Source organism: Corythoichthys intestinalis, chromosome 14 (assembly GCF_030265065.1).
Source record: "Corythoichthys intestinalis isolate RoL2023-P3 chromosome 14, ASM3026506v1, whole genome shotgun sequence".
In the NCBI taxonomy this organism is placed as follows: Eukaryota; Metazoa; Chordata; class Actinopteri; order Syngnathiformes; family Syngnathidae; genus Corythoichthys; species Corythoichthys intestinalis.
Window position 1 is genome coordinate 10,402,411 of NC_080408.1, and position 144,179 is coordinate 10,546,589.

The 144,179-nt window shown below is 39.4% G+C and overlaps 1 protein-coding gene and 1 long non-coding RNA gene across 3 annotated transcripts; one reads left to right on the plus strand and one right to left on the minus strand.

Annotated features, from left to right (window-relative positions):
• Positions 1–961: 961 nt before the first annotated feature.
• Positions 962–97,452, minus strand: greb1l (GREB1 like retinoic acid receptor coactivator). 2 transcript variants are annotated; one of them, XM_057856609.1, is made up of 33 exons: positions 97,258–97,452; positions 86,710–86,815; positions 64,500–64,659; positions 64,251–64,427; positions 61,924–62,100; positions 61,645–61,821; positions 61,451–61,573; positions 56,137–56,259; positions 51,663–51,800; positions 51,463–51,588; positions 50,986–51,123; positions 46,501–46,686; positions 46,128–46,427; positions 42,292–42,420; positions 40,462–40,596; positions 40,015–40,212; positions 35,139–35,316; positions 32,325–32,514; positions 29,633–29,766; positions 29,213–29,555; positions 26,688–26,803; positions 20,045–20,813; positions 18,105–18,222; positions 17,887–18,033; positions 17,677–17,816; positions 14,894–15,055; positions 14,594–14,798; positions 14,352–14,514; positions 14,028–14,255; positions 13,806–13,947; positions 8,620–8,820; positions 8,380–8,518; positions 962–4,453 (listed from the first exon to the last, which is right to left on the minus strand). In XM_057856609.1, exons 3-33 carry the CDS (start codon positions 64,654–64,656, stop codon positions 4,290–4,292), a joined length of 5,823 nt encoding a protein of 1,940 aa, XP_057712592.1. In that variant the 5' UTR covers positions 64,657–64,659; positions 86,710–86,815; positions 97,258–97,452; the 3' UTR covers positions 962–4,289. The 2 variants fall into 2 exon arrangements, with proteins under 2 accessions (XP_057712592.1, XP_057712591.1); XM_057856608.1 differs by having other exon boundaries at positions 29,633–29,769.
• LOC130929469 (uncharacterized) lies at positions 60,356–66,007 on the plus strand. Its single transcript, XR_009066899.1, has 3 exons — positions 60,356–60,679; positions 61,507–61,699; positions 64,213–66,007. It is a non-coding gene; the product is annotated as an uncharacterized LOC130929469 (long non-coding RNA).
• Positions 97,453–144,179: the final 46,727 nt, after the last annotated feature.

Consider the following 144,179-nt stretch of genomic DNA (forward strand, 5'->3'; position numbering starts at 1 on the left):
CATCTCTCATATGCATTCATTAATGATCATGGCAGTGTCATGTCATAATTATGATGGTCTTATGACAGACTTATAGCGCCACAGTCAAAGTAGCTAACTAGCAATTAATGAAACAACTGGAATAGTAACTGAAGAAATTACTAGCACAGAACATGAATTTTGAATGTTATTTACATCTGTAGAGCTGCAATGCATGCTAGGAGGCATGTTGGATGACAAGTGTTGACAGCAGGTGGCAGCAGAGGTTCACTGTCTCCCCCATGCGGGAAGTGATGGCAAAATGACGCTTCTTGAATTAATGAAGCTTTGCAGCCAATTGGTTCAAGCTTTGCAGCCAATTGGTTCAAAGCTTCATAATGATTCATATGGTTTTATGACAGTCTTATGATGCCGCTGTCAAAAAAAGTGTTTCCGGTTAATATCTTTTGATGTAAATATCCCATAATACAGTGAGCACAGCTGTGGCTTATAGTCCAGTGCAGCTTATCTATGAACAAATGCCTTTTTTGTGTCAAATTTGGTGGGTGGTGGCTTATAGTCAGGTGCGCCTTACAGTCCAGAAATTAGGGTACATGTCCTTCTATCTGTGGTTCCCTTTAAAAATGACTAGCGAAAAATTGAGCATCTATTTCTGGTGATCATTTTCTTCTTATTGTAGCTGCTTGTGTTTCGAGATTTGACTTCTGGCACTCTACTTTCTTTCCCTACCGAGCAGAGGGTGCCGCTGAGCCCCTCCACCGTCACAAAGTACTTACAAGTGGACACACTTTGAGCTTTTCTGCATTGAAAGACCAGCATCTGCCCCCGTATTGTTATGGTACTGTTATTATTTTTAACACTGATAGCCACAGGGTCTGTTGAAAAACTGCCTTTTTTTTTAGCTTCTCAAAGATATAATCTTATGTCAGCACTCAGTAAACGTCAGCAAAGACATTTAAGAGGATGTGTGGAAAGATTCAAATATTTTAAAAGTCATTTTATTATTATTACAGTCAACAATTTGGAACAAGAACAACATACCAACTCTCCTGTGACAACATGAGGTAGACTACTGACCACCGTACTACTTCTCTCTGTGAAGATTGTGTAAGCAAGTTGCATATTACTTAATGTATATTTACGTGGAGCCTTTTTTGGTTAGTATACTTGTGATCATGCTATCAATTGGGGAGTTGATTCGATTGGAATCCATCAATTGGTTTGGCAACATGTTTAGTGCAAGTTCACTTCCTTACACCTCAGTAGATTCTCCCACCCTAGCGTGCATGCAATTAAACACTTTCTATCACGTGATTATCAGTCCAACTATAATGCTGAAAATAAATAACTCCCTGGTGGTGCGCATACAAACACGCATTTAAGGACATCTTAGGTAGATTCTTCTTGCCGACTGAGAAAGACACCAACAAACCGGGTAAAACTTTCATGCACGCGAACACAAAAACAACAGTACCCCTCAGGGTGATAGTGGGGGGCGGACCATGATAGAATATATTATTATTAATAATAATGTAAACTTTAAACAGTACAGTAGTCTAATTCTCTTGCTTTTGGCTCCAGCGACATTCTTTTTTCTCTGCCTAGTTCTCATTGGTGGTCCACGCAAGGGTGTCACTTCTTAAGGCATATTCTTTGGAAAACCCTGTGCACACACCCATATGAAAGACAAGGTTCCTTAACAATACGCAGGGCATCTTAACACCTTTGTTTAAAGGGGACATATTATGGAAAATGTATTTCTTGTACAAATTGTTATATAGTTATCGTTAGTATAACTATAACATAACTATATATATATATATATATATAAAACTATAACTATAGTTATTACATATGAATAACTATTCATATGTTGCCCTATCTATCCATCAGTGTGGAATTTAACTACCGTATTTTTCGGACTATAAGTCGTAGTTTTTTTCTTATAGTTTGGCTGGGGGTTCGACTTGTACAGGTAGTCCCTGGGTTATGACGGACCCGACTTACGCGATATCGACTTTTCATTTTGCGATGAATGCTTTCATTTTGGCACAGGAAGCCTAGAGCAGGTTGTTAAGGACCTCCTAAGGGGACATGGAAGAAGAAAAAAAAAAGGGGAAAAAAAAGTACCCCGAAAGGGACACGGAAGTTTTGTTTTTTTCTGTCGACGCAAAAAATAAAAATGCCCCGGAAAAAAAATTACACGGAAGTAAAAAAACAGAAAAAAAATAAAATAATTTTTTTTGCATCGAAGCAAATTTTTTTTTTTACATCGAAGCAAAAAAAAATAATTTTTTTTTGCATCAAAGCAAAAATTTTTTACATCGAAGCAAAAAAATTATCTGCATCGAAGCAAAAAATGTTCACATCATATAAAATATATATATATTTTTGCTTCGATATAAAAAATGTTTTGCTTTGATGAGAATTTTTTTTTTGCATCAAAGCAAAAATTTCTTACATCGAAGCAAAAAAAAATTTTTTTTTTATTGCATCAAAGCAAATATGTTTTATCTTTAAGATTTAAGATATGAAAAAATGCTTTTTTGCTTTTATATCGAAGCAAAAAATGTATATTTTTTTGCTTGCTAAAAATGTTTTGCTTCGAGAAAAAAAATTTGCTTAATGTAAAAAAATTTACATCGAAGAAAAACAATTTTTTACATTGAAGCAAAAAAAATAAATAAATTCAGCTATTTTAAATGTGCAGCTCAATTTCTTGGACACGACTTATATAGCGCATTTATCTACATGGTTACCATGCCCAAAGGGCTTTACATTAGCACACATTTCCCCGTTCACGCACACATTCACACCCCAATGGAGCTGCTGCCATGCAAGGCACTCTCAAACCATTGAAGGCAAATCATAGCCGGGAATCGAACCACTGACCCTTCGGTCCAAGGACAACTCCAGCTACCAACTGCGCCACGGCCGTTTCCAGCAACAATGGGTCAACAGCAACAATGGAGCGTGTTCACCCGAAAAAAAACGGAAGTCTGCTGCGGATCTGGTACCCATCGTGCAGCGCGACCTTTTTTTTTTTCGCCTTACTGGAGTGTTGACCTGGCTTCCCACTCTTTTGTCACGGTAAGCGATTTTCATTTCTAAGGGACACTGTTGTGCTGTAACAGTAACGCGGGGGTGTGAGGTTGGCAAACTCAGACTTGGCGTGAGGTTACTACTTGCTGTGCTTGTTTTTGATACCTGTTTGCTTGCTCTTGTGGGATTGTAATCAATAAATCACGTATATTCTGCAATTTTCATAAATAAACATTGTCTATTGAGCAAAAGTGTGTCCGTTACTGATTCACCGCGAACCTGAAATTTCATACAACACAGACGTTTGCTATGTAAGTCAGCCAACTGTTCTTTTGTTGTATTTAGATCCTCATTCATTTTAATTTTTATGTTCCTTATCCAATTATTCAAACTAAATAGTTCATCGAATAATCGACTTCTAAAATAATCGAAAACTGCAGCCCAAGTTTGGAGCTTTTTGTTTATGTGTTATGTAACGTTAGCATACCGCACACTTATTCGGCCTGTTGTTCTCTAGTCTATTTTAATTTTAAATTGCCTTTCAAGATGATATGTCTGTTCTTGGTGTTGGATTTGTGTCAAATAAATTTCCACCCAAAATGTGATTTATAATCCGGTGTAATTTATATATGTTGTTTTCCTCTTCATTGTGTATTTTTTGGCGGGTGCGATTTATAGTCCGAAAAGGTAAGTAGAGCCGTATTAGGTAATCTAGATTAGTACAATAGTGTTAAAAACAAGGAATAAGAGTGTGAATGTTGTAATACCACAGATGGATAATGCGTCCCCTTTAAAGTTGATATAGTGTTAAAGGTGCGTATGTGTCTAACGTCCATAAAGACATTGTAATACTGGTTCAGTCTAAGTAATTAAACTGAACATATTGTCTAGGATTAACATATGTAAGTAGCGTGCTAGATATGATTTCAGGGTTCAGGATTGCAGGTTTCCCCACCCAAATAATGCACTTTATATACAGCATATATCCAATAGGCAGTGTTTGGTGTGGAGTTGTTAGGCAGTGAAAGGCATGATAAGACAAAAAAAAAAAGGTGCAGCTGAAGGATGTCTTTGGTGCCAAGAAGAGCGTAAACACAAGGAGGAAAACGTCCTTCCGTCTCTTTTCCAAGTCCGATTTTTCCCTTTTAAAAACCCTGAGTTAAACGTACAATGTGGCTAAAAACTTGTCCACGTACAATCAAGGCATAGCTGAGCGTCCATCAGATGATAGCGAAAAAGGCTATCTTTCGCTTTCGGTGGGGGACGTTTCAAACATGGCGTCCGGTGAGAAAGTAAAGAGGCCGGTCTTCGCTGCAGTTGGCCGTTTGGAACTCGTCTCGCAGGCGGAACTGCCATTCATCCTCCAGCTCTAGACGCACGATGGTTTGACGCAAGGAGCTGCGGTCCTGGCAGATGACGCACAAGTTGGCGCCTAGAGGATGAAGTTGCAAGGAAAATATTGTGTTAGAGCTCATTATGGTATGCGACACATACTAAAGGCTCACTCTAATACCGTATTGGCCCGAATATAAGACAGCCCTGATTATAAGACGACCCCCTCTTTTGCAAGACTCAAGTTTGAAAAAAGACTTTTTGAACACCAAATTCATTTTTATACAGAAAATAATTACAGTACATCTGAAACAAATGACTATAACAATATATTTGAGAGAAAAAGCATGTTATTTCGCCTCATTCAAATCTTATATATAACTCTTATATACAGTTGTGGTCAAAAGTTTACATAGACTTGTGAAGAACATAATGTCATGGCTCTCTTGAGTTTCCAGTTATTTCTACAACTCTGATTTTTCTCCGATAGAGTGATTGGAACAGATACTTCTTTGTCACAAAAAACATTCATGAAGTTTGGTTCTTTTATGACTTTATTATGGGTGAACAGAAAAAAGTGATCAAATCTGCTGGGTCAAAAAAATACATACAGCAGCGCTAATATTTGGTAACATGTCCCTTGGCCATTTTCACTTCAATTAGGCGCTTTTGGTAGCCATCCACAAGCTTCTGGTAAAATTCTGGTTGAATCTTTGACCACTTCTCTTGACAGAATTGGTGCAGTTCAATTAAATTTGATGGCTTTCTGACATGGACTTGTTTCTTCAGCATTGTCCACAAGTTCTCAATGGGGTTTTGGGAAGGCCATTCGAAAACCTTAATTCTAGCCTTATTTAGCCATTCCATTACCACTTTTGATGTGTGTTTGGGGTGATTGTCCTGTTGGAACACCCAACTGCGCCCAAGACCCAATCTTCGGGGTGATGACGTTAGGTTATCTTGAAGAATTTCAAGGTAATCCTCCTTCTTCATTATCCCATTTACTCTCTGTAAAGCACCAGTTCCATTGGCAGCATAACAGCCCCACAGCATAATACTACCACCACCGTGCTTGACGGTAGGCATGGTGTACTTGGGGTTAAAGGCCTCACCTTTTCTCCTCCAAACATATTGCTGGGCATTGTGGCCAAACAGCTCGATTTTTGTTTCGTCTGACCACAGAACTTTCCTCCAGAAGGTCTTATCTTTGTCCATGTGATCAGCAGCAAACTTCAGTCGAGCCTGAAGGTCCCGCTTTTGGAGCAAGGGCTTCCTTCTTGCACGGCAGCCTCTCAGTCCATGGACATGCAAAACACGCTTGACTGTGGACACTGACACCTGTGTTCCAGCAGCTTCTAATTCTTGGCAGATCTGCTTTTCGGTGATTCTCGGTTGAATCTTCACCCTCCTGACCAATTTTCTCTCAGCAGCAGGTGATAGCTTGCGTTTTTTTTCTGATCGTGGCAGTGACAAAACAGTGCCACGCACTTTATACTTACAAACAATTGTTTGCACTGTTGCTCTTGGGACCTGCAGCTGCTTTGAAATGGCTCCAAGTGACTTTCCTGACTTGTTCAAGTCAATGATTCGCTTTTTCAGATCCATGTATGTATATTTTTGACCCAGCAGATTTGATCACTTTTTCTGTTAACCCATAATAAAGTCATAAAAGAACCGAACTTTATGACTGTTTTTTGTGACAAAGAAGTATCTGTTTCAATTGTTTTGTAGGAGAAAAATCAGAGTTGTAGAAATAACTGGAAACTCAAGAGAGCCATGACATTATTTTCTTCACAAGTGTATGTAAACTTTTGACCACAACTGTATGTATGTAAACTAAAGTGCAATCACATTCGTAAATGAATGGCTTTTGGTTTTTGAAATGTAAATAAACCAATCTATTGTGATAAAACAAACAAAATTGCAATAACTGCATTAACAATCAAAATGAAGTCTAACTGTAACTGTTGTCTTGAAACAAATCTGAATAAGGAAAAACACTGCAATAAAATCATGCAAACTGGTTAAACTTGAGAGTAGCTGAGATCTGTCATGACAGAACATCGCTTCAATGATATCTGGCGCCATCTAGCGTCGTGAATGGGGAGAGTAGCTGAGATCTGTCATGACAGAACATCGCTTCAATGATATCTGCGCCATCTAGCGTCGTGAATGGGTATAATGTCTAGACCGCGAATATAAGACGACCCCCTCTTTTTCAGTCTTATTTCAATGCAAAAAACACCGTCTTATATTCAGGCCAATACGGTAATAGTTTTAAATTAATCAATAGATCAAAATAAAACCTAAATAATAGTAAATACATTCTATAAATACTAGGGTTGTTCCGATCATGTTTTTTGCTCCCGATCCGATCCCGATCGTTTTAGTTTGAGTATCTGCCGATCCCGATACTTCCCGATCCGATTGCTTTTTTTTGCTCCCCATTCAATTCCAATCATTCCCGATAATTTTTCCTGATCATATACATTTTGGCAATGCATTAAGAAAAAAATGAATAAAACTCGGACGAATATATACATTCAACATACAGTACTTGTACTGTATTTGTTTATTATGACAATAAATCCTCAAGATGGCATTTACATTATTAACATTCTTTCTGTGAGAGGAATCCACGGATAGAAAGACTTGTGACTTTGTATATTGTGACTAAATATTGCCATCTAGTGTATTTGCTGAGCTTTCACTAAATGATACTGCAGCCATTCAACCTAAATGCATGATAGGAAGTGGAACCATGACTGTGTGTAGTGCTACCAATTGATCTATCTTCTCTGCGCTGGGAAATAACATAAGGCGTTAAGAAAAAGATCAATTGCTACCTTGCTTCCCCACATTGCTTCCCATGATATTTCTAATTGTAGGGAGAGGGAGTGTAAGGCTTTAGCCTATTAAAAACAGGCTCCAAAGGCTGCCAAAATTCACTCTACTCATTTTACGCTGCCTTTTATCTCTCTATATAGGTAAAACGGCGCCATTACAGATTGAGCGCGACAATGCGTGAGTGGGTCGTACAGCGCATGCATTAAATATTTTAACGTGATACATTTTTTAAAAAATTGATTACCGCCGTTATCGGGATAAATTTGATAACTCTACCTTAAGCCTAAACTAAAGACTCTGGATAAGTGTAACATATTATCTCTGTAACGTTAAATACAATTAGAAAACGACATAATTAAAATATATATGCATATATATATATATATATATGTATGCATATATTTAAAAAAAGGCTTGTCCGATATTTTTTTTGCCGATTCCGATACTTTGAAAATGACGTGATCGGACCCGATCGATGGGGATGCCGATCGATTGGGACATCTCTAATAAATACTGTATTTTTTGGACGATGAATCGCTCCAACAACAAACAAAAAAATGCACAATGGAGAAAGAAAAAAAAAGTAATGTTTTATGGGGGAAATTTCAGGGACATGTCCTGTTGCATGGCTGTGGATGGCATCAATTTACATGGGCACCAGTTGAATGTCAATAGGCAGTGATGAGACGTTTTTGGTCAAAAATGACAACCACACAGGATTTTCTGCCATTGAAAATGAATGAGAAATTTAGACTCACATGGCTGTCAATGGCTTTGACTTACATGGGCCCTAGTTGAATGTCAATGGGCTGTAATGGTAAGCGGTCAAAAATCAGAACCACATACTAGTATGTTTTCCTGCCATTGAAAATGAAGGGGAAATGAATGGAATGACGTACATGGCTGTCAATGGCATCCCATTAGAAATGGATGGGCAAGTTTTTGAAAAATTCTGTATTCAACTTTTATGCCCCTTACCGTCCTGGATTAATTTATATGTAAATTATGTGATTTGGTCAAAAATTGTAGGCCAAGTAGTCATTGGAATTTTTTATCTTTTGTTTTTTCAAAATAATTCTACTCAATGAAGAATGGATGTTCGTGTAAATGCTTTTGGTACCAGCACTGCTCCAAGGAAAAACTGTTCAAATAAAGTTGGTGTACAATTTCCTGACTCACCTTTGAGGAAGCGGAACTTCTTGAGGAGTCCGGAGACAACGAAGGAGTCGCACAGGTACAACAGCAGGCCGCTGAACACCAGGCCTTGGTGGTTAAGGTTGGTGGAGTGTGGACGGGAGTTGATGTAGCACACGGATATCTGGCACACATACACAAGACAACCCTGGTTAGTTCAGATATATTTAATTTAACAGACGTCATTGCGTCTTCTTCTCTTCACTTCCTGAAGGTAGTACTTACCTCCGGACTGATATTGAGGTAGCTGTCAATGGACAGGACTGGGTTGTTTGGGTTCCGAATGGCTTCAGGGAACAGCCGGTGGCTGCAGCTCTGCAGGTACCTTTCCAGCAGGAACTGGGCCGGTGCATCTAGCAGGGTCTGCTCGCTGTCCGGGGCGCACACGTACTGTGATGGGCTGATAGGGGCCGGGTTTTCTATCTCCTGTGAATAGAGAGGAAAGTTGGGAGGAATGCTAGCCAGTCGATAAAACCTTTAGGAGTAGTTCCCTTTGGAATTGCCTGCAATTACTCTTATGTTATTGTTTCTATTGTTGTTTCATTGTTTTTATTGTTAGTGTAATTATCTTATTGTTGTTGTATTGTATTGTATTTGTTTATACAGTGTTGGCCAAAAGTATTGGCACCCCTGCAATTCTGTCAGATAATGCTCAATTTCTCCCAGAAAATGTTTGCAATTACAAATGCTTTGGTAGTAATATCTTCATTGATTTTGCTTGCAATAAAAAAAAACAAAACAAAAGAGAATGGAGAAAATAAATTAAACATTATCATTTTACACAAAACTCCAAAAATAGGCCAGACAAAAGTATTGGCACCCTTTGAAAAATCATGTGACGCTTCTCTAATTTGTAGGGTTGTAGGGTTTTTTTGCTCCCGATTCAATTCCAATCATTCCCGATAATTTTTCCCGATCATATACATTTTGGCAATGCATTAAGAAAAAAATGAATAAAACTCGGACGAATATATACATTCAACATACAGTACATAAGTACTGTATTTGTTTATTATGACAGTAAATCCTCAAGATGGCATTTACATTATTAACATTCTTTCTGTGAGAGGAATCCACGGATAGAAAGACTTGTGACTTTGTATATTGTGACTAAATATTGCCATCTAGTGTATTTGCTGAGCTTTCACTAAATGATACTGCAGCCATTCAACCTAAATGCATGCGTGATGCCATCGACGAGCAAGGGTAAGCCAACTCACTTATTTTTTTATGCTGAAAAAGTTTCTTTTGAAAGTTTCTTTTGATATTGCAAGACAAAGTTAATTTTGATGCAATAAAAGTGTGTGTTTGTGTATATAATAATAAAATGTGCATATCAGATCAAAGTCGTACGTGCACTGTGTGTATCCCAGGCAGGAATTTATAATTTGTTGTGCTCTTCTTTCTATATGAAGATTAGGGATGTAGCACATATTCAGCTATGGTATTCTTTCTATTGTCATACATATAGATTTCCATTATTATTTATTGCTGTATATATTTTTATTTTATACTTTATTATTTTCATAAATACTGACTTTTTTTTTTCATGTACATTTATAGTGACAATGAAAGTAAAGTGAAATGAAAATGGAAGGGTGGAAAGAGGACCGACACCCCATGGAAGTGTGGGCTGTGTGATGTAGCCCTGTGTATAATTCCAGGACGAAACTGCTTTTCGGAGTGGCATGCCTGAAAAAAATTTAACTTGTTTATTGTAAATATTTTTGAAAATACTTTTTTTCCCAATGTTATATATATATTTTTTTCCCCACAATCAGTCTTCTCAATTTGTCTATATAAATGTGTGTTCAAGAAGCTTGACTGTGTGTACATAAGTTTCATCGGGTGATGGGCCGCAATACCTAAACTCATAAAGAGATGGCCTCTAAACACTTTTTGTGTTAGATGGTATATATTTTTTCACTGTTCGGTCTGCTGTATATAACCTGTTTTGACTAGAGCATGTATAAAGGCAAAAAACGCCTATGGCTATACCTGTTGTTTATGTTGAATTGTCAAATATAAGACTATTTATTCTAAATTTTTTTGGTTGAATGTTCATCCTAACATGTTGAATAAATATTACAAAGTTTCAAAACGGTTCGTTACGCATGTTTGGTTGTCAATTGGACATCAATATTAAAAATTTTGACAAAACGATTTTGGAATTTTTGGTCTTTTTGGGCCCAAAATGATTTATAATTGGTCAGTGAAGGAAACAACAGTTTGGACATGAAGTTCAAGGTGTCACAAAAAAAGGGACCAAACCAGGCCATCGTAAACAATTCTTTCTTTGAAATATAAAGGCAACTTCAAAGGCATGCAAAATCAGACAAAATAGGCCCAGACCTTAAAGGGTTAAGCCAAAACTAAAGACTCTGGATGAGTGTAACATATTATGTCTGTAACGCTAAATACAATTAGAACACGATTTAAATAAGAAATATATATATATTAAAAAAGGCATGTCCGATATTTTTTTTGCCGATTCCGATACTTTGAAAATGACGTGATCGGACCCGATCGATGCCGATCAATCGGGACATCTCTACTAATTTGTGTAATTAACAGCACCTGTTACTTGCCTGTGGCACATAACAGGTGGTGCCAATAACTAAATCACACTTGCAGCCAGTTAAAATGGATTAAAGTTGACTCAACCTCGGTCCTGTGTCTTTGTGTGTACCACATTAAGCATTGAGAAAAGTAAGAAGACCAAAGAACTGTCTGAGGCTAGAAGTCCATCTCCAAAGATCTGAATGTTCCTGTGTCTACCGTGCGCAGTGTCATCAATAAGTGTAAAGCCCTTGGCATTGTGGCTAACCTCGCTAGATGTGGACGGAAAAGAAATATTGACGAGTGATTTCAACAAATGATTGAGTGAATGGTGGATAAAGAACCTCGACTAACATCCAAACAAGTTCAAGCTGTCCCGCAGTCCGAGGGTACAACAGTGTCACCCTGTACTATTCATCGGTGTCTGAATGAAAAGGGACTCATAGTAGGATACCAAGGAAGACCCCACTTCTGACCCGGAGACATTAAAAAGCCAGGCTGGAGTTGGCCAAAACTTACCTGAGAAAGCAAAAAACGCTTTGGAAGAATGTTCTTTGGTCAGATGAGACAAAAGTAAAGCTTTTGGGGAAAAGGCATAGGGTTTACAGGAAAAAAAATGAGGCCTTCTAAGAAAAGAACACAGTCCCCACAGTCAAACATGTCGGCGTTTCCCTGATGTTTTGGGGTTGCTTTGCTGCCTCTGGCACTGGATGGCTTGGCCGTGGGCATGGCATTACGAAGTCTGAAGACTACCAACAAATTTTGCATGATAATGCAAGGCCCAGTGTGAGAAAGCTGGGTCCTCAGAGGTCAAGGGTCTTCCAGGAGGAGAATGGCCCAAAACGCACTTCAAAAAGCACTAGAAAATGATTTGAGCGAAAACTGGAGGCTTCTAAAGTGTGAGTCCGGACCTGAACCCCATAGAACACCTTTGGAGAGATCCAAAAATGGCACCCTTCAAATCTCAGAGACCTAGAGCAGTTGGCCAAAGAAGAATGTTCTAAGATTCCAGCAGAGTATTGTAAGAATCTCATTGATGGATACCGCAAGCGGTTGTTTGCAGGTATTTTGTCTAAAGGTTGTGCTACTAAGTATTAGGCTTAGAGTGCCAATACTTGTGTCTGGCCCATTTTTGGAGTTTTAGGTAAAATGATAATGATTTCATTTTTTTTTTCATTCTCTTTTTGTGTTTTTTTTAGGGCTGTCAAAATCATCGTGTTAACGGGTGGTAATTATTTTTTTAAATTAATCACGTTAAAATATTTGATGGCCGGTTGATGGGTGCGCAGGTGGCCCGGGGGACCACCCTGGGTCCCGGGGCGGGGACGATGGCTCCTTTGCTGGGCTGCGGGAGGAGGGATGGGCTGCGCATGGCCCCCAACCCCCCGCCCGCCCTCCCTCCCCGGGCTGGCTGGGTGGGGGCCGTTGCCCTGGGTTGGCGCCCGCGCAGCTTCTCCGCCCGTCTGCGTGGCTGTCGCACGCCCGGTGGGGCCTGCGTGCTGCTGGATGTGGTAGGGCATGCTCGGGTTGGGGGTCCCGGTGCCGGGATTGGCGATGCGGCGGCATAGGGTTGGTCGCCAACGGGCTTACACTCATAAGAGATTCACACAATTACTGGGTTCTAGATCACAGAACTGATTTGTGTACACTCTACCCCTTTCAATCACTTAGCTTATAGGCTTATAGACACCCCCACCCCCATTCTCCTCTTTCACTGGCCAATAGGCCCCCACATGGTGCAAACCGGAAATACATCTCGCTGACGATAGCACCAGCATATTAGTAACTAGTTTAGATGTTCAATGTATTTCTTGTTGTTGTTTGTGTATGTGTTTCTTTTCTTTCTTCTGTTGTATTTTCTTCTGTCCCCCCATAATCCCTTCCTGTTCGCTGCTTTGTCATAATAAAAAGGTATTTTGAATGATCACAATGGGAGTATGTCAGACTCTCAATGTGAAACATTAAAACTGTTCAGAATCCGGGCACTTAGACTTCCATTCTCTGTGTCAAACAGCTGAACAGGACAGGTTTTTAAAAAAAATATAATATATTTGACGCAATTAACGCACAAATGCCCCACTCAAACAGATTAAAATGACAGCAAAGTTAAATGTGTACTTTTTGTGTTTTTCGGAGTTTTATCGCCCTCTGCTGGCGCTTGGGTGCGACTGATTTTATAGGCTTCAGCACCCATGAGCATTGTGTAACTAATTATTGACATCAACAATGGTGGGCTACTAGTTTATTTTTTGATTGAAAATTTTACAAATTTTATTCAAACAAAAACATTAAGAGGGGTTTTAAATATAAAATTTCTATAACTTGTACTAACATTTATCTTTCAAGAACTACAAGTCTTTCTATCCATGGATCGCTTTAACAGAATGTTAATAATGGTAATGCCATCTTGTTGATTTATTGTTATAATAAACAAATACAGTACTTATGTACCATATGTTGAATGTATATATCCATCTTGTGTCTTATCTTTCCATTCCAACAATAATTTACAGAAAAATATGGCATATTTTATAGATGGTTTGAATTGCGATTAATTGCGATTAATTACGATTAATTAATTTTCAAGCTGTAATTAACTCGATTAAAAAATTTAATCGTTTGACACCCCTAGTTTTTTTTCATTGCAAGCAAAATGAATGAAGATATTAATACCAAAGCATTTGTAATTGCAATCCTTTTCTGGGAGAAATTGAGCATTATCTGACAAAATTGCAGGGGTGCCAATACTTTTGGCCAGCACTGTATGTTGTATTGTTATTGTAAATGTTATGTTATTGGACGTCTAGCACCGCCAATGGCAACCAGTGGAGTGCCCTAGAAAAGGAACCCACCATGAGTTTGGGTTTGACCATGTAGTCTTGGTTGCCTCCGACTGGAATGTGCTTCTTCATCAAGCTGAAGCTGTTGAAGCGACAAAGTAGGAGTCCGCTGCTGTTCACTCGAAGATTGAAGTCCACCTCCTCGCAACTGTACCTATGAACAATCCCCCCAAAAAAGGAGCATCAAATGTGCCCAAAAAAACGAGCGTAGAACGCCCATATCCACGTACTTACCGATTGAGATCATACTGGACGTTTTGGGTTAGATCTACATTGAGCAGGATAAAGTCGTGCAGGTGGCCCCGACTGAAAGGCCGGCTGAAGGCCTTGCGGGCCAGGCCGCTGTTCCACTTGCGAGTTCCGCATATGGCGTAGAGAGGGATCTTTGGCGTGGTTTCCATGTGCCATAGAACCGCTTTCAGGGAAACATTGGTGAGCGATGAGCCGCCGTTAGACGTCTCGCTGTGGAATGACAGCCCAACAGTTACGTAAAGGGAGAACTTTGGACCTTCAACAAATCAGGAAAGTCAAACGCTAAGGGAGATCTGTATCTACCACCTTCCGTCTGTAGGCTGCTGGGCATTCCACAGCACGCAGGAGTCGTCCATCATGACAATGAATGGCCACACTTCCTGCCGCTTGACGCCTTGCTCCTCCCATCGGTTCCTCTCCAGTTCCAAGTTGTGGTATGACAGTTCCTTGATCATGAAGCGTGCGGCACCTAGAACGGTCATAGAAAGTAACATAAATTCTCTTCGAATTGTATTAATGACTGTCATATAAATAGTAAAGCCGCTTACCGACTCCTGAGTTATTGAACATGGCGGGCAGGACGAGCAGGATGTGGTTGGGCCAGTACCTCCTGTAGTGTGGCATCTCAAAGTGCTTGACCACCAGGATGTGCAGGTGAGTGGCGCCCTCCATAGCGTGATAGATGTTGAGCAGGCCGTGCTCTTGGCGTCCCGTTGTTGGCGTGAAGATGGGGCTCTTCAACAAGTCGGGGTCCTGGAGAACATGAAAATGATCAGTGCCATTGAAAGTGTTAGATTGGATGTCTAGCGCAGTCAAAGGCACCCAATGAGATACGCTTTTAAACAGACCTTGGTGGAGACCAAAGGTAGGCACATGCTCTCCAGGTGGCTCCCCTGTTGACTGAAGATAAAGTGCTGCTCCTTGTCTTTGGGAATGACAAACTGGAGCTGGACCTCTTCACCCAGCATGGATGAGCAGAAGGTAAAGGCGTGGAAGGTGCACTCAGACAGCTGTCTCTCACACACATTCACACACGTATGCATTCACACACACATTTAGAGAGGATGAACTTTTGTTAAACAGTTGCCTGAGAGCAGCAGTGTCAAACCAGCTACCCGGGGACCAGATCTGCCAAATTTCCAATATTTTATGAAGAATAAAACATCAAAGTTTAAACTGAGAAAATGTATCATTTTGAGAGACAAACATGTTGATTTTAAACTCCATCGTTTCAAAAAATCTCCAAAATTTGGGACAATGGGGAGTCAGATTGGATGGGCTTTCTGGGTGTTCAACAGGGGTGTCATCTAGAGGTGTGCGAAATTTCCGATTCTTAGATTATTCGTGATTCGGCCGTGGAAGATTCGAGAACAATTCACAAACATCCAAATTCCGATTATTGAAATATGTCAAGTAAAGCGGGAAGTAAAACACACTCAGCGCGCCGCGCGGTCTTCGGGACGCAATGAGGAACGGAGCGAGAGTAGCTAAACATCATGCTTGTCATTACCCGGCCCCTCGGGTAATGACAATGCTCAACTCACGGCTCTAGCTCAACTCATGCCGCGAGATAAAAAAACAACAACATACCTGACTGCTGCCGACAGCTGCTACAAAATACGTCCACATAATGGTACGGTAGATATCATATTTATATAGGACTAGATGCAAAATAGACTCGGTGGCAATAGCAGCACATGTACAGAAAGCTAGATTCGGCGTTAGTAAACGGCGCCATCTTAAAGCAGTAGACTTCCGTGCAAGGTTGTTGTAGCGAACCTTCCAAGCAAATCTAATTAAGTTTATATCTAAAATACTCCTAAATCGGTAAAATATTGACTTGAATCTATCTTTAAAATAGTTTTAAAACTTTTACATGTCGAAAGTAGACAAAAAGGGAAATTATGGAATAACGGGAGCAATTTTTAACGGTTGATTCACAACATTAAATTAATTGAATGTAGTTTAAAGCTGCTGATACAGAATGGGGATTTGAGTATATTATTTATTGTTTTTAACTGTTAACTTGATACTGAACTAGTCGTTTTTTTTTTTTTTTTTTTTTTTACAGTTTTTGTAACTACTGTACAAAACATTAAAAGCAGCTAATAGCGGGGGGTGGGGGGGTGTCATCAATAATCGATTTGTAATTGAATCGTAGCCTCTGAATCGTAATCGAATCGTTAGGTGCCCAAAGAGCACGCAAAAGAGGGCAAAAGAGTTCGCGGCCATGTTGTCGGGGCAACGCTGACCATCTTCTGTCAATGCAGGTGCAAGACGTCAGCTTAGAACTTTCTGTCTGTCAGTTATCAAATGGCGAGGGTGTGACGTGGTTCATCAATGTCAGCATACTGGGCTGTTTTTATCACTTAGTCACTCATTTCTCCTTTGTCTAGCCCACAAAAATAATGCAACTCATATTTTAGATGTATTTTATTGTTGATTACAATATAGACAAGTTTCCTTAGTGAAACATGGGCGGCCCCATCTTTGACATTTACTGCTACAGGCTTCCGGTTTAGGCAGAACAACAAGAAGTGCGGCTGAAGTAAGCAGTGTTAGACAAATGTAAACAGCAAAATCAAACCAGAGGAACCCAAGGACTCTTCAAAAATGGATTCAGCACGACGTAGATGAGGATACTGGACTTTCTGTGCTGTGCGTGGTTGTGTCAACTCCTGGAAGCGCCTATATACAGTATATGGTTGGAAGTGGAATGTTTTGATCAGCGACCAGCTGCTGCAAAAGCGCCAGTGTTAATCTAACTTACCATACGCATTTAATGTCTAGAGCCGTCCATAGCTGACAGTGAGCTAACGTAGACACTATTCTTATGGAAGATTTAGGTATCAACCTGTTGATTAGGGCTACAGCTATCGATTATTTTAGTAGTCAATGAATCTATCAATTAGTTAGTTTGAATAATCAAGTAATGGGATTAGGAACATTTAATGTGTTAGAATGTTGCAGAATAAATTCTATATAATTATATGATAAAAAGGATTGCTAAGTATGTCTTCCATTTTCTAATAATTGCTCCCACAGTTGATTTCTTTACACCAAGCGTTTTACCTATTGCAGATTCAGTCTTCCCAGCCTGGTGCAGGTCTACAATTTTGTCTCTGGTGTCCTTCGACAGCTCTATGGTCTTGGCCATAGTGGAGTTTGGAGTGTGACTTACTGAGGTTGTGGACAGGAGTCTTTTATACCGATAATGAGTTAAAATAGGTGCCATTAATACAGGTAACGAGTGGAGCCTCGTTAGACCTCGTTAGAAGAAGTTAGACATCTTTGACAGCCAGAAATCTTGCTCGTTTGTAGGTGACCAAATACTTATTTTTCATTCTAATTTGGAAATAAATTCTTTAAAAATAAAACAATCTGATTTTCAGTTTTTCCCCCCACATTCTGTCTCTCATGGTTGAGGTTTACCCATGTTGACAATTACAGGCATCTCTAATCTTTTCAAGTCGGAGAACTTGCACAATTGGTGGTTGACTAAATACTTATTTGCCCCACTGTACGTTAGAAAACACGCAGGCTTCCATAGGGTGTCCTAATTTTTTTATATTATTGTATTGTCACACCCCGAATGGTACATATACAGCAAGTGACGAGGAGGTGCGCTCACCTGCGTGTCAGGACTGGCGTCACAGTAGTGGTGACACTGCTCACAATGATGAAAGGCGTTGTGAGCAGCAAAGCGAGTGAGTCGTATAGACTTGGTCTGACGCTTGACTTCCTTTTGGTTTCCATCTTGCTTCTTGAAAACTGTCGGTCAAATATCACATTTGTTTCAGCTGACAATTCATGGAAAGGTTTCACTCGCCATTCCATTCACCTCTACGGCGCTTTGGCGTCTTGTCGCTGTGAACGGGGCTAGCTTTTCTAAACTTGCAGTCTCTGGGGTTAGGGTCGAAGGGAAGCTTGCGCATATCCTCGACGTCAGGCCACTGAGCGTTTACCGGCATCGCCGCCTCTGATGTCTCTGTAGCGTAAAATTCGTGATGAGCCACTATACCGTTACTAAGACCTCATATGATGAGTGTCGTCTTTTACCTTCAACTGCCTCTTCCTCGTCCGACTCCTCCTCATCAAACACGTCCACCTCTAACAGTCTGATTAGCATGCGGAAGAGGATACGAAGGAATTGGAGGTAGGCACCTGTTTTCCCCACCTAGCGAAGAGGGAAGCAGAAGCTGCTATGCTTGACATGTCACACACATATTAGTCACAGTATTAAGGCGCAATACATGTGTAACTCAATTTACTATTACTATTTAACCAATCGGTGGACGGAATGAATACTAGTGCAGGAAAGAGAGAGGCATGTCTGCATCTGAGCCCAAATTAACCAGTTTTAAATAGATTTTTTAATATTGGCCTGTCGGATTAACAAAAAGGCCGATACCAATATACGTCAAATTTCCAAATATCGGTACCGATAGTCGGCCCGGCAGATAATCCGTCTATCTCTACTTCACAATGACAGATCAATGCTAGAGATGTCCCGATCCCCGATCGATCGGGTCCGATCACGTCGTTTTCAAAGCATCGGAATCGGCAAAAAAGTATCGGCCATGCCTTTTTTTAATATATATATTTCTTAATTAAATCGTTTTCTAATTGTATTTAACATTACAGACATAATATGTTACACTCATCCAGTCTTCAGTTAAGGCTTAAAGTAGGGTTATCAAATTGATCCCGTTAACGGTCGTAATTCATTTTTTAAAAAATTTATCACGTTGAAATATTTAACGCAATTAACACATGCGCTGCACGACCCACTCACGCATTGTCGCGTTCAATCTGTAATTGCGCCATTTTACCTAGATATAGAGCTAAAAAGCTAATGAGTAGAGAGAATTTTGGCAGCCTGTGGAGCCTTTTATTAATTGGCTAAAGCCTTTCATTCCCTCTCCCTACGATTAGAAATATCGTGGGAAGCAATGTGGGGAAGAAAGGTAGTACTTGATCTTTTTCTTAACACCCTATGTTATTTCCCAACGCAGAGAAGATATAGCAATTGGTACCAATATGCACAGTCATGGTTGCACTTCCCATAATGCACTGGGGCAGAATAGTTAAATGGCTACAGTATCATTTACTGAAAGCTCAACAAATACACTAAATGGCAAAATTTAGTCACAATATACAAAGTCACATTTATCCTTTAAGTTTTTCTATCCGTGGATCCCTTTCACAGAAAGAATGTTAATAATGTAAATGCCATCTTGAGGATTTATTGTCATAATAAACAAATACAGTGCTTATGTACTGTATGTTGAATGTATATATTCGTCCAAGTTTTATTCATTTTTTTCTTAATGCATTGCCAAAATGTATCTGATCGGGAAAAATTATCGGGAATGTTTGTAATTGAATCGGGAGAAAAAAAAAAAAAAGCAATCGGATCGGGAAATATCGGGATCGGCAGATACTCAAACTAAAATGATCGGGATCGGATCGGGAGCAAAAAAACATGATCGAAACAACCCTAATACGAAGTAAAGTCGTTCCAGGACCTTGTTTGTAAGTCGGAATGGTCATACAGTGGTGCGAAAAAGTATCTGAACTTTTTGGAATTTCTTACATATTTGCATAAAATCACCATCAAATGTGATCAGATCTTTGTTAAAATCACGCAGATGTAAAAACTGTGTCTGGTTTAGCTAAAACCAGCCATACATTTATAGGTTCATATTTCATTGAGGATAGAATGCAAATAATGACAGAAGTATACATAAATTTCGATCATGCCTTCGGATGTGGAAACAAATGGCGAGTCAAAATTTACATCGGATGTCGAAAAGATCGTTTGTCGAAGCGTTCGTATGTCGAGGTACTACTGTACAGTATAAACAATTAATGTTAAGAAGGGATTTGATGAGAAAAAAACCTTGTAATAGTTGTAAAAAGAGAAAATTAGCATTTTAGGTAAAAGAACTTTTTCCAGTTTTCGCCAAAATAGTATAAAAATTGCATTTAATTCCTACCTGTGGCGGTCCGCTCAACAGGAGGCGTCGAGGGTGCGGCACTGGCGGTGCTTCAAAGTCAGCGTGATGCTGCTTGGCGACGGTCCACTGGCGATAGTAAGCGCTCTGCTCCTCGCCGTGCAGGCCCGATGTAATTGGGGGTCTAAGAGGGCTGCTCCAGTCCACGTCGGCGTGGGGTAGCAGCGAGAAAGAACTCAGCTGGCCGCCCGAGTCGGCCGACAGCAGGTTGTACGCGGGCCGTGACATGATGACGGTGCGTGGCGATATGCGTGCTGGCTTGGGGCGGCGGCCGCACTGCGTGGACTGGCTGGGTCGCTGCGTGGACGAGGATGACGGTGACGGCGAGGATGATGACGACGAGCTGGAGTACAGCGAAGGAGGCGCCTTGGAGGCTTTAGTGGGAATGGAAGGGAGCTGGCTGCCCAGTGAGTCGCACTCTTGCTTGAGGCCCGACGTGTCGGCACCCTCCGCCGCGCACGGCCTCGGGGGTGCGTCCGCGTTGTCGGATGAACTGACGCCGTTCTCCACCAAGGACCCGGAGGTTCTGGTGGCCGCGCTGCCATTGCTATGAGGTCGCTCCAGCTCTTCTCCTTCATTCATGACGGCGCCCGTCTTTTCCCCGTCCGACTCCCGAGGCACCGATACCTTCTTGGGTTCCTGGACCACCCCAACGGATACGTAGGTACAGGCTAGGCCAACTTCCTGTTCCAGGGCCGTACGCGTCAGGTAGCTAGAGTCTATCAGACGCAGGTCACTATATTTCAGAGACCTACAGAGGAAGAAGGGCTCAAGTGAATCATATATCATAATCACAAGGGGTGTGTATTGCCTCATATCTGGCGATACGATTCGTATCCCGATTCAAAGGCCACGATTTGATTCGATCCTGATTAATCCCGATACTATACTTGAAGACTAAAGGTCCGATCACGTCATTTTCAAAGTATCGGAATCGGCAAAAAAATATCGGACATGCCTTTTTTTAAATATATATATATATATTTTTTATTTAAATCGTTTTCTAATTGTATTTAACGTTACAGACAAAATGTCTTACACTCATCCAGAGTAGTTTTGGCTTAAAGTAGGGCTACCAAATTTATTGCGTTAACGGCGGTAACTATTTTTTAAAAATTAATCACATTAAGTAATTAACGCATGCGCTGCACGACCCACTCACGCATTGTCGCGTTCAATCTATAAAGACGCCGTTTTACCTATAGATAGCGTTAAAAGGCAGCGTATAATGAGTAGAGAGAATTTTGACAGCCTTTGGGCCATTTTTTATGTGGCTAAAGCCTTACAATACCTCTCTCAGCAATTAAATATAACGTGGGAATGTGGGGAAGAAACGTAGTAGATGATCATTTTCTTAACACCCTATGTTCTTTCCAAACGCAGAGAAGATATATCAATTGGTAGCCCTACGCACAGTCATGGTTGCACTTCCCATCATGCATTTGGGCAGAAGTTAAATGGCTGCAGTATCATTTGCTGAAAGCTCAACAAATACACTAGATGGCAATATTTAGTCACAATATACAAAGTCACATTTATCCTTTAAGAATTACAAGTTTTTCTATCCGTGGATCCCTCTCACAGAAAGAATGTTAATAATGTAAATGCCATCTTGAGGGTTTATTGTCATAATAAACAAATAGAGTACTTATGTACTGTATGTTGAATGTATATATTCGTCCGCGTTTTATTCATTTTTTTCTTAATGCATTGCCAAAATGTATATGAGCGGGAAAAATTATCAGGAATGATTGGAATTGAATCGGGAGCAAAAAAAAGCAATCGGATCGAGAAATATCGGGGTCGGCAGATACTCAAACTAAAACGATCGGGATCGGGAGCAAAAAAACATGATCGGAACAACCCTATTGAAGACGATTATTGCCACATTTGTATATCACTTTAGAAAAACAAATCAAAAAGGGCATAAGTACATTTACATCCATTTATTCCTGAAATCTCATCCAGCACTCAAGTAAAAATGTTTTATGTTTGAACAACATATGGCTTTCATGATATCATTTTCTCTTTTTTAGTGCAAACCTGCTTTAATCCAAACCTGCTTAAAGGGAACATCAGACTTTTAAAGATTTGTAGGCTCTAATAAGCCAATATTGTTCTATTTTACTAAAATATGTTGTGAGAAACACATAAAATATTGCCATTGATTTAAAAATCTATAATATTTAGTACATGTTTTGACCTATGTAGGGCGCCATCATGTTTTATGCTCGCAATGGATGCTCGGGGTTATGACGTAGTTTGTCACTGTCACTAGAAGAACACTACCGGTGTTCTGCAATTCCTTCCCACGCGGCGAGACTTCCAACACATGCGCACATCGGTTAAAAGCTGCTAGTACTTACTAATTGTGTTTTTATGGAGTCGTTATTACATTTTCATTGACTCAAAATACTTTTTGCATGTGTTTCCCTGTTTTCTTGCGGTAGATCTAAAGCAGATTGTTGATCTGTTGACCACATTAGTCACGTAGCGAATTTAAACCACCCTTACTTGATATTACTACGTTTAAGTATTTTCTGAAGGCATCTTTAGTACATCCTGTCTGTTTGCATCTAAACTAAACAAGCTGAAAACGCACGGTAGAACTTCGGGTGTCAAATTCGCCTCTTGTAGGACGTTTCGCAGGTGTAGCACATTTTGGCAGAACACAGTTTTTGTCCTACTCTCGTCTCGTTTCATCCCGTCTTTCGCTTTTGGGCTAGTATGACTCTAGCGACATAAACTTGTAATCTGTTCAACCCTTTCAATTTGAACCTGAGAGGAAAATTAATGAGCATGAGAGCACTGTCGATATTTCACAAAACGAGCAGCAAAAGCAAAATGAACAGTAACCCAGTGATGTCACCGCCCTGCAACGTCAACAACAATGGCGACCTTCTAGTTAAACTAATTGTACATATTGTATAAAGACGAAAATCAAGATCAAGAGGGGTTTTAATATTAAATTATTAACTCATAATAATGTTTATCCATAGACTGCTTTTATGATGCAAAACAATCTTTTTAACTCATTTCAGTCTGGATTTCGGCCACAACACAGCACCGAGACCGTGCTTATCAAAGTCCTAAATGATATTCGTCGGAATACCGATGCAGGCAAATCATCTGTTCTGCTACTATTGGATCTCAGCGCCGCATTTGACACGGTTGATCACAATATACTACTCAGCAGATTGGAACAGTGGGTAGGGCTTACTGACACTATTCTTCAGTGGTTCACATCCTATTTACATGATAGGGATTTCTTTGTGTCAATTGGAAACTATCAGTCAGAACGAACCAAATTCACGTGTGGAGTCCCTCAAGAGTCAATTCTTGGACCACTCTTATTTAACATCTATATGCTTCCGTTAGCTCAGATAATGGAACAGTATGACATCTCCTATCACGCCTATGCAGATGACACACAACTGTACATTTCTGTGTCCCCACATGATTATGGTCCCTTAGTCTCCCTGAGTAAATGCATTCATCAAATCAATGAATGGATGTGCCAGAATTTTCTCCAGTAAATGTGGAGAAGACAGAGGTGATCATTTTTGGGCCAAAAAAGGAAAGGTCAAAGATAAGCAGCCAACTTAGCACAATGTCACTTACAGCTACAAATCAAGTCAGAAACCTTGGCGTAATTATTGACTCAGACCTAAAATTTGATAGCCATCTAAAGTCCGTCACTAAATCCGCTTATTACCACCTAAAAAAAAAACCCAGAATTAAGGGGCTTCTGACTCAACAAGACATGGAAAAACTTATGCATGCATTCATTTTCAGCAGTTTGGACTACTGCAACGGTATATTTACAGGTCTTGATAAAAAATCAGTCAGGAAGCTGCAGCTAGTACAGAATGCTGCAGCCAGAGTCCTCACAAATACAAGGAAGCTGGACCACATTACACCGGTTTTGAAATCGCTACACTGGCTTCCAGTGAGTCAAAGGATAGACTATAAAATACTACTGCTCGTCTACAAAACACTTAATGGCCTTGGACCAAAATACATGCTTGACTTGTTAGATTCCTATGAGACATCTAGACCCCTAAGGTTGTCTGGAACGGGTCTTCTGCATGTTCCAAGAACAAGAACCAAGCAGGGTGAGGCAGCATTTAGTTATTATGCTCCTCACCTCTGGAACAAGTTACCCGAACGTCTGAAGTATGCTCAAACTGTTAGCTCCTTAAAATCAGGGCTAAAAACGCTTTTGTTTAGCACTGCATATCCATAACTGTCTATATATTTCAATCTACCTGCCTTCTATTCCTCTTGTGCTTATCTCCATTGCTGATTTCAATGATTATTAGTAGTAGTAGTTTTTGCTTTATTTTTATTTTTGTTTTATTTTTATTTATTTATTTTTATTCTGTGATTAAATGCGATCTTTTGTCTTGGTTTTTACGTTGTGTTGATTTAAATGTGATTTTTATGGTCTTCATGTGATGTAAAGCACTTTGAATTGCCTTGTGTTGAATTGTGCTATATAAATAAATTTGCCTTGCCTTGCCTTGCCTAATGATATCGATGGGACACGAGGTGTGGGGCCGATTAATAGGGGGCCTATCTCCGTCAAAGCTGACTGAGTGGAAACACAGACAAAGAGCTATTTACGTTGAAAATTCTTGTGAATAAATGCTTAAATCCCTAAATTCTTTATAGATATGGACGTAAAACAGTCTCTATTCTTGGTTAAAAGCAAAAAAACTGGGCAGTTAACATTTATTTTACGTAAATATGGCAAATTTGCTGCTAATCTTTAAGCCACTGTGGCACCGCCTTATCATAACAAAGAGCTTTTTACCTCAAAATTTTTGGCAATAGATGCTTAAATCCCTGAATTCTTTCTAGATATGGACGTAAAACAGTCTGGATTCTTGGTTAAAACTCGGGTTGTTCCGATCATGTTTTTTTGCTCCCGATCCGATCCCGATCGTTTTAGTTTGAGTATCTGTCGATCCCGATATTTCCCGATCCGATTGCTTTTTTTTTTTGCTCCCGATTCAATTCCAATCATTCCCGATAATTTTTCCCGATCATATACATTTTGGCAATGCATTAAGAAAAAAATGAATAAGACAAATATATACATTCAACATACAATACATTAGTACTGTATTTGTTTATTATGACAATAAATCCTCAAGATGACATTTACATTATTAACATTCTTTCTGTGAGAGGGATCCACGGATAGAAAGACTTGTAATTCTTAAGGAATAAATGTGACTTTGTATATTGTGACTAAATATTGCCATCTAGTGTATTTGTTGAGCTTTCAGTAAATGATACTGTAGCCATTTAACTGTTCTGCCCAAATGCATGATGGGAAGTGCAACCATGACTGTGCGTAGTGGCACCAATTGATGTATCTTCTCTGCGTTGGGAAGTAACATAGGGTGTTAAGAAAAAAATCAACTACTACCTTTCTTCCCCACATTGCTTCCCACGATATTTCTAATAGTTGAGGGAGGGATTGTAAGGCCTTAGCCAATTAAAAGAAGGCTCGAAAGACTGCCATAATTCACTCTACTCATTTTACGCCATTATAGATGGAACGCGACAATGCGTGAGTGGGCATGCAGCGCATGCGTTACTTGCGTTAAATATTTTAACGTGATTAATTTAAAAAAACAATTAATTACCGCTGTTAACGCGATAAATTTGATAGCCCTACTTTAAGACAAAACTAAAGACAATGATTTGATAAAGAAAAAAAATATATATATAATTAAAAAAGGCATGTCCGATATTTTTCTGCCGATTCCGATACTTTGAAAATGACGTGATCGGACCTGATCGATCAAGACATCTTCAGTGAAAACCAAACAAAACGGGCATTTAGCATTTATTTTACATAAATATGGCGAGTAGGACGTTTCGCATTTTGGTAGAACACAGATTTTGTCCTACTCTCAGTCTTGTTTCATCCCGTCTCTCCTGTTCATTTTGCTCTTGCTGCTCATTTTGTGAAATATCGACAGTGCTCTCATGCTCATTAATGTTCCTCTCTGGTTCAAATTGAAAGGGCTGAACAGATGACATGTTTAATTCACTAGAGTCATACTCTGGAAGCCCGGCATCGTAACCGAGTGACGTCACCGCCCTGCGACGTCAACGAAAATGCCGACCTACTAGTCAAACTAATTTTACAAATTGTATAAAAACGAAAACTACAAGAGGGTTTTATTATCAAATTATTTTAACTCATAATAGCGCTTATCTTTTAAGAACTACAAGTCTTTCTATCCGGGGTTCTCTTTAAATGCAGGATTCTAAATACTCCATCATTCCGTTTTTGCAGTCAAAGCCAAAATGAGCCCAAATTTCAGACTTATAAAGGACTATTTCGAGCAACCGTTAGTGGGCAACTTACACAAATCTCTACTCGGATTAGTCTAATGTTGTTACGTCATCAGACTCCAAGGCAATGCTGCTGTGCACTGGACGGGAGTAGATTAGTACATTTTTAAATGGCTCAGTTAAACAGTCAGACAATTCCAGTTGACCGTGATGAAACTAATGACTGTCATGGCATAAAAAACCCCCACAAAACCTCAGCAAGGGAAAGGCACGCATCTGTATAGCAAGCTTTGAAAGGATGTCAAATTACCTGGGAAAGCTCTCTCCAAGGGGGTCTTTCCCTGTGAGGATGACGATGCACGGCAGACCTTCCAGGTCCTCGTAGGTTAGCGGGACCCAGTCTTCATTCTCACATCCGCGCCAGGCCTGCAGTTACATTACAAATTTGATTTGTACTTAATCTGGTTCTCGCATCTAAAATTCAATTAAGTGACTAGTTTTGGTAATTAACCCAACAACATACAGTTCTTGTATAGCCAATGTACAATATTGTACACTAATTGACAGGGGCGGAACTTAGGAGGGTGCTGGGGGTGCATTCATTAATGCTCATGACAGTGTCATGTCATAATTATGATTGTCTAATGACAGTCTTATGGCGCCACTGTCAAAGTGTTACTAAATACCATAACTAGTAATTAATGAAACAACTGGAACAGTAACTGAATAAATAATTAGCACAAAACATTTATTTTGATTGTTAGTTGCAACTGTAGCGCAGCAATGCATGCTAGGAGGTAGAGGTGTGCATCGGCACTGCCCTCATGATTCGATTCGATTATGATTCGGAGGGCCACGATTCGATTCGATTCAGAGGGTTACGATTCGATTCGGTTCGATTCGGCAATGCATCGCGATGCATTAAAGCCTGGGATGCATTACAATTCTAAAGCAAAGCATATTTTTTGTGAATCATGAGGCAACACAAGCTGTCAGACATTAAACTTTTTATTGCCTCTTGTGTCACTCCTGGTTGAAGTCAAATGAAAATAGTATACTTTCAGATATACAGTATATATTAAAAAAAACATCACATTTAATTTGTGCTTTGAATGAGACCAGGGCTTTCTCTTTTTTTTTTTTACACACAGTAGCACTCTCTTTCTCCGCTTCAGCCATTGTTATGTTATGTCCTATCTCTCTGCTTTCTCGATTGCAACTGCGCATGTCTGTGATGTTACTCCGGTGAGGAAGCGGATTTGGGTTCCTCGTCCCCCCTGCATTGCTTTGAATGTAAAGTAGCTTCCTCTACAGGTAAACATGAGAATAATAATACAAATGGGGAAACCTAATCCGTTGCATCACCGGAATTGCGCAGGGAAGATTTTTGAACGTACTAGAGCCTAGTTCGGGCCTAAAAAATCCAGCCCGACCCGACCCGGCCCGGGCCGCGCGTGTTAAAGCCTGCGAAACCCCCCCCCGAAATTTTACGTTTTATTTGTAGGCCCGCGCCCGGATCCCCCCCCCCCCCCCCGAAAATGTACGTTTTATTCGTAGGCCCGAGCCCATTTTATTTGTGAGGACTCAGGTGGAGGAGGAAATGCGGGGATGCGATGCGTGGTTGCGTTTTTTTGTGACGATGCCATGTGCATAATGATAACAAATTAAAGCCCGTCTTTTGTAACAAATTCTCCCAGTTAAACAAGACTGTAAGATGCATATTCAATAAACATTTATATCTTTTGTATTTTTGTGCCTGTTCTAACAGGTGGACAGTTCATGCGTCATTTCCTCGGCAAAATGCAATAGACATTTATTTTAATTTCTTCGAGTTGGCAGTAAAAAACGCAAGTTTTCTCAATGTTTAGTCTACCTATTTTTCTGATCATTATAAATGCATTTACACAACGAAATAACGCTGGAAAGGTTTGTTAAATATATTTCTGTGTGGGATATTTTGCTCACTACGCGCCTCTATGACAATGAGAGGAACAGCAGCATATACAAAAATAAACTAAAATACTTTTAAACAACATTCTTTAGTTTAATGACTCGCATTAGAACACACAAAAGAACAACCTGCCTTAAGAAGCACTGAAACAATAAATAATAACATTTAAAGCACGAAGAGGTGCAGCCCTCGAAACAAATGATAATAATGATGTTTAACTAATATCATCTTTTAGGCCAGTGAAGTTTTTTAAAATGCCTGCTCAGCGTCAAGGTGCCAGTCTTTCTGCTCTCGTCAGGAGCAAAGCGCCACATTTGTTGCATTCGGCAAGGCCGACATGGTTTTCTGCATCTTCCACTATGGATTTAAATCCTTTCCACACACCACTCGTGGATTCTAGCCTTTTCAATCCCCGTCTTTAGTTTGCTTTTCACCTTTTGCTGCTCTATATCGAAATTCAAAAAGGAAATACGAGGATGCAGTTACAGACTCGCGGAGAGGCCAAAGCGCGAGGGGAAGATTAAAAGGAGGGCGGGGCCACGGCGTTTTTCTTTTTCGGACTATTCTCTGTAAACCCATGGTTGTGTGTGAAAATCCCAGTAGATCAGCAGTTTCTGAAATACTCAGACCAGCCCTTCTGGCACCAACAACAATGCCACGTTCAAAGTCACTCAAATCACCTTTCTTCCCCATACTGATGCTCGGTTTCAACTGCAAGAGATCGTCTTAAACCATGTCTACATGCCTAAATGCACCGAGTTGCCGCCATGTGATTGGCTGATTAGAAATTAAGTGTTAACGAGCAGTTGGACAAGTGTACCTAATAAAGTGGCCGGTGAGTGTATATGTTAAATGAAATGGAAATGAATAAATCCATATCCCACCCGTAGGCGACAGGTGAAATTCCTGGGCAAGCTGATCTCAGAGGCGGGGCTCCCCAGCAGCACGGCGAAGCACAGTTGGAGGCCCAGCTTGTCGCGCACGTCCTCCAAACGCTCGCGCGCCATCATGGCTAGCTGCAGCGACGGCACTCGCACCAGTAGCATGTGGCCGCGACCCTGCGAGCCCTCGCGGCCCGGCGCGTTAATCAGGTCTTCCACCATGGCCAGCGTCTCGGGCGTGATGTGGTCTCTCAGGGACGGCGAGGAGGTGAGCGCCATCATGGCCTCTGTGTACTGCTGGATGAGCAGGTAGCTGCGGATCACCATGCTGTGCAGATGAGGGTGTCTGTCGACACAAATCAAGCTTCATCAGTACATTGTGTTGTATTTCAAGTCATTCAAAGTCATGGAAAGTGGTCAGACCTTTGCAGGAGTGTGTGGACCATCTTCTCGAAGGCGTCATCACAGCGCAGGATGGGGCTGGCCACGCCCCACTGCAGAGATTTGCTGTAGTCGATCAGACCGAAGTAGGCTAACTCGCCGGGAGAGAGCGAACCCTGCTGGAAGACAAGGACAAGAGGAATAGCTAATAATAACGATGATCTCACGATATGGCGATTAGTGCTGCAACGATTAATCGATTAACTCGAGTAATTCGATTCGGAGAGAAGCTTTGAGGATTTGTTAGATTGGTGTTGTCATGGTTTGTTTTGAAAGTGTTTGTATTTAGTTTCATTCATTTGAGTGGATGCACTGCTCCCTAGTGGCAACAGTGAATAGGATATAACTCATTTAACATGGCTGAATCTAGCTGCTCCCTGTTAAGACCAACATAAGGTAAGTAGTTTGAGCCAATATTTTTTTTATGCATTCGTAATTTGTTTACAGGTATATTTAGCAGTTTTTTTTGGTGGGAATATGTGTTTGAAAGATTTGTTAAGAGCATTGTAAAAAAAAAAAAAAAAACATTAGCATTTTGTAGCATTTAAGCTAGCGGACTTTTGCTAAGCAAGTTAGCCAAATAAGCCAATTGTTCTTTTGTTGTACTTCGAACCTTTTTTTTTTATATATTGTTTGAGGCTAGGATCTAGTATTTTAATTTATTTTTAAATGAAACTGAGATTCTGCATATTTTCAAGAAACACTCGGGAATTTTATTTCTTATTCGCATTCAATGCGCATTTGAAAATGCCCCTAAAATTCATTCTGTAACGCATTAAATGTTCCAAGTCCGATTACTCAATTATTCGAACTAACAAGTTGATAAATTAATCTAGAGCTGAAACGATTAATCGATTAACTTGAGTGATTCAATTAGGAAAAACATTCAAATTAAATTTTGCTGCTTCGAGTATTCGTTTAAATAAATTGGCTTTGTTTTGAAAGTGTTAGCATTTATTTTTATTGATTTGGGTGGATACGCTGCCCTCGAGTGGAAACAGTAAGTATGACAACTAATTAATAACTAATTTCACATGGCTGAATCTAGCTGCTCCCTGTTAAGACCAACATTAGTTTTCTTTGAGCTAATGTTTTTTAGGTATAGTTAGCCGTTTTTCGTGGGAATCTTTGAATTATTTGTTCAGAGCATTGTATAATAAAAAAAAAAAAAAAAGTTAGCATTTAAGCTAGCGGACTTTTGCTATGTAAGTTACTTGTTCTTTAGTTTTACTGAGATCCTCATTTATTTTTTTCACACCGTTTGAGGCTTACCTGAGGTATTTTAATTTATGTTCCTTATTCGATTACTAGATTATTCGAACTAACCAGTTCATCGATTAGCCCTAAATTAATCGATTACTAAAATAATCGATAGCAGCAGCCCTAATGGCAATACAACAGTTATGGATACATTGGTCAGAGAATCATTCTGAAACTAAAAAATATTCAGCGTTCAATTCTGTTGCACTATATATTAGGGGTGGGAACCTCTTGGTAAAACACACTAGATTGTCATACTCTACAAAACAACTAATAAATATTATAAAAACAAGCTATTTTTATCCTTTTGCTGGGAATGAGTTTATCACTAGTAGACGTCCAATCCGTTTGAAGTGGGAGGGATGGCAGCGAATATTCCAACTCCCAGGATTGGACGTCTATGGTGGTCAATGGCAACCAGTGAGTTTCATTTTGGGGCATTTCAGCTCATTTGCTGTTGTTTTGCAGTCACTTTCTGTTGATTTTACGACATTTCTGGGTCACTTCCTATTAATTTTAGGGCATTTATGGGACACTTCCTGTTGATTTTGCGTTACATAACAGGAAGTGACCCGGGAATCTTGCCACTGTAAATGCCCTGAAGATCGAAAATACTAGCTGTGAATGCTCCAATTTTGAAAGAATGCGTGTTCATTTGCCCTTCCCAGTCTAAATGGATATCGGATGGCATATAAGAACGTTGGAAACAGGGTTGTTTTCGTCAACGATGACGATAACGAAAATATTTCGTCAACGGACACTTTTTTCATGAAGATGACGAGACGATAACAAGCTAAAAACGTGTTTTGGGAGACTAAAACATAAGACTAGTGCCAGTTTTTCATCTGATGAGTCGAGAACGAGACAAAAATGCAATGTCTCTATGCAGGCTTGCACACACGGTAAGATTTGTTTTGTTGTATGCAATGTTGCTTTGGCCTTTAAAGGTCTGTGTCGAGTGATCATCAAACACTAAATGTAACTCGTAGCATTAGCATAGCGTTCGCGTTAGCATTAGGCTAATGCTAACGACAAGCATCCTCTTAAACGCTTGGACAACTTTCTTTACATACAGTTCGTGGCGTCCAGGTGGGTATAATTCATTTATCTTTCAGTCGACAGCATTTTGAGTAAACATCGACTTAAATTGGATGAAATTAGTCCTGAGTTTTCGTCAACAAAATCTAAACGAAGACAAACACATTTTGAGATGACTAAAATATGACTAACACTAATTAGTATTATCGTCCAAACGACTAAAATTAAAAGGGCTGCCGAAAACAACACTGATTGAAATGAATGGGAAATGTTTGCCATTAGAAATGAATAAGTATGTTTTTGGCAAATCTTTGCCAAACCGTATGCCATTGACAATTTTTTCAATATTTTTTTTTTGTTATTTTGGGACACTCACCAGGCTTTCGTTGGAGGGCCAGTTGACCTCGTTTTGCATGCTGATGCGAGACTGGTGGGTCTGCAGCGTGTACGGGAAACAGCTGACCTGCAGCACTATCAGGTTGACCGCGTCCAAGACCTCCTGGCAGTTGACCACTCTGTCGGCCAGACCCTGCAGCTCACCGTGGCACACTGAGCCCGACAGTGCACTTTTGAGGTGGGGAGAAGAAAGTCAGGTGATAATGAAGCTGTTGCATACCTCTGTGCATTTTGTGACCTCTAATGAGTTTGTAGTCATACATAATCTGGCTAAATTTTAATTATTTACAACCTCATTTTTTACTAGCTATTTAACTATCTAAAACAGGGGTGTCAAACTTAATTTGGTTGGCGGGCCACATTTACAGTCATGTGAAAAAATTGAGTTCAGTTCAGAAAGTGATTTAACTGCAGGTTAAAAAAAAATAACATTGTTTTACTCATTAAATCAAATTAGGGCTGTCAAACGATTACAATTTTTTATCGAGTTAATTACAGCTTAAAAATTAATTAATCGTAATTAATCGCAATTCAAACCATCTATAAAATATGCCATATTTTTCTGTAAATTATTGTTGGAATGGAAAGATAAGACAAGACTGATATATACATTCAACATACGGTCCATAAGTACTGTATTTGTTCATTATAACAATAAATCAACAAGATGGCATTAACATTATTAACATTTTCTTAAAGCGATCAATGGATAGAAAGACTTGTAGTTCTTAAAAGATAAATGTAAGTACAAGTTTTAGAAATTTTATATTAAAATACCTCTTAATGTTTTCATTTGATTAAAATTTGTAAAATTTTCAATCAAAAAATAAACTAGTATCTCGCCATTGTTGATGTCAATAATTACACCATGTTCACTCATGGCACTAACCCATAAAATCAGTCCCACCCAAGCGCCAGGAGAGGGCGCCAAACACCCAAAAACAAGTAACAAGCAGACATTACACTGTACTGTCATTTTAATCTGTTTGAGCGGGGCATGTGCGTTAATTGCATCAAATATTTTAACGTGATTAATTAAAAAAACTAATTACCGCCCGTTAACGCGATAATTTTGACAGCCCTAAACCAAATATATCTACAAAAATGTATATTCTAACTAAGGAAAAACTTAGGACACCCTACCACTACTGGTGCACGATAATTATCGGTCCGATAATTATCGGTCCGATAATTATCGGTCCGATAATAGGAATTATGACGTCATCCCGATACATCCACAGCATTGGCATTACCCGGGTCTATGACAAGCATGAGGTTTACTCTCGGGACGTAATGCGGTCCGTTTCTCATTGCGTCCCGAAGACTGCGCTGTGTAATAGTTCCGCTTTACTTGACATATTTTAATAATCGGATTTGGATGTTTGTGAATCGTTCTCGAATCTTCCACGGCCGAACCGCTCAAGGATGTAATGACGGCTGGGCATGTTGTACCGTGGTTCTAAGTGTTGGATGGTGCGTCTTTACTCACGAGAGATAATGGCTCGTCATCCAGAATGAATTCTTCGGCAATGACTCTTGTTATTCCCTGGGCTTTGGGACTGTCGAGTGCCAGTTTGTCACGCATAGCAAACGTTTCTGCCAGTGTTAGTTGCGTAGGACCTTTCTTTTTGTCTTATATTGTTTGTGGTGGTATTTAGCTAAATGCTTGATTAGGTTGGTTGTATTAAAACTTCTTACAGCTTTACCAACACGCTTGACTTTATTGTGGCATATGTTGCACTCTGTCTCTTCGTCTTTGTCGTCCTTTAAGGTGAAATGATCCCACACAGCTGACATTTTTACCGATAAAGTCTCTCGGTAAATTGGGAGACGGTAATGTAAATGTAGTGTGTTGAAGGTGTGCCATAAAATGCGGACCATATTTTCGGGAAACCGAAGCAAAAACTGGAATGGATTATGTAAATCGGTGCGCTGAAAAACGCGGACCGGAATGAAAAAAAAAAACACTAGATCAGAAGCCTGGATCGGAATTTTTCCTTGTTGGCCGATCCGATATGCATTTTTTTGCCCATATCGGCGTCCAATCCGATCCAAATATCGGATTGGGACATCTCTAATACAAACTGTTTTTTTTTTTTTTTCTCTGGCGACTTTCTGTGTTGCGCGTGTGTGCGTGTGGGTATACATAATGTGTAAATAATGATACGAGCTATACACACGGGTTCTATCTCTTGCTCTCATTCCCCATTAATTTAATATTTTTATATTTTTTGTTATTTTTTTTAATTTTAACATTATATTCATATTGCTGTTCCAATTTGTAAATATGTTGTCAAAAATTTCAAAAAAATCTTGTTGAATGGATTTTTTTTTTTAACCAATACATCTGAATGGAATTTTTTTTAAACCAATACATCTCAAAATAACATATTTTAGAGCTATAATAGCTATACTGTGATACCGTGAAACGGCGGTATTTTTGCTTAAGGTTATCATACCGTCAAGATCTCAGACCGGCACATGCTAGCGGGCTAATTCTGTGTTCATAGAGGACTTCAAAGGACTATAATCAATGATAATAGATTAATGTTAATATGTGGTGTTAAACCCCCACCCCCATTCATACAATGCATTGACAACCCCTGGTGTACTTAGTATGCTAAAAGAACACCTGCAACTAAGGCTTGAACATAACCTCAAACAACCCAACCCGCACATATGTGAACGTCAAGGTTATTAGCTATGCTTGTTCTTCCTCCTCACTTTGTTTTTTTTTATCATAATAAAATAGACCAAGGCCAGCCAGACAGTCAAAATATTTTTTCAAACGTACCTAGTGAGGTCAACATGAGAGTTGTCGTGGATGAGGACGAACAGCGTGTATGGGTTCTGTTTGACTTTCCTCATGAAGGCCTCCATTTTGGCGTGCACGTCTGCGTCCAGTCGTACCACGTATTTGTCGCACTTCTGAGGCGAGCACGACTCTTCCATCCCCAAATCCAACAGGACGCCTGGGTGATCAAAAATAAATGCTTGTATCCTCCAAGAGCTTGTCACTTTTATTGCAAGTTTTTGACTAGGGGTGGGAACTAGGGTTGTTCCGATCATGTTTTTTTTTTTGCTCCCGATCCGATCCCAATCATTTTAGTTTGAGTATCTGCCAATCCCGATATTTCCCGATACGATTGCTTTTTTTTTTTGCTGCCGATTAAATTCCAATCATTCCCGATAATTTTTCCCGATCATATACATTTTGGCAATGCATTAAGAAAAAAATGAATAAAACTCGGACGAATATATACATTCAACATACAGTACATAAGTACTGTATTTGTTTATTATGACATTAAATCCTCAAGATGGCATTTACATTGTTAACATTCTTTCTGTGAGAGGGATCCACGGATAGAAAGACTTGTAATTCTTAAGGAATAAATGTGACTTTGTATATTGTGACTAAATATTGCCATCTAGTGTATTTGTTGAGCTTTCAGTAAATGATACTGTAGCCATTTAACTGTTCTGCCCAAATGCATGATGGGAAGTGCAACCATGACTGTCCGTAGTGGCACCAATTGATATACGTATCTTCTCTGCGTTGGGAAGTAACATAGGGTGTTAAGGAAAAGATAACCACTACCGTTCTTCCCCACATTGCTTCCCACGACATTTCTAATTGGTGAGAGAGGGATTTTAAGGCTTTAGCCAATTAAAAAGAGGCTCCAAAGACTGCCAAAATTGTCTCTACTCATTTACGCTGCCTGTTAGCTCTATATATTGGTAAAACGGCGCCATTATAGATTGAACGCGACAATGCGTGAGTGGGTCGTGCAGCGCATGCGTTAATTGCATTAAATATTTTAACGTGATTAATTTTTTAAAAATTAATTACCTCCGTTTACGCGATAAATTTGACAGCCCTACTTTAAGCCAAAACTAAAGACTCTGGATGAATGTAAGACATTTTGTCTGTAACGTCAAATACAATTAGAAAACGATTTAATTAAAAAATATATATGTATTAAAAAAAGGCATGTCCGATATTTTTTTGCCAATTCCGGTACTTTGAAAATGACGTGATCGGACCCGATCGATCTGGACATCTTAAGTGGGAACCTCTGGGTACCTCACCATACAATACGATTTGCGATACAAGGCTATCAATAACAATTATTGTTACGTGGGTCAGGAAATGATTCTTCAATATTTTACAATACAAATAATAAATACAAAAACAAGCTCTTTTCATCCTTTTACTGTGAATTGAATTGAGTTTATCACTAGTGTATCACTTGTTCAGTCGCTGTCTTCCCTCCAACTTGGAAAGGATTCAATGTGGTCAATGACAACCGATGAGTTTAATTTTGGGGAATTTCAGGTCATTTGCTGTTGATTATGGGGAATTTCTGGATCACTTCCTGTTGATTTTGGGCTACAGAACAAGAAGTGACCCGGGTATCTCCTCAAATGAATAGGTAGTGACTCAAACTCAACCTGTAATACTGGTTGTAGGGCTGCAGGTACCGGTTATTTTAGTAGTCGATGAATCTACTAGTTAGTTCGAATAATCCGAGTATTCAGATTAAGAACATTTATTGCGTTGGAGAATCAATTTTAGGAAATCTAAAACAGTCTTGCAAAGATTGCACTTTCAGAAGAGCATTAAATGCAAATACAAAATAAAAAGAGTGTTTCTTCAATTTATGCAAAATTGCACTTTCATGTAAAAATAAAATTCAAATACCAAAAAATTAATGAATGAGGATCTAAGTACAACAAACGAAACAATTGGCTAACTTGGATAGCAAAGGTTCGCAAGCTTAAATGCTATAAAATGGTAATTTTTTTTTTTACACTGCACTTAACAAATTGTTCAAACACATATTCTCACAAAAAAACAAACAAACAAACAAACAAAAAAACGGCTAAATAAACCTATAACCAATTACAAATGCATTGAAAAAACATTAGCTCAAACAAAAACTTACCTTATGTTGGTCTTAACAGGGAGCAGCTGGATATAGCCATGTTATGAGTGAATTATGTCATATTCACTGTTGCCAATAGAGGGCAGTGTATCCATCCAAATCAAACAAACTAAATGCAAACACTTTCAAAACAAATTATTACAACGGCACACTAAACGAATACTCGAGGCAGCACCATTTGATTCGAAGCTTTTTTCTAATCGAATTACTCAAATTTATTGATTAATCGTCGCAGAACTATCTGGTTGCGAATGCTCTGGTTTCGAATGAACGCCCTTCCCAGTTTAAATGGATTGAGCGCCTAGCACTGTCAATGGCAGCCATTGTGTATTGCGGAGACACTATTCTAGTGGAAAACTTTTGGTAGCAACTGTTTTTTTTTTTTTTTTTTTTTTTTTTTTTTTTAAACAGCAGTGTTGGGAATAACGCTGTTATAAATAAACATAACGGCGTTATTTTTTCAGTAACGGGGTAATCTAATTATTATTAATTATTTTTTCCGCCGTTACAACGCCGTAACCGTTACTGACGGTCAAAAGCGGTGTGTTACTTACTTTGAATAAATTGAAGAAACGACCAGCCGTAGCAAGTCTACTCTGCTCTGTTTATTTGTCATCCAAGACTTGGGTTGCGTTCAGGTTCATGGCAATGAAAATAGTAAACACACATAGCCTACCTTTGCAAGAACGATGGAGTTGCCGTTTGATACGGTCATAATGTGCACGTTCTGCACCCATCCGCAGCAAAACTGTTCGTAGCTTTGTAGTAATTTGTAATTTCGGAATTGCTGATGAGTTTAGTAACATACACCAAACAATAAATACAGCAGAATGTCCATTTCGCGTAATTGTGGAAGCCCGTGGACATCTTTACTCCATTTGTCTTCGGCTTGCTCGTTAGGGTCAACATTGTTCACATCCTTAAGTTTGATCACATATCTGTTCTTCGCCTTAGTAACGAGTTTGTCTCTTTATCGAACTGGCAAGTTAAAGTTTAATGTCCCGCGAGCCAGACCTGCTTCCAACATGCCTGCGTTGTTGTCAAATCTCACGTGATCCCCCATTCTGTGACGTAAACGCTCGGCCTAATAGCGCACGTACTTCAGAATCGGTCTTTTCACGCACAAACCGGAACAGCGCGTGCGGCAAACGCACACATGCATAAGAGATGCAGAGGGATATGATGGCAGAGCATTCAGAGGAAAATTTGTCCTTTACGAGGTGGAGATATAAACTAGGGTGACCATATTTTGATTTCCAAAAAAGAGGACACTCAGCCCGGCCTCAAATTACTTGAATTTTACTCGAAGCTCACTCAAAGATGCCTATATCACTTTAATATATTTAATGTGTGCCCCTCACTCTGGATGGAAAAATGCAGTTTGAAAATAAATAAATATAGACTTAAAAAAAACAAATAACATATATATATATATATATACAGTATATACAGTATACGTATAATATATAATGCAGACCCATAGAAATGTAGTCCAGTCAATACACATACACACAGTAGGCTATGTGCCAACTAAACATTTTTATAAATTAATACCACGACAATTGTCCTTGACAAATTGTTATTCCCATTCAATTGATATTCTCATTCAATGTTCTAGATTGCACACAAACAAAAACCGAAATAAACTGACAAACTATTCAACCAGCATGTTTCCAAACGTACCAGTTCAAAACTACGTTTCCCATAATGCCGAGCGCGGTTTAGCTTACTGTTAGCTAGCTGAGGCGAAAATCAAACAAACAAGCTATAAAAGTTTACAATCATCGGCAGCGCAATGATGCGACACCAAACGGGATTTTACAGTCAAAGCTCCGACAGAAGTCAACAGTTGCCATTATATACGTATTTATCGTAAAAAACTTCAGGCGTTGTGGCCAAATCGTCAACCCAGTAGATGGGGGTAATGCCTCATAATTGGGGTAAACTGCCAACAAAAACAAGAAGAACTACTCCTTTCCTCCCTACTACTAGGAGCCATGTCATCGCAGGCAGGCGCTGCCACCCAGCGGCCGCAAGGATTCTCTTCAAATTGGTCCCATGAAAAATCATAAAAACCGGACATTTTGATGAATTTATAAAACCTGCCCGGACGACGAGGATACTACGTGAAAGTAGGACTTGTCCGGGCAAAGAGGACGTTTGGTCACCCTATATAAACACCATTTCAAGCTGGTCGAAATTAAAGGAAAGAAGGTGCATGTAAAGTGTAATTTAAGTCCCGGGCAAAGCTTTTGTCGACATCTGTGGTAAGCAATTCAAATCTGTTTATTTTTGTTGCACTTCAAGTGTAGGATAAATCTGTTGCTGGTGAGGTGCAATAAATATTACAAGGTTCTATAACACAACTACCTGTCTGTTCTTCTCTATTCAACTGACTCGAATACTGCTCAGAAAATTTCAAATCTTTGACATACAACTACTTCTTTTTAAAGTAACGGAAATAGTTACTTTCCCTGGTAACTAGTTACTTTTACTATTGAATAATTCAGTTACTAAATCAGTTACTTTTTGGAAAAAGTAGTGAGTAACTATAACTAATTACATTTTTAAAGAACGTGTCCAACACTGTTAAACAGTGACCTTTTTAAAACGATATATTCATTCTTGACAGGAGCATATCGATAATCTTTTGGGATACAAAGTGTCATGATACATCATCATTTCGGTATTTTGTCACACCCCTATTTGTGACCCTCATACCTGATTGTCGGATGCGCTGTGCCGTCTGGTTGACCAAGATGTGAGAGGGCGGCACCAGAACCAGAAAATCCACTTTGCAGAAGCGGCCCAAGTCCAGGTTCTGGCTACCAGAGTCAGCTATGGAGCAGACTTGCGAGAGGAGGCGACGTGCCACGCTCAGCTGTGTCGGATAGATCTGGAAGACCTTGCTAAGCAATTCTGGACCGGGGAAACAAAGAAAAATATATTGCATTCACTGGATAGATTTGTAATTATCCATTGCTAGCCCTTCCAATTCGAATGGATTGCACATTTATCGCTGTCAATGACAGCAGAGGAATCAACTGGGATCCAGCCCAACACTTTGTATTTGTCAACATCGGAAACTGAACCATGTAAACACCTCCGCTTGAGTCAAATACTAAGGCAAACATCGTTATGTTTATTGTGGTGTGGTTCGAGCCTCACCTCTGTCCGGAGGTGGTGACATGCTGGCCGCCTCCTGCGAGTGGATGTGGTCAGTGACATCGCCCTGGAAGGGCTGGATGACCTGGCCCTTCCGTCGCCGCTGATACCGCACCAGCTGCTTGTCCAGATTGTCCCCTGCGAGTACAAACCGTCGCCATGGGAACACACCGACACACAAACAAGCATGATAACATGAGCCAAAACAAAAAATATACAAGTCACGTCACGTGTAGTAGTGTCTAATTCTCGTTTACCATTAAACTCTTATCAAAAAACGTGGCATAGGAGACAAGAACACAATGAGACGAATTCCAGTTTTTGTGTGATGAGAAAATGCGACATATTTTCTGTCATATGTTAACAAGTCAGCTTGACATTTTCATATTGTATGTAGAGTATGTACGGTGGTATGAAAAAGTATCTGAACATTTTGGAATTTGTCACATTTCTGCATGAAATCACCATCAAGTCTTATCTGGTGTAGGGTCGGTTGCCAACGGGCTTACACTCACAAGGGATTCAAAGGATTACGGGGTTCTAGATCACAGAGCTGATTTGTGTACACTCTACCCCTTCCAATCACTTAGCTTATAGACTTCCCCATCCGCCTCCCCTTCTTTCCCTGGTCAACAGACCCCCCACATGGTGTCAACTAGAAATACATCTAACTGATAATAACACCAACATATTAATAGTGTAGGCGTTCAATGTATTTCTTGCTGTTGTTTGTGTTTCTTTTCTTTCTACTCTTGTGTTTCTTTTCTTTTGTTTCCCCATAACCCTTTCCTGTTCGCTGCTTTGTCATAATAAACGAGATATGTTGAATGATCACAATGGGAGTAAGTCATCTTCTCAATGTGAAACATTAAAACTGTTCAGACCAACCGGACACTTAGACTCCTATTCTCCGTGTCAAACAGCAAACAGGACAGGTTAAAAAAAAACAACAACAAAAAAACGATCTGATCTTTGTCAAAATCACACAGATGAAAAAACAGTCTGCTTTAACTAAAACCACCCAAACATTTATAGGTTTTCATATTTTAATGAGGATAAAATGCAACCAACGACAGAAGAGGGAAAAATAAGTAAGTTAACCATCACATTTCATATTTTGAAATAATATGAAATAAAAACTATCATAAAAGTCAATTAAAGCCAACATTCCACCATATTTGCTGTTCGTAATGTTTAGTAGCACTGCTGCGCACGCCCAATGTGACGTGTGCTAGTGTTGACGTTATCGGTGCGGGAGCTTTCCACTGATATGGATGCGGAGCTAGCCCCCTCAACCCCCGCAATCGAATCCTTCAACTTTGGAGCCCGGATTCCAAGGTTTGCGTCTTCTCCTTCCATTTTTGCCGACAACATATAAAGGTGAGGCCATTCCGCAACACAGTCATTGCGTATTGGTTTCGCAGAGTCGCCATGTAAACTGCCCCTAAGTCTCCTTAGGCAGAGGGTTCACCTACTTATTTCCCCCCCCTTCTGTCATCGTTTGCATGCTATCCTCATTAAAATATGAAAACCTACAAATGTTTGATTGTTTTCAGTTCAAGCAGACACTGCTTTTTCATCTGTGTGATTTTGACAAAGATCAGATCACATTTGATGGTGATTTTATGCAGAAATGTGAGAAATTCCAAAAGGTTCAGATACTTTTACATACCACTGTATTTGTAGTCTGCCTGCATCATAGCAGTGTTTGGTTCATTGGCTCACTCATTTTGCAATCTATTGTATATCTAAAATCTCATCTGATTCTCTTAGAATTTTCTTATGGTCTGTACACAATTTGTTGGAGTGCCATTTTGCCAATTGGACGCTTACCAAGTGAAGTGGTTTTGAAGTGAGACGCCAACAGGGTGACTTTGCCAGTGATGAGCTCGTAGCTGATTTCCTTCAGGAACTCGTTGGTGGTCAGCATGCCCTCGGCTAAAGCCCGCGCTTGATACTTTCCTGTGGGGGGTACCTCACCATATTAACATGTAATCATACGTTTGAGTGAAAAAAATAAAATAAAAAAATCCATGTCGTAGTTAGTCTTTCTGTAATCCAGTGTCCTACAGGCTAAAACCAACAGCTGACAGTTTTCCAGTTTTAGTTGGAACTATTTGCACTTTTTGATTTTAGCCAATATGAAAATATATCTTCCGTGGGAGTGTAAGTTCAGTGGTAATGGTTTTACAGTTAACTGTGTGTAATCCAACATTGAAAATGTTAGCATTTTATTGTTAACAAAAAGTTGCCAGCTGGTGAGTGCTACGTGACTTTAACTGTTACAGCAGTCGATCCCTACAACAAAAGGTGTGTTGCCTTTTTTGCACATAAACGCTGAATGTTAGAACAATAACAACAAAAATTCATACAGTGCCTTGCAAAAGTATTCGGCCCCCTTGAACCTTGCAACCTTTCGCCACATTTCAGGCTTCAAACATAAAGATATAAAATTTTAATTTTTTGTCAAGAATCAACAACAAGTGGGGCACAATCGTGAAGTGGAACAAAATTTATTGGATAATTTAAACTTTTTTAACAAATACAAAACTGAAAAGTGGAGCGTGCAATATTATTCGGCCCCCTTGCGTTAATACTTTGTAGCGCCACCTTTTGCTCCAATTACAGCTGCAAGTCGCTTGGGGTATGTGTCTATCAGTTTTGCACATCGAGAGACTGACATTCTTGCCCATTCTTCCTTGCAAAACAGCTTGAGCTCAGTGAGGTTGGATGGAGAGTCTTTGTGAACAGCAGTCTTCAGCTCTTTCCACAGATCCTCGATTGGATTCAGGTCTGGACTTTGACTTGGCCATTCTAACACCTGGATACGTTTATTTTTGAACCATTCCATTGTAGATTTGGCTTTATGTTTTGGATCATTGTCCTGTTGGAAGATAAATCTCCGTCCCAGTCTCAGGTCTTGTGCAGATACCAACAGGTTTTCTTCCAGAATGTTCCTGTATTTGGGTGCATCCATCTTCCCGTCAATTTGAACCATCGTCCCTGTCCCTGCTGAAGAAAAGCAGGCCCAAACCATGATGCTGCCACCACCATGTTTGACAGCGGGGATGGTGTGTTCAGGGTGATGAGCTGTGTTGCTTTTACGCCAAACATATCGTTTTGCATTGTGGCCAAAAAGTTCAATTTTGGTTTCATCTGACCAGAGCACCTTCTTCCACATGTTTGGTGTGTCTCCCAGGTGGCTTGTGGCAAACATTAAACGAGACTTTTTATGGATATCTTTGAGAAATGGCTTTCTTCTTGCCACTCTTCCATAAAGGCCAGATTTGTGCAGTGTACGACTGATTGTTGTCCTATGGACAGACTCTCCCACCTCAGCTGTAGATCTCTGCAGTTCATCCAGAGTGATCATGGGCCTCTTGGCTGCATCTCTGATCAGTTTTCTCCTTGTTTGAGAAGAAAGTTTGGAAGGACGGCCGGGTCTTGGTAGATTTGCAGTGGTCTGATGCTCCTTCCATTTCAATATGATGGCTTGCACAGTGCTCCTTGAGATGTTTAAAGCTTGGGAAATGTTTTTGTATCCAAATCCGGCTTTAAACTTCTCCACAACAGTATCTCGGACCTGCCTGGTGTGTTCCTTGGTTTTCATAATGCTCTCTGCACTTTAAACAGAACCCTGAAACTATCACAGAGCAGGTGCATTTATACGGAGACTTGATTACACACAGGTGGATTCTATTTATCATCATCGGTCCTTTAAGAAAACATTGGATCATTCAGAGATCCTCACTGAACTTCTGGAGTGAGTTTGCTGCACTGAAAGTAAAAGGGCTGAATAATATTGCACGCCCCACTTTTCAGTTTTTTATTTGTTAAAAAAGTTTAAATTATCCAATAAATTTTGTTCCCCTTCACGATTGTGTCCCACTTGTTGTTGATTCTTGACAAAAAAATTAAAATTTCATATCTTTATGTTTGAAGCCTGAAATGTGGCGAAAGGTTGCAAGATTCAAGGGGGCCGAATACTTTTGCAAGGCACTGTATGTTTGTGCATGCATTTGTAAAGTTCACAGCTACAGTTTGGGGAGTTTGTCAAGCAAATTAGGCTAATTCTATCTGCTGAATTTACAATTGTTCTTTGGCAAGTCTTTTATTGTTAAAATGCGTGTCGTTTTGAACCGAAGTGTACATTTGTGTGTTACAGCTTTGCAAATTGTCAAAAGTGAAGGAAGTGAAAAGCTTCAAATCGCATAATTGCCTTGTTTGCTGTCTGTAAATCTTAACAACTTCCCATTTAGAGAGGCCAGAACACGTCATATTACCTTAATTTTCGCACTATAAGCGCACCTGACTATAAGTCGCCACCCACCAAATGTGACACGAAAACGGCATTTGTTCATTGATAAGCCGCACTGTCCTAACTGTATGATTGGATATTTACACCAAAAGATGTTAACCAGTAACACGTTATTAGACATCGGCATCAAAAAACTTTCATAAGACCAGATGAACCACCACGAAGCTTTGAAGCAATTGGCTGCAAAGCTTCATTGCCTCAAGAAGCTTCATTTGGCCATCACTGCTCCCCTTGGGGGAGACAGTCAACGTCTTCTGCCACCTACTGTCAACACTTTTGTTGTCCAACATGCCTCCTAGCATGCATTGCAGCGCTAAAAATGTAAATAACAATCAAAATTCATGTTCTGTGCTAATTATTTGTTCAGTTACTGTTCCAGTTCTTTCATTCATTCTTAATTATGGTATTTGGTAACACTTTATTTGACAGTGGCGCCATAGCACTGTCATTAGACAATCATAATTATGACCTGACACTGTCATGAGCATTAATGAATGCTTATAACAGATGTCATTTGGTTTTATTCTGGAAATTATTTCACTTTTGAATGGATGTAAAAGATCCGAGCAGGACATAAATGGAATTAGTAACATAATTTACCGGATGACACTTAATGACATCTGTCATAAGCATTCAGTAATGCCCATGATAGTGTCATGTCATAATTATGACGGTCTTATGACAGTCTTATGACCCCGCTGTCAAATAAAGTGCTACCAGATACCATAACAAGTAATTAATGAAACAACTGGAACAGTAACAGTTCTGTGCTAAGTAAATAATTAGCACAGAACATGAATTTTGATAGTTATTTAGATCTGTCGCGCTGCTATGCATGCTTGGAGGTATGTTTTTCCTATAAATCTAAATAAATCAACAAGTAAGCTGCACTGGACTATAAGCCACAGGATTCAAAATCAAGGAAAAAAGTAGCTGGTTATAGTCGGAAAATTACGATAAAAAATAAGATAGTGTGGGGTACAATAAAGTACTGTTTTTGCGATAAAAAAAATAAAAAAAACATCAAAAAATTACTAGAGACAAAATAGCGGATGAGACTCAGGCATCGTAAAGTCGAAATCGCTTAAGTCAAGTACGTCGTAACCCAGGGAAAACCTGTATACAAGGCGCACAGTTGGATTTTGAGAAAATTGCAGGCTTTTAGGTGCATCTTATAGTGCAGAAAATACAGTAATAAGAGCTGTTTTTTAGTTTTTGCCAAGAGAACAAACTTAACTTCCAAATTCTTTCCAAAGACTTTGATTTTTCCTGTTGTCCAGTGACTGCCATGTGTACCATTGCACCCCTTTTAAATAGAGCATCCTGAACAACAATAAAGGGGTGAACATACCTAAGACCATCACGCAGAACTGGTTGCCGTTCATCTTGGAGGAGCATATGATGACCACATACGTGGGCAGCGACTGTTGGAGGTGGGGCCCCTCGCCGAGGGAGCGCAACGACTCGCAGATACCCTCGGCCAGCGTATTGTGGGAGACCACCACTTGGACAGCACCCCCAGAAACGCTAGCCTCCAGTCGAGCTAGCCAAGGCAGCTGGGATGGACAGATGGCTGGACCGCTGGGACAGCAGAGCAGGGCTTTCAAGACGATCTGTTCCAGCTCCTCTCGGAGGGGGATCTGCTCCGGACCTGTAAAAACAAAAAAAATTAGTTGGAAACAAATGGCCAGTGTTTTAACAAGTGAGTGTCATTTGCAGCCCACCTAAACGTGCCAAATACTGTAACGTGAGCAGAATCATGGTCTCCACGCTGAGTTGCTGGCTGCCGCTGAGGCCCAGCATTTTCAGTGTCTTCTCACTTAGCTGGCTGTGATTGTAACAGCTCACCAGCAGAGGGCTGACCACCAGATCCCCGAGGTTGCCTTCAAAATAAGGCATGGTTCCGTGCCCTAGATAGCCGACAACAAAGTCAAGAAAGGACATCATCTGTTCAATTTATATTTAACTCCTACATTGTATAATCCTTGACATATCACTGACTATATTCTTAGCCGGGCTTTTTATTTATTTATTTATTTTTTCTTAAATGTTGACAAAATATTTTCATTATCGTCATTGTTGACGAAAACAACACTGACTTTACTTCGTTTTTAGATGGGGCTTTGCAAGTTTTTTTTGTTTTTGAATGGCGTTTCTTGGCGCTGCACAGTCCAAACCGTTTGACCGACTGTCACTGTGCAAATATCAAAATCACGGGAATTTTCGCGCGACGCAAGGAATTTTTCGAATGAGCCCCTAAATTTTCCCTTCGCCCGTAAATGCGGGTTTTTTAAATAAAGTTTGAAAATGTATCTAGACCTACAATTTTTGAACAAATCACATAATATACACGTAAAAAGCCGAGGATGGTAAGGGGCATAAAAGTTGAATACAGAATTTGCCAAAAACTTATGGTTTCTCCAAAAATTGGCCAAAAACTTTCCCATTCATTTCTAATGGGATGCCATTGACAGGCATGTACGTCTAAATTTCTCATTCATTTTCAATGGCAGGAAAAAATAGGTTCTTGTAAGTTTTGACTATTTACCATTACAGCGCATTGGCTGTTTTTTTCCTGGTGCCAAAGTAATTTGATGCCATTGACCGCCATGCATGTCCATGCCATTGATGGCCATGTACAGTGGTATGAAAAAGTATCTGAACCTTTTGAAATTTCTCACATTTCTTCTTAAAATCACCATCAAATGTGATCCGATCTTTGTCAAAATCACACAGATGAAAAAACTCATATTTTAGGTTCATATTTTAATGAGGATAGCATGCAAACAATGACAGAAGGGGGAAAAAATAAGTACGTGAACCCTCTGCCTAAGGAGACTTAAAGAGTAATTGAAACCAATTTTTACCAAACATTTTAAGTCAGGTGTGTGCCCAGTCACTGATGAGTGGTTTAAAGCTGCACTGCTCACTATAAAACCCACACCGGGTAAGAATTGTCTTGATGAGAAGCATTGTTTGATATGCATCATGGCTTGGTCAAAAGAGCTGTCTGAAGACCTGTGATGAAGAATTGTTTATTTGTATAAAGCGGGGAAAGGATGCATAACCATCTCTAAAAGTCTGGATGTTCATCAATCGACTGTCAGAGAAGTTGTCTACTAATGGAGAGAGTTTGGCACTGTTGCTTCTCTCCCTAAAGGAGTGGCCGTCCACCAAAGATGACACCAAGAGTTCAGCGCAGAATACTCAGAGAGGTAAAAAAGAACCCTTGAGTGTCTGCTAAATCACTGGCACAGTCCAATATCTCTGCGCACACATCAACTATATGTAAAACTATGTCCATGAATGGTGTTCACAAGAGGACTCGACGGAGGAAGCCACTGCTGTCTAAAAAAAACAAAAACACTGTTGCTCGTTTAATGTTTGCAAAAAAGCACTTGGACACTCCACAGAAGTTTTGGCAAAATATTTTGTGGACTGATGAAACCAAAGTTGAATTGTTTGGGATTAACACACAACGTCATGTGTGGAGGAAAAATCGAACAGCTCTCCAACATCAACACCTCATCCCAACTGTTAAGCATGGTGGAGGGAGCATCATGATTTGGGTATGTTTTGCTGCCTCAGGGCCTGGACAACTTGCAATCATTAATTGAAGAATGAATTCCAAAGTTTATCAGGATGTTTTGCAGGAAAACCTGAGGCCGTCCGTTAGACAGTTGAAGATAAAAAGAGGATGGATGCTGCAACAAGATAATTATCCAAAACACAGAAGTAAATCGACCTTAGAATGGTTTCAGAAGAACAAAATACACTTTCTAGAGTGGCCAAGTCAAAGTTCAGACTTGAACCCCATTCAGATGCTGTGGCATGACCTAAAGACAACGATTCATTCCAGACATCCCAGGAATATGACTGAACTACAGTAGTTTTGTAGCGAACAATGGGCCAAAATGAGATGTGCCAGATCTGCAGCAACAGGAAGCATCTGGTTGAAGTTATTGCTGCCAGTTGATGTGTGCACGGAGGTATTGGACTGTGCCACTGATTTCTGTAAGTCTTTAGCAGACACTCTACGGTTCTTTTTTACCTCTCTGAGTATTTTGCGCTTAACTCTTGGCATCATCTTTGTTGGACGGCCACTCCTTGGGAGAGAAGCAACAGTGCCAAACTCTCTCCATTTGTAGACAACTTCTCTGACTGTCGATTGATGAACATCCAGATTTTAAGAGTTGGTTTTGTATCCTTTCCCAGCTTTATACAAATCAACAATTCTTGATCGCAGGTCTTCAGACAGCTCTCTTGACCGAGCCATGATGCACATCATATAATGCTTCTCATCAAGACAATTCTTGCCAGGTGTGTGTTTTATAGTGGGCAGGGCTTTAAACCACTCATCAGTGATTGGGCACATGCCTGACTTAAATTGTTTGGTAAAAATTGGTTTCAATTGCTCTTTAAGTCTCCTTAGGCCAGTACTTCTCAAATAGTGGGGCGCGCCCCCCTGGGGGGGCGCAGAGCGATGCCGGGGGGGCGCGTGTGACCTTGGGGAACATGCTTTTTTTTTTTTTCTGCCGTACTGGAATAACGTGTACTTGCGCATCCACTCAGTGGGTGGCAGTGGCGCTCTCATTTTCAGAGTGCGTGCAGTATTTTTGAACTAAGGAAGAGCACTCATCACACAGAAAACAAATATGAAGAGCAGTGCGCCGCCGCCGTCTTCGAAAGCCGTTTTCCGACCGGACTCACTCACGCAGCGACCCACTGTCTTGTCCGGTTCTTACGCCGCCGCCCGATAAGTGCCATTTTCGGCTTGGGATCGTCACGACGACCGCCCTCACCTACGGTTCTACCTCGGCCGCCGAGAATGCGCTTTGTTCGTGCCGTTTGCCTTTTAGCTTTGACTTTTAATACTGTGGGTGATGAGGAAAGACTGTTTACTGTGTCTAAAAATAATTATAGCGGACCGCCAGAAGCCAAATCAATTAAGACGCCACTTAAAGACATTCGACCCCAATCTCATTGATAAGCCGCTTGATTGTTTTTCAGCGAAAACGTGCCGAATATTGCCAACAATCGTCCTGCTTTGTCAGTGTTATATCGGTAAACCAGTGAGCATTGTTAGCATGCTCATTGCAAAATGACTCCACACCATTGCAAAGGAGGTAATACTGAGTGTGAGCAGCAAAAATAAAAACTGTCCTTCTGTCCAAGGACACTCTTTTTTTCCTTTATTCATTTTTCGGTCAAATTTTTTGGCATATTGTCCTCATGAGTGAATGTTTCTAATCAATTTGAATTTGTTATTATTTACTGATTTTATTACATTTTATTTTTCTGTATCAAATGGTCAAAAATGTACCTTGAGTGTATTTTTACAGTTTGAATGTGACTTTTTTTTTTTTAATTCAGGCAAATTGATGCACGTCAAGTCTTCTCTGTTACAAACAAAACAATGTTAATAAAGTTATACTTTATTATAAGTTGATCTGTTACTTTTTTTCTTTATTAGAAAAAAAGGACACAATATTAGGCAGATGCGTATTTATAATAGTAATTTTATAGACAAATAATACTATTTACAGCGGCGGCAGAGAGTTTGGGGGGGCGCGAAACATTTACGTCTTGCTTGGGGGGGGCGTAGCAGAAAATAATTGAGAAGCACTGCCTTAGGCAGACTTACTTATTTTTCCCCCATCTGTCATTGGTTGCCTACTATGCTCATTAAAATGTGAAAACCTATAAATGTTTGGGTGGTTTTAGTTAAAGCAGACAGTTTTTTTCATCTGTGTAATTTTGACAAAAATCAGCTCACATTTGATAGTGATTATATGCAGAAATGTGAGAAATTCCAAAAGGTTCAGATACTTTTTCATACCACTGTACGTCCAAATTTCCCATTAATTTTGAATGGCAGGAAAAACCCGTGTGGTTGTGATTTTTGAGCAAAAACCTACAATTAAAGCCCATTGACATTCAACTGACGCCCAGGTAAGCCGATGCCATTGACAGCCATGAAACAGGACGTGCCCCTGGAATGTCCCCAAATCAATAGGAAGTGACCTGATATGAAAGGGACGTGTCCCTGAAATGTCCCCAAAGATCTGTATGTAATTGCTCAATAAATTGCATTTTCTACTCGTCTTTGTTATTTCACGAATATTTCCCAGATGTATTTTTAACAGAGTCAAGGAAATCAGCATCAGGTATTTTGGGTGAAAAGAAGATGACGAAGAGGTGTCTGGTACCGACGAGGATGACGGGGCGAACGCCTGCACAGTTGAGCAGGTTTTCCGGAATGATGACCGTCCCCCCAGTGCTGACAGGTTGGGTCTGGATGGCGCTCGGCCCTGGATGTTGAGGAGAGGCACCCCCTAATATAGAACCTAAACCGGAAACACAACACATAGATTATATGTCACATTCAAGAGATTTTGGCAAATCATGTTTACTGATAGCATATTTTATGATTAGCAGGGTAATAATTCCTAATTCTCCAGTCGCTCTATCTCCATGGAGATAAGCGCATGACTCATCCCTGAATAACCACAGTAATATTGTTTTGTCATCTTCAAAGCAGACTTGGAAAAATTCTTAGAAAAAAGCCTACGCAAACCTGTCCGCTAAATAGCAGACAACATGCGGGTCAAGCTACGGTTCTGATTGCCGACGAACATGCAACGCAGACATCGGCTGAGAACAAAACTGATGACGTTCAAACCTACCAGAAGGACAGACGACGGGTCGGATGGCCGGCACGGGGACAGCCGTGGGCGGGGCTGCGACAATCGAAGTGGGATGCCAGCTCCGATGACGTTTCTTGGGGGGACCGGAGTTCATGGCGGATGACGCTGAGCGGCACACAAAAATAAAAATGTCTCATGCTAGACATGACACATAACAAGTGTCAAAGGAAAAGTCTTACCTGGACTGCCACCCAGGTCTGAGGCTCGATAGCCTTGGGCCTGAGGTCCTAAAGTGACTTGGGAGGTGCTGAGTAAGGGGGTCCGCCCATCAACAACTAAGCCGTTTGTCGGCCCGTTTACCCTTAGTGCAGTGGGAACTGGAAAATGGCAAGAATTATTTCCTTAATACAACATACTGGACAGCAGGGGTGTGACAATATATCTAAAAGGTGATATATCGTGATACTTTGTAGCTAAGGCTACAACCACTTAAATGATTAAATCGATTAAATGAATTAGTTTTCAATTAATGTGATGATTGATTATTGCCTGCAGTGATTAGCAGTCACTTTTGGGTCCTTCTTTGTGTGTAATGTGAGGATGCGTGCGTTTGTGATTGGAGCAAGAGAGAGAGAGTTCACTGCTGCAACTGCTGCTGTTGGGTTGCTGAATCAATAATATTACAAAAGTGTCGAGAGTTAGATTGTCTTTTGTGTTGTTAGATACAGTGTACCTCCATCAGAGGTGAGTAAATGAAGCCTATTGTATTGTTTGTATTCTTTGTTGATGAGGCGCTGCCAGTTAGCAAGGAGTGCTAAGGTAGTTAGCGATCATGCTAGTTAGTGTTTTAAGTGTCCGTTAGCATTGTGTTTTGGAGACGCATATTACCACTTGAGTTATCGTTAGATAAAGTCTAATTTCTTTATATAAAGAAACCACACACATAAACCCATTCATGTAATAGCTTAGAGCAGTGGTCTCCAAACTATTCCACATAGGGTCGCTGTGGGTGCAGGATTTCACTCCAACAAAACAAGACCACACCTTTTCACCAATCTGGTGTTTTCTAAGTGTAATCAGTTGATTGCAGTCAGGTGCTGCCTGTTTTAGTAGAAACCACATTGGTTAAAAGGTCTGTGCTTGAGCGGTATGAACAAAAACCAGGACCCACAGCGGCGCTCGAGGACCGGTTTGGAGACCCCTGGCTTCGAGTCTCCTTTCAACAAAAACTCAAACTGTAAATTGTCATACAAGAGAGTGTGCTTTGAGATTGGATTTCAACATTCTTTTCATCACACACATTTCCATGAACTATTTATCAGTCAACAATGCATAAATTAGGGTGACCAAACGTCCTCTTTTGCCCGGACAAGTCCTACTTTCACGTAGTATCCTCGCCGTCCGGGCGGGTTTTATAAATTCATAAAAATGTCCGGTTTTTATGATTTGTCACAGGGACCAATTTGAAGATAATCACTCCGGCCGCTGGGTGGCAGCATTTGACATGGCTCCTACTAGAAGGGAGGGAAGGAAGTTCTTCTTGTTTTTGTTGGCAGTTTACCCCCATCATGAGGCATTACCGCCATCTACTGGGTTAACGATTTGGCCACAACGCCTGAATTTTTTACGATTAATACGTATATAGTAGCAACTGTTGACTTCTGTTGGAGCTTTGACTGTAAAATCCCGTTTGGTGTCGCATCGTTGCGCTGTTGATGATTGTAAACTTTTATAGCAAAGTTTGTTTTTTCCCTCAGCTAGCTATCAGTAAGCTAAACCGCGCTAGGCATTATGGGAAACGTAGTTCTGAACTGCTACATTTGGAAACATGCTGGTTGAATAGTTTGTCAGTTTATTTCGGTTTTTGTTTGTGTGCAATCTAGAACATTGAATGAGAATATCAATTGAATGGGAATAACAATTTGTCAAGGACAATTGTCGTGATAGTAATTTATAAAAATGTTTAGTTGGCACATAGCTTACTGTGTGTATGTGTATTGACTGGACTACATTTCTATGGGTCTGCATTATATACTCTACGTGTATATATATATATATATATATATATATATATATATATATATATATATATATACATATACACTATACGTGTATATACATATTAGGGCTGTCAAACGATTAAAATTTTTAATCGAGTTAATTACAGCTTAAAAATTAATTAATCGTAATCAATCGCAATTAATCGCATTTCAAACCATCTCTAAAATATGCCATATTTTTATGCAAATTATTGTTGGAATGGAAAGATAAGACACACGACGGATATATACATACAACATACTGTACATCAGTACTGTATTTGTTTATTGTAACACTAAATCCACAAATGGCATTATTAACATTCTTTCTGTTAAAGTGATCCACGGATAGAGAAGACTTGTAGTTCTTAAACGATAAATGTTATAGTTACAAGTTATAGTAATTTTATATTAAAACCCCTCTTCATGTTTTTGTTTTAATAAAATTTGTAAAATTTTCAATCAAAAGTAGAGTTAATATAATAATAAGAAGAATAAAAATAACAATAATAAAAATAGAGTGAAAAGTTTTACGTGTATTTTGCATAGCTAAATTGATATGAATGCCAGTTCATTTATCATTGTTGTTTAACTGTGTGTCAGAATAGGGCCTCATTACTATAGACTGAAGTGCTTTTCTTTTTGAGAACATTTTTTTTTTTTTGAGAGATAGGAATATTATTTTTGTTGTGCTTTCACTAAACGATACTTATGTTTGTTGTGAAGGAGAAGCTTATGCCAATAAACGGCGTGCCTGTGTCCACTCGCCTTTACTGTATAACATATACAGTGGGGAGAACAAGTATTTGATACACTGCCAAAACCCATTGGCAGTGTATCAAATACTTCTTCTCCCCAATATACCTGTACATATCTTACCCAAAATAAAACAAGAGACACATAATTGCCACTAAATGAAAGAAAACTTACCGAAATATGTGTGGAGCACAAATAGCAATTTGCATTGCATTGTGAATACAGCATAAACGTCTCGCAACTACTAATTCTCCCACGTTTAGAAGACATAACATGAATATGGAACGGCGCTGCCCCCAAGCGGCCGGTGGCATTCTCTTCACTCTTAAAGTCCATAAACGGCCTCATTGTAATGTTTGAGGCTATATGCCAGCGGGTGCGTTAATTGGGTCAAATATTTTAACGTGATTAATTTTAAAATTAATTAACGCCCGTTAACGCGATAATTTTGACAGCCCTAATACATACATACATACATATATATATATAATATTATATTATAATATAATAATATAATAAGGGTGCCAAACGATTAAAATTTTTGCCATATGCCATATTTTTCTGTAAATTATTGTTGGAATGGAAAGATAAGACACAAGATGGCTATATACATTCAACATACGGTACATAAGTAGTGTATCTCTGTATTATAACAATAAATCAACAAGATGGCATTACCATTATTAACATTCTGTTAAAGCGATCCATGGATAGAAAGACTTGTAGTTCTAAAAAGATCAATGTTAGTACAAGTTATAGAAATTTTATATTAAAACCCCTCTTCATGTTTTCGTTTTAATAAAATTTTCAATCAAAAAATAAACTAGTAGCTTGCCATTGTTGATGTCAATAATTACTTACACAATGCTCATGGGTGCTGAAGCCTATAAAATCAGTCGCACCCAAGCGCCAGCAGAGGGCGCCAAAACTCCGAAAAACACAACAAGTACACATTTCACTGTGCAGTCATTTTAATCTGTTTGAGCGGGGCATTTGTGCGTTAATTGCATCAAATATTTTAACGTGATTAATTTAAAAAACTAATTACCGCCCGTTAACGCGATAATTTTGACAGCCCTAATATATATGTGTGTATATATATATATATATATATATATATATACATATATATATATATATATATATATATATATATATATATATTTTTTTAAAGTCTTTTTTTTTTTTTCAAACGTCATTTTTCCATCCAGAGTGAGGGGGCACGCTTTAAATTTATGAAAGTGATATAGGCATCTTTGAGTGAACTTCGAGTAAAATTGAAGTATCTTGAGGCCGGGCTGAGTGTCGTCTTTTTTGGAAATCAAAATATGGTCACCCTAGCATAAATGCTTATGCGTAATGTGTTTTGATCCCATTGTTATCAAGCATTCTTGTTGTTATAGCTCTGTGGCAGCAGATCAGTGTGTTTATAATAGTTTAATAAGCTTATGCAACAGGTTTCTACAGGTGTTCAATAAAATGAAAGCGTTTAAAAACAGTCCTCCCTGATTTCTAATACTTGGCAATCGATTTACCAATGACCCTGGCGGGCTTTTTCCAATCTCATATCCACTGCGTACACAATACACCAAAACATTGATTGGCACGAGTAGTGGTTTGCCTGTCAATAACGCGCAACCTTGTAAAAGGAGATAATGGATAGCCAAACCAAACAAGTCATTATGGCATTCCTTCTTTTGCTATTGATTGGTGCTTGTGTGTGTGTGTGCATCTAACCAGAGGTTAATCCCCATGGTCAGCCATGGCTCCATCTGCTTTTTGCATCAACAACAACAACAAAAAAAACAACCTGTAGCTAGGCAACCTTTGACAGTAAAGAGCAAGACAGCTGAAGTGACACAAGCATACATCAGCCCCGCTCCCCACTGAGGGTTAAAACACAACTGCCTTTCTTCACCTATTGGGAAGGTCTTGTTTCCAGGCGTGGAGGCCAGAGGTTTGATGAAGCCGCATTCTCTGCTAAGGTCAGGACTGTTGAAAAAGACGGACGAGGCCGGTGTCACTCGAGTGGGCGGCGAATCTGGTCGTGGAGAAGAAAAAAATAAGGACGAATTAAGTCCTCTGATTGATCACGCTAACATTACTTTGATTTAAATTGTCTCCAGATATTTTTCATAGGGGTGGGAAATGGGGCCACTTAAAATCTTGGGGTGGCACACGACAAATTAAAAGCCATGATTTCAGGTTTTTATTATATTGTTGTAGTAAACAGGCCAGTAGAAAACTGTCAGAAAGACTTCAGGACATCCCTACTAATATCGCGTTAACGGGCGGTTAATACTTTTTTTTCTCTGGCGCTTGGGTGCGACTGATTTTATAGGCTTCAGCACCCATGAGCATTGTGTAAGTAATTATTGTCATCAACAATGGCGGGCTACTAGTTTATTTTCTGATTGAAATTTTTACAAATTTCATTAAAACGAAAACATTAAGAAGGGTTTTAATATAAAATTTCTATAACTTGTACTAACATTTATCTTTTAAGAACTACAAGTCTTTCTATCCATGGATCGCTTTAACAGAATGTTAATAATGGTAATGCCATCTTGTTGATTTATTATTACTGTATAATAAAGAAATACAGTACTCATGTACCGTATGGTGAATGTATATATCCATCTTTCCATTCCAACGTTAACTTACAGAAAAATATGGTATATTTTATAGATGGTTTGAATTGCGATTAATTATGATTAATTAATTTTTAAGCTGTAATTAACTCGATTAAAAATGTTAATCGTTTGACACCCCAAAATATATATATATATATACAACATTACTTCAATCAAAAGAGTTGCTTCGATCCCCCTCAAAAATTCAAAGAAAAATAGCTTTCACATGCATTTTTTTGAGTTTCAAATCTATTTTTGCATTCAAAGACATTGAAAATATATGTTTGATTGAAGCAACTTTTTTATATTGTAACAACTTTTTTTTTTTTTTTTTTGATTGAATAATAAAGACACAAATCTACCTCCATATGGCTCCGCCCAGGGGATATAATTTTTGATCGGGGTAACTACATTGGCACGTCACCGGCGGGCATACCATATTCAATGGATGACGATCTTGGCGAAAAGTATTGCCTAAGCAGCCTGATTTAAAATTCCCCTCAAGAATGATGGGAAACAAAAAACGCTCATAGTCAACTTATTATTACAAATATTCTTGTAAGTTCATTTTAATTGCTGACACTGCGTTTCGGGGTCATCAATATGTTGTGCCCCCCCGCCTCAAAAGTCAAACTCCGCCTATGCTACTGATATACAGTGAGGAGCAGAAGTATTTGCACCCTTTGTGATTTTTTACCCACACAGAAAATAGGTAGAGTTCTGAAATTTCAATCATAGATGCATTTCCACTTATAGAGACAATCTAAAGAAAAATACGGAACTCACATTGTATGATTTTTGAAATAATTTATTTGTAATTACCTGGGGTTCACAAGTATCTGTATCCCTGACAATCAGCAATAATTATGACACTGAAAGAGTTGTCAGTCTACCTTAAAAAAAGTCCACCTTTACCCCATGAGTGACCCACACCCACCACCCGTTTTGAGCTCATTATTGTCATCTGTACATCCCACAGTCAGTCATAATCCAACTGCTACCATTGGCAAGACCAGAGAGCTTTCAAAAGACACCAGAGAAAAAAAATGTTGAGCTCCACAAGCTGGAAAAGTCTATGGGACAATTGGAAAGCAGCTTAGTGAGACTAAAATAGTTGAAGCAATTGTTATAAAATGGAAAAGGTTAAACATGACTGATAATCTACCTCGGACTGGGGCTCCATGTAAAATCTCTCCTCGTGGGGCATCACTCATGATGAAAAGTCAGGTCTCAGCCTAAAACTACACAGAAGGGGCTAGACAATGACCTGAAGAGAGCTGGATGCACAGTATCAAAGGCTAGTGTTAGTAGAACACTACGGTGCAATGGTTTACAGTGCCTTCCATAATTATTGGCACCCCTGAAAAAGATGTGTTTTTTTAGCTTCTAATATTTTTTTTTTAATTCAAATAAAATGGGACCTTAATGGAAAAAAAAGAGAAAATCCAACCTTCAATACATGTGCATTCATTCAGTGGGGGGAAAAATATCCCAAATAAAGAAAAAAATATTTGACATCAAATAATGTGTGTCACAATTATTCGTACCCCTGGTGTTAATACTTCGTACAGCCCCCTTTGTACACGGTCCCAGGCGTGCTTTGGTCAGATGAGACCAAGATTGAGCTTTTTGGCAACAAACACTCTAAGTGGGTCTGGCGTGCCACGAAAGATGCGCATGCTGAAAAGCACCTCATACCCACTGTGAAGTATGAGGGTGGGTCAGTGATGCTGTGGGGCAGTTTCACTTCCAAAGGCCCTGGGAACCTTGTTAGGGTGCATGGCATCATGAATGCTTTGAAATACCAGGACATTTTAAATCAAAATCTGTTGCCCTCTGCCCGAAAGCTGAAGATGGGTCGTCACTGGGTCTTTCAGCAAGACAATGACCCTAAACATATGGCCAAATCTACACAGAAATGGTTCACCAAACACAAAATCAAGCTCCTCCCACGGCCATCTCAGTCCCCAGACCTTGTTTTATTGGCAAAAGGGGGTTGTACAAAGTATTAACACCAGGGGTGCTAATAATTGTGACACACATTATTTGATGTCAAATAATTATTTCTTTATGTGGGATTTTTCCCCACTGAATAACTGCACTTGTATTGGATGTTGGATTTTTCTCTTTTTTTCCATTAAGGTCCCATAGTATTTGAAAAAAAAAAAAAAATATATATATATATATATATATATATATATATATATATATATATATATATGAGAAGCTAAAAAACACATCTTTTTCAGGGATGCCAATAATCACGGAGGGCACTATAAAATCATGCATGTCTCAGAAGGTTGCCTGTTAAAGCCAGTACATGTGAAGGCCCCACTGAAGTTTGCCAGTGTCCATCTGAATGATGCAGAGGGGTCATCGGAGAAAGTCACGTGGTCAGATGAGACCAAAGTAGAACTTTTTGGTGCAATCTTTACTCGTCGAGTGTGGCAGAAAAATAAGCACTAGTACAGTCCCAAGAACACCATCCCCACTGTGAAGTATGGGGGTTGAAACCTCATGCTTTGGGGCTGCTTTCAACAAAGGGGGACATGACGACCGTTCTGTATAAAGCACAGGATGAATGGTGAAATGTATCATCAGATTTTGATCCACAACCTCCTTCCCTCAGTCAGAGACTTGAAGATGAGTCGTGGCTGGATCTTCCAAAATAAAAATGATCCGAAGCATACAGCCAAGCTGACCAATGTGTGGCTGCATGAAAAGCATATCAAGGTCCTGGAGTGGCCTAGCCAGTCTCCAGACCTCAATCCAATAGAAAATCTTTGGATGGGGCTGAAACTTCCTGTTTCTCAATGGCGGCCCCGAAACCTGACAGATCTAAGAGAAGATTTGTGTGGAGGAATGGGCCATAATCCCTGTTTCCATATGTGAAAACCTGGTGAAGAACTACAGAAAAATCATACAATGTTAGTTCCAGATTTTTTTTAGATTACCGGTATGTCTCTTTAAGTGGAAATACATCTATGATTGAATTTCGAGACCTCTACCTATTTTCTAAGTGAGTTTGTAAAATCACAAGGGGTGCAAATGTTTCTGCTCCTCACTGTACTTTGGTTTATCGTGTTATAATTCTAGTTACCGTAATTTCCCAAATATAACGCACACTTTTTTCCCCCAAAATCAACTTGTAAAATCATGGTGCGCATTATAAACGGGTACATGGATGGAGACAGAAATATATATATATTACATGTATATATGAACCGTTTTTTTTTTTGTTTGTTTTTTTTGGCACGGCCACATTGTGTTGAAGAAACGTATGCGGCGACCCGTTGCCGACCATTACGGTACATGACGTCACCATTTTGTTTCGGTAATACTTCACTCTAATCGGCCGAATGATTTCGTCTGTGTTAAATTCTGCATTTTTCACTTTTCATAAAGCACAGAATTTAGTTTCTTGAACTCATTTGAGTCAACGTTTATTGCAGCTCCGCAACTCGGACCATAACAAACGTAACAACACAGACTTCCTGTGTGTGTCCGTCAACTATATCTGTCCCTCGGGAAACTCAAACCCAAATACCAATAGTTCCTATTGTTACTGTCGTGTTGACAGCGATGAGCTCTCACGGATTTCCGACTTACGTTCTCACTTTCATTTTACCATATCAATCCATGGAAGAAACATTTATTCATCATGATGAAATGAGCAAGTTATACAGCAGCATCAACAAAGGTCGTATTTCCGTGCTTGCCGGAAACCTCGAAACCGACTTGGTTGGAGCTACGTGGGTTACGTCCTCCTGAAGCTGCGATCGGCGGCTGGACTATCGCTTTCCGAATCTTATTCGGTTACATATTTCCGTGAGTGTTTTCCGCTCCAGACACTGCTTCGGCTGTGAGTGTTTTCGCTCCGCGCTGTTATTTTATGCTGTGAGTGTTGTTCGCTCCTTGCATTTATACAACGGGAATGCGTGAGTGCATTTTCGCGCCGCGCCTCCTCCTGCTTTCCGAAACTTATTCGGTTACATATTTCCGTGAGTGTTTTCCGCTCCGGACACTGTTTAGGCTGAGAGTGTTTTCGCTCCGCGCCGTTATTTTGTGCTGTGAGTGTTGTTCGCTCCTTGCATTTATACAACGGGAATGCGTGAGTCTGTTTTCGCTCCGCACCTCCTCCTGCTGTAACCGAGTGGCTTCTTTGCTTTGATTTCTTTGCTTTGAGCCTCATTATTGCGGCCTGGTCCTTGAGTGTTATTCGCTCTGGGTACCTCGTGCTTTGTTGTCTCGCTCCGGAGTTCGTGAGTGCGGCTCGCGCTGTGTGTACACATGTCGGGCCCGCTAGTGAACGCGTGTAATCGCTGTTTAGCCCACCTGAGCCCGTAGAATGACATTTCCGTTATCTGTACACGAGCTCTGTTTTCTTGTATTCTTCTATTTATTGGTGCTAAAATTAGGGTGCGCCTTATAAACGGGTACAATAATTTCCCCTAGATTTTACAAGTAAATTTGGGGTGCGCATTATACACGGGTGCGCCTTATATTTGGGAAATCACGGTTCTAATGATTTGGTAGTGATAACTCATTCAAAAAAAAAATCATTTTGAATTTAATAGGACTGCTGTCGTTTTTGCTCACCTGAAAGGGAGAATGGAGATGATCCATTTCCACCGGTTCCTCCATTTTCTTTGCAGCTGACTGAAGATGATGAGCTGGGTTTGGACGTGGATGCACCGCTGGACAACGGACGCGTTTTACAGTCTGAGGAGAAAACGACAGGTGAGGCTGGAACCGTGGACCAACGAATGCTGTCTCATTGGACCGTTTCCTACCTTTCCAGCAGATGAGAGGGCCTTTGCACAAAGTACCCTGAGAGTTCTTTACCAGGTAATACTTTAAGTGCTTCTGCTTTTTGGGCTGCGTGGATAGCTTTAGGTTAATGTGGTTGGAGAACTCGGTGAAGTACCTGAAGCCCTTCTCGCCGCAGCCTACGCAGTTTCCGGAAAAACCTGCAGGCAATTCAGAAAGTTATTGCTATGCAGTAAGAACACATTCATTCAAAATGGCTGTCAACCATAATGAGAAGACATCCAGTTGGGAAACACGCTGACCTAAAAGTGCATTTTTGCCGTTGTCGTCGGGCAAAAAGCGGCGGTCCACAGCGCACACCAAGATGTGGTCAGCTACACTGGGGGACTTGGCACCGACCAGCTCGAAGCCTGCCGGGACGTCGATGGGCTCTGTTGCTATGGAGACCAAGCGCAGGTCCTTGCCAGCCTGGCAGAATCCTGAAAATTAATGTTACTTTGTAATTATTCTTATTCGAGTGCAGTGAAGAGCAGTGTTTGGTATTTTAGCAATAAGGAAAATAAGCATATTTTCATATCTTATGTATCAGGAAACAATCCATATGTGATGGATCTGGGGTTGGGAACCTATATCTTGCGAGCCATATCGCTTGACATGAATGAGCTTGATCTGATGAGCATTCATACATTTTTCTTGGACCTTTAAACATAAATCGCAATACTACGCTTCAATTCGGTGCCCATTGGTGGTCCTCTCTGTGCGGACGTTAGTACAGAGCTCTTCTCATACGTCTTCGCTCAGCCAGCACCGGGGATGGCCCTTCCCAAGTCAATGCTGAGTGAACTGGAGTATATAAAAAATGCGTAGGGAAAAATTAGACCACGAAAGTGAACTGCGTGGTACCCCAGGTCACAGAGGCGCGGAATCAATTTCACTTTCATTACTTTTTCGCCTGTCAAAATTGTCACCACTTCCAGGGTAGAGAGACTCACGAAACAGCTGCCCAATGTTTTTTCTGCAATGTATTAAATGTTCCTAATCTGATTACTCGATTATTCAAAGTAACTAGTTGATGGATTAATTGATTACTAAAATAATCGCTAGCTGCAGCCCTAGCCTCGATAACCTTCTGCCTTGACATGACTCGTCCTAACAACCTTTGACTTGACACGACTCGTCTTTACAACCTTGTGACTTGGCTCGACATGACCTCGAGACTCGACACAACTTTATGACTCGACCTCGTCTTTTCAACCTCTTGACTTGACTCGCCAACGACAGGTAAAACTCAAGACTTACTTGTGACTCGGATCATAGTGACTCTTGCAATTGTCTGATATTTACAACCAAAAAGTATCAGGTCAGTATTTGGTCACTTGTGTATGAGGGACCATTAGGTGTTTATTTCTGTCTATCAAAAAACATTAGGTACCTTAAACCTCAAAAAACCATAAGTGGTATGTTATTTTCAAGTAAATGGTTTCTAAAGTATCACTGTATTACTATGGAGGTAGATTTGTGTCTTTATTATTCAATCAAAAAAAATGTGTTTGATTGCAAAAATAAATTTGAAAATCAAAAAAATATATTTGAAAACTATTTTTCTTTGATTGAATTTTTTTTTTTTTTGATTTAAGTCAAGTTTTTTTTTTAATTGAAACACCATTTTTGATTGAAGTCATGTCATTTTGCGTTTGGACCACATTTTGGCTAGGACATTTGTGTCTTTATTATTCAATCAAAAATTAAGTCGCTTCAAACAAAAAAAAATATATTTTCAAAAGAAAATCACTTCAATCAAAAATTTTAAAAATATTCAATCGTAGAAAAAAAGGTTTGAATGTGAAAAAATATTTGAGACTCAGAAATTCGCATTTGAACACTTTATTTTTCATTCAAACCGTTTTCTTTGATTGAAGCAATCCTTTTTGTGTTTGAGCCATATTAGGGGTAGGACATTTGTGTCAAAATCATTCAATCGCAATAAAAGTTTCTTTAATCAAAAAACTATTTTTAATCAAAGAAAAAAATCATTTGCAAAAATATATATTTTTTTAAAATATATTTTTATATTTGAAATATATATATATTTTTTATTGAAGTATCACTTTTTTTGAAAAGCAAAAAGTTTTAAACTCTTTTTTTTTCAAAGTGGAAAAAGTTTTAAACACACTTTTTTTTTGAAGTGGGAAAAGTTTTGAAGGCACTTTTTTTTCGATTGAATCATTTTGACACAAAGATTCAACTTCAACGCTAGTTCCGGTGTGTTTGAGTGGCAGCTGATTGCGCCAATGGCATAAAAGTATGAAGCAAGAATAATGGCCACCAGGGCTCCATCCAGCCATCGGAGTCTCCTGGAGTCCAAGCCGAATATAGGGCACCGGTACGGGGGTGTAACATCAGCATTTCACCGGCGTACATTTCAAAGAAAAATAGTTTTCAAATATATTTTTTTGAGTTTCAAATTTTTTTTTGCATTCAAACACATTTTTTTTGATTGAAGAGACATTTTCTTCGATTGAAAATATATATTTTGATTGAAGCAACTTTTTTTTTGATTGAACAATAAAGACATAAATCTACCTCCATAGATTACCACCAAAAGATGGCCTCGTGTGTGGGGTATTACCTTCCGTTGTGCAGCAGCCATCCGGCACGGGAGTCTGCAAGTAGGGCAGCGGGGGGCTGTTACTGCCCGAGTCATCGTCCTCCTCCAGTTCTTCCGGTTCGTTGGACGAGTGGCTGTTGGTCAGCAGCTCGTGGCCGGGCAGCTCGCCACCTTGGAGGTCCACTTTGGGTTTGACATCTAATGGAGGGTTATTATCAGCATATTAGATTATTAATTTTCAGGTCTTGAGAGGGTACCCCACTGACTGACCATCCATGTTGGCTTGAAAGGGCTCTGGCTTCAGGTAGAGTTGCGTGAAGATGGGCTGCGGATCTCCACTGCTGGAGCGCAGCGATGCCTCGATGGAGTTGTGAAGTGCCTCTTCAAAGCGAGCGGACTTTAGCTGCCCGGCGTAGGAATTCCCCATAATCTGGGCAAAGGATAAAACAAGTTTGATTTACAGTCGTGTGAAAAATTAGGACATCCTATGTGTCAATCGGAAACTATCAGTCAGAACGAACCAAATTCACGTGTGGAGTCCCTCAAGGGTCATTTCTCGGACCACTCTTATTTAACATCTATATGCTTCCGTTAGCTCAGATAATGGAACAGTATGACATCTCCTATCACGCCTATGCAGATGACACTCAACTGTACATTTCTGTGTCCCCACATGATTATAGCCCCTTAGTCTCCCTGAGTAAATGCATTCATCAAATCAATGAATGGATGTGCCAGAATTTTCTCCAGTTAAATATGGAGAGGACAGAGGTGATCATTTTTGGGCCAAAAAAGGAAAGGTCAAAGATAAGCAGGCAACTTAGCACAGTGTCACTTAAGCTACAAATCAAGTCAGAAACCATGGCGTAATTATTGATTCAGACCTAAAATTTGATAGCCATCTAAAGTCGGTCACTAAATCCAGTTATTACCAGCTAAAAAAATATAACCAGGATTAAGGGGCTTCTGACTCAACAAGACATGGAAAAACTTATGCATGCATTCATTTTCACCAGATTGGACTATTGCAACGGTATATTTACAGGTCTTGATAAAAAATCAGTCAGGAAGCTGCAGCTAGTACAGAATGCTGCAGCCAGAGTCCTCACAAATACAAGGAAGCTGGACCACATTACACCGGTTTTGAAATCGCTACACTGGCTTCCAGTGAGTCAAAGGATAGACTATAAAATACTACTGCTCGTCTACAAAACACTTAATGGCCTTGGACCAAAATACATGCTTGACCTGTTAGATTCCCATGAGACATCTAGACCCCTAAGGTCATCTGGAACTGGTCTTCTGCATGTTCCAAGAACAAGAACAAAGCAGGGTGAGGCAGCATTTAGTTATTATGCTCCTCACCTCTGGAACAAGTTACCTCAACGTCTGAAGTATGCTCAAACTGTTAGCTCTTTTAAATCAGGGCTAAAAACGCTTTTGTTTAGCGCTGTATATCCATAACTGGCTATATATTTCAATCTACCTGCTTTCTATTCCTCTTGTGCTTATCTCCATTGCTGATTTCAATTATTATTAGTAGTAGTAGTTTTTGTTTTATTTTTATTTCTGTTTTATTTTTATTCTATTTGTGATTAAATGCGATCTTTTGTCTTGGTTTTTATGTTGTATTGATTTAAATGTGATTTTTATGATCTTCATGTGATGTAAAGCACTTTGAATTGCCTTGTGTTGAATTGTGCTATATAAAGAAATTTGCCTTGCCTTGCCTATGGAAGACTGTTTGTTTTTCTAACATATTTGGTTATATGGCTATTTAATATCAAATTTCAAAATCTTCAGAGTTTCAAGTAAGAGAACGAAACAATTAACACTGAAAAAAAGATTTTAAAAAATAATTTTCTGTACAATGTAATTTTAAATAAATGCCATTTTTGTTGAGGAATAAATTAGGACACCCCCACATTCAATCCCACTTAAATTGGCTAAAATCACACATAGGGGTATCACATTAGGTGCAAATGATTTCAACATCATTACCCAGTGTTTTGAAGGAGGCTTGCCTTATTAAACCTCACATTTAGTTTGACGTGCCTCTGAATTTTGAAGTGAGAGAAAACACCATGGTGAGATCAAAAGAGCTACTGTATCTGAGGCCTCATAAAGAAGACTGTAGACGCTTATGAGTCTGGTAAGGGATTTCAAAAGATCTCAAAAGAATATCAAATCAGCCATTCCACTGTCTGGACAATAGTATACAAGTGGAGGACATTAAAGAAAACTGCCAACATGCCCAGGTCTGGCCGTCCAAGCAAGTTCACGGCGAGAGCAGACCGCAAGATGCTAAAAGAAGTCTTCAAAAACCCTAATATGTCAGCACGGGACCTACAGCAGGCTCTTGCTACAGTTGATACGACAGTGCATGTCTCTGCAATCAGAAAGAGACTTCACAAATCTAACCTTCATGGAAGATGTGCAAAGAGGAAACCTTTGCTCTCCAAAAAGAACATGAAGGCCATGCTGAAGTTTGCCAGAGTGAATGTAGACAAAGAGCAAAACTTCTGAAATAATGCTCTTTGGACAGATGAATCTTAAAACTGAATTATTTGGACACCATAAAAGAGGACATGTTTGGCGTAAACCCAATACAACATTCCAGGAAAAGAACCTCATATCAATTGTGAAGCATAGAGGTAGAAGTGTCATGGTTTCGGGATGCTTTGCTACATCTGTTAGGTTTTGTGTTGGTTTTCTCCTAGCGTGACTTGTCCCTGTGATTGTCCATTGATTTCACCTGTTGTGCCTTCTCCTAGTGTATCCTTCAATCTGCCTCCTCCTGTGTTACCCAGGTGTTCCTCGTTGTCTCGTTACCCCTTGTCTGCGTGTGTGTGTGTATAGAAGCACCCAGTTTCTTGTCACTCCTTGTTGCGTCATTGTCAATGTAGATGTCGAAGTCCTGTCCAAGCCCTCGTGTATTAGCCCCTCCAATGAAGTAAGTTTTGTTTAAACCTCGCCCTTTTAATCCCCAGTCCTTTCGGTTGTACTTTGTGCTTTTTGTTAGTTATTATTAAAACCTTTTTTGAGTTCTCTGCCGCCTGCCTTGAATTATTGTTTCCCTGCATTTGGGTCCAAACAACCTGCCTGTCCGCGCATTTCCTGACAACGTCAGGACCTGGCCATCTCACCATCATAGAATCCACCGTGAATTCTATCGTGTAACGAACATGTGAAGATCATCTGTGAAAAAATTAAAGCTGAAGCAAAACTGGACCCTGCAACATGACAATGATCCAAAACATACCAGTAAATCCACCTAGGACTGGTTGAAAAGAAAGAAATGGAGAGTTCTGGAATGGCCGAGTCAAAGCCCGGAACTTTATCCCATTGAGATGCTGTGGGGTGACTTAAAACAAGCTAGATATGCAAGAAACCCCTCAAACATCTCACAGCTGAAAGTATTCTGCGTTGAGGAGTGGGGCAAACTTTCTTCAGACCGATGTCAAAGACTGGTAGATGGCCACAAAAAGTGTTTCACTGATGAAATTTCAGCCAAAGCAGGTAACGCTAGCTATTAGGGGGTAGGGCAGTACTTCTCAAATAGTGGGGCGCGCCCCCCTGGGGGGGCGCAGAGCGATGCCAGGGGGGGCGCATGTGTCCTCGGGGAACATGCTTTTTTTTTTTTTTTTTTTTTTTTTTTTTTTTTTTTTTTTCCGTACTGGAATAACGTGTACTTGCACATCCACTCAGTGGGTGGCAGTCTCATTTACAGAGTGCGTTCAGTATTTTTGAACTAAGGAAGAGCACTCAGCACACAGAAAACAGATATGAAGAGCAGTGCGCCACCGCCGTTTTCGAAAGCCGTTTTCCGACCGGACTCACTCACGCAGCGACCCACGGTCTTGTCGGGTTCTCACGTCGCCGCCCGAGAAGTGCCATTTTCGGCTTGGGATCGTCACGTCGACCGCCCTCACCTCCGGTTCTACCTCGGCCGCCGAGAATGCGCTTTTTTCGTGCCGTTTGCCTTTTAGCTTTGACTTTTAATACAGTGTGTGATGAGGAAATACCACTGTTTACTGTGTCCAAAAATATTTATAGCGGACAGCCAGAAGCCAAATCAATTAAGACGCCACTTAAAGACATTCGACCCCAATCTCATTGATAAGCCACTTGATTGTTTTTCAGCGAAAACGTGCCGAATATTGCCAACAATCGTCCTGCTTTGTCAGTGTTATATCAGTAAACCAGTGAGCATTGATCGCATGCTCATTGCAAAATAACTCCACACCATTGCAAAGGAGGTAATACTGAGTGTGAGCAGCAAAAATAAAAACTGTCCTTCTGTCCAAGGACACTCTTTTTTTCTTTTATTCACTTTTGTTTTTTTCGGTCAAATTTTTTGGCATATTGTCCTCATGAGTGAATGTTTCTAATCAATTCGAATTTGTTATTATTTACTGATTTTATTATTTTATTTTTCTGTATCAAATGGTCAAAAATGTACCTTGAGTGTATTTTTACAGTTTGAACGTTGACTTTTTTTTTAATTCAGGCAAATTGATGCTCGTCAAGTCTTCTCTGTTACAAACAAAACAATGTTAATAAAGTTATACTTTATTATAAGTTGATCTATGTTACTTTTTTTCTTTATTAGAAAAAAAGGACACAGTGTTAGACAGATGCGTATTTATGATAGTAATTTTATAGACAAATGATACTATTTACAGTGGCGGCAGATAGTTTGGGGGGGCGCGAAACATTTACGTCTTGCTTGGGGGGGGCGTAACAGAAAATAATTGAGAAGCACTGGGGTAGGGTGTCCTAACTTTTTCCTCAGTTAGAATATGCATTCTTGTTAATATATTTGCTTTAATGAGTAAAACAATGTTAATTTTTGTTGTTTACCTGCAATTAAATCACTTTCTGTTCCAGAGATAAAGAAAAACAAGATCAGACATTGATATGTGAACATTTCTTAATAAAGAACTGAATATTTCATGGGGTGTCCTATTTTTTTCACATGACTACAATGCAATATTAAGTAAGTTTAACTCATAATAACAGCCACTCTGCTGTGGGACATCTGTCAGGTGCGTGTGTGGCCTCTGGTTGGAACCTTAACATGTGTTTTCAAAGAGGGGAATGATGACAAAAACAAAGGGATGAAATTTCAAACCAACCAACATGACCATTTTTTTTTTCAACCAAGACCACCTCATCATTTATCATCGAGGTGGTACTGGACCATAGCACAACACACATGACAATGATTTAATAATGATTTTTTAAAAAAGATAATTCCTCATTTCAAAGTATTTAGGAAATCTCACATAAGGATGATATGTCTTTGGAAGCTTCTAATAGGTGTGCTGGAAATTTTTCAGTTGAATAGGGGCACACTTGTGGATGTATTTAAAGCCGCAATTGATGCAACATCATGATAAAGTAAAAAATCAATCAGTCAAAACATCATGAATGAATCATCCCCCAATGAGCCATCACCTTATCGTGGTGGTGGTGGTTGGGCTTGTGTGTCCTTTGTGCTCCTGGTAGGGTCACCCATGGCATTAAGGTCCTAGGTGAGGGACTAGATAAAGAATGGCTTAAAAAAACCTCTTATGATGAACAATATGATTGAACTTCCCTCACACGGACGCGGGTCACCAATGGGGCCCAGCCGGACACAGCCTGAAGACTCGACGTGGGTTCCCCTTCCCTGGAGAGCCCTGTTGGGGGTCCCCCGGGACAATGGGGTACCGGAAGCCCTGTTACGGGGAGTCTGTCAGAGTTTGGGCTCTGTAGCCGGTGTAAGTCCCTTTCCAGTTAAGGCCAAATTATAGACCCTACCCACGTAACGTCACAACTCCTTCCTCCTGACTGGTGCCGCCCAATTGTCCGTCAACACATCATGTTTCCCTGTTAAGGCTACGTACATTCCTCCTATTTACGACGTGTTTTTCTGCTCGTTAACATTAATAATCAAAATGGTGAAGGCGTGTGTGGCGGTCGGTTGCAATAACAGAGAAGATAGACGGAGAAGACGGAGAGACTTGAAGTTCTACCGGTTTCCGAGAGACCCGGAGAGAAGAGAGCGAGATGGGCTGCTGCAATTTGACGAGAAAACTGGGCTCCAAACGATTACCACAGATTATGTAGTAGTCATTTTATATCTGGTAAAATGCATTTAATATATATTTAGAGGGTTTTGGGCTGACAACCACAATTAAGATCATTGCTAGGCTAATCGCCGACAACATACACGTATGTATGTAGTGAGAGTGCTATCGCTAAACCATATAAACATTAAAAGCCCTAACTCCATTGACAAACGACATGAAATACATTAGACTTGACAGTGGATGTTAGCAATAACAAAAGATTTTGAATTGAAAATTTCGTAACTCACCTTTCCAAGCACAAGATAGATTCCTGCCCAATTTTCGTGGACGAGGACCTGTTTCACCCAACCAGCAACAAAGTATTTATAAGCCTCCAAGCTCTTAAAGTTTTTCAAACTTTCGTGAGAATAGGCTGATTTTGTGTGGACAAGATAGTTGTACAGTTCAGGGTAGCTAGCAGATGTCAGGCAAATACGGCGGAGACAGCGGGTCGAAAAACATCGATTTAGGCATCAAATATGGATCTGGCGAATGGATAAACTGAAGCTTTTCCACATAACGCCTTTTATGCAACGCATCAAGTGAGTTTACGGCATCTGAAAGCACCGGGTCTTCCATGAAATGCATTATAAATTGCTCGATCAATTGAGACCATTGATAATACAGACACAAAATGACGGACAAGTGGGCGGAACCATACAGCGAGCACGTGATTTTGTGACGTCGGTGGGTAGGGTCTATACAAGATGCGTCTGCGCTCTGCGGTACAGATTCGCCATTCCCTGTTTTGACTGTGTGCACCACAGTACGTCAATAATAGGACAAAACATACCGGCTGCTAGAGGTGGAAATCTTGGGGCACCTAACAAATCGATTAAAATTCAGAGGCTACAATTCGATTATAAATCGAATATTGATGCACCCAATACCCCCAGCTTTTAATGTTTCGTACATTACTTTCAAAATTGTTCAAAAATCCTCTCAGGCTAAACCAAACTACTATTTCAGTATCAAGTAAACAGTTAAAACAGTAAATAAAATACTCAAGTCCCCATTCTGTATCAGCAGCTTTAAAGTGCTTGTGACACGAAAAAGCATGTTTATTTCATAATACACGCGGTATTTTATGCTCCTGAATGATATGGACCGCTTGGATGTGTGTGGAAGCGATCGCTATATTTATTTAGTTTTTTGAATCCCGCGCCAGGAAAATGAGTGACTTCCGGCTTCGGTCTCGCATTGAGGAGGAGGGCGCTGTGACGTGTACGGTAGAAGACGTCCTCTTCACGCTACAGTGTACTGTTGTGTATGAGGACGAAGGATTCAGCTGATTTTGCGGATTAATACTTTTATTTTTTGCATCACGCCAGCCAAACGGCTGCAGAAAAATCATTCTGTATGCGGGAGAGGCGTATGCGCCTTTTTGGAGTTTCAAAAGGTTCCCATTCACCGTGGATATTTACTGTGGGACCATTGGACTTACAAGGAAGTGAGTAAACATCTTGTTTTGTATTATGTCAAATACGAATACAGTGATTACAAAGTAAACACTATAAAATTCCTTTAAATAAAGGACTACTTACGTTTGATCATTGATAGGCATGTAAAAAGCTATCCTCACGCTCATTAGCAGTTAGCTGTTAGCACGTTAGCTACACAACAATTCCAGCCACCCTCCTCCAGGGAACGAACTGTAAATTGCTCTCCGCCGGGCGGTTTGCCGATCCGCAAAGAAACTCGACAACCGGGTCGTCATGTCAAATAATCCAGGCTAGTTATGTGTGATTTTCCACTTCGAAGACTTTGAAACATCCCTCGGTTCGGGTTAGCATGTCGGCTAGCTGTCACTCCTTCTGGTCTGTTTACATTCTCCGAAGCCGGGGAAGGGAAATGACATATGTCCGATTTAGGTGTCATAAAATATCGTTCGGCAGGTGTGACAGTAAAGGTAAAGTCGACTGTTTTGACCATTATGGAGTAATTTTGCCATATCGTCTTGAATAAATGGATTTTTATTATTTTATATTCCATTTAGCACAAGTTATTTGTCATGACCATGCCATTTATTTAGCAATTGGGGAAAGTACTTGGGTAAAAAGAATATCCTGTAAAAATATTGAAGTAAAGAGACAGAAACAATGACATTTTGCCGCTCTCTTCGTCGCGTTTTCCTTATTGTGAATAGTTCCCCCTCGACGGGCTGACTGGTCCTTCTCAAGCCATTTATATAGCTATTGGGGAAAATACTTGGATAAAAAGAATATCCTGTAAAAATATTGGGAGTAGAGAGACTGAAACAATGACATTTTGCAGCTCTCTTCGTCTCGTTTTCCTCGTTCTGAACAATTCCCCCTCAATGGGCTGAATAGTAAAACCGATGAGCCTAGTCTACCGCTGACGTCATCCACCTGTTGGGGACGCTAAAGCCCTATAATTGTAGGCGTGGCTAACCGGCAGATTAAAAGACTAATTTCTCGTCATCTGCGCTTTGCTAAATTGTTGTATATGGTCGAATCGTCTCAAAATATGATTCTAATTCACATAATAATGCCATTTAAGACTTTTTTTCTGGTGTCGTATGCTCTTTAAACTACATTCAATTAATTTAATGTTGTGAATCAACCGTTAAATTTGTTAAAATTGCTCCCGTTATTCCATAATTTCCATTCTGTCTACTTTGGACATGCGAAACTTTTAAACTGTTTTATCATTTAAACATAGATACAAGTCAAGATTTTGCAGATTTAGGAGTATTTTAGATAAAAAGGTAATTAGGTTCGCTACAACAGAGCCTTCCAGAGGAGTCTACTGCTTTAAGATGGCGGCTGTTCACTAACGCCGGCAAGTCTGTCATTTCGCATCTAGTTCTCTATACATGTTCTAACACCGCTGTCGTGTGTCATTTCGCATCCAGTTCTACATATATGCGATATCTACCGTAGCATTACGTGGCTGTATGTAGTAGCAACTAGCAACTGGGCGTTGTTTTGTAGCGGCCGTCGGCCACAGTCGACAGTCACACACACAGTCGTGATATTTACTCTCGGTCCGTTCCACATTGCGTCCCAAAGACCGCGCTGACTTTGTTTTAGTTCCGCTTCACCTGGTATAATTCAATAATCGGAATTTGGATGTTTGTGAATCATTCTCGAATCTTCCACAGCCGGATCGCAAATAATCTGAGAATCGGAAATTTTGCACGCTTCTACCTGCTGCGCACAACTGCGGTCCGGCTACTCTCGTGAGCTCTGGTGAGATTGCGCGTGATAACTAGGGGTGCAACGGTTCAGTTAGCCCACAGTTCTGTTTGAACCTCGGTTTTGGGATCACGGTTTCGGTTTGCTTCTTGCAATTTTTTTTTTTTTTTAAACTGCCTTTATTTTGCTTTTAAGAAAATGATATAAACACTTAAAATGTAAAAATGTTCGACTGTTAAAATGCCACTTAGCTCTTTGGCTAGTTTAGTGACTGACTACTGAAATACTCACACAGTAGTAAAAAAGTTACTTGGCAAAGTAACTCGTGTTACCTTTCATGTTTTGTTTTGTTTTCTTCTTTTTTTTCAAAAAAACAAAACAAAACAAAAAAACAGTAACCTTTGCTATGTTTGGAGGTCATTTAATGTTCTGAATCAACCGTTTAAAGTTGATAAAATTGCTCCCGTTTTTGCATTAGTTCCCTTCAGTCTACTTTTGACATGTGAAAATTTCAAAACTGTTTCATTTAACATTTAAAGATAGACTTAAGTAAAGATTTTACTGATTTAGGAGTATTTTAGATAAAAAGTTACCTAGGTTCACTAGGAAGGCTCTGTTGTAGTGAACCTTTCTGAGAAGTTTACTGCTCTAAAATGGCGGCTGTTTACTAACGCTAACGAGACTGACATTTCGCATGTAGTTCTATATGCATGTGATATCTAGGCATAGGTTGTAGGCTGTCGGCTACAGTCAGGAAATATTGGAGCCACCTAGCCTAGCATCACGTTTGCTACAGCGTCACAATAAACACTCTTCCCTCTCCGTGCCTGACATTTCTCGCGTCATTCAACCAACGTATTAACGAACGGAGGAAAAAAACCGTACGAGACCGTACAACCTGACAGGTATGAATTATAGTGGACCATCACAGTTAGGTAGTAGCACTCTGTAGCACGGGACGTCCAACTATCAGTGGTCATGGCGAAACTATGTGCTTTAGCGAAGTCATCTTCGATGGCTTTGCGTGCCATTTCATAAACGTCGGGGAATACGTTGTTGAAGAAATATGTATGTATATGTATGGAGCAATGTAAAGCGGGTCAAGCGTTGCAAATAAATTAACGAAGCCCACCGTGTGTTTTCACTGGTGTCATCTCCAGGGTTGTCCTGCTCTGAGAAAGTGAAATCTGTGGGTGATGCCAGCTGAGGTGCTGGAGTCATAAGTGTTGCCATTAGCATAGGGAACAAGCACTGAGCAATGCTCGCAAATTGTTTTGTTTTTTTTTCAATATTTTCTCTCCCTCCTATTTTCTCTCCCACCGCATTGTAGTCCACGGGTAAACCGAAATGTTGCCACACCGCAGATTTGAAAGAAGCCAGTGCTTCCTCAAAATTTGGTCTCTCCACTCATCCGCTCGCCATAGCTTTTTGTTTTCTTTCTTGTTTCACTTTCACTTCGCTCGTAAGCGAGAGAGGCCGTTACTCGGCTTCTATTACACAGGTGCTTGACAGCGATCAGACATTTACTTGCGGCGGGGCGGGAATTTTTCCACAGCAGTGCTTTACGTCGCACACAGAGCTCGACCAATTCATTCCACAAGCATTCGGAATAAATTAATTGCAAAACCGAAACGGTGCGGTTCAAAAGGCGTATTGAACCGTACAGGGCGAACCGTACGGTTCGGCTTTGAACCGCAAACCGTTGCACTCCTAGTGATAACGTGGCATTAAAAACAACGACAAAACCCACAGAGTCCATATCCAACAGAGAAAAGCAGAGAGAGAGGTGGACTTTATTTTACTGAACATTTTTCCCAATTTTTTTTTTTTTTTTTTTTTGCTTTTACCATTTGTTTGTCACACCCCGACCACGTCAACAACCCGTTGTCAACTATTTAATTGCTGTTTTGAATTACATAACTTGCATAACTGACCGTCCATCTTCATAGCTTCAGCTATGGTGTTCCATGCAGATCAGGGCTGGCCCAGGCCATTTGGGGGCCCTAAGCAAAATAATGCAAAGGGACCCATATTTTTGGCCCACCATTTCATCACAGTGTACTGTGAAACTCATACATGCAATCCAACCCATTCGTCCATATTTTGTGTATTAATCAGATTTTCTTGCACTGCATACTTCAAACTTCTCAGCCCAAATGATTGCCAGTACTCACAGTAGACAGCGCCAAACTTTTATTTTTTTAAGCTTGTAATCAAGTATCAAAACTTACAAAAGTAAAATAAAGCTAACTGTAGTAAACAAAATAGAATATAAATTAAACAATTGCCAGATTGGGGCCCCCCTAGTGGTCAGGGGCCCTAAGCAGCTGCATAGTCTGCGTATAGGCTGGGCCGGCCCTGATGCAGATTCCTTTTAAAACTTTGTGACTTTCCACCCCCATAATGAATCGTTCATCGTCAATGTTCGCTGGTGTTTAAAGTGTAACTAAGCACCTGGCCTGTTGACTGCAGGCCTGGCTGCGCCCATTTTGAAGGCTGTGTCTCCGGCAAAACTAGAAAATAGCCCAAACCATCCGGCGGGCTCCGGCACGTCGGAGATGGTCCGCAGTCAATTTGTAGCGCATATGCGGCTGGTATAATTTGTCTGAGTATAAGATCTGTTTTTTGCAGACGATGTAGTTCTGTTGGCTTCATCAGGCCTCCAACTCTCACTGGAGTGATTCGCAACAGAGTGTGACAAGGTCGGTTAGAGAGTCAGCACCTTCAAATCTGAGATCATGGTCCTCAGTCAGGTTAAAGTGGACTGCCCTGTCCGCATCAAGGATGAGCGAGAGATTGACGGGTGGCTCGGTGTGGCGTCTGCAGTGTTCAGACTCTGCATTAGTCCACCATGGTAAAGAGGAAGCTGAGCCGAAAGGCAAAGCTTACTATTTACCCGTTGATATACATTCCGACTCTCACCTATGGTCACAAGCTGCGGGTTGTGACCAAAAGAAAAAGTTCCTGGATACAAGAGGCCTAAAAGAGTTTCATCAGTAGGATGTAGGCATCAGTAGGCTCTCCCTTAGACTGAGAAGTTCGGTCATCCGGCAGGGCCTTGGAGTAGAGCCGCTGCTCCTTCGCATCGGGAGGAGTCAGATGAGAAGGCTCGGGCATCTGATTAGTTTGCCACCTGGACGCTCCCCTGGTGAAGTGTTCCGGGCACGTCCCACTGGAAGGAGGCCGCGGGACCAACCCAGGACAAGGCGGGGAGAATATGTCACCCGGCTGGCCTGGGAACACCTTGGGATCTGCTCGGAAGAGCTGGATGAAGTGGCTGGGAAAGGGAAGTCTAGGCCAGTGTTTTTCAACCAGTGTGCCTTGCGACAAATTATCCAATGTCGCTTTTTTTTTTTTTACGTCATCGGGCAAAGTTGCAGTAGGAAGGAAGGAGTAGGTAGAAAGTTCTCAGTTGTGTGTAGATGAGCGAGGTATTCCTCGTGTCGTGTTCCAGAACTGCTCGGATTTCTACCATCAGCCACCTAGCTGTCCACGACAATGTGGACCTCACCACGTCTACTGTACATCATCTGATTAGACTCGTCAAGTGTCGATATACACAAAAGTGTCCTTAACATTATATCCAGATTTGACAACCGTCAATCCTCCCCCGGTGTTTTATTCCAACACATTGTCAAGGAAAGATGTCTGATGTCTAGAAATCCAAGCAGCTCTTGAACACGACACGAGCAGCTATCTAACTCCATGGTGCCAAGCAAGCTTAAACATCATCTCCAAACGAAACACCCGTCGCTTCAAAACATGTCAATGGACTATTTTGTTTGCCTTTGTGAGAAAACAGAGAAACAGGCAACTTTTTGGGAGAAAAATCTACAAAGGTAAATGAGAAAGCCCAGAAAGCCAGTTACCTAGTTGCTGAACTTGTTGCTAAACGCAAAAAGTCCCACACTGTGGCAGAGACGTTAATACTACCTACCTGCAAAGCCATTGTCAGCGAGATGATCGGCCCTGATGCGGTCTGATGATTCTGAGCTTTTCAAGCCTAACTGCTAACAGAGAAAGACTAAGAGCTGTTGAAGAAGATTCCTGCCAGGATATGGGCGTTGTGTTCATTTAAACAAACTCAAGTTTCACACTGAGTAAGTATAAATACTGAGAAATTATTTTAAGTTATTTTAAGTCTAATATCCCTCGTCTTAAAGTAAGTAAACATGCGTTTGAGGGGGAAAAAATTGACTGGCACATTAAGCAAGTGTAACGGGGGTCAATGTTAGTCTGAACTTAATGAAAGTACTGTAATTCACTTAATGGTCGGGTCAATTCTTTCCTTTCAACATATGGGAAAACAATCTAAATCACCTATATAACTGAAGCCATTATATAATGCAAATTAGGTTGCTTTGGTGGGGACAATTTCAGCATCCTGAAAAGTTGGTAGTGTTATGTCCCTACCGTCCCTATGCAAACCTACATACTGAAGCAACATCAGCTAGGAAGTTAAGCTTCGGTGAAAAATACGGTTCTTCCGAATGGAAAACGGCCCGAAGCACATACCACCAAACTGGTTCCAAAGTGGTTTAAAGTTTTAGGTGTGGCCACCAAAAAGTCTTGATGTCTTTTATATGAAAGATCTATAGGCAGATATGAATAGGCGAGTGCAAGGAAGGTGGCTTAAAAACACAACTCAATGGCTTGTTTTACTTAGGTTTCCCTCCCTTGCTTTTTACACATAGAGTACCATGGAGTTGCAAAGCAAACAGTTCAATTGAAGGTAGCACTGAAACTCTTTGAAAAGGAAAAGTTCACAAGAGGCCAGGATCATTAATTTTCTGCAAGGACAGAATGTGAAGTGGAAAGACAAAAAAGATATTAAGAGTACTTATCATGCTGTTGTAGAAGAAAAGTATGTTCTCTAAAGCCACGCTAAATTATTTGCTTGGATGGACAAAACAAGCACGAGTTGAAGCGCTCCCTGTATGTAAAGTGTTGTTTCACGTCTTATCTAACACAAATTGAATCCTTAAATGCCTCCTGCACAAGTACCACAGACTAGTAGTGTACAAAAGGCAGCCACATGATGTAGTGGATATCGGGACTAAGAAGCCGGAAGCAGTGCTCCAATGCATTCTTTTCTTTTGCAATACAGTCCAAAAAGGTTCAGCGTATACTTGCTGTGATGTATTTTGTAGTTTTGTGTTTGGAAGTGTCCTTAAATTACACCTCCTAGCAAAAAGTATGGAATCACCAGTCTCGGACGAGTGCTCACTCAGACATTGTATTATGTAGAACTCAGATAAAAAGCTTGAAAAAAAAAAAAAAGAATTAGTTCAAAAGTGCAACTCTTTAGCATTCAGAAACATGAAAAGAAATTAATAAAAAACATTGTGGTGGTCAGTAAATGTTACTTTTATAGCGTAAGTGCAGGAAAATAAATATAGAATCACTCCATTCTGAGAAAAAATATATGGAATCATGAGAAACAAACAAAGAAATAACAATCAAAACACATCTCTAGTATTTAGTGTCACCACCAGGCCCGGAGTGACTAATCGGGAACTTCTGGACGATTCCCGATGGGCCGGCCGGCCAGATGGGCCGGTCCGGGTTTTATAAGGAAAAAAAAAAAAAAAATTACACTGTTATAATTTTTTGTTTGGTATTTATTTATGACAGTGTCACAGAGTATAAATTACATTCTGTTACCGCTGTCCCTGTGGGCCGTCTTAAAAAAAAAAAAAAAAAATATATATATATATATTAGGGCTGTCAAAATTATCACGTTAACGGGCAGTAATTATTTTTTTAAATTAATCAGTAAAATATTTGACACAATTAACGCACAAGCCCCGCTCAGACAGAGTTCAATGACAGTAGAGTGAAATGCCCACTTGTTAATTGTGTTTTATGGAGTTTTGCCACCCTCTGCTGGCGCTTGAGTGCGACTGATTTTATAGGCTTCAGCACCCATGAGCATTGTGTAAGTAATTATTGACATCAACAATAGCGGGCTCCTAGTTTATTTTTTGATTGCATATTTTACAAATTTATTAAAACGAAAACATTAAGAGGGGTTTTAATATAAAATTTCTATAACTTGTACTAATATTTATCTTTTAAGAACTACAAGTCTTTCTATCCATGGATCGCTTTAACAGAATGTTAATAATGTTAATGCCATCTTGTTGATTTATTGTTACACTAAACAAATACAGTCCTCATGTACCGTATGTTGAATGTATATATCCATCTTGTGTCTTATCATTCCATTCCAACAATAATTTACAGAAAAATATGGCATATTTTATAGATGGTTTGAATTACGATTAATTGCGATTAATTACGATGAATTAATTTTTAAGCTGTAATTAACTCAATTAAAAATTGTAATCGTTTGACAACCCTAATATACATATATATATATATATATATTTATATATATACACACACACACACACACACACACACACACACACACACACACACACACATATATACTGTATATATATATATACATATATATATATATTTTTTTTGTCCAGATGCATCCTCGCGTGTGCAGCCGAAAAATACAGCATGCAGCTCCGCCCCTTAATTGTAGTCTGTATTGAGCCAAATTAGCTGCTATCTTGGTGCTCGGATGGATAAAAAGAGCAAGGGTGGCGATGAAAAAATAAGAATTCAAAAGAGAAAAGCACTCGTGAAAGAATCGCCAAAATGCGCAAAAATAGCTCATTTTTTTCATGCAACGACCTCGCTGCCTCAAACTACAGAGGATTACAACGAACGTGGTAAGGCCAGATGGCGAATAAAATGCAACTTGCACCGTGTGATACGATTAGGCATGTGCCGGTATGATATTTTGACGGTGCGATAACCGTGAGCAAAAATACCGCGGTTTCACGGTATCACGGTATTGCAATTATAGCTCCAAAAAATTTTGAGATGTATGGGTTAAAAAAAACAAAACTTTTTTCCATTGAACAGGATTTTTTTTTTTCACACCATAGGTGGAAATTGGAACATGAATATATTGTTAAAATAAATAAATTATCAATAAAAAAATATTTTAAATAAAATTAAACTAAATATAACTTATAGACTATACTCACAGCCACAGCTCAAGTTGCTCAAGATTAGAGCAAGAACAAAATCATTTCTATAAAAAAGTAAAAACACTTCTGAATAAAAATTTTAAAAATTTATACTGCATGCTTTTTTTTTTTTTGAGGGTGGAAAAGCTTAAGTGAAGTTTCGCCATTTTCAGCCACTGTGTCAACTCTAGTCTACATGATTTCATGCCTTTGTGTTAAAAAAAGAACATAAAGAATTCATAAGTTAGTTAAAATTGTATAAGTTAGTTAAAATGTCAATATTGTTGTGGAAAGGTTTCATCTAAAAAAATAAAATAAAAAAAACATTGGGAGTGAGACACCCCTTGATCCAGCGAACGTGGATTTGTGCTTAGGGCAAGATCATCTTTCGCAATTAGCGATCTTTGACGTTATCACTTTTTCCCCTTCATTCAAGCGAATCAAGCTTGTTTTCTCACTCTGCGGCTGTCACACTCAACGAAGTTGCTCTCCCAGGTAAGCCTAGGCTAACAATCATCTTTGTAAGCTTTTAGTTAGTTTGTAAATTGAATTTGAAAGGAAAATGTGTGTTTTGTTTTTGGCGAACTTTTTCCATGGTGCTAATCTGTTGAAGCTACTCACATGGAAAAATTTAATTGTACAACATTTTAAATGTATTCATTTTGTATATTGCACTTACCACGATTTGAGAGCTCATTAAATTGAAGAACAGTACACCTTATGTTTGGAGTATTTGTTTTTGGGTTAGCTGGCTGGCTAGCCGATAGCGTCACTTTCACACACAGCAACAAACGGGAGGGGGTGAGCGCTGCTGCGCCAAGCCGCTTCTGGCTGCATTTTTGACACAAGAAAAATAGCGAATACCATACTACGGTCTGACGGAAAATTTTAGTGGTTTTTAAAACCGCGACGTTTTCACACCACGGTAAACCGTGAAACCGGTAACCGGCACATGCCTAGATACGATAATATGTAATTGTGGAAACTTTGGCTTCTTGTAGAACCTCACAAGGGATATGTAGCAGCAAGCATTAGCCATAATGAACACACCACAGGTGCAGAGCTGGAAGGTAGGATTGCCATGTTGTTCAGTGAGTGAAAATTAGAATTAATATAATCAATTACGTGGCGTTTTTAAAGTGGAAATGGAAAATGGATAATGGTAGGGCTGCAGCTATCGAATATTTTAATAATCGAGTAATCGACTGAAAATTCTATCGATTAATCGAGTAATCGGATAAAACAAATGTCTTTTTAGGTGAAGTGCAATTATAAATATACATTAGAAAACAAGACATTTCATCTAATCTTGAACCATTTTCAGTCAATCAATGTCTTTATTTTCGATGTATATTGTTGAAAATAGCCAACAATTGCATCTCAGATGTAGCTAGAATTAAAAAAAAAGACCAATTCACTGCTTTCACTCAAAAATCTTTTAGATCTTATAAAAAAAAAAGTGTGTGTATATGTATATATATATGTATATATATATATATATATATATATATATATATATACATATATATATATATATATATATATATATATATATACATATATATATATATATATATATACAGTGCCTTGCAAAAGTATTCGGCCCCCTTGAATCTTGCAACCTTTTGCCACATTTCAGGCTTCAAACATAAAGATATGAAATTTATTTTTTTTGTCAAGAATCAACAACAAGTGGGACACAATCGTGAAGTGGAACAATATTTATTGGATAATTTAAACTTTTTTAACAAATAAAAAACTGAAAAGTGGGGCGTGCAATATTATTCGGCCCCTTTACTTTCAGTACCGCAAACTCACTCCAGAAGTTCAGTGAGGATCTCTGAATAATCCAATGTTGTCCTAAATGACCGATAATGATAAATGGAATCCACTTGTGTGTAATCAAGTCTCCGTATAAATGCACCTGCTCTGTGACAGTCTCAGGGTTCTGTTTAAAGTGCAGAGAGCATTATGAAAACCAAGGAACACACCAGGCAGGTCCGAGATACTGTTGTGGAGAAGTTTAAAGCCGGATTTGGATACAAAAAGATTTCCCAAGCTTTAAACATCTCAAGGAGCACTGTGCATGCCATCATATTGAAATGGAAGGAGCATCAGACCACTGCAAATCTACCAAGACCCGGCCGTCCTTCCAAACTTTCTTCTCAAACAAGGAGAAAACTGATCAGAGATGCAGCCAAGAGGCCCATGATCACACTGGATGAACTGCAGAGATCTACAGCTGAGGTGGGAGAGTCTGTCCATAGGACAACAATCAGTCGTACACTGCACAAATCTGGCCTTTATGGAAGAGTGGCAAGAAGAAAGCCATTTCTCAAAGATATCCATAAAAAGTCTCGTTTAAAGTTTGCCACAAGCCACCTGGGAGACACACCAAACATGTGGAAGAAGGTGCTCTGGTCAGATGAAACCAAAATTGAACTTTTTGGCCACAATGCAAAACGATATGTTTGGCGTAAAAGCAACACAGCTCACCACCCTGAACACACCATCCCCACTGTCAAACATGGTGGTGGCAGCATCATGGTTTGGGCCTGCTTTTCTTCAGCAGGGACAGGGAAGATGGTTAAAATTGACGGGAAGATGGATGCAGCCAAATACAGGAACATTCTGGAAGAAAACCTGTTGGTATCTGCACAAGACCTGAGCCTGGGATGGAGATTTATCTTCCAACAGGACAATGATCCAAAACATAAAGCCAAATCTACAATGGAATGGTTCAAAAATAAACGTATCCAGGTGTTAGAATGTCCAAGTCAAAGTCCAGACCTGAATCCAATTGAGAATCTGTGGAAAGAGCTGAAGACTGCTGTTCACAAACACTCTCCATCCAACCTCACTGAGCTCGAGCTGTTTTGCAAGGAAGAATGGGCAAGAATGTCAGTCTCTCGATGTGCAAAACTGATAGAAACATACCCCAAGCGACTTGCAGCTGTAATTGGAGCAAAAGGTGGCGCTATAAAGTATTAACGCAAGGGGGCCGAATAATATTGGATGCCCCACTTTTCAGTTTTTTATTTGTTAAAAAAGTTTAAATTATCCAATAAATGTTGTTCCACTTCACGATTGTGTCCCACTTGTTGTTGATTCTTGACAAAAAAATTAAATTTCATATCTTTATGTTTGAAGCCTGAAATGTGGCGAAAGGTTGCAAGATTCAAGGGGGCCGAATACTTTTGCAAGGCACTGTATATATATATATATATATATATATATATATATATATATATATATATATATATATATATATATATATAACCGTTACGCCGTGCCGTTACGCTTGATAACACACATCACTTAAAAGTTAGGATTTTGAGTTTTTGCAGTGTTCAAAATAAATGTATGATACAGGCTGTATTGGCGCACCAGTGCAACTTGGTGTTTTATCCAGCAATGACTACTGAGCTAAAATTGATAGTTAGCATGATTAAGTTTTTATTTTACACCCTCATCACTCCACAATGCTATCTTATGTTAAAGCCTGTATGTAAGACACGTTAGCCACGCATCGACAGTGGTCATAATTAATTGAAACCTAGCCCTCCGCAGGGCTAACGTTACGTGAGCTAGTAGCGACAGTAACGTTAATCTTATTTATTAGCGCTTAGCGCTCTTTATTAGCGCTTAGCGCGCTACTGCTTTAAGATGGCGGCTGTTTCCTAACGCTGCCCAGACGCGGCCGAGTCTGTCATTGAGGATCTAGTTCAACATACATGTGATCTCTATGAGACGCATCAGACGTTACCTGTACCAACGTAGCATCGTGCGGGCTAGTATTTAGCAACGTCGGCGTCGTTTGTGGCGGCTGTCGGCTGCAGTAAGTTTTTTTTTTTTTCTCCTTCTTCCTCTCCGCACGTGACAGCGCGTTGTCCCGCATTAAAAGTAGTCCAAGCAAAACGTGATGCTGAGAGCTGTCAAAATAAACGATTACTCGAGGTGAATAAAATTACTCGGATCAGTTTTTAAACTCGAGTTACTCGAGTTGCTCGAGTACTCGTTTCAGCTCTAGATAATAGTATCATTTTTAAGTTGTTACAATCTGCAATACGTATTCTTTATTTTTCATATTGTTATGTTGCTATGTTTGTTTTATATGTAAGCACTCATTTTGTTAATATTTGATATTGCAGAAAAGGTCTCATTTAATAATTTATTTTTCAAATGTATCATTTAATATAGTTCTTTTAAAATCCATTTTTAAATTTGTTCAAAATTATGTTGTGCTGCACTTGTTAAAATAAAGCCACCTTGTTAAACAACCATTACCTGCACTGAATTGGAGTACACAGAATTACAGTACACGGCTTTAGAGAAACACATGTATGCATAATGACATTATTTTAAATGAGTGGGCCAGTCTGAGGCATGAAACTCCAGGGCCGAAAATGAGTCCCACTCCGGCCCTGGTCACCACCTCCGGCTTTTATGACAGCTTGCAGTCTTTGAGGCATGCAATTTGGTGCCACTCTCTTTGATTGCAGTTGACAGACCATCCTTCCAGGTCGGAGCCTTGATGTGGACATTTTTTTCCTATTTCAACCACAGGTTTTCAATAGGTTTGAAATCTGGGCTATTCGCAGGCCAGGACATTGACTGGATGAGTCTTTCTCCAAGGAAAGCGTTAACAGTTAAAGCTCTGTGGCATGATGCATTGTCATCTTGGAAAATGATTTACTTATCCCCAAACATATTTTCGATTGAAGGGAAAAGAAAGCTGTCTAAAATTTAAGTGTAAACTTGTGCATTTATTGATGATTTAACCACAGCCATCTCCCCAGTGCCTTTGCCTGACATGAAGCCCCATATCATCAAGGACCGAGGGAATTTAGATGTTTTCTTCAGGCAGTCATCTTTGTAAATCTCACTGGAACGGCACCAAACAAAAGTTCCAGCATCATCACCTTGTCCAATGCAGATTCTTGACTCATCACTGAAAATAACCTTCATCCAGTCATTCACAGTCCATGATTGTCTCTCCTTAGCCCATTGCAGTCTTGTTCTTTTCTGTTTAAGTGTCAATGATGGTTTCGTTTTAGCTTTCCTGTATGAAAATCCCATTTCATTTAGGCAATTTTGCACAGTTCTGTCACATACCTTGACTCTAGCTTCCATCCATTTCTTCTTAATTTGTCTTGCTGTACATCTTCTGTTTTCAAGACATACGGCCTTTAGTTGTTTGTCATGACGTTTGGATTTCTTCCTTGGTCTACCAGTACGCTTAACTTTAACAACCTTGCCATGCTGTTTGTACTTGGTCCAGATTTCTGATACAGCTGACTGAACAGCCCACATCTTTGGCAACCGTATGTGTAGCATTACCTTCTTCAAGAAGTTTGATAATCCTCTCAATGGTCTCAAGAAACATCTCTCTTGTTGGAGCCATGATTCTTGTGAATCCACTTAGTCCAGCAGCCCTCCAAGGTATGATAACTGCACTGTTTTTAACTGCTGACTAACGTGCAGATCTAATCTGAGGCAGGGGCCCAATTAAGGAAAGGAAATTGACTGGGTGTGTCTTTATTTTCTACTCAAAATGGAGTGATTCCATATTTTTTCCTCAGAATGGATTATTTATTTCCCTGCACTTGCTCTATAAAAGTAACATTCACCACCACAATGTTTTTATCCATTTCTTTTAGTGTTTCTGAATGCTAAAGAGTTGCACTTTTGAAAGTCATTATTTTTACAAGCTTTTTTGAGCAGGGTTGAGCATTTTACCCAGTTGTTGTCAAGACCCTTTGGACACTGGGCAACCTGCTCAACCAACTTCCACAGCGACAGCTGCTCCATTCATAAAATATAGCAATACGGCAAATGCCTACAAGGAAAGGTATATGAAGTCAGGTTTCCCCAGGCATGTACTCCACTTGTGAAAGGTCAGAACATATGATTTACGTAAGTTGCCGGACTGCTTTCTTTCTTCCAGTTTTTATGCAAACAAATTTAGCTTTGAGTCTCAGGTCCTGTCGGCATTTTGCATTTGTAGCCCTTTTGTTTGACCAAGGCGTGCTCCTCAGGACAAACTGTTGCAAGTATTTCTTTTGATAGTTTAACACTGGACTTGCCCTAAGGTTCAGTGTATGGAGAACAGAAGGAGAATAGAAAAAAGAAAAGAAATAAGAATGCGACTCACCTGATCAGTGTTGGCAGGTGTAAAGAGGGACTTGTTCACCTCGGCTACATGCTGGGTCACCACCACTCAGCGCTTCAGTGAAGACATCTCACTCATAGATCTGACACTTAAGAGAGGACACATACACGCGTGTTAGCTCACACAGCTTCTTTTTTTTAATTTTAATTTTATTTCATTTTTTATTTTTGCTCTTGTCAGCTAGATGTATTTCGGGTTGACACCATGTGGGGGGCCTGTTGACCCGGGAGAGAAGGTGAGGGGGGTGGGGAAGTCTATGAGCTAAGTGATCTAGAACCCAGTAATTGTGTGAATCCCTTGTGAGTGTAAGCCTGTTGGCAACCGACCGTACGCCGCCCCACCGCCAGTCGCAGCACCGGGACCCCCCCACCCGAGCGCGCCCAATCACATCCAGCTGCACGCGACCCCCGCCACAGATCTCACACAGCTTGAAAATCATGTTGCTTGGATATTATTATTATTACTGTATATTCCTAAATATTAAAAGATTAAGACGACAATGTTGAATTGAATTTTCTTTGACAGGTTAATGCCCAGTTTGGATTCATACAGTACTTATCATATAGAAGTGACAACAGAAGATTTTTATGATATCCATATATTTTTTTCATATTGGATGACTAAAATATAATGCATCGGGATTATGAAATATTTTTCATGTATTAAAAAGACTTGTATAGACGATGTTTACAATTTAAAATCTTTTATATACTTTGATTAATATTTACTCTTTCAACATTTTTTCTCCCTATAATATTACAACCGATTTGGCATGCATTGTCTCGTCTCGTTTTAAATATATGTTTTTCATGTGTATTTAGATTAATGAAATTGTGTACATCAAAAAATGCATCATTATGTAGGCAATTAAAAAAAAAAGATGTATTAATTGTTTCCATTATCCGGATCAAAGTGTTTTTTTTTTTAATTTTTTTTTTATTAGTCCCTTTTTAATTTTATTTTTCAGACCAAATTGCAATTAATCATTTGAATTTTATAGACAAAAGCAAAAAATTAATTCATTCATTTTCCATGTCGCTTTTCCTCACGAGGGCCTTTAATTTTTAATTTGTTTTGCGGCAAAAGGTTGATTTTTTTCAGATGAATCTTCCACTGAATTACACCACAGTCACCGCAAATATTGCAGGAGATCTACTGGAGCCCGCGTGGATCCGAGATTCACTCAGAAAACAGTGAAGTTTGGTGGTGGCAAAATCATGGTCTGGGGTTACATCCAGTATGGGGGTGTGCGAGAGATATGCAGGGTGGAAGGCAACATAAATAGTCTGAAATATCAACAAATCTTAGCGGCCTCTTACATTCCTAACCATAAAAAGGGACACATTCTGCAGCAGGATGGTGCTCCATCGCATACTTCAATCTCTACCTCAAAGTTCCTCAAGGCAAAGAAGATCAGGACTGGCCAGCTTAGTCACCAGCAGTGTCGTTAATAATGGCGTTAGAATATAACGGCATTACTAACGGCGTTTTTTTTTTTCAGTAATGAGTAATCTAATTAATTACTTTTCTCATCTTGGCAACTCCGTTACCGTTACTGAGGCGGAAAAGGCGTGCGTTACTAAGTTGGTTGAATAAAAAAAAGTCTGAGAGAGACGGACTCACCGAGACAAGAGAGCAGAGCAGGAGTGGGGAAGACGCCGTTGCAAACGCGATGCTAGGTGGCTCCAATAATACCTGACTGTAGCCACAGCCTACAAACTACGCCCACATGATACGGTAGATATCACATATTATAGAACTAGATGCAAAAGACAGACACGGCTGCATTGGCAACATGTTATAAGGACTACATGCGTTAGTAAACCGCCGCTATCTTACAGCAGTAGACCTCTCAGGAAGGCTCTGATGAAGAGATCCTTCCTAGCGAACCCAAGTAACTTTTTTTTTTTTTTTTTTTTCCATCTAAAATGCTTCTAAATCGGCAAAATCTTGACTTAAATCTATCTTTAAACGATTAATCAGTTTTAAAACTTACACATGTTGAAAGTAGACAGAAGGGAACTAATGCAATAACGGGAGCAATTTTAACAACTTTAACGGTTGATTCACAACTTTAAATGACTTCCACACATAGCAAAGGTTACTATCTAGTTATCACAATACCCTTGTGTCTAGTTAAGTGGAGGGTAAAGAATTGGGCTAGGGCCAATTGTCCCCAAAACCCTTTAAACTTCACATTGTGTGACCTGTTTTTGTTTTTTTTTTTGAGAAAAAAAAAACATGAAAATTATCACTAGATACTTTGCCAAGTCACTAATTACTCTTACATTCAGGTAACTGAGTTACTAACGCAATTACTTTTTGGGAGAAGTAATTTGTAACTGTAATTAATTACTATTTTAAATTAAAATTAACAACACTGGTCACCAGACATGAACAGGACGAAAGAGGAAGCATGGAAGATGAAACCCAAGAATGTTGATAAACTCTGGGAGGCATGCAAGACTGCTTTCTTTCATGTTCCTGATGATTTGTATGAATCCTTGCCGAACCGCATGGATGCAGTCCTTCAAGCCCATGAAAGTCATACAAAATATCATATTTGGATCTCACAGCACCACGACTTAATTCGCTTTTGTTATGTAACATATTTTTGTATTTGAATTGAATTTGTTCAATTTTCACACTACTTTCTGTAGGCGACAAAACTTTTGTCTTGCCAAAATTTGACCTTTATGTATTTCAGTGAAACAAATACATTTTTGTACATTCAACATCATTTAGGAGGGTCTTAGCTTTCATATGAACCATTCCTGTAACCAATTGAATAATTAAAAATCAGGTTATTAGTAGGGCTGTCAAAATTATTGCATTAACGGGCGGTAATTATTTTTTTGAATTAATCACGTTAAAATATTTGACGCAATTAACGCACATGCCCCGCTCATACAGGTTTAAATGTCAGTTCAGTGAAATGCCCACTTGTTAATTGTGTTTTATGGAGTTTTCCCGCCCTCTGCTGGTGATTGGGTGCGACTGATTTTATAGGCTTCAGCACCATGAGCATTGTGTAAGTAATAATGGAGATCAACAATGGCGGGCTACTAGTTTATTTTTTTGATTGAAAATTTTAGAAATTTTATTAAAACGAAAACATTAAGTGGGGTTTTAATATAAAATTTCTATAACTTGTATTAACATTTATCTTTTAAGAACTACAAGTCTTTCTATCCATGGATCGCTTTAACAGAATGTCAATAATGTTAATGCCATCTTGTTGATTTATTGTTATAATGAACAAATACAGTCCTTATGTACTGTATGTTGAATGTATACATCCATCTTGTGTCTTATCTTTCCATTCCAACAATAATTTACAGAAAAATATGGCATATTTTATAGATGGTTTGAATTGTGAATAATTGCGATTAATTACGATTAATTAATTTTTAAGCTGTAATTGACTTGATTAAAAAGTTTAATCGTTTGACAGGCTTAGTTATTAGCAATTGTTTCTACAAAATGGATAAGCGACAAGACTTTTGTCAGAGACTGTATACTGTATGTCATACTTGTGTATAAGTCGCAGGCCCAGCAAAACTGAAAAAAGTGCAATTTATAGTCCGGAAAATACTGTAGTTGCCATGGAGTATTGCGCACTTATAAAAGATTATTTTCAGTACAAAATTTCAATTGATGTTTATCACGGTGTTCCAACAAGAACAATGAAGACACTGTTGAACACCCCAAGCGTGACTGGAGCGGCTCAAGAAGCTGCTACGCGATACCTCACCCTGCCTCTGGGCTATTTCCACACTACGGAGATGTTTTAGTTTGTGTTGGTCGCACACAATCAACCCATGCTGCTACTTTGACCTCTTGACGGAGTATTGTTTAACCACTCAGCCTGTGATATAACACAAAGCAAAGTCCCCTACTCCCCCTACACTGTTCCGATTGACCCTGTCATCACCAAAGTGGGGTCCAAGTCCTGCATATGTACACACTTTTTGCACGGGAGCCTTTCTTTGTCAATGATTAGCCAGCTTTGATACAGCCAATCAAGTCAATGTGTCAGCCAGGAAGCGCCTCTATGGTCAAGCTGTGACACTAAGAGCCCGCATTCTTCTTCTAAATGAAGTCCTCACTTGATTCCGTTTTCGATAAAGCCGTGCAAGTTCAAGCTTCACCTCATTGTTTGGATTGTTATCTGACAAGATGAGAGGGCCATAAACTCACGAAGGGGGAAAAAAACTCGGCGCAACGTTTCCTGAGGCGCTTGAAGACGTCCAGTTTTTCCAGTCATGACACAAGCACGAACTGTACTCAACAGGAATGCTGAGCAAATGGGCCCACTGACCAAATTCCAGTTCAAGTTAGGACGATGCTCCTTCACTTAGATTTTTGCACATTTCTTTCACAACCAACATTCCCCATAAAGATGAAACTTGTCATTACCAGCAGGGATTTTATGTTCCTTACTTTAATATGAAATAAATGTCTCACCGCACGAACAAAAACACATTATAATGAATAAATAGTTCTACAGAATGTTGAGAACAACTCAATTATTTTTAACTGGTTTCATTAATTTGCAATTTGGTTGCACACATGTTGTGCATTTTTGGTGCGAAACCAAGGGAATTAATTCTTTTGGTGCTGTTGACGTTGATAGACATCCAACCATGTGATTTTTGTCATCCCTCCGTGAATTTAACTACCATAATTTTCCGACTATAAGCCGCTACTTTTTTCCCTCATTTTGAATCTTGCGGCTTATAGTCCAGTGCAGCTTATTTATTTGTGTTAAGATGTAACAATTTAATTGCATCTGCATCATGAGACTGTCATACGACCGTCATAATTGTGACATGACACTACCATGGGCATCACTGAATGTTTATAACAGATGTCATTAAGTATCATCCAGCAAATTATGTCACTAAATCCATTTATGTCCAGCTTGGATCTTTTACATCCATTCAAAAGTGAGATAATTTGCTGGATAACACTAAATGACATGTTATAAGTAGGGGTGTCAAAAGATTAAAATTTTTAATCGAGTTAATTACAGCTTAAAAATTAATTAATCGCAATTAATCGCAATTCAAACCATCTATAAAATATGCCATATTTTTCTGTAAATTATTGTTGGAATGGAAAGACAAGACACAAGATGGATATATACATTCAACATACAGACATACATAAGGACTGTATTTGTTTATTATAACAAATCAACAAGATGGCATTAACATTATTAACATTCTGTTAAAGCGATCCATGGATAGAAAGACTTGTGGTTCTTAAAAGAAAAATGTTAGTACAAGTTATAGAAATTTTATATTAAAACCCCTCTTAATGTTTTCGTTTTAATAAAATTTGTAAAATTTTTAGGGCTGTCAAACGATTAAAATTTTACAATTACAGCTTAAAAATTAATTAATCGTAATTAATCGCAATTAATCGCAATTCAAACCATCTATAAAATATGCCATATTTTTCTGTAAATTATATATATATTCTGTAAAATAATTTGTTGGAATGGAAAGATAAGACACAAGATGGATATATACATTCAACATACGGTACATAAGGACTGTAGTGGGCATTTCACTCTACTGTCATTTAAATCTGTCTATGCTGTCCTCACTCCGAAGCGTCTACTTTTTCCAAAGCTAGACAGCTAGTGAACGACGCCTTAATTATCAGACTTCTTCCTTTTTCATCTGATTTATTAATAAAATGGCCTCAAACCACTGTCCTCTTTAGACCGCAGTGAAACTACAAAAAAAAAGTACACAAGCATTGCATTAGCAACAACGTTAGCTTAGCACGCTATACAGGTTCACTAAACATAAACAAAAGCGTCTCATACAAAAAATATAACATTTCGCTTACTAACATAATATGTACATTCTTTACAACAACCATACTTACGGACAAATCTTGTCCAAGGATCATATAAGCACAACATTACAACGTAGGCGTCAGCCCGAGACGTCGTGCAGTCATATTGAACTGGCAAGAAAGCAATAAACCATGTCGCAAAGCCACCACAAGAGTTCGCTGTTAGACAGCACAAAAAACCTTGCTGTAAAACTTACTAAAAGGCAGAATACTGTCTGAGTGGGACATGTGCGTTAATTGCGTCAAATATTTTAACGTGATTAATTTAAAAAATTAATTACCGTGCGTTAACGCGATAATTTTGACAGCCCTAAAAATTTTCAATCAAAAAATATTCTAGTAGCCCGCAATTGTTGATGTCAATAATTACTTACACAATGCTCATGGGTGCTGAAGCCTATAAAATCAGTCGCACCCAAGCGCCAGCAGAGGGCGGCAAAACTCCATAAAACACAACAAGTGAGCGTTTCACTGTACTGTCATTTAAATCCGTCTGAGCGGGGCATCTGCGTTAATTGCGTCAAATATTTTAACGTGATTAATTAAAAAAATTAATTAACGCCCGTTAACGCGATAATTTTGACAGCCCTAGTTATAAGCAGTCATTAATGCTCATGAGAGTGTCATGTCATACATATGATTGTCTAATGACAGTCTTATGGCATCACTGTCAAATAAAGTGTTACCAAATACCATAACTAGCAATTAATGAAACAACTAGAACAGTAACTGAAGAAATAATTAGCACACAACATGAATTTTGATTGTTATTTACATCTGAAGAGCAGCACTGCATGCTAGGAGGCATGTTGGACAACAAACACATTGACAGTAGGTGGTAGCAAAGGTTGACTGTGTCCCCCGAGGCAGCACTGATGGCCAAATGAAGCCTCTTGAAGCAATGAAGCTTTGCAGCCAATTGGTTCAAAACTTCATGGTGGTTCATTTGGTCTTACGGCAGCCGCATGATGCCACTGTCAAATAGAATGTTACCGGTTCATATCTTCTGGTGTAAATATCCCATCATACAGTGAGGATAGCTGCAGCAGATAGTCCAGTGCGGCTTATTTATGAACAAATGCTGTTTTCGTGTCAAATTTGGTGGGTGGCGGCCTATAACCAGGTGCACCTAATCGTACGAAAATTACGGTAGTTTGTCACATTCGTTCATTCGCTGCCAGACAAAGGTGGGCAGTAACGCGTTACATTTACTCTCTAACATTTACTTGAGTAACTTATTAAAGTAGTTTTACCATGCAATACTTTTACTTGAGTAGATTTGTGAAGAAGAAACACTACTCTTATTCCGCTTTTTTTGGGCTAAACTAGAATACCGTAATTTTCGGATGATAAAGTGCACCGGACTATAAGCCGCCACCCACCAAATTTGACACGAAAATGGCATTTGTTCATAGATATGACGCACTGAACGATAAGCCGCAGCTGTTCTCACTGGAATATGGGATATTTATACCAAAAATATTAACCAGTAAAATTTCATTTTGCATCACACATGCACAGTGGCATCATAAGACTGTCTAAGACCAAATGAACCACCATGAATCTTGCAAACAATTGCAAATCTTCATTGCTTCAAGAAGCTTCATTTAGCCATCACTGCTCCCTTTGGGAAGACAGTGCACCTCTGCTTCCACCTGCTGTCAACACTGTTGTCATCCAACATGCCTCCTAACATGCATTGCAGCACTACAGATGTAAACAACAATCAAAAGTCATGTTCTGTGCGAATTATTTCTTCAGTTACTGTTCCAGTTGTTCCATTAATTGCGAGCTATGGTATTTGGTAACACGTTATTTGACAGTGGCACCATAAACCTGTCATTAGACAATCATAATTATGACATGACACTGTCATGAGTATTAATGAATGCTTATGACAGATGACATTTTGTGTCATCCGGCAAATTATCTCACTTTTGAATGGATGTACAAGATCCGAGCTGGACATAAATGGAGTTAGTGACATAATTTGCCTTAATGACATCTGTTATAAACATTCATTATTGCCCATGATAGTGCCATATCATATTTATGATTGTCTTACAGCAGTCTTATGACGTCACCGTCAAATATAGTGTTACATATTAACCTAAATAAATCAACAAATAGCTGCAGGATTCAAAATAAGGGGAAAAAGTAGTGGCTTATAGTCCAAAAATTACTGTAGTTACATTTTACATTTTAGCCAGAGATGCCGACAGGGGCTTCTCAGTTTCACCAATGAGACGTGGCAACAATAACTAATATCCAGTCAGAGGTAACAATTTTTTTCTCTACTAGAGGGCACTCATGCAATTTGGATGGGTGATGTTTCGATGTTGTTGTGGTCTGAATTTGATGATTTTTGTGTCATCTTTTTGGCCTAATATGGTTGTGTAATTGGTTATAGTGCAGTATAATAATAACAATTCATATAGATGAAGTTGTGCTGAGAAAAAAAATATAAGGTAAGCAAGACATGGTAAGCTGTTACTCACAATGTTACTCATTGAGTATTCTTTTCAATGAATAATTTCATACTTGTACTTTAGTCAATTTTGACTTTTAAATAATGCCAACTTTACTTTTATGTGAGTAATATTATTTAGAAATAAAGCTTCTCTTACTTGAGTAAAATGTTTGGCTACTCTATCCACATTTGCATCCCCACCTCCCAGTTCAAGTGGACTGAACATCTATCACCATCCATAGCAGCCAATGAATTAACACAATTTTCACATCACGCAATCTGAAATCGGGCCAATCGGGCCATTTTTCAGAGGATGGGAAAAGGGTGAAAAGGATCGAGTTCTTAATTTAAAATGTATTCATTTATTCATCATTTTTAAAAAATTAAAAAATAAAATAAAATAAAATTTATTCATTTATTATTATTATTTTTTTTTTTAACTTATTAACCCCTTCAGACCCGCATTTTTTTTTTTTTGCTGGGGAGGAAAAAAAATATGCGATATTTCATGCTTTTATAGGTTATTTTTAATGTTAATGTGTTTTTAATGAGAAATCCTTTTTGAAGTTTCATTTGGTCAGCCATTTTCAAAGAGCCTAAAATAGCAAAGAAGGCGTGCAAAACCTCAAGATTTGATTTCAATGGGTAAAGTTCCATCCAATCATCTCCCAGAATGGAAAAGCAACTCAATTCAGTGTATTTATTGGTTTAGAGACACGAACGTGTCATGTCCTTTAGCAGCATGCTAAGGTCTGAAGGGGTTGAGGGCTAAAAAGTAACAAAATAATCAGAAATACAATGGCATTGCCAAAAGAAACAAAAATATATACGCCGCAACACTCTCAGAAAAAGCGGAAGAGGAAGAACAGAACAGTACTGTAAGAAGTTTGGAATTTTTCTTGAAATTAAAAAAATGAATAAATAAAAAATAACCGATTGAGACATTCCTAATTTAAACAATACATGTACCGGTAATCAAGTAATCTACAATAAGTTTATCATAATCAATCAGAGTTTAGAACAATGATTATCATCATCATCCTATTCATCATCATATTGTCAAGCTTGTTTTCAAATGAATGAAAAATACATCCTATAAAAAACAAAAGCAAACATGTTTAAATTTAGCATATGCTTAGACGTAAACAATAACAATAAATACAATTTAAAGAGATTTCATGTAGTTTTCTCATTTAAAATAATTCAAATGGATCATAAAAAAACAATCATGCTTGCACATACATTTAGGAAAATGGGAGTGTTTGTGTGTATTTTTGCAATCAATATAAAATTAGGATTCATAATCAGGTTGCATTGTTTTAAACTAATGATATTTAACATAAATAGGCTAAATTATGTAGTCGAGTAAAGGCAATATGGTTTAAAATAGATATAAAATAAATACCTAAAAAATGTGTTTAATGTGATTAAATAATTGAAATATTTAGATTGAATAGTAATATATATTAGCAATTTAACCTGAACTAAATACAAAAATACATTTTCCTCATAAATTATTAAAAATATGTGATAGGGAATTGATTGGATTTCATTTAAAAGCTAGTTTTAAGGCTTTGTATGCATGTTTAACTTAAACAAAACATAAAAAACAGTAACCCTTATAATATTTAGACTGAATAGTAGTATATATTAGAAATTTAACCTGAACTAAATACAAAAATATATTTTCCTCATAAATTATTAAAATTATGTGATAGGGAATTGATTGGATTTCATTTAAAAGCAAGTTTTAACTTAAACAAAACAATTGATAAAGTCCAAGGCCGTCCTGTTTTCCTTTTTGCATGCAGCCGTCTTTTGTTTCTCCCTTCTAATGACATTATAAGAGAGACAGGCAGGCTGAATGAATTTGCAGCCATGTTTTGCATTTACACTTTGACATATTTGCCAATAACAACATAGAGCGAGAAATAAAAGTGGGGAGCCTCTTGATACCGTTACACTTTGCGCTCCCGCTGCTCTGTCCTGCAGATGAGACGTCACCCGCGTATTAAATAAAAGCCAGATAAGCATCAGGAGTGCTCATTGTCATGCAGGAAAAAGGCTGCTCTTAACATCAGAAAAGCAGAAAAAGGGGGGAAGGGAAAGAGGGGAACAAACATCTCACCACGTCAGATGAGGCGCTAAAAGCCTCGTTCATTAGTGATATTAGGAATAATTTTCTCTACCTTGCATGACTTTTTCAGGCTTTCCAAATCCCAAATTGTGAGGGATGAATCCCTCGCCCCGAAAACTACTCGTCGGAGGTGTTAGTCCATTGGGAGGAAATTCTTGTGAAAAGTCCAAGCAGGCATGTGGAGTTGTGTCCTCTCATGACACACACCGTCACTCACTCAGGCTGCAATGAGAATCTTCCTCCCTTGCTCACTCTCTCTCTCTCTTGCATGCAAACAAACACACACAGACCCCTCCCCTTGCTCCCCCCGCTACTCCCCCGAGGTGCCCTCCTCTGTCCTGCCTGTGCCATTTGCCAAGGAGGAGGAGGAGAATGTATTCATCTGAGCCCCTGTGGTGACAGATGCTCTGCAAAGGGAGGACATGGGGTGGTGGTGGCGGGGGCTTCATAGAGATGGTTAAAAGAGTAGAGTGACGGGGGTGAGTCTTCATCTTCCTGGGGTTTGCCACGCGTGACCCCCCAGCACGCCAGCGTGGGCCACTGTGTCAAGTTTGGTGAATTAGGGAGGGTCAGCGGTGGGGAGGGGATGAATTTGGATTCAACTAATTTAAGCTTTTATATAGAATGTGGTGGTAGTGGTGGTGGGGTGATCTGTCAGCAGGCGTAACGTCAGGCAGAATTTTGTCACCGGGGCCTTGCCGGGGATTGACCCCCGCGTCAAGCATAGAGAGGTGGGGTTGGGGGCTTTCACTCTACTGCTATAAATACCAGTGAGTCATCCTCCACAAAATAAATAAACGGAAACGAGCGACAGGCGGATGTTGAAGGCAGAATGAGAAATTTGGTGCAGTTATCTCGCAGCATCCAGGAAATAGCCAGCACCAGCAACGGACACAATGCTGCCTCCGCTATCGAATGGGCCTTCAGGAGAGATTAGGCAATTCAGTCAGTTTGGAGAGCTCTGCCAAGTCCCAATAATTTTATTTTGTGTCCTTTTTTGGACACTCCGATTTACATCCCCTACCGTGGACGGTGATAGATATTAGGGCTGCAGCTTAGAGCAGGGCGGTAAACCGAAAATGTACCATTACCGAAATTCTTCATGATGACCGACGTAATTTTGACCATGTCGGTAAATTTGGTAATTTAATAAAACAAGAAAATATAGTCTTTTCATCCCGCTTTGACTCTGTCTTATTGGCTATGTTCAGTCCCCTATAAAAGCAGTCAGTGCGCTTACGTATGGAGTCACGTGGTTTTCAGGAAGCCAAACAAACAGAAGACCGGTATGCTAACGCTAGCGGCTAACGCTACAAGCAGACGTGATGGAGCCGGGCTTAAGGGAGCTTCGCCAAACTTTCACGTGACATTAAGTAAACTCTTGGCGGGTTTCAGATGGGCTTTCACCCGCTGTCCTCCCTGGTTCTCACGATTTCAGGAGAGGATGCTTTCAGTGCTTTCTTCTGGTAGCCAAGCCACAGGCTAACGCTAGCGGCTAACGGTACAAATGAACGTGATGGAGTCGGATTGCGGCTCTGACCTTGTCGAAACGGCTGAAATTAAGCAGTGGACTGGGCACGGACATCATCTAGCAATCATTATGTCGCGTTATTTTGTATCTCTGTGTGATTTCTCTGAAAGCTTTCATGATGGTAAAGCACTCAGAATAAAGTACAATCCAACAGTGAAGCCGATATGTAATATGACAGTGTAATGGCCACAGCTATTTTTCTGTACGTGTTTGCTTTATTCTGCCATCATAAAATTTCAAATGTTTTATTGGCATCAGAGCAATACAGCTTTAATCTGGTTGTGTCTGTGTGGGGTGTGCATACATTAAAAAATGTTCTGGAAAAAAAAAACCTGAAACCTGACGTAAACACTTGTGTTGAATTATGTCACAGCAGCCATTACCAATAAATTGTCTGAAGTGTACTGTTTAAGCTGCAAGTCATTTGTGTTACAATGACATGTTTGCACAGTAGTCATATAGATTTTTATAATGTTGTAAATTTTTCAAGTCATACGAGCTGTTATTAATGTTCACACTAGAATTCTTTTTGTCTACAAGATTTTTTCTTTTATACTTAATGTTTAGACTACAGATGTCCCGATCCGATATTTGGATCGGATCGGACGCCGATATGGGCAAAAAAAATGCGCATCGGTATCAGATCGGCACAGAAAAATTCCGATCCAGTTTTTTTTTTTTTTTTTTTGGGAAAATCCGGTCCGGGTTTTCCAGCACACCAATTTACATAATCCATTCCAGTTTTTCCTTCGGTTTTCCTAAAATCCGGTCCGCGTTTTACGGCACACCTTCTACACACTACATTACCGTCTCCCAATTTACCAAGAGACTTTATCGGTAAAAATTCATTCTGGATGACGAGCCATTATCTCTCGTGAGTAAAGACGCACCATCCAACACTTATGCTGCATTCCAGAGAAGTGGGAAGTCGGATTTATCCCACTCGGATGGTACCAGTTCCGATCTCAAAGCGTTCCAAGCAAATGTAAACAACAAAGATGGCTGATCGCGACGAGGTGTTTTTTATTTTGGCCATCCAAAGACATTTTGACCTCCAGCGAACCTGCCTTCCTACAAGCGATCAAATAGTAAGAGGAAAAACGACGTCTGCGTTATAGCCCACACTGTATACTGCCTTTTTTTTAAGTTACATCCTTTGCTGATCGTCAATAGAAAAACATAGCACAACAAAGATAATTCACTGTATGAGAAAAAAATACATGGCGTCTCAAATAAACTTGATTTACTTCATTATTGTGTTATCATTCAATACGTTTTCATGAGCGCCATTTTGTCCAGTGACGTCAGATTGAAACAACTTGGAAGTCGGGGTAGTTATTTTTTCTCCGACTTCGCAACTTGGACCTCCCAGTTCGAGTGGCGTTCCAATGATATTTTCCTAGTCGGAGGTCGGAAAAGTCCGACATCCCACTTTTCTGGAACGCAGCAATAGACCCGGGTCATGCCAATGCTCAGCTCACGGCTTTAGCTCAACTCATGCCGCTGGATAAAAAACACAAGAATACCTGACTGCTGCTGACAGCCGCTACAAACTACGTCAATGTCGTTTTATTGGAGATAATAGATATCATATGTATATGGAACTTGATGCAAAACGACAGACTCGACTGCGTTAGCAACATTGAAGTATTGAAAACCAGATGCGTTAGTAAACAGCCGCCATCTTAAAGTAGGAGACTTTCCTAGTAGGCTGTTGTGAACCTTCCAAGCGAACCTAATTAACTTTTTATCTAAAATACCCCTAAATCGGCAAAATCTTGACTTGAATCTATCTTCAAAACAGTTTTAAAACTTTCACATGTCGAAAGTAGACAGAAGGGAAATTATGGAATAACAGGAGCAATTTTAACAACTTTTAACAGTTGATTCGCAAAATTAAATGAATTGAATGTAGTTTAAAGTTGCTGATACAGAATGGGGACTTGAGTATTTTATTTACTGTGTTAAAATGTTAACTTGATACTGAAATAGTCGTTTATTTAAACCTGAGAGGCTTTTTATACAATTTTTGTAACTAATGAACGAAACATTAAAAGCATCTGATAGCTTGGGGGATTTGGGGGATTTTCCAGTGAGGTTGTTTGTGTTTTTTGCTTTTTTAAGACAGTTTACAATATTATTTGCACGTTTTATTGACTGACTATGCCATTTCTGTTTGTTATTTATAATGTTTTGTGTTTGTCACTGAATAAACAGGTCACTTTCTTGTTACCAACCGTTGTGTTATTCAAACTCACCAATTCAGCTGGCTAGTTGTTATCAAGAGTACTACAACCTTTTTCAACATGAGTCTTGACAACTAAGTAAGGAGGCTAAATAACTTTAAACTTTAGCACATGCTCAGATAGGTCGATATCGGCCAGTATCGGTATCGGATCAGAAGTGCAAAACAATATCAGTATCGGATCGGAAGTGCAAAAACCTGGATCGGGACATCCCGAATCGTTACTGGTAATGTTTGATTTGATTAATACCTCAGAGTTTCACTTTCCTGCAAGATTTTCATGAGTTATTTTGACAATGGCGCCCCCAGGGGGTGGCCAGGGGGGGCCACGGCCACCCCTATAAATTGGTTGGCCACCCTACTGGCCACCCCGCTTGGCAGTATATCGTTAGATTGTTGTAGCATCAGTTATGCATTTCATCCAAAATGAATGTATTTATTTTGTTTTGTTAAATGTAGGGCTGTCAAATTTATCATGTTATGGGCGGTGATTAATTTTTAAAAATTAATCACGTGAAAATATTTATCGCAATTAACGCATTCGCTGTACGACTCATTCACGCATTGCCGCTAACAGCCTACAATGGCGCCGTTTTACTTATGTACAGAGATAAGAGGCAGAGTGGAGTAGATACAAGCATTCATTGGGGCCGTGCTTTTAACTGGCAAAAGCTTTGTCATCTCTCCCACAGCACCTATAAAAATTGTGGGAAGCGACGTGAGGAAGAATGACAGGAGTTGATCTTTTCCTAACACCCTGTAGTGTACCCAACGCAGAGAAGATATAGCATTTGCAGCCACCACACACAGTCATGGTTGCACCACTACCCATTATGCATTAGGGCAGAACAGTTAAGTCGCTACAGTATCATTTACTGAAAGTTCAACAAATACACTAGATGGCAATATTAAGTCACAATATACAAACTCACATTTATCCTTTGAGAATTACAAGTCTTTCTATCCATGGATCCCTTTCACAGAAAGAATGTTAATAAAGTTAATGCCATCTTGTGGATTTATTGTTATAATAAACAAATACAGTACTTATGTACAGGATGTTGAATGTATATATCCGTCTCGGTTGGTTTGAATTGCGATTAATTACGATTCATTAATTTTTAAGCTGTGATTAACTCGATTGAAAATGTTAATCGTTTGACAGCCCTAGTTAAATGTACACCTTATGCCTAATATATAAATAACACAATAAAACAGAATTGTTGTGGAACTCAAAATGTTGACTGGACAATAATGGACTAGGCACATTAAATCATTAGTAACATCAAATGTTACACTATACACCAAAGTATATCAGTAGCGGTGTCCTTAAGTCTTTAAGTTTTCCCCTGACCTTTTTACTGCGATAATATAGTGAAAACCTGAAATTATGGCTTTTAGTTTTGGCCACCCCAAGATTTTAAGTGGCCCCATCTGGCCACCCCTATGAAAAATTTCTGGAGGCGCCACTGTATTTTGACAAGGACACCAAATGCACTTTATAATGATATTGACCCTGCTGACGAGTGGTGTTGCCAAGTTCCCATTGTGCATTATTTTGAACCACTTCTGAAACTAAGGCTTCTTTGTGTGCGCTTTTCCTGTCGCCTAATGAGCCGAGTCAAGAATTTGTCGGGTAAACAGAAATTCCGGATGTTGGGGAAGCACAGTTTATAGCTTCATGCCAATATTTGCCTGTACACATCAGTCAATGACAAGGGGCCAAGACTCCTGGAACTGAATGCGCCCTGGATTGTGTACAGTAAATGCTGTTAGCATGGTGTTCCAGTTCATTACCACAGACGCGCTCAAACAATTGTTTTAATCAAGTCGCTCTCGGCTCTTCGCACCTCCCCTCCAATGGTTATATGAGGGGCAAAGTCAGCGCGACGGGGGACAGCTGTAAATGCCATGGCTGCCTCCGTTAAGGGGGATCCTGGAGGAGGCTCTCACGCTCTTTCTGTTTTTTACCTACTTCAGTTGTCCAAATAGTGAGCTTGAGTTTGACTGTGAAAAAATGTTTAGATGTCACGTGTCTGTGCCAATAATCAGTGGATATATTAAGGTACGCGCAAGTTCAAGCGATGGGAAAAGACCTGTCAGCGTGATTTACGCCCGAGTCCCTGACTTTGACAAGCCCCCCTACCACCGCCCCATCCTCTGGGCCCGGCGTCCTAAATAGACAATTTAAAACGCAGATAATGAGTAAGCCTTAAAAAACAACAACAAAAGAGTGCGGATTGAATGGCTTCCCGCCCCTAAAGCAGTCCCTCAGCACCGGCCGTATTGAACAAGCCTTACTGGCTTAATGCCTGCACAAAGGGGGAAGGATCTCCTCCGCCACCTGAGGAATGATGAGTCATGTGATGCTACGGGGGGAGGGGCAAGGGGGTGAAAGGCTTCTTCCTCTCCGGGATTCCCAGGGGAGCGCCAAGTGTTTTTGTTTCTTAGCTGACTCGGCGGCCGCCCTCCGCATGACAGCACTATAAGCTGCCTTTATTTTAGAAGAATAAAATCTATTCAGTGTTGACAAGCATTTTAGCAAGAAGTTAACTACTGATTTTGAGACTTGACTTTTACATACACATTACGGACAAAAATGTTGATACATCTGCACTGTTGACCTCGTTAATTTACCTGATATCAAAAAATTTGAGGCAATCAATTGCCTCAAATTTTGAAATTTATAAACTTAAAACTACGCACTACTTTTAAAGGGCAGGTGAAGACTTCAATTCATGAGCGTTTTACTCAGAAATTGTATCGAATGCATCATTCGTTGTCCTAAAACTAGGGTTGGGCATCGTTTGACTTTGAACGGTTCCGGTTCCGATTCCACGTTTCGATTCCAGATTTAAACAATTCTTGATTCCACTTCTTTTAATAGGCGGGGTCCAAAAAAATTGCATCGTTTATATTAATTTCCTAATTACTCGATTATCTTCTAAATTATATAACCTTTCAATTAAAAACGAATTTCTCAAATTGTATATACAGTGCCCTCCATAATTATTGGCACCCCTGAAAAAGATGTGTTTTTAGCTTCTACTAATTTTTTTAAAAATTCAAATAATATGGGACCTTAATGGAAAAAAAGAGAAACATCCAACCTTCAATACAAGTGCATTCATTCAGTGGGGAAAAATCCCGCATAAAGAAATAATTATTTGACATCAAATAATGCCTGTCACAATTATTAGCACCTCTGGTGTTAATACTTTGTACAACCCTTTTTTGCCAACAAAACAGCACCTAATCTTCTCCTATAATCTTTCACAAGATGGGAAAAGACAGAAAGAGGGATCTTCAGCCATTCCTCTTTAAAGAATCTCTCTAAATTATCCAGAGACCTGGGTCCTCTCCTCTGTACTCTCCTCTTCAGCTCACCCCACAGGTTTTCAATGGGGTTGAGGTCTGGGGACTGAGATGGCCATGGGAAGAGCTTGATTTTGTGTCTGGTGAACCATTTCTGTGTAGATTTGGCCATATGTTTAGGGTCATTGTCTTGCTGAAAGACCCAGTGACAACCCATCTTCAGCTTTCGGGCAGAGGGCAACAGATTTTGATTTAAAATGTCCTGGTATTTCAAAGCATTCATGATGCCATGAACCCTAACAAGGTTCCAAGGGCCTTTGGAAGCGAAACAGCCCCACAGCATCACTGACCCACCCCCATACTTCACAGTGGGTATGAGGTGCTTTTCAGCAAGCGCATCTTTTGTGGCACGCCAGACCCACTTAGAGCGTTTGTTGCATCTGACCAAAGCACACGGTCTCAGTTGAAGCCTGGGACCATTATTTTTGTGTGAGCATTTCTTAACCTGAAAAGATAGAAATGCCAAACATTACACACAAGAACTTGAAATGTTTCTACACAAACTGCATTTCAGGTTAAGAACACCATGTAAATGCTTAACAAACTGTTAACAAATACTTCACAAATCAACAATAAATCATTTATCAACAGTTTACTAATGATCTATTAACTAGTAAAACGGATAGTTATTATAAAGTGTTACCATAACTTCAAATAATAAAATTTTTAAAAAATAATAAAATGCTTTTTGGAACTAATAGTGCAACGAGATTAAAATGTTAAAATTATAACTTCTAATTAATTACATTTTTTTAATCAAGTTCCGCCCCTTGTTAATACAAAATGTTTGTAATGTTGTAGTTTTTTAAAAAATTCTACATAACAATGGATTAGACATCTTTCACCATCAATGGCAGTAAATGAGTTAAAAACTTTACCACTTAACCTTAATATTAAGATTTGCTAAAAGCAAACAACAGGGTGGGGATAGAGGTGTCTAAGGGGGTGTGAAGACAAATAATTAACCATATTGTCTGACTCTACTGTACCCCTATTTGTAGGGTGTTTGTGTGGGAGGGGGTAGGAGGCACTTGGCCTAACGGCAGTGACAACACATGGCGAGTTTGACACTGCAACATGAGGCGCATGAGGTTCAACTGACAAATCCACAGATGAGCAATGAGCATCAGGTGGGGAGAGGAAGTACGGTGAGCGAGCAAGGTGCCAATTAACACGTCCTCGCTCGTGTAACGTCACCCCAAAAACTTAACGGCAACAACAGCAAGCAAAACAAAAACAGCCGTCCTCGCTTAAATTCCCGCAGTGGGAAGTGTGAGGACTAGCACTGCTATCCTTGGATCTCATTTCCTTATAAAAAGCCTCGCGGACACCCCCTTGAGACCCCGACCTGACGCCGCCTGCTGGGCCCTGAAGTGCAAATGTGCGCTAGTGAGGATAGCAGATGAGCTAAGGTCATTCCAAACAAAGGCAAACATTCCAAGTGAATGCCATTGCTGAAGTCGACAGCGACATAGAGTGGAGATAATAGCCCCCGGGCCCTCTCTCTCTTGCTGGAACTAGTGGGGTGAAGCAGGGTTGAAGGCCTGCTGTGGCCAGAAGGAGCGGGGGTAGGGTGGGTGTGGGTCTGAGGCCCGGACAAAAGGAGCATTTGGACACATGAAGAAGTCATCATCATTAAGCCACTGGAAGTTTACTGTCCAGTTATAAAGCTCATTTCAAAACCAGGGTGTGAGGTAAGGGAATTCTGGGTGGGGTGCATAGGCGCAAGGGGGCTAATTCACCATCTTTGTGGAAGAAGTGACCATAACCCAAAAAAATGCATTCGGATATTTCTTTCTAACATTTACTAGGGCTGTCAAATGATTAAAAATTTTAATCGAGTTAATCACAGCTTAAAAATGAATTAATCGTAATTAATCGCAATTCAAACCATCTATATAATATGCCATATTTTTCTCAAAATTATTGTTGTAATGGAAAGATAAGACACAAGACGGGCATAAACATTCAACATACTGTACATAAGTACTGTATTTGTTTATTATCATTAACATTATTAACATTCTCTCTGTTAAAGGGATCCATGAATAGAAAGACTTGTAGTTCTTAAAAGATAAATTTGAGTAAAAGATATAGTAATTTTATCTTAAAACCCCTCTTAATATTTTCGTTTTCAGCCACGTCGTTTCTTTTTGTGAACATTATTTTTTTTGAGAGATAGGAATATTATTTTTGTTGTGCTTTCACTAAATGATACAGTAGCGACTTAACTGTTGCGCCCAAATGCATGATGGGAAGTTGGGCAACCATGACTGTCGGTGGTGGCTGCAAATGGTATATAGTATGTTCTAGGGCTGCAGCTATCGAATATTTTAGTAATCGAGTAATCGACTGAAAATTCTATCGATTAATCGAGTAATGGGATAAAACAAATACATTTTTAGGTGAAGAGCAATTATAAAGACACATGAGGAAACAAGACATTTCATCTAATCTTGAACCATTTTCAGTCAATCAATGTCTTTATTTTCTATGTATATTGTTGAAAACAGCCAACAATTGCATCTCAGATGTAACTAGAATAAAAAAAAGACTAATTCACTGCTGTCCCTCAAAAAACCTTTTAGATCTTATAAAATATATATATGTATATACACCTAAAAATGCCGTTACGCTTGATAACACACATCACTTAAAAGTTAGGATTTTTTCCCACGTGTTTCAATTGAATTTCTATTTGTGTCAAGCCATTTTTAAGTTCTAGTTAAGTTTTAAGTTAGTCTAAACTGTAAGTCCTGATAGGATTTTGAGTTTTTGCAGTGTTCAAAATAAATATATGATACAGGCTGTATTGGAGCACATTAGGGACCAGTGCTACTTGGTGTTTTATCCAGCAATGACTACTGAGCTAAAATTGATAGTTAGCATTATTAAGTTTTTATTTTACACCCTCATCACTCCACAACGCTATGTTATGTTAAAGCCTGTATGTAAGACACGTTAGCCACGCATCGACAGTGGTCATAATTAATAGAAACCTAGCCCTCCGCAGGGCTAACGTTACGTGAGCTAGTAGTGACAGTAATGTTAATCTTATTTATTAGCGCTTAGCGCTCTTTATAAGCGCTTAGCACTCAACTGCTTTAAGATGGCGGCGGTTTACTAACGCTGCCCAGACGCAGCCGAGTCTGTCATTTCTCATCTAGTTCAACATACATGTGATCTCTATGAGACGCATCACACGCTATCTGCTACCAACGTAGCATCGTGCGGGCTAGTATTTAACAACGTCGGCGTCGTTTGTAGCGGCTGTCGGCTGCAGTAAGTTTTTTTTTTTTATATATTTTTTTCCTTCTTCCTCTCCGCACGTGACATCAGCGCGTTGTCCCGCATTAAAAGTAGTCCGAGCAAAACGTGATGCTTAGAGCTGTCAAAATAAACGATTACTCGAGGTGAATATAATTACTCGGATCAGTTTTTAAACTCGAGTTACTCGAGTTGCTCGAGTATTCGTTTCAGCTCTAGTATGTTCTGCGTTGTGTTCAATGTGTTCGTGTTAAGAAAAAGAACGTCTCCTGCTCCGCCCAAATGCATGATGGGAATTTGGGCAACCATGACTGTCAGTGGTGACTGCAAATGATATACAGTATGTTCTTTGTTGTGTTCAATTAGGCTTGTTGGGCAACCATGACTGTCAGTGGTGGCTGCAAATGGTATACAGTATGTTCTTTGTTGTGTTCAATTAAGCGTGTTAAGAACAAGATCGTCTCTTGTTCTGCACAAATGCATGATGGGAAGTTGGGCAACCATGACTGTTAGTAGCCAATAAAGCCAATTAAAAGGCGCGGTTCAATGAACGCGCACTCGCATTTCTCTGCCTTTTCGCTCTCAATGTGCAAAATCGGCTTCATCGTAAACTATTTGAGGCAACGCATGAACGGGTCATTCCGTGCATGCCTTAACTGCGTCAAATATTTTAACGTGATTATTTTAAAAAATAATTACCGCCTGTTAACGCGATAAATTTGACAGCTCTAATATTTATTCAAACCGGCTTGTGCCGGTATGATATTCCGACAGTATGATAACCTTAAGCCAAAATATAACGGTTTCACGGTATCACGGTATTGCAGTTACAGCTCTTTGAGATATCTGGTTGAAAAAATTAATTAATTAATTAAATAAACTTGAACCATTGAACGGGATTTTTATTTTTCATGACATATTAGCAAATTGGAACATAAGTATAGTGTTAAGTTAAAATAAAAAAATATTTACCGTAATTTCCCGAATATAAGGCGCACCCGTGTATAATGCGCACCCCAAATTTACTTGTAAAATTTGGGGAAAATTATTGTACCCGTTTATAACGCGCACCCTAATTTTAGCACCAATAAATAGAAGAATACAAGAAAACAGAGTTCGTGTACAGATACAGAGATGTCATTTTACTGACTGGTGAAACACAGCACAAGCATAGCACATTGGTAGTTCAAAACATTACCGTAAACTGACAATATTTACGGTAATAATATGATTTGACAACTTCTCCAACTTACCAGAATCTAGGAGAAAACAAAACGGATGCGACTTTTCTTTTAAAGGCTGCTGTATAACTTGCTCGTTTCCTCATGATGAATAAATGTTTCTTCCATGGATTGATACGGTAAAACTACTGAACTATTGTTATTTGGGTTTGAGTTTCCCAAGGGACCGATATAGTTGATGGACACAGGAAGTGTGTGTCCTTACATTTGTTATGCTCCGAATTGTGGAGCTGCAATAAACGTCGACTCAAATGAGTTCAAGAAACTAAATTCTGTGCTTTATGAAGAGTGAAAAAAGCAGAATTTAACACAGACGAAATCATTCGGCCGATTAGTGTGAAGTATTACCGAAACAAAATGGTGACGTCACGTACCGTAATGGTCGGCAACGGGTCGCCGCATACGTTTCTTCAACACAACGTGGCCGTGTCAATGAAAAAAAATCGGTTTATATATATATGTAATACATATATATTTCTGTCTCCATCCATGTACCCGTTTATAATGCGCACCATGAGTTTACAAGTTGATTTTGGGGGAAAAAAGTGCGCGTTATATTCGGGAAATTACGGTAAAAAAAAACAAAAAACATTGTAAATAAAATTAAAATGAATGCAGTCCTTTAGGTGATACTAAACCCACAGCCATCAGAACAAAAATAATTGAATTATTTCCCATAAAAAGCATGTGTGTATGACTCGTATCATGTTTACATTATCTACACACTCTTTCTCAACACATAGTTGCCAGAGGGAAAAAAAGAACACCACGTTTTACCACCGCTAGACACACTAAACACGCTGGAGTTAACTCTGGTTGCTGGTGGGAAACTTTCATGAGTGTTTACGAACCTTTACTTTTGTATAAATGCGAAATCATGTTGGAGGTATTGCCTCCTCGGCAGCCACCCTCCGCAAACATGTTTTACATGCCGGTTGGCCCGCCTCCTCTAAGCTGCGGCCGTCTGTAACTTTTCTGTACCAGACCAGCGATTTCGTTTTCTTCGATGGGGAAAAAGTTCAGGAGTTTCATCTCCTCCAGACATCGTGTAGCACAGCTGACTCACTGACACTGAGCAACCACTGGTGGGGGAGGGTTGAGCCTTGCAGCTGCAAATGAGGGATTTCTCCATGCATTTTGGGACATAAAAAGTAGCTAATACCTTTGGGACGGTATGACGGAAATTTTTTGCGGTTTTGAAACCTTGACGCTTTAAAATCACGGTATACCTTGAAAAAGGTAATCGGCACATGTCGACTACAAAGTAAACCTATGCAATTCTATCTCTATGAATTTACTGCCTTTAACATTCCAAAAAAGACTGGGAATGGCGAGGTAGGCAATATAAACAAACAACTGTATCAAAACTACTTATAATCTACTTATATTCTACAAAGCAAGTTTCATTAAACTCTGAAGTTATTCAGATTTATTTATATGCTCATATAACAATTTTTTTTTTTTTAATTTACACAATGTCCCAACTTCATTGCAATTGGCGTTCGAATTTTGTTTTACATTGTCATGAAAAGTATTTATTAAGACTGATACACTGATATTAGACAAGAATGCGCAGTGCATGATAAAATACAAGCATGGCAGTGATTCTGCTTTACATCTCTGTTCATGACTGTGCACTAAAAAGGCCTGTCAGTGAACCCAATCTGCATTTTATAACACCGACGGGTTGAACGCCAGTTCAGGGCAGGCGAGGACAACAGACACAGCTACATACACACACAGACACAGGACCCTAATGCCTTTATGGACTTATTCAGGCTGGCCATATTGAATTGAGTTCTATTTCATACAGTAAACCTGTCAGGATCCGTGGTCAAATGGCGGTCAATGGTAAAGGGCGAGAATGGTTTAGCAGAAACTGTCTTTCAGAGAGAAAAAAAAAGTGAACAAAAGGTTAGTCCAAGCTTTCCCTTTGAAATAACGTGTTTTTAGAAACTAATGGTAGATCTTTGTTGACACTTGACCAGGCCTAACTCCTCCCCGGTTGCTGGTATTTGTTAGAGGGTGTAAAAGGAGAGTCGTGCATCACATTGAGTGTGCCAAGACTATCAAAACATTGCCTCTTATCAGATGACTGGAGAGCTCATGCAGGGGTCAGGTTCCAGTTTGCCAGATTAGCGCCACTCTTGCCGTTACAAGATGAACCCGTTCGGAGGAAATAAAAAAATAACACGATAAAGCAGACTACAAAAAAAAAAAAAAAAAAAGAGACGAAGACAAACACATTTAGAAACCAGATTGGTTTGGGGACATGTACTGGTCATATCAGGTCACTTCCTGTTGATTTGGGGACATTTCAGGGACATGTCCTGTTGATATCAGAACACTTCCTGTTTATCTGAGGACATTTCGAGGACATGTCTTGGTCATATCAGGTCACTTCCTGTTGATTTGGGGCTATTTCGGGGACATGTCCTGGTCATATCAGGTCTCTTCCTGTTGATTTGGGGACATTTCAGGAAATGTTCTGGTCATATCAGGTCACTGCCTGTTGATTTGGGGACATTTTGGGGACATGTCCATGTCGTATCAGGTCACTTCCTGTTGATTTGGGGACATTTCGGGGACATGTCCTGGTCATATCAGGTCAGTTCCTCTTGATTTTGGGACATTTCAGGGCCATGTCCTGGTCATATCAGGTCACTTCCTGTTGATTTGGGGGCATTTCGGGGACATGTCCTGGTCATATCAGGTCACTTCCTGTTGATTTGGGGACATTTCCTGGCCATATCAGGTCGGTTACTCTTGATTTGGGGACATTTCAGGGCCATGTCCTGGTCATATCAGGTCACTTCCTGTTGATTTGGGGGCATTTCGGGGACATGTCCTGGTCATATCAGGTCACTTCCTGTTGATTTGGGGACATTTCAGGGACATTTCCTGGCCATATCAAGTCAGTTACTCTTGATTTGGGGACATTTCAGGGCCATGTCCTGGTCATATCAGGTGACTGCCTGTTGATTTGGGGACATTTTGGGGACATGTCCATGTCGTATCAGGTCACTTCCTGTTGATTTGGGGGCATTTCGGGGGCATGTCCTGGTCATAACAGGTCAGTTCCTTTTGATTTGGGGACATTTCAGGAAATGTTCTGGTCATATCAGGTCACTGCCTGTTGATTTGGGGACATTTTGGGGACATGTCCATGTCGTATCAGGTCACTTCCTGTTGATCTGGGGGCATTTCGGGGACATGTCCTGGTCATATCAGGTCAGTTCCTCTTGATTTTGGGACATTTCAGGGCCATGTCCTGGTCATATCAGGTCACTTCCTGTTGATTTGGGGGCATTTCAGGGACATGTCCTGGTCATATCAGGTCACTTCCTGTTGATTTGGGGACATTTCAGGGACATTTCCTGGCCATATCAGGTCAGTTACTCTTGATTTGGGGACATTTCAGGGCCATGTCCTGGTCATATCAGGTCACTGCCTGTTGATTTGGGGACATTTTGGGGACATGTCCATGTCGTATCAGGTCACTTCCTGTTGATTTGGGGGCATTTCGGGGGCATGTCCTGGTCATAACAGGTCAGTTCCTTTTGATTTGGGGACATGTCCTATTGATATCAGGTCACTTGCTGATGATTTGGGGACATTTGGGGGACACGTCCTATTGATATCTGGTAATTTCCTGTTGACTTTTTTTTTGGCCATTGAAATTGAATGGAAAATTTGGATATCCATTGCTGTCAATGGCATTGCCTTACATATGCATAAATGAAATCCAAGTACATTGGCATCAATAGAATCGACATACATGGACGTAAAAGGCATTAACCAAAGTAAATGCCATTGGAAATGAATGACGACTTTGGACGTCCATGGCCGTCAATGGCATCGACTTCCATATGTGTCAGTGGATTCGGGGACATTTGTAGGATTTGTCCTATTGATATCTGACTAAAATATTACTAAGACTAATAAGTATTATCGTCCAAAAGGCTAAGTCTAAGACGAAAATTAAAAGGGCTGCCAAAAACAACACTGTGTGAAACAATTTTATTTTAAGATTTATATTTAAATGTTCATTAAACTGGGACTTGTTTTAGTGTATGGGGTGGTGTATTTAGATTTTTTATTTCTTCTGAAAATGGTCAAATTCATTGTGAAATTTGTACTATATAAAGTTAAGTTAAAATTGCAGATACATGCACTGTTATTTTCTTTCCTTTATTGTTTTCTAAAAATGTGTGGCAAAATTTGGACAACAAAAGAACTAGAATCTGCAATTGCTGGAGAAATTACGATGGGGACACTTCCTGTTGATATCAGGTCACTTCCTGTTGATTTGAGGACATTTCGGGGAGACATCCAGTTGACATCAGGTCACAAAATGTCAATAGGATGTAATGGTAAATGGTTAAAAATCACAAGAACTTATGTTTTCCTGCCATTGAAAATACTGTAAATGGGAAATTTGGATGTACATGGCTGTCAATGGCATCCCATTAGAAATGAATCGGACAGTTTTTGGTGAATTTTGGGGGAACCGTACATTTTTGCCAAAAACTGTATGTAACTTTTATGCCCCTTACTGAAATGGATTTTTGGTTGGTCAAAAATTGTAGGTCAAGTAGAATTTTGAAAATCTTTATGATTATGGGCGGAAGGAAATTCTTGGGAGTGGTTCGAAAAATTCCCTGCGTCGCATGAAAATTCCGGTCATTTTGACATTTCAACGGTGACGGTCTGTCGAACGGTTTTGGATGTGCGGCGCACCGTAGAAACGCCATTCAAAGAAAAAAAAAAAGGGAATTTTACTATATGGGCCTTTGCCTTGCAAAGCCCCATAGTTTGGGCTGTGAGGCGCACCTTAGAAACGCCATTCAAAAAAAAAAAAAAAAAAAAACAGATCTACATATCTATGAGATCACTTCCTGTTGATTTGGGGACATTTTGGGGACACTTCCTGTTGATATAAGGTCACTTCCTGTTGATAGTTTGACGTACATGGCCATCAATGACATGTACATGCATGGCTGTCAATGGTATTGACATACTTGGGCGCCGGTTGAATGTTAGTGGGCTGTAATGGTAAGTGTATGGCCAAAAATCCAAACCACGTGTTTTTCTATCATTGAAAATGAATGGGAAATTTAGACGTACATTGCTGTCAATGGCATGGACGTGCATGGCTGTCAGTGGCATCAAATTACTTGTAAGCCAGTTGAATGTCAATGGGCTGTAATGGTACTGTAAGTGTATGGCCAAACATCTAGAGCACGTGTTCCTGCTTTTTCTACCATTGAAAATGAATGGGAAATTTGGACGTACATGACTGTCAATGTCATTGATGTGCATGGCTGTCAATGGAAACAACTACTTGGGTACCAGTTGGATGCCAATGAGCTGTGATGGTAAGTTTTTAATCAAAAATCACAACCACACAGGTTTTTCTCCCATTGAAAATGAATGGGAAATTTGGACATACATGACTGTCAATGGAACCGACTTAAAGTACATGGGCCCCAGTTAAATGTCAATGGGCTGCAATGGTAAGCGGTCAAAAATCACAACTACCTACATTTCCCTGTCATTGGCAAAGAAGGGGGAAGTGCTCGCTATTAGAAATGAATAAAATGACGTACATTAGAAATGAATAGGCAAGTTTTTGGTACAATTTTTATGTACCTAACCGTCCTGGAATTTTTGATGTGTAAATTATGCGATTTGGTCAAAAATTGTAGGACTAGATTAAAAAAAAAAAAAAAAATCTGAAAAAAAAACCACATTTATGGGCAAACGGAAAATTCCTGGGGGGTTATTTCAAAAAATGTCCCATGTCACACAAAAATTCCGGTCATTTTGATATTCCAACGGTGAAGTAACCCAGGCTTTCTTGCGAAGTGACCTAGGTGACAAAATATTGCAACTAATTGGAGTGATTGCTCTAAGTAAGTAGTCTTAGTGGTGATAAGCTGGTTCAAAAGTGGTATAGCAAAAGAGATAAAGTGACTTCAAACCAATTCTTTGGCTCTTTCAGGCTCCCCTCACAGTGCCCATCTGTCTGCAGGATGAAGAGGTCTGCAGGCCCTTCATTCAGGTTTACTGTCACTTTTCCCTATCAGCCAGGTTTTGTGTGCGTGTGGGACGCGTGAGGAGGGGGTTCAAGACCTTCAACAAAAGCCACGCATCCACACTCCCATTGTCCCATTAAGACAAAAAGATTCCTGCTGATGCCTGACGGGAATTAAGCACGTCACCGGGGGCAACCTGGTGCTTATTAATCAGGTTGGTGTGTGTTGGGTAAGGTTGGAGTGGGGGATCAATGGAAGGGATGTAACGGGGGTGGGATGCCGACGCGGCATTGCCGCACGCCCGGAGTCAGGAAGAGGGACGTGATGGATCCGGCTGACCGCTCCGCTTAAGGAAGTCCGTGGGGAAGAGGGAGGAGGGTCCTTGCGTCGAGACACTGAAGGCTTCTTTGTCCATGTGTCACTCACAGCCGACTCAAGGTGGCCGAAAGAGGAACAGGAGAGAGGGAGCATTGTGGAAGACGCATGAGATGCACGACAGACTTCTTTCTTCTCTCCATCATAGACACAAATTTGACTACTTGGGATAAATGAGTATTGGGGCACCTACAGGAAGTGAAATTTAATTTGAGTTCGAGGTATTTCACTGAATATGGACAAATAATATTGACCCCAGAATTTTTCCCAATACTATAATACAAGTTGATATACAATCACCGGCCACTTTATTAGGTACACCTGTCCAACTGCTCGTTAACACTTAATTTCCAATCAGCCAATCACATGGGGGCAACTCAGTGTATTTAGGCATGTAGACATAGTTTAAGACAATCTCCTGCAGTTTAAAACGAGCATCAGTATAGGGAAGAAAGGTGATTTGAGTGACTTTGAACGTGGCATGGTTGTTGGTGCCAGAAGGGCTGGTCTGAGTATTTCAGAAACTGCTGATCTACTGGGATTTGACAGAGTTGACAGAGAATGGTCCGAAAAAGAAAAAATATCCAGTGAGCGGCAGTTCTGTGGGCGGAATTGCCTTGTTGATACCAGAGGTCAGAGGAGAATGGCCAGACTGGTTCGAGCTGATAGAAAGGCAACAGTGACTCAAATAACCACCCGTTACAACCAAGGTAGGCAGAAGAGCACAGTACGTCCAACTTTGAGGCAGATGAGCTACAGCAGCAGAAGACCACGCCGGGTGCCACTCCTTTCAGCTAAGAACAGGAAACTGAGGCTACAATTTGCACAAACTCATCGAAATTGGACAATAGAAGATTGGAAAAACGTTGCCTGGTCTGATGAGTCTCGATTTCTGCTGCGACATTCGGATGGTAGGGTCAGAATTTGGCGTCAACAACATGAAAGCATGGATCCATCCTGCCTTGTATCAACGGTTCAGGCTGGTGGTGGTGGTGTAATGGTGTGGGGAATATTTTCTTGGCACACTTTGGGCCCCTTGGTACCAATTGAGCATCCCGCAGCCTACCTGAGTATTGTTGCTGACCATGTCCATCCCTTTATGACCACAATGTACCCAACTTCTGATGGCTACTTTCAGCAGGATAATGCGCCATGTCATACAGCTGGAATCATCTCAGACTGGTTTCTTGAACATGACAATGAGTTCACTGTACTCAAATGGCCTCCAGAGTCACCAGATCTCAATCCAATAGAGCATCTTTGGGATGTGGTGGAACGGGAGATTCGCATCATGGATGTGCAGCCGGCAAATCTGCACCAACTGTGTGATGCCATCATGTCAATATGGACCAAACTCTCTGACGAATGCTTCCAGCACCTTGTTGAATCTATGCCACGAAGAATTGAGGCAGTTCTGAAGGCAAAAGGGGGTCTGACCTGTTACTAGCATGGTGTACCTAATAAAGTCACTGGTGAGTGTATATTTCATTGATAGTAGCTTTGCATGCTACCATCTATAATACGGTGATCCCTCTCTACTTCACGCTTCAGACTTCACGCCCTCAGTCCATCACAGATTTTTTTTTTTGTTCAGTTAAAAAAAATAAAAATAATTCAACAATATTTTATAGAGCTGTCCTGATCGGACCACGTAGTCTCACTCTCCCTTGTGCTGCTTTTCTTGGTCAGGCAGTGCACGGGAGTTAAAGTTAAAGATGATTGACAGACATTAAGGTTTGATCTTGCCAGGGATTCTTGGAAGCCAAAACATTAAAGCGCCGCATGCGTCAATGATCGTTTAGCTTGTTAAACACTTGCTGTGGCAACTGTGTGTAATTGAGCACCGTGAGTGGATTTGAGTGACTCACTCAATGAAGCATTTAATAAAGACAAGCATTTTTCTATCTTATTCTTGTTTAAAAATATTTCGGCGGGACAGTCACGTTTGAAACTTATCATAAATATTACATTTGAAGTGCTTAACAAACATTTATTAATTTTTTTTTGCGAGGGGGGGTGCTACTTCGCGGTTTTTTGCTTATCATGGCAGATTCTGGTCCCCATTAACAGCGAAAAATGAGGGCTAACTGTATTCCTTTTTTAATGGCGTTTCTTCAGTGAGCACCCAGTCAAACCCCTTTGAGTCACTGACATTGTTGGTACACTAAAACTCTCATGTGACACAAGCTCTCTCGTTTGACACCAAAAAAATGACGCCCAAAAACGCAACTTTTTTGAAAGAAGCGACATTTCAAAACGCTACTTGTCCTACAATCTTTGTCCAAATCACATTGTTTATCCATAAAAAATAAAAATAAAAAAAATAAATAAAAATCAGGACGCTAAGGGGGAGCAAAATTTCAATTCTAATAATCTACGGTTCGGCCTAAATTTTCGTAAAATATACCCATTCATTTCTAATAGGCAAAATTTCCCAATGATTTCCAATGGCCTTATTCGCCATTCATTTTGATAGCACAAAAACCTCCATTCACTCCTGTTGATTTCAAACCCAAATGACCCAATATCAACAGGAAGTGACCCTGAAATGCCCCCAAATCAACAGGATGTGACTCTGAAGTAAGAGATTGACTGATACTGGTTTTTCAGGACTAATACTGATTATCACCATAGTAGTTAGAGGGGCCGATTATAGGGGTCGGATTAAAAAACAATTTTTTAAAATAAAAAAAGGCCGATACCGATATACGTCAAATTTCCAAATATCGGCCCGGCTGATAATCGGTCTATCTCCTGAAATGCTCCAAAATGAACAGGAATACAGTATCTACAGAAAGTAATACTGGAATGCCTCTAAATTTACAGTAGGTGAACTGATATCATCAGGAAGTGACCCTGAAATGCCCCCAAATCAACAGCAAGTGATCTTTAAATGTCCCCAAATCAAAAGGAAGTGAACTGATATCAACAGGGAGTGCTCTCAAAATGACCCCCAAATCAACAGAAAGTGACCGCAAGGGGTTTACAAAGCTGCCATTGCAATTTCTCCAGAAATAGCATTTTTAAGTCTATCCGAAAGATTTTGTACAAAACGGACAGGGCTTTTATTTAGATGTTTTTTTTGGACAACTAATCTTTTCTGAAAAAATAAAAAATAAAAAACAAATATTCTAAATAAAATTAAAATAAACACAGTCCTTTATGTGAGCCTAAACCCACAGCCACAGCTAAATATTATTACTATCAGAACAAAAATATTTGAATTATTTTCCATAAAAAGCACGTGTGTATGACTCGTATCACGTTTACATTATACACACAGTCTTTCTCAACACGGGCAGTTGCCAGAGAGAAGAAAATACATGTTTTACCACCACTAGACACACTAAATACTAGGGCTGCAGCTATCAATTATTTTAGTAGTCGATTATTCGATGAACTGGTTAGTTCGAATAATCGAGTAATTGGATAGGGAACATGAAAAATTAAAATACCTGAGCTAAACCTCAAATGGTATAAAAAATAAGTAAAGATCCACGTACAACAAAAGAACAATTTCTTACATAGAACTTACATAGCAAAAGTCCGCTAGCTTAAATGCTATATAACGCTAACATTAAAAAAAAAAAAATTTTTTAACAATATTCTTAACAGATGGTTCTGACACGCATTCCCACAAAGAAATGGCTAAATATACCTATAAACTAAATTACGAATGCATTAAAAAAATATCATTAGCTCATACAAAAACTTGGCTTATGTTGGTCTTAACATGGAACAGCTGGATTCAGCCATGTAAAATGAGGCAGACTAGAGGGCAGTGTATCCACCCAAATGAATAAAACTAAAGGCAAACACTTTCAAAATAAACCATTACAACGCCACTTTAATTAAACGAATACTCGAATCAGCAAAATTTAATTCGAATATTTTTTTTCTAATCGAATACTTGAGTTAATTGATTAATCGTTGCAGCACTACTAAATACGCTGGAGTTAACTCTCATAGCTGGTGGGAAAGGTTCATGACAGTGTTTACTAACCTTTAATTTGTATAAGTACGAAATCATATCGGAGATATTGCCTCCTCGGCAGCCACCCTCCACAAACATGTTATGCATGTTGGTTGTCCCTCCCCCTTTAAGCCGCGGCCGTCTGTAACTTTTCTGTAGCCGATGAGGGGAAAAAGTTCAGGAGTTTCACCTCCTCAAGCCATCGTGTAGCACAGCTGACTCACTGACACTGAGCAACAACCTGTGGGGGAGGGTTGAGCCTTGTAGCTGTAAGCAAGGGATTTCTCCCTGCATTTTTGGGACATAAAAAACAGCTAATACCTTAGGGACGGTATGACGGAAAATTTCTGCGGTTTTGAAACCGTAACATTTTCATACCACGGTATGAAAATCGGCATATGTCTATTTGGATGTACTATATATCCTCAAATCAAAGCTGGAGAGTCTACATTTTAACACCGCTTTTTAATGTTTATTTTTTGTTGTAGAGAGGGGTATATTTGCCTGTACATTCTCCTCGGTCCCACTGGATTAGTATTCTGAAAGAGCTTGCGCATGGGTTGGAAGTGTGTCGACCCAATCCATCATGTCAATACACCAATCCTCACGTAGATCAATATGGAATTATTTTCCATGTTTTCCTTCAGCTGTGCTTGACCTGCAAGCGCTCACCCAGGGAGAAGAATGGAAGGAAGAGAGGAAAATGGAAAGAAAAGAGCCAGAGATAATGACCTCCGCCTGGCTCAATGGAACGTTGAGTCCTCACAGCACGAGCCTGGGTCTTGGTCACCGTAGCCTTGGACGATCTGTGAGGGCTGACGGGGGGGAAAAAATTAAGTGCACCAAAGCGGACGTGTCTCTCCCACGCAAACGCTGGCAACACCAACGCACACTGACCTTGTTTTCCATTAAGAGGGAAAGTAAATGTCCTGTTTGGGGATGCCATTATTTTTGGATGTACAGTATGACTCTGTGCTCCTGTGTTATTCGTGTTGGCGGATGTGAAAATGCCACCAGAGATGTTTAGTTGCTGTTAACTTGACGTAACAAAACAGAATAGTTTCTAGAACTTCATCACGTAGAAGAGGTTTTATTCAAGATTTGACCTTGTGGATCTGAGGTACGAGAGCCTGGTTTCATATATATATATATATATATATATATTTAATCAAACGATTAAAAATTTTAATCGAGTTAATTACAGCTTAAAAATTAATTAATCGTAATTAATCGCAATTCAAACCATCTATAAAATATGCCATATTTTTCTGTAAAAATTATTGTTGGAATGGAAAGATAAGACACAAGATGGTTATACAGTGCCTTGCAAAAGTATTCGGCCCCCTTGAATCTTGCAACCTTTCGCCACATTTCAGGCTTCAAACATCAAGATAAGAAATTTAAGTTTTTTTGTCAAGAATCAACAACAAGTGGGACACAATCGTGAAGTGGAACAACATTTATTGGATAATTTAAACTTTTTTCCAAATAAAAAACTGAAAAGTGGGGCGTGCAATATTATTCGGCCCCTTTGCTTTCAGTGCAGCAAACTCACTCCAGAAGTTCAGTGAGGATCTCTGAATGATCCAATGTTGTCCTAAATGACCGATGATGATAAATAGAATCCAAATGTGTGTAATCAAGTCTCCGTATAAATGCACCTGCTCTGTGATAGTCTCAGGGTTCTGTTTAAAGTGCAGAGAGCATTATGAAAACCAAGGAACACACCAGGCAGGTCCGAGATACTGTTGTGGAGAAGTTTAAAGCCGGATTTGGATACAAAAAGATTTCCCAAGCTTTAAACATCTCAAGGAGCACTGTGCAAGCCATCATATTGAAATGGAAGGAGCATCAGACCACTGCAAATCTACCAAGACCCGGCCGTCCTTCCAAACTTTCTTCTCAAACAAGGAGAAAACTGATCAGAGATGCAGCCAAGAGGCCCATGATCACTCTGGATGAACTGCAGAGATCTACAGCTGAGGTGGGAGAGTCTGTCCATAGGACAACAATCAGTCGTACACTGCACAAATCTGGCCTTTATGGAAGAGTGGCAAGAAGAAAGCCATTTCTCAGAGATATCCATAAAAAGTCTCGTTTAAAGTTTGCCACAAGCCACCTGGGAGACACACCAAACATGTGGAAGAAGGTGCTCTGGTCAGATGAAACCAAAATTGAACTTTTTGGCCACAATGCAAAACGATATGTTTGGCGTAAAAGCAACACAGCTCATCACCCTGAAAACACCATCCCCACTGTCAAACATGGTGGTGGCAGCATCATGGTTTGGGCCTGCGTTTCTTCAGCAGGGACAGGGAAGATGGTTAAAATTGACGGGAAGATGGATGCAGCCAAATACAGGAACATTCTGGAAGAAAACCTGTTGGTATCTGCACAAGACCTGAGACTGGGACGGAGATTTATCTTCCAACAGGACAATGATCCAAAACATAAAGCCAAATCTACAATGGAATGGTTAAAAAATAAACGTATCCAGGTGTTAGAATGGCCAAGTCAAAGTCCAGACCTGAATCCAATTGAGAATCTGTGGTGAGATGAAGACTGCTGTTCACAAACACTCTCCCTCCAACCTCACTGAGCTCGAGCTGTTTTGCAAGGAAGAATGGGCAAGAATGTCAGTCTCTCAATGTGCAAAACTGATAGAAACATACCCCAAGCGACTTACAGCTGTAATTGGAGCAAAAGGTGGAGCTACAAAGTATTAACGCAAGGGGGCCGAATAATATTGCACGCCCCACTTTTCAGTTTTTTATTTGTTAAAAAAGTTTAAATTATCCAATAAATTTTGTTCCACTTCATGATTGTGTCTCACTTGTTGTTGATTCTTGATAAAAAATTAAAATTTTATATCTTTATGTTTGAAGCCTGAAATGTGGCGAAAAGTTGCAAGGTTCAAGGGGGCCGAATACTTTTGCAAGGCACTGTATATATTCAACATACGGTACATAGTGACTGTATTTGTTTATTATAACAATAAATCAACAAGATGGCATTAACATTATTAACATTCTGTTAAAGCGATCCATGGATAGAAAGACTTGTAGTTCTTAAAAGATAAATGTGAGAACAAGTTATAGAAATTTTATAATAAAACTCCTCTTAAACTAGTAGCCCGCCATTGTTGATGTCAATAATTACTTACACAATGCTCATGGGTGCTGAAGCCTATAAAATCAGTCGCACCCAAGCGCCAGCAGAGGGCGGAAAAACTCCATAAAACACAATTAACATGTGGGCATTTCTCTGTACTGTCATTTAAATCTGTCAGAGCGGGGCATGTGCGTTAATTGCATCAAATATTTTAACGTGATTATTTTAAAAAATTAATTACCGCCCGTTAACACGATAATTTTAACAGCCCTAATATATATACATATATATATATATATATATATATATATATATATATATATATATATATATATATATATATATATATATATATATATATATATATATATATATATATATATATAATTTCTGTGTCCATCCCTGTACCCGTGTATAATGCGCACCATGATTTTACAAGTTGATTTTAGGAGGGAAAAAAGTGCGCAGTATATTCGGGAAATTACGGTATCGATTTTTGGCATGAGCATATCGATAAGCTTTTGGGATACAAATTATCACGATACATCACCATTTCGATATTTTATCACACCCCTACATTTAATGTCGCCTGTTAGAATAGTATGCCGTATTCATATCATAGCTAATGTTCACATTTCACTAACACAATGTACTGTTTATAGTATTTCCCACCACACAATACCAGCTAAACTCAGCTTATTTAGTAAAAATAGATGTTTTAGAACTCCAGTGACCCTGTTGAGGATAAAAGGTGCAGAAAAATTGAGCTATCCAAATTCAATGTTTTCGCACAAAAATTCCTCTCAGAAAGCAAGTACCAGTCTAACTGAGAGGAACATGGCGATTCAAAGACTAGTTTATCCTAGAATAAAAACTGCAACAGTAGCAGCCAAAACAATTGAGTTTCCACCTGATAGTCTTCATGACACAGCCAGTGCCACGGCACACAGTGTACAAAGCGCCTGGCCACTGTTTCCGAGGTTGGCATCTGTGCAAGAAGTGAGAGAGGGAAGTAGTGGATAAACGGCGGATGGAACAGTCTGTGAGAACACAATGTTCTATAACAGAACATTGCGAGACGTCGTTTCACCGCTGGATTTTTTCCAGGTCTCAATGGCAAGAGTGAGGATAACATTACTAAGTGCTCTTCATGAGCTCACATCGGAGGCCTGGAGAAACGCAAGCGCATGTGCCACAATCCTCAACAATGATTCCATGAGCCAGTGGTCCAAAGCATTTTTTTGAACCACGGACTACTTTAACATGTAGCAATATTTTGACGCGTTTGCAATTAAACTAGGGCTGCAGCTATCGATTATTTTAGTAGTCGATTAATCTATCAACTAGTTAGTTTGAATAATCGAGTAATCGGATTAGGAACATTTAATGGACTGCAGAATAAATTTTAGATGTAAAACAAAGGCTTGCTAAGATTGCACTTTCAAAAGAGCAGTAATTGCGAATAAAAAATAAATTTCCCGAGTGTTTCTGCTAACTATGTAGAATTGCACTTTCATTTCTCAAGAACAACAATTAAAATACTTGAGCAATACCTCAAACAGTACTAAAAAAAAAAAAAAGGGGGGGGGGATCTAAATTCAACAAAATAACAATTGGCTAACTTTCACAGTCAAAGTCTGCTAGCTTGAATGCTATAAAATGCTAAAAAAAGTTTGTATTTATTTATTTATTATTATTATTATTAATTTTTTTTACAATGCTCTTAACCAATCGTTCAAACACATATTCCCACAAAAAATGGCTAAATATACCAATGAACTAAATTCAAAATGCATTAAAAAAAGACATATTAACTCAAACAAAAACTTGACATGACAATATATTGGTCTTAACAGGGAGCAGCTGGATTCAATCATGTTAAATGAGTTATGTCATACACATTTTTGCCACTAGATGGAAGTGTCATAGACTTCACTATTAGTTGAAGGGACACGGTGCTCGGGGCCAATCCGTAGGAGGCCTATTTTCAAATACCTAAAATTCATATATTCTAAAACCAAAGCCACTAGCTACATAAAACCAAAACAGGCACCTCCCTTAGGCATATATGAGTCTCCATAAGCTGCGCCATCAAATAATTCAAAGTCGTTCCATAATAAAATCATGATGAACTATTTTTATATAAGCATAACAAAACTTAAAATGGCTATGAAATTCTCAGATTTTACACTAGATGCACAGAAATCCCAGAATGCAGAGATTATCAACTATATTTTCAGGATCGGTAGCAATATTTAACATATCATTTAAGTTTTTGCCAGAAATAGCAACTTAAATGTCATGTGTAGAGATACAAAATCCAACATGGCGGCCGTCATAAAACAAAAGAGCTTTTTAAGTGGAAAATTCTTGTAAATAAATGCTTAAATAGCGGAATGTTTATAGATATGAACGTAAAACAGTCTAGATTCTTGGTTAAAAGCAAAAAACAGGCGGTTATCGTTCATTTTACGTAAATATTTCAAGCAAAAGTTACAGTATTGTGTAATCCAACATGGCGGCCGTCACGAAATAAAGAGCTTTTTAAGTTGAAAATTCTTGTAAATAAATGCTTAAATAGCGGAATGTTTATAGATATGAACGTAAAACAGTCTCGATTCTCCAGCAACAGTGTGTGAAAAGCTTGTGAAGAGTTCCAGAAAACGTTTGGCCTCCGTTATTGCCAACAAAGTATTGAGATGAACTTTTGGTATTGACCAAATACTTATTTTCTACCAAGATTTGCAAATAAATTCTTTAAAAATCAAACAATGTGATTTTCTGTTTTTTTTTCCACATTCTGTCTCTCGTGGTTGAGGTTTACCCATGTTGACGATTTCATGCCTCTCTAATATTTTCAAGTGGGAGAACTTGCACAATCAGTGTTTGACTAAATACTTATTTTCCCCACTGTATGCACCTGGGGTGGGAACCTCTGGGTAGCTCAGGGTACCAAATGGCCCATGGTGCAAAGCAGTGGCTGCGTAAGCCGTTTGGTTAACTAACCCAACAGACCCCCGTGAGCGTGTCATATGCATAAGGCCATCTTCGCCTGGTTATACCATCACACGCTCGACCCATTGACTTATGTCGCGGACACACTCGCTGATGAACGAGGCAGGGAGTCATTCAGTTAAAGCACGCTTCATTTTTTTTCCCGTGGGGGAGTTATGTGTCCTCTGATCTCAGTGGTGGTTGTGGAGGGGCACTTAACACCTGAATCGTATATAGTGGCAGCTTTAATGCATTTTCCATAAGAAATTGTTGAAATTGAATCAAAATCAGATCATTATTATCATAAGAGCTTAACAAAGATAATGTTTTAATATTGCTTTATTGTTGATGATCATACAAGTAAAAAGAATTGAACCAGTTTAATATAAAAATGTAAAAACAATTGAAAATATTTTATTCTTAATACACACATGCCATGAAAAGTTAATTACTGCATAATGTAACAATGACGGCTGCGCTTCATTTACTACACTAATAATGATGAATTAATCTGGATCGATATACCGAGTGATTAAGCACAAATCCAATGCAATTGGTTGAAACTATAGTTAGAGCAGATAATATCGGCCGATAAAATCATTTATAAATGATATTGGATAATATTGACATTGGTTTTCTATTATCGGTTTTGAGCCAATATGCATGTTGCCTTCATAGTGAAGCCAATATGCCAACCTTTTACGTCATTACTGAAGCTGTGCGCCACCGTTGTTATTTTGAGCCAGAAGCACTGTGTGAGCCATATGTGATATGGCTGTGCCTTATTAGCAGTTTGCACTTGCACTTGATCAAAAAAAAAAAAAACAACAACAACAATGTTTGCACTATTTTGATTTCAACAATAAATATAGTAGTGCAATAAAGGCACTTTTCCCATTAATTCACTTAAAGTTGTTCTCTTTTTTTCACAGAATGTGTATTAGGAAAACCTTGAAGTTATTACATTTATCATTATTAAAGCATCTAGTGGGGCATCACAATATAATTAGCCATAATATGTTAAGTCCACCAACGCATATATACGTATCAGATTTTTGAAGTTGGGCAATATCGGGATATCGGTTAAAAAGTCATTATCAGACAACTCTAGTTGATACACAAACTTATATCAACATTATCATCTTTTAGATATGCAGTAGTTCATTCATTTGAATGTCTCAAATGTTTCGACAACAAAAACAAATTGTATTGGTTAGTATTTTTTTTTTTGCCTAAGGTGAAATTTAACCGATTGTGTAAAATGTCAAGAGAATATATTAAATCGATGAAAAGGCAAGCGAATGGAATCAAATTGTGGCAGACTGATATACTGCCAATATCGCATTGTTGTCAAAAGAATCTATATTGTATCATATCATTTACACACCTAATATGAATCAGTCTAACTACAACAGTGATGTGTAACCAACAGTGGTATGAAAAAGTATCTGAACTAGAGATGTCCCGATCGATGTCGATCGATCATTTTCAAAGTATCGGAAACGGCAAAAAAATATCGGCCATGCCTTTTTTAAAGATATATATATATATTTTCTAATTAAATCGTTTTCTAATTGTATTTATCGTTACAAACATAATATGTTACACTCATCCAGAGTCTTTAGTTTAGGCTTAAGGTAGGGTTATCAAATTTATCTCGATAACGGCAGTAATTAATTTTTAAAAAATGTATCATGTTAAAATATTTAACGCAATTAATGCATGCGCTGCACGACCCACCCACGCATTGTCGCGCTTAATCTTTAATGGCGCCATTTTACCTATATTGAGAGATAAAAGGCAGTGTAAAATGAGTAGAGTGAATTTTGGCAGCCTTTGGAGCCTTTTTTTTTAAATTGGCTAAAGCCTTACAATCCCTCTCCCTACGATTAGAAATATCACGGGAAGCAATGTGGGGAAGCAAGGTAGCAATTGCTCTTTTTCTTAACACCTTAAGTTATTTCCCAACGCGGAGAAGATATATCAATTGGTTGCACTATGCACAGTCATGGTTCCACTTCCCATCATGCATTGGGGCATGGCTACAGTATCATTTACTGAAAGCTCAACAAATACACTAGATGGCAATATTTAGTCACAATATACAAGGTCACAAGTCTTTCTATCCGTGGATCCCTCTCACAGAAAGAATGTTAATAATGTAAATGCCATCTTAAGGATTTATTGTCATAATAAACAAATACAGTACTTATGTACTGTATGTTGAATGTATATATTCGTCCGAGTTTTATTCATTTTTTTCTTAATGCATTGCCAAAATGTATATGATTGGGAAAAATTATCGGGAATGATTGGAATTGAATCGGGAGAAAAAAAAAAGCAATCGGATCGGGAAATATCGGGATTGGCAGATACTCAAACAAAAACGATCGGGATCGGATCAGGAGCAAAAAAACATGTTCGGAACAACCCTAAAAAAAACATGATCGGAACAACCCTAATCTGAACCTCTTGGAATTTCTCATATTTCTGCATAAAATCGCCATCAAATGTGATCTGATCTTTGTCAAAATCACACAGATGTAAAAACAGTGTCTGCTTAAACTAAAACCACCCAAACATTTATAGATTTTCATATTTTAATGAGGATAGCATGCAAACTATGACATAAGGGGGAAAAATAAGTAAGTGAACCCTCTGCCGCAGGACACTTAAAGAGCAATTGACACTTTTTGCTAGGGTTGTTCCGATCACGTTTTTTTTCCCTCCCGATCCGATCACGATCGTTTTAGTTTGAGTATCTGCCGATCCCGATATTTCCCGATCCGATTGCTTTTTTTTTTTTTTGCTCCGATTCAATTCCAATCATTCCCGATAATTTTTCCCGATCATATACATTTTGGCAATGCATTAAGAAAAAAAATCAATAAAACTCTTGAATAAACCTCTTGAATATATACATTCAACATACAATACATAAGTACTGTATGCTGAATGTATATATTCAAGAGATAAATGTGACCTCGTATATTGTGACTAAATATTGCCATCTAGTGTATTTGTTGAGCTTTCAGTAAATGATACTGTAGCCATTTAACTTCTGCCCAAATGCATGATGGGAAGTGCAACCATGACTGTGCGTAGTGGTATCAATTGATATATCTTCTCTGCGTTGGGAAATAAAATAGGGTGTTGAAAAAAAGTCAACTACTACCTTTCTTCCGCACATTGCTTCCCACGATATTTCTAATTGTTGAGAGAGGGATTGTATGACTTTAGCCAATTAAAAAAAAAAAAAAGCATCAAAGGCTGCCAAAATTCTCTCTGCTCATTCAACGTTGCCTTTTAACTCTATGTATACGAAAAACGGTGCCATTATAGATTGAACGCGACAATGCGTGAGTGGGTAGTGCAGCGCATGCATTAATTGCATTAAATATTTAAAAGTTATTACCGCCGTTAACGCGATAAATTTGATAGCCCTAGTTTAAGCCAAAACTAAAGACTCTGGATGAGTGTAAGACAGTTTGTCTGTAATGTTAAATACAATTAGAAAACGATTTAATTAAAAAATATATATATATATTTAAAAAAGGCGTGTCCGATATTTTTTTGCCGATTCCGATACTTTTTGAAAATGACGTGATCGGACCCGATCGATCGGGACATCTCTACTTTTTACCATACAATTTAAGTCAGGTATGTGCCCAATCACTGATGAGTGGTTTAAAGCGGCCCTGCCCACTATAAAACACACACCTGGTAAGAAATATTACACGAAATATTAAATGTGATGGTTGACTTACTTATTACTTATTTTCCCCATTCTGTCATTGTATGTATACGATCCTCATTAAAGTGTTAAAACCTTTAAATGTTTGGGTGGATTTTAGTGGAAGCAGTTTTTCATCCGTGTGATTTTGACAAAGATTGAATTTTGATGCTGATTTTATGCAGAAATGCGGGAAATTCCAAAAGGTTCAGATACTTTTTCATAGCACTGTATCAACCTAACTAGTAGCGTATCCTTCCTATCCATCTTCTTTATTACCCAATCTGAGCATACAGTATATAAGTTACATATTATATTCATCTTTACTCTATCTACATTCAACACAGACATACAGCATGTATATGTACAAAATACATACATACATATAAATTGACAATAGATAAACACTTGACCATTTTTATGTAAAATGGTCTCTGCATAACTCACTTTGACTTCAATTAGTTTTAAATATTCATGTGACATTGATTGTCCTCTCATCAACTATTCACTCAAACTGGGTCCTCATTTAATTGCAGCTAAAGATTCACAAAGATGGAGAGCACTGTCCTCCCCCCGTGTCACGTTCACATTTTGACATCATTAAAGTACCATCGACTGCTCTTACAAAATGACAAACCAACCAGTGCTCAAAATGGATGAACTGGCTAATAATTGCAGTTCTAAACAATGGGCGGCTGACGGAATCAAATAAAGTCACTTCCTGCAGGTGAAACTATAATATAATATAACAGCTGATGGTGCTGGTGGGCTTTCAGGGGGGAAAGCCCCCACCCACGGAGGGATCAATGCACATAAATGGAAAGGGTCACAGACCTTTGACATCTCCTTTCGGCCGGGGGAGGGGCTTGGGCCTTTGTGGGACTGCCTTTAATGATCCAATTGTCAACTGGCTCATGTGTCCTCATACAGTACAACACGTTTTGGCTCAAAAAGCTTCAGCGAACCTGGCAGCTAGCCTGCGTCCAGCAGCCTGGATTTCATCACTCCCTCGTGTTTTAACCTCCAGTCCATTGTGGTGCCTCCTCATCCTCCCCTTCAGACTTTATCAGTGCCTGGCCATTGCTTTACGCTTCAACAGTGCCCTTGGGCTGTCGGCATGGCATACTGCCCAATGTCGCAGGAAACCAAAACTTGAAGGGGTTGTCATGAGCAAGGACGTAGGTTTGGTCTCAAATTTGGTAGGGACGATAATACAGCATAACCTGCATGTACACATTTTGCTGGACATTAATAAGACCAAACAGATTGGATGAACTAATTATATAATGCAAATAAGGTTGCTTATAAGTAGGCATGTGCAGGTATGATATTTTGACGGTACGATAACCGTGAGCAAAAATACCGCGTTTTCACGGTATCACGGTATTGCAATTATAGCTCCAAAAATTTTTGAGATGTATGGGTTAAAAAAAAAAACTTTTTTCCATTGAACAGGATTTTTTTTTTTCAGCCCATAGTTGCAAATTGGAACATGAATATATTGTTAAAATAAATAATCAATAAAAAATATTTTAAATAAAATTAAACTAAATATAACTTATAGACTATACTCACAGCCACAGCTCAAGTTGCTCAAGATTAGAACAAGAACAAAATAATTTCTATAAAAAAGTAAAAACACTTCTGAATAAAATTTTTTAGAAATTTATACTGCATTACTTTTTTTTTGAGGGTGGAAAAGCTTAAGTGAAGTTTTGCCATTTTCAGCCACTGTGTCAACTCTAGTCTACATGATGTCATGCCTTTGTGTTAAAAAGAACATAAAGAATTCATAAGTTACTTAAAAATGTATAAGTTAGTTAAAATGTCAATATTGTTGTGGAAAGGTTTCATCCAAAATATAAAATAAAATAAAAAAACATTGGGAGTGAGACCTCTCCTTGATCCAGCGAACGTGGATTTGTGCTTAGGGCAAGATCATCTTTCGCAGTTAGCGATCTTTGACGCTATCACTTTTTCCCCTTCATTCAAGCGACTCAAGCTTGTTTTCTCACTCTGCGGCTGTCACACTCAACAAAGTTGCTCTCCCAGGTAAGCCTAGGCTAACAATCATCTTTGTAAGCTTTTAGTTAGTTTTTATATTGAATTTGAAAGGAAAATGTATGTTTTGTTTTTGGCGAACTTTTTCCATGGTGCTAATCTGTTGAAGCTACTCACATGGAAAAATCTAATTGTACAAATTTTTTAAAAATGTATTCATTTTGTATATTACACTTACCACGATTTGAGAGCTCAATAAATTGAAGAACAGTACGCCTTATATTTGGAGTATTTGTTTTTGGGTTAGCTGGCTGGCTAGCCAATAGCGTCACTTTCACACACAGCAACAAACGGGAGGGGGTGAGCGCTGCTGCGCCAAGCCGCTTCTGACCGCATTTTTGACACAAGAAAAATAGCGAATACCGTACTATGGTCTGACGGAAAATTTTAGTGGTTTTGAAACCGCGACGTTTTCACACCACGGTAAACCGTGAAACCGGTAACCGGCACATGCCTACTTATAAATTGATGGGGACAATTTGAGCATCCTGAAAAATGGTAGTGTTATGTCCCTACAGTCCCTTTGCAAACCTACGCCCTTGGTCATGAGCATCCCACTGAATATCAGCGGTGTGAGATAATAGCCCAAAAGATTATCGATACTGTGGGGCAAATATAGTGCCCTCCATAATTATTGGCACCCCTGAAAAAGATGTGTTTTTTAGCTTCTAATATCTTTTTAAATTCAAATAATATGGGACCTTAATGGAAAAAAGAGAAAAATCCAACCTTCAATACAAGTGCATTTATTCAGTGAGGAAAAATCCCACATAAAGAAATAATTATTTGACATCAAATTATGTGTGTCACAATTATTAGCACCCCCTACTTTGTACAACCCCCTTTTGCCAACAAAACAAGGTTTGGGGACTGAGATGGGCATGGCAGGAGCTTGATTTTGTGTCTGGTGAACCATTTCTGTGTAGATTTGGCAATATGTTTAGGGTCATTGTCTTGCTGAAAGACCCAGTGACGACCCATCTTCAGCTTTCGGGCAGAGGGCAACAGATTTTGATTTAAAATGTCCTGGTATTTCAAAGCATTCATGATGCCATGCACCCTAACAAGGTTCCCAGGGCTTTTGGAAGCGAAACAGCTCCACAGCATCACTGACCCCCCCCCATACTTCACAGTGGGTATGAGGTGCTTTTCAGCATGCGCATCTTTCGTGGCACGCCAGACCCACCTAGAGTGTTTGTTGCCAAAAAGCTCAATCTTGGTCTCATCTTACCAAAGCACACGGTCCCAGGCTTCAACTGGGACACTGGGTCTCATCTTCACAAAGGTGTTTTTTTTTTTTTTTTTAATTAAATTCTCTATCAAAGTACAAATAAACACATAAATATCTATACGAAATCCCAAATAAACAATGAGGTCAAATGCTGACGGCATTAACTAGTGCAAAAGAATGGAATGAAAACAGATTCACAACATTGTGACTTCACCTTTCCAACAGGATTCAAGAGAATTCTTACTTTCTCTTTTTGTGGTACGTCTATATTGTTCTCAGCATTAGAGTGAGAACCAGCTGAAGTAGATAAATAAATGTCACGTATCACTGGAGTGAAGTACGTTAAAAAAACTTGATGCACGTTGATACGACGCTATGACGGAATATTAGGACCAAATTAAAAAAAAAAAAAAAAAAAAAAGGACTACGAGATTAAAGTCGTATTATTGCGACGAGAAAAAAAACCTCATAATTATGTCGGGGTTATGTAGTTGTGAGCCTCTACGCACTTAACAGCTACCACAAAGCATTTGTATAAATATTTCAATTGATTATATTTTGATGTAAATCAAGCAAAATAATAAGGATTTCCTTATTTGTAAAACCGATTCTAAAACAGAAGATGCTTTCAATATTGTTGATTTTAACGGAGGCACCAACGCGCTACGTAAAGTACATAGCTGTTTATTCAGCTACATTAGCCCGACATTAGCCCCTAATACTCTGTCGTACGACCCACATAAAGGCAACTTTAATAAAAAATGTTGTTCTATGGACTTACGATCTGCCAGCTTGTTGTCTCCTGTCATCTTCCAAAATTATACCTGGGTGACGGCGCTTCAGGTGTTCATTCACGGCAACATGCTGCCGTGGTATGCAAGCTTGGCACACGTCAGGGTACCCTCCTTTATTTAGTTGAAATAAGTCCATGCTATGGTCACTCTGGTGCGCTTTTGTTTTGGCTTTGTGCCGCTTTCCCCGCTTGAATCCCAAGCGTCCGCCATTCTCACCGTTCCACACACATATTTTTTAACCCTTTATTAACCGTCAACGGGATGGTGTGCTCGTGGACGCATTTACGTCATTGATGACGTCAACGTAACCTCTATGTCTACTATGTCAAATAGTCGGAACAGTTCTAGAATAAACATTGAGCCACCCTCGCAGTTCAAATGGATTGGACTACAAGTGATAAACTCATTCATATTCTCAACAGAAGGATGAAAAGAGCTTGTTTTCTGTTTAGTGTTGTACAGTCCCTGACAAAAGTCTTGTCGCTTATCCATTTAGTAGAAACAATTGCTAATAACCTGACTTTTAATTATACAATTGGTTTCAGAAATGGCTCATATGAAAGCTAAGACCCTCCCTTTTTATGGTTAGGAATGTAAGAGGCAGCTAAGATTTGTTGATATTTCAGACTATTTATCTGTCAAAAGGATGGACGCTGGAAAAGTGGCAGAAGGTGGATTTTTCAGATGAATCTTCCATTGAATTACACCACAGTCGCCGCAAATATTGCAGGAGACCTACTAGAGCCGAGATTAACTCAGAAAACAGTGAAGTTTGGTGGTGCCAAAATCATGGTCCGGGTTACATCCAGTATAGGTGTGTGTGAGAGATCTGCAGGGTGGAAGGCAACATAAATGGTCTGAAATATCAACAAATCTTAGCTGCCTCTTACATTCCTAACCATAAAAAGGGACAAATTCTGCAGCAGGATGGTGCTCCATCGCATACTTCAATCTCTATCGCAAACTTCCTCAAGGCAAAGAAGATCAAGATCCTCCAGGACTGGCCAGCCCATTCACCAGATATGAACAGGATGAAAGATGAAGCATGGAAGACGAAACCCAAGAATGTTGATAAACTCTGGGAGGCATGCAAGACTGCTTTCTCTGATGTTCCTGATGACTTCATCAATAAATTGTATGACTCCTTGCCGAACCGCATGGATGCAGTCCTTTAACCCCATGGAGGTCATACAAAATATTACATTTGGATCTCACAGCACCACTACTTAATTCGCTTATGTTATGTAACATATGTTTGTATTCGAAGTACATTTTTTAATCAATTTTCACACTACTTTCTGTAGGCGAAAAAACTTTTGTATTGTCAAAATTTGACCTTGATGTCTTCATTAAATGGTAAATCTTTTTTCAGTGAAACAAATATATTTTTGTACATTCAATATCATTTGGGAGGGTCTTAGCTTTCATATGAGCCATTTCTGAAACCAATTCAATAATTAAAAGTCAGGTTATTAGTAGGGCTGTCAAAATTAACTCGTTAACGGGCGGCAATTAATTTTTCAAATTAATCACGTTAAAATATTCAACGCAATTAACGCTTGCGCGGAATGACCCACTCAAGCATTGCCGCGAACAGACTACAATGGCGCCGTTTGAAGTATATTGAGAGGTAAGGGCAGAGACGAGCAAGTGGAGTGGACGCAGGTGTTACCGACACCCGCCAAGGGGGCCGCTGTTATTTTCAATGTGACCGGCATTGTCAGATTGAGCAGTGAGGAAGAAAGTGGTCGAGCGAGAGAGGGCGCGAGAGAGTAGAGAAAGTGCGCACTTAACGCAGGCTCAAGTGCTGCGTTCCCCACATGCTTTTGTTTTGTTAATAAAAGTACCCACAAAAAGCCATCCAACGCCTCTCGATGGTTATATGTACGCCGCGGTCTTCCTCAGGAGGAAATCGGACGAATCAAGCCAACCGACGACAACGAGCCAACATGATTCCCCGGTCCATAGCACCGCTAATTACCAAGAAGGGCGATTTGGTAATGCAGGCATTTATTGGAGCCGTGCAATTTAATGGAATCAGCGGTGGCATCTCTTCCACAACTGTTATAACTATTGTGGCAAGTGACATGGGGAAGAATAACTGGAGATGATCTTTTTCCTAATACCATGTATTGTACTTAACGCAGAGAAGATATACCATTTGCAGCAACCACCGTGACTCATGGTTGCTCAAATTGCCATCATGCATTTGGGCAGTTAAGAACATTTAAGTCGCTACAGTATCATTTAGTGAAAGCACAACAAAAATAATATTCCTATCTCTCAAAAATAAAATAATGTTCACAAAAAGAAAAGCGCTCAATGCAAAGAGATCTGGCATTCCCAATCAAAATAGCTATGCAAATTAATACTCAATTCAAACATTAAGTTTAGCTCAACAAATACACTTGATGGCAATATTTAGTCACAATATACAAACTATCAAAATTACTATAACTTGTACTCACATTTATCTTTTAAGAATTACAAGCCTTTCTATCCGTGGATCCCTTTCACAGAAAGAATGTTAATGTTAATGCCATCTTGTATTTGTTTATTGTTATAATAAACAAATACAGTACTTATGTACAGTATGTTGAATGTATATATTTGTCTTGTGTCTTATCTTTCCATTCCAACAATAATTTACAGAAAAATATGGCATATTTTAGAGATGGTTTAAATTGCGATTAATTACGATTAATTAATTTTTAAGCTGTGATTAACTCGATTAAAAATTTTAATCGTTTGACAGCCCTAGTTGTTAGCAATTGTTTCTACAAAATGGATAAGCGACAAGACTTTTGTCAGGGACTGTATATCCTCAAATGATTCACTGACCCATTTATCGATAACTGTTGTATCGCCATATCGTAAGATCATTGTTATGGTGAGCCTTGTATCGCAAATCCTATCGTATCGTGAGGTACCCAGAGGTTCCCATCCCTAGTGAATACTTTTCAATGTGTGAGGGAAAATATTCTTACCAATTGGGTCAATTTACCGTATTCCCGCAGCGTCGGAACATGAGGAACGTAGTGTTCCTTGCATTCTTGACCCCTGGTTAAAAGTTTACAAGCGTGTTGATCCAGGTGGAAAACATCTCACACATCATCAGTGACATGCTCTACTAAACCATAAAGCAAACGTCAGCGGTCGGCAATTAATGGACTACATGTCGAGACTGATAGCACTTCTTTTTTTTCTTCTTTTTAATTTGTTTACCATACAGTATAAGGTTCCTTGCCACCAAAATCATGTTTACATTTGTATAAAATACTGTATAGGCAAAAAAAATGCTGTACAAACACAAATTTATTGCTTGAGTTACCAAATTCAGGTCCTTTCCCAATTAATAAGCTAATTTATTTCTATATTTGAACACTGATTCACTTCTCGCCTAAAAAAACTCATGTCAGGGTATTATAGGTAGGAGGTGACAATTAGTGTCCAAAGCTAAAGCAGATTGATGAATGAAGACTTGAAGGACCACCTGTTTTGTTCATCTGACCAAAAAAACATGTAAAACAATAGCACTAATCCCTCCGGCCGGCCCTTGTACCATCTGCAGTGAGGGTTAGCGCAGCACTAAGTGCCTCTGAAAGGATCAGGACGAGCATCTGCCCGCCGAGCTCGTGCTTGTTTTGCCATTTAATGATCAGCGAGGGTGTTTGGGGTAATAGATTTGGCCTTTATGGATCAATATGCAAAAATGTCTCCTGTGGAGAAACTGAATCCCTCAGCGATCCAGTCGCCTAGCTCCCTAGCTGCCGAACAGGAGTGGTAATCAATCCTTATGCCTGGTTTTTGTTATGACACCGAATACACATCCCAGTGATCCATTGCATGCCGTTGTCTCACAAAAGATACAATAAATTGTACAATGTTTGTGTATTGGCGATATGCTCTTTAAAATGTAAGCCAGAAAATAATGAAGGGGAAATCAACAAAGCTGCTGCCTTGGAGATAATTACCAAGGGCAAGAACGGATGACACATAGTCATTTAGAGCTTTCCCTGAGAGATTTATCAAACCAGTGTGAATTGGAGTCTTGCTAAAAAGAGAAATATAACAAGGGAGCTCATTATCGTGACAAAAAAGATGCATTTTCACAATAGTAAACAAGGCCGGACAAGAATAGGCAGAGCATGGATACTTACTGTTGAAAGTAGGGATGTCCCGATCCAGGTTTTTGCACTTCCGATCCGATACCGATACTGGCCGATACCGATACCGACCTATCTGAGCATGTGTTAAAGTTTAAAGTTATTTAGCCTCCTTACTTAGTTGTCAGACTCATGTTGAAAAAGGTTTTAGTACTCTTGATAACAACTAGCCAGCTGAATTAGGTGAGTTTGAATAACACACAACGGTTGGTAACAAGAAAGTGACCTGTGTGACAAACACAAAACATTATAAATAACAAACAGAAATGGCAAAGTCAGTCAGTAAAACGTGCAAATAATATTGTAAACCGTCTTAAAAAAGCAAAACACCTCAGTGGATTTTCCTCAGTGAAAAATCCCACAAATCCCCCAAGCTATTAGATGCTTTTAATGTTTCATGCATTAGTTACAAAAATTGTATAAAAAGCCTCTCAGGTTTAAATAAACGACTATTTCAGTATCAAGTTAACATTTTAAAACAGTAAATAAAATACTCAAGTCCCCATTCTGTATCAGCAGCTTTAAACTACATTCAATTCATTTAATTTTGCGAATCAACTGTTAAAGTTGTTAAAATTGCTCCCGTTATTCCATAATTTCCCTAAGATTTTCCCTAAGATTTTGCCGATTTAGGAGTATTTTAGATAAAAAGTTAATTAGGTTCGCTTGGAAGGTTTCACAACAACCTACTAGGGAAGTCTTCTGCTTTAAGATGGCGGCTGTTTACTAACGCATCTGGTTTTATATACTTCAATGTTGCTAACGCAGTCGAGTCTGTCGTTTTGCATCTAGTTCTATATACATATGATATCTATTATCTCCAGTAAAACGAGGTTGACGTAGTTTGTAGCGGCTGTCAGCAGCAGTCAGGTATTCTTGTGTTTTTTATCCAGCAGCATGAGTTGAGCTAAAGCCGTGAGTTGAGCATTGGCATTACACGTGTCTATGACAAGCGTTATGTTTACTTTCGGGACGCAATGCGGTCAGTTTCTCATTGCGTCCCGAAGACCGCGCTGTGTATTAGTTTCGCTTTACTTGACATATTTCAATAATCGGAGTTTGGATGTTTGTGAATCGTTCTCGAATCTTCCACGGCCGAATCGCTCAAGGATGTAATGACGGCTGGGCATGTTGTACCGTAGTTCTAAGTGTTGGATGGTGCGTCTTTACTCACGAGAGATAATGGCTCGTCATCCAGAATGAATTCTTCGGCAATGACTCTTGTTATTCCCTGGGCTTTGGGACTGTCGAGTGCCAGTTTGTCATGCATAGCAAAAGTTTCTGCCAGTGTTAGTTGCGTAGGAACTTTCTTTTTGTCTTCGGTTTTCTTAACATACTGCTCATATTGTTTGTGGTGGTATTTCGCTAAATGCTTGATTAGGTTGGTTGTATTAAAACTTCTTACAGCTTTACCACTACGCTTGACTTTATTGTGGCATATGTTGCACTCTGCCTCTTCGTCTTTGTCGTCCTTTACGGTGAAATGATCCCACCTAGCTGACATTTTTACCGATAAAGTCTCTCGGTAAATTGGGAGACGGTAATGTAAATGTAGTGTGTTGAAGGTGTGCCGTAAAATGCGGAACGGATTTTAGGGAAACCAAAGCAAAAACTGGAATGGATTATAGAAAATCGGTGCGCTGGAAAACCCGGACTGGATTTTAAAAAAACTGGATCAGAAGTCTGGATCGAAATTTTTCCGTGTTCCGATCCGATGCGCATTTTTTTGCCCATATCGGCGTCCGATCCGATCCAAATATCGGATCGGGACATCTCTAGTTGAAAGTAATATTTTTTTAAATTCATTACTTCTTTCAGTAGGTCACAGAGGGATTAATTAAAATCAAACCCCTGTGCTCTGAGCTGAGCTGGCCAGAGATACTACCTTTTCAGAACAACAAATTTAGGAATATGTTAGGCGAGGTTAATTTCGCTGGTCTTAATGCACAAATACGATTTTTTTGTCATACTGTATCTGGTCATTTTGCATGCCTGTTTAGACCACATACCAAATAAACGGTATTTGGTACGTGGCAAAATTGATTTTGCCATGTGGCATTATTTTTTTTTTGCCTTGTGGCATTTTTTTTTTTGCCATGTGGCAAAATTGATTTTGCCATGTGGCAAAATTGATCGAGTCAGCGAGAGAGAAACACGGCTGCGAACCTACGTTCATTGTTTAAGTTTGTAAAATATCTCTACAGAGGCAACGCCTGCGTGTATAATCTTTTCTGTTGTTGTGTGTTTTCCACTCGCGATCGGACACTTAAAGCCAGTTGTGTGGTTGTTTGAACGATGTGCTAATGCTAGTGAACGAATGCTAACCGTTTGTGTCATTGCTGTTACATCATCTAAATATCATTTATTTGCGTTGATGCATGCGAACCTGTTTGGTATCGAGGACGAAATTGATTCCGCAAATTATATGGACGTCAAGCATCGTTATTTGGGAGTTTAGCTCGCTGTATAGACCCTACCCACGTTTTGCCATGTGGCAAAATTGATTTTGCCATGTGGCAAAATTGATCGAGTCAGCGAGAGAGAAACACGGCTGCGAACCTACGTTCATTGTTTAAGTTTGTAAAATATCTCTACAGAGGCAACGCCTGCGTGTATCATCTTTTCTGTTGTTGTGTGTTTTCCACCCGCGATCGGACACTTAAAGCCAGTTGTGTGGTTGTTTGAACGATGTGCTAATGCTAGTGAACGAATGCTAACCGTTTGTGTCATTGCTGTTACATCATCTAAATATCATTTATTTGCGTTGATGCATGCGAACCTGTTTGGTATCGAGGACGAAATTGATTCCGCAAATTATATGGACGTCAAGCATCGTTATTTGGGAGTTTAGCTCGCTGTATAGACCCTACCCACGTGACGTCACAACTCCGCCCTCCTGACTGGTGCCGCCCAATTGTCCGTCAACACATCGTGTTTACCTGTTACGGCTACGTACATTCCTCCTATTTACGGCGTGTTTTTCTGCTCGTTAACATTAATAATCAAAATGGTGAAGGCGTGTGTGGCGGTCGGTTGCAATAACAGAGAAGATAGACGGAGAGATTTGAAGTTCTACCGGATTCCGAGGGACCCGGAGAGGAGAGAGCGAGATGGGAAGCTGCAATTCGACGAGAAAACTGGGCTCCAAACGATTACCACAGATTATGTAGTAGTCATTTTATATCTGGTAAGATGCATTTAATATATATTTAGAGGGTTTTGGGCTGACTACCACAATTAAGATCATTGCTAGGCTAATCGCCGACAACATACACGTATGTATGTGAGAGTGCTATCGCTAACCCATATAAAAATTAAAAGCCCTAGCTCCATTGACAAATGACATGAAATACATTAGACTTCACAGTGGATGTTAGCAAGAACAAAAGATTTTGAATTGAAAATTTCGTAACTCACCTTTCCAAGCACAAGATAGATTCCTGCCGAATTTTCGTGGACGAGGACCTGTTTCACCCAACCAGCAACGAAGTATTTATAAGCCTCCAAGCTCTTAAAGTTTTTCAAACTTTTGTGAGAATAGGCTGATTTTGTGTGGACAAGATAGTTGTACATATCAGGGTAGCTAGCAGATGTCAGGCAAATACGGCGAAGACAGCGGGTCGAAAAACATCGATTTAGGCATCAAATATGGATCTGACGAATGGATAAACTGAAGCTTTTCCACATAACGCCTTTTATGCAACGCATCAAGTGAGTTTACGGCATCCGAAAGCACCGGGTCTTCCATGAAATGCATTATAAATTGCTCGATCAATTGAGACCATTGATAATACAGACACAAAATGACGGACAAGGGGGCGGAACAATACAGCGATCACATGATTTTGGGACGTCGGAGGGTAGGGTCTATAGCCAGGACCGAGCCGTAGCGTCCTGGTGAGGACCGTATATTCGCATTTCATTGTTCATGCACTGTACACTTATTCAACATGTTGTTCTGTATTGTATTTTTATATTAAATTGCCTTTTAAGATGACCGATCTGTTCTATGTGTTGGATTTTATCAAGTAAATGTCCCCCAAAATGCGACTTATACTCCGGTGCGACTTATATATGTTTTTTTTCCCTTCGTTGGGGATTTTATGGCTGGTGCGACTTATACTCAGGTGCGACTTGTAGTCCGAAAAATACGGTAACTTCCCAACAAAATTGCCCAGTCCTTCTGTTTTTTTTCGTGGATTGTTACAACCATAAATGGCTATTCACCGCCACCCTAATGTTTGAGGGCTAAATGTATTAAATTCTATAGCTATAATATGCGTCCTTGTACAACATTGGGAATTGCCAAATTCTCGATTTTGGTTGTTTCTAGAGGTGGGAATCTTTGGGCACCTAACGATTCGATTGCGATTCAGAGACTCCGATTCGATTTATAAATCGATTATTTATGCCCCCCCCCCACATTTAAAAAAAATGTTTTGTATATTTGTTCCAAAATTGTTCAAAAATCCTCTCAGGCTAAATAAACCAAACTACTATTTTAGTATCAAGTTACCAGTTAAAAGCAGTAAATAAAATACTCAAGTCCCCGTTCTGTATCAGCAGCTTTAAACTACATTCAATTAATTTAATGTTGTGAATCAACCGTTAAAGTTGTTAAAATTGCGCCCGTTATTCCATAATTTCCCTGTCTACTTTTGACATGTGAAAGTTGTAAAACTGTTTCATCATTTAAAGGTAGATTCAAGTCAAGATTTTGCCGATTTAGGGGTATTTTAGATAAAAAGTAATTAGGTTCTCTATAACAGCCTTCTAGAGAAGTCTACTGCTTTAAGATGGCGCCTGTTTACTAGCGCGGGAAAGTCTGTCATTTCACATCTAGTCTAGATATCTGTGATATCTACCATAGCCGTATGTTGCCGTATGTTTGAAGCAACTACCAACTGGGCGCTGTTTGTAGCGGCTGACGGCCACAGTCAGGTGTAATTGTTTTTTTGTTTTTTTTTACCTAGCGGCATTAGCTGCACACGATATTTACTCTGGGTCTGTTCCTCATTGCGTCCCAAAGACCGCGCTGACTGCGTTTTATTTCCGCTTTACCTGGTATAATTGGATGTTTGTGAATCGTTCTCGAATCTTCCACGGCCAAGTCGCGAATAATCTAAGAATCGCCTCTAGTTGTTTCTATCGATAATAATATTTGGATATAAGAACAGAAGTTCTTTGGGAAGACTTTCACACCTCAAGCCCTTTTTTCTAGCTTTCCAAACCATCATCAAGAATTTCAGGAAGAATCAAAGATAGGATTTTGTGTGTTCCTTTCAAATGGGAAGTCACACAAGGAACAATTTGCTTCTTTTATTACCGGTATGTTTCCAGTTATGTTTTTAGGGGTTAACGGTACTTCCACTGGCATGTTCTTCCACAATCGTCTGCAATGGAATTTTTTTACGCTCTTTCTGTAGTTGGAAATAACTTTTGACAAAACAAAAATACATACATCTTTGCATGACATCAAGTACTCTGCCTGACAAAGTTGTCCGTTCTAGCTAAACATGGTGTCAAATATTTTTAATAAAGAAAAATCATTAAACAGGCCCTCTCTCCTTTCAGCTCTCCAACTCAATCATGTATTGTAAAGACATGACTCATGTATTAAATATGAACACTTAAGATGCTGAGTTGAGGAACACCTGACCCCCCACTCCTCAAACTACAGAGCAAGACGGCTAAAAGAGATGTCTCCCTCAAGGCTAAAGAGACAAAAGCTTCCACGGTGAGCGATTTCACGGGGACTCTTACTTATCTCTGCCCAGATTAAGTCCCAATTGTTTGCCGGGAACAAAGACGGGCAGTGAGGCAGTGAGGAAACCCCCCCACCATTGAGCCAGATGGTCAGTGTTCAGAGCCCCTGACCCCTCCAGCTCTTGTGCTGTATGACAGCACGCCCTTGGTGTAGATAGGCCACCCAAATAACGCTCAATTGACCATTCTACAAGCGTGTGCTCACATGACACTGCTAACCTTCATAGAACAACTTAACCTTGTATCTCTCCTTTGTGGAGGCTTTGCTCTTTCAACCATTTGTTGGACAGTCAAGAATAATTTCAAAGGTTCCCGTCACCTTGTACTGGCTGAGGGTAGGCCTGTCGCGATAACAAATTTTAGTAGGCGATATATTGTCTCATAAATTATTGCCGATATGTAGGGGTGTAACGGTACACAAAAATCTCGGTTCGGTACGTACCTCAGTTTTGAGTAGACATGATGCCGATCGATCGGGTCCGATCACGTCATTTTCAAAGTATCAGAATCGGCAAAAAAAATATTGGACATGCCTTTTTTTAATATATATATATATATATATATATATATATATATATATTTTTTTTAATTAAATCGTTTCGTAATTGTATTTAACGTTACAGACATAATACGTTACACTCATCCAGAGTCTTTAGTTTAGGCTTAAGGTAGGGTTATCAAATTTATCGCGTTAACGGCAGTAATTAGGTTTTTTTTAATTTATCACGTTAAAATATTTAACACAATTAACCCAAGCGCTGCACGACCCACTCACGCATTGTCGCTTTCAATCTATAATGGCGCCGTTTTACCTATATATAGAGCTAAAAGGCAGCGTTAAATGAGTGAATTTTAGCAGCCTTTGGAGCCTTTTTTTAATTGGCTTAAGCCTTACAATCCCTCTCCCACTGATTAGAAATATTGTGGGACGCAATGTGGAAAAGAAAGGTAGTAGTTGATCTTTTTCTTAACACCCTATGTTATTTCCCAACGCAGAGAAGATATATCAATTGGTACCACTACGCACAGTCATGGTTGCACTTCCCATCATGCATTTGGGCAGAACAGTTAAA

Bases quoted from the DNA above. Each gene is read 5' to 3' on its own strand.
- greb1l (XM_057856608.1), bottom strand. From the start codon at position 64,656: ATGGGGAATTCCTACGCCGGGCAGCTAAAGTCCGCTCGCTTTGAAGAG. The intron at 46,428-46,500 runs GTGGGCTGCAAA...TTGTTTTTACAG, and splicing joins ACAGTATTTGGCACGTTTAG to GTCCGGAGCAGATCCCCCTC. The intron at 32,515-35,138 runs GTACGTTTGAAA...CCACCTCAAAAG, and splicing joins TCTCATGTTGACCTCACTAG to TGCACTGTCGGGCTCAGTGT.